The 140,260-nt window shown below is 47.7% G+C and overlaps 5 protein-coding genes across 9 annotated transcripts; 2 read left to right on the top strand and 3 right to left on the bottom strand.

The window, feature by feature from the left end:
- Window positions 1-43,682: 43,682 nt before the first annotated feature.
- TYW3 (tRNA-yW synthesizing protein 3 homolog) lies at window positions 43,683-47,455 on the bottom strand. 3 transcript variants are annotated; one of them, XM_058030650.1, is made up of 6 exons: window positions 47,297-47,455; window positions 46,406-46,486; window positions 45,579-45,677; window positions 44,710-44,781; window positions 44,310-44,443; window positions 43,683-44,122 (listed from the first exon to the last, which is right to left on the bottom strand). In XM_058030650.1, the coding sequence occupies exons 1-6, from the start codon at window positions 47,453-47,455 to the stop codon at window positions 43,918-43,920; spliced, it is 750 nt and encodes a 249-aa protein (XP_057886633.1). In that variant the 3' UTR covers window positions 43,683-43,917. The 3 variants fall into 3 exon arrangements, with proteins under 3 accessions (XP_057886633.1, XP_057886634.1, XP_057886635.1); XM_058030651.1 differs by having other exon boundaries at window positions 46,406-46,562; window positions 47,297-47,382; XM_058030652.1 differs by lacking the exon at window positions 47,297-47,455 and adding an exon at window positions 47,012-47,068 and having other exon boundaries at window positions 46,406-46,562.
- Window positions 47,456-47,517: 62 nt separating this feature from the next.
- Window positions 47,518-54,649, top strand: CRYZ (crystallin zeta). Of its 3 annotated transcripts, none has more exons than XM_058030647.1 (9): window positions 47,518-47,582; window positions 48,567-48,694; window positions 49,026-49,178; window positions 50,396-50,559; window positions 51,205-51,256; window positions 52,412-52,561; window positions 52,957-53,058; window positions 53,164-53,259; window positions 53,521-54,649. In XM_058030647.1, exons 2-9 carry the CDS (start codon window positions 48,584-48,586, stop codon window positions 53,680-53,682), a joined length of 990 nt encoding a protein of 329 aa, XP_057886630.1. In that variant the 5' UTR covers window positions 47,518-47,582; window positions 48,567-48,583; the 3' UTR covers window positions 53,683-54,649. The 3 variants fall into 3 exon arrangements, with proteins under 3 accessions (XP_057886630.1, XP_057886631.1, XP_057886632.1); XM_058030648.1 differs by having other exon boundaries at window positions 47,550-47,582; window positions 48,570-48,694; XM_058030649.1 differs by lacking the exon at window positions 47,518-47,582 and adding an exon at window positions 48,310-48,336.
- A 1,909-nt stretch (window positions 54,650-56,558) lies between these two features.
- On the top strand, window positions 56,559-79,128 carry ERICH3 (glutamate rich 3). The gene is made up of 15 exons (XM_058029735.1): window positions 56,559-56,625; window positions 59,094-59,187; window positions 59,770-59,895; window positions 60,864-60,935; window positions 62,660-62,779; window positions 63,927-64,004; window positions 65,901-66,113; window positions 66,727-66,901; window positions 67,669-67,864; window positions 69,854-70,233; window positions 72,328-72,549; window positions 73,361-73,816; window positions 74,077-74,223; window positions 74,991-77,572; window positions 77,973-79,128. Exons 1-15 carry the CDS (start codon window positions 56,606-56,608, stop codon window positions 78,036-78,038), a joined length of 4,947 nt encoding a protein of 1,648 aa, XP_057885718.1. The 5' UTR covers window positions 56,559-56,605; the 3' UTR covers window positions 78,039-79,128.
- Window positions 79,129-82,294: 3,166 nt separating this feature from the next.
- Window positions 82,295-108,221, bottom strand: TNNI3K (TNNI3 interacting kinase). Its single transcript, XM_058030640.1, has 25 exons — window positions 108,182-108,221; window positions 107,501-107,609; window positions 106,081-106,166; window positions 103,966-104,063; window positions 103,419-103,529; window positions 99,796-99,894; window positions 99,362-99,500; window positions 97,293-97,437; window positions 97,100-97,204; window positions 96,463-96,557; window positions 95,726-95,875; window positions 95,101-95,187; window positions 94,656-94,712; window positions 93,547-93,639; window positions 93,404-93,461; window positions 93,096-93,290; window positions 92,653-92,757; window positions 88,747-88,799; window positions 88,526-88,578; window positions 87,243-87,375; window positions 86,299-86,408; window positions 84,705-84,764; window positions 84,311-84,480; window positions 82,569-82,648; window positions 82,295-82,447 (listed from the first exon to the last, which is right to left on the bottom strand). Exons 1-25 carry the CDS (start codon window positions 108,219-108,221, stop codon window positions 82,377-82,379), a joined length of 2,502 nt encoding a protein of 833 aa, XP_057886623.1. The 3' UTR covers window positions 82,295-82,376.
- Window positions 108,222-112,095: 3,874 nt separating this feature from the next.
- On the bottom strand, window positions 112,096-116,499 carry FPGT (fucose-1-phosphate guanylyltransferase). Its single transcript, XM_058029734.1, has 4 exons — window positions 116,430-116,499; window positions 116,063-116,230; window positions 115,173-115,265; window positions 112,096-114,414 (listed from the first exon to the last, which is right to left on the bottom strand). The coding sequence occupies exons 1-4, from the start codon at window positions 116,497-116,499 to the stop codon at window positions 112,952-112,954; spliced, it is 1,794 nt and encodes a 597-aa protein (XP_057885717.1). The 3' UTR covers window positions 112,096-112,951.
- Window positions 116,500-140,260: the final 23,761 nt, after the last annotated feature.

The following is a 140,260-nucleotide window of genomic DNA, read 5'->3' as shown; positions in this document are numbered from 1 at the left end:
ACAGTGAAAATATCTGTTAAAAATCGAGCACATTTGGGACTAGCGAGCTACGCTGTTTTGTTTAGTAAGTGGGCAAATTGGGAAGGGAGCTAATGAAAGAAAGGTGATTCGTTCATACCAGGTCTGAAAAACACAGCGAGCCTCCAGAAACGAGATTCTGGTTGCTGGCCGCAGGTTACAATTGACGAAATTTTTGCTTACGTCTGCAAGTAAATCCACATTTACAGTTATGTAAACTGGTGTTTACAAAGTGCTACTGTAATACTTTGAAATAAAATACATTTATTTGGAAAGTGCAGAGGCTGCAGGTTTTAAGAAGCAAGAAGGGCAGTGTTCTAAGTAGAAATGAGAAATCTTATTATTCTTGGTGCTTATAATTTTAAAACTGGTATGACAATATTAGCTCTTGACTGACACAGAACTGAGTGGGGAAATTTTAGCTGGTGCCAGAGGGATGTTGATCTGGAGGAGAACGAAGAGCCTGAAGAGTGTATGTTTTTGGTCAGACTCCTTTTATTGAGTTTAGTGCCTGAAAACATTCCAATGCTTTTGGGCAGGTAACAAAATGGGGAAAATAACATGTTAAGTTCAACACAACTACATATGTCAACCTGCTTTGTTTGAGCTGTTTTCTGAGTTTAACTAACCTGTTCACACGGGAAAAGACACTGGTCAGTGTTTAAAATACATCTTTCATCTATGAGCACGTGGTGGCTGTAGGAAAAATCATTGTTTTGTGGTACCTTGGTTATAATTCTGGAAATCTGGATCCAGCCCTATTCCTGCTGCAGTCAGCAGCACCCCAACTATCGTGTCTTTGCTTTTGAAGGACATTAAGGATAGGTTTCAGTGAGCATATGTTAAAAAAAAAAAAAAAAAAAGTGTAACTGAAGAGGTTGATTACTTTAACGGCAAGTTAACAACGCAGTTTTATTCACCCCACTGCTCTACACAAAACCACTCATCACATTTTTGGGGCCAGGAGAGATGCTGTGCTCTCATTAAGCACTCTAGGTACTCTTTGTACTCCACAACAGAAGTCAACAGAAAATGAGCTTTTTTTGCTGGTCGTGTAAGATAGGCTTCTGTTTGTTGCTTAACGTGATATTACAGAAGGACAAGAGAGTGACAGAAAGAACAGTAATTTTAAAAGCAACTGTTTGTTTTAATATATACAAGGAACACTTGTTGAGATGAGTCACCTCTGGCTGATAACCTCAAAAAGGGTTTACATACAACAGCACTTAATTGTTTAATGTTTTGCTGTTCCTTGGTACCAATCTGAATGCTTGTGCTTGAGCAGGAGAAAAATTATTTCATCAACTCTCAAGGAAAGAAAGTTTGAGGGATGAAAGAAAACTTAGAATTCAGTGAAACATTGACTTGCCATCACAGTTATACAGACTATAATACAGAGTCTATTGCTCTATTATAAATATCCAAACACTTACATCCCCTTCAATCAGCTCCTGGTGACACTGAGAGGCAGATTTACAAAACAAAGTATGCAATGGGTCCATGCTCAGCATTTTGTGTCACTTCCACCAAAGTGAAGCCCTTGCATTGCCATGCTGCTGCCCACTGAAAGTCTCCCGGTGTGTGGAGCCCAGTGGGGCTGGAGCCCAGGCTTTTGGCAGGTGGAACACGCACACAACTCTGTGAACGCCTGCCAGCTTCGTCACAGCAGCAGCTGTGAGGGCACCAGGGCTGCCTGGTTTGGCCTCCTAGGTGGCTGCAAGCAGAGTGGGAGACATGGCCCCTCTCTGCCTTGTTTACTGCCTATATTATGTAATGTTTTTTGCTATATTTCTACTTTTACTGTGGAAATCTGCACTTTCTGGGGAGACAAAATCATAGACAGTTCAGAAATGGAAATTACATTTATCCTCTCTTCACTGCAGTTCATACCAGTGTTTTGGGGGATTTTCATATTGATGTTTGATTGTTCCCCACATTCTCATGATGCTGCTTTATGTCTGAATGTTGGTCTAAAATGTGACATGAATGATCCCATAGGAAGTATTTCAGACTGCTAAATCTCTGCAGGGGTACGAGAAGAGAACATATGGATTCTATTCAGAGCTAGAGGCTATGAATGTGCTATTCAGCTATGATACATGTGACTAGATGATATATACAAGAAGAATGGAGTCCGACCAGACAGCAATTACATCTAAAGACCAAAGAAGGTGTTGGTATAGTGAAGGACTCCTTCCCATATTGAATGAATAGTGAATGTAGGTTAAGATTGTTGATTTGTACAGCAGAGAAATGAAAATGTCCAATGTGCAGTGCCCATCTAACCACAAATACACCTACTGGAGCAGACAGAGGCACTGGTTAGGACTCATCCCTGCAGTAAGAAGGAATTGGTGTGGTCTATGATGACACTCCTTGAGGGGACACAGTTGACTGATGTGCTTGCCAAACTGGCAGGTGAGGTACCTTCCTCATTGCCTGATGCCCTGGGAATAGTTAAGAGCTCTCTCTGCAATGTTTGTTTTATGTGTTTTTTGCCATGAGGAGAATTTGTGTTTAGCATTGGTTGTATCTTTGGTGCCTTCCAAGGGAACAACGCTTTCTCTGGTGCTCAGGCTGCCTGAAAAATCAACAGCTATGTTGATTCCCTTTCTTGACCTTCTCATTTGTGCTGCACACAGTTGCAAGCTTTGGCTCTCAACAGGCTTTAGGAGCAGCCCAACAGTGCAGGGTCACATTTGCCATCTTCAGGGGAGAGGTTGGCCCGCCCATGCAGGGGAGAAGTCTGGGCACCACTTGGAGAAAAATGAGATGAGACGGGGGACCCACAAACTGCATCGAGGTGGTGGGAGAGCAGCTGGACCGTTCAACAAATAATCTCCTTCATGTTATATTTTTTTTCTGATTTGTGCTGGGGTTACCATCTTCCATTCCAAGACTACCCCATGAGTGTCAATGGGCACTGGTGGGACACATGTACATCTGTGGGCAGATAGTGTCTCTGTGTGTGCACAGGTGGGCTAATTTAGAACACCCAAAACAGCCCAATAACTCTTGGACCTCTGCTAGTCACATGCACATGATATGGCATATGGGATGGGAAGGAACGTGAGGCTCTGTTCTCTGGTGCAGTCACACTGCCAGCAGCTGAGGTGTCCCCCTGCCCTGGGCATGGGCACAGCGTTCCTGTGTTCCTGCTGGTGCTGCATCCCTGGGCACAGCCTGTCCAGTGCAGCAGCAGCTGAGGTGTCCCCCTGCCCTGGCACGGGCACAGTGTTCCTGTGTTCCTGCTGGTGCTGCATCCCTGGGCACAGCCTGTCCAGTGCAGCAGCAGCTGAGGTGTCCCCCTGCCCTGGGCACAGGCACAGTGTTCCTGTGTTCCTGCTGGTGCTGCATCCCTGGGCACAGCCTGTGCCAGCACAGCCAGCAGCTGAGGTGTCCCCCTGCCCTGGGGATGGGCACAGTGTTCCTGTGCTCCTGCTGGTGCTGTGTCCCTGGGCACAGCCTGTCCAGTGCAGCAGCAGCTGAGGTGTCCCCCTGCCCTGGGGATGGGCACAGTGTTTGTGTGTTCCTGCTGGTGCTGTGTCCCTGGGCACAGCCTGTCCAGTGCAGCACAGACAGCAGCCCTTGCTCTGGCAGGGCTGGCACCGTGCCCCAGCCCCGCTGCACTGCCCCTGCTTGTTCAGTGCCCACATCTGTCTGTGCCTGCTGTCAGCTGAGGGAGGGCTTGGGCCCTGAAACGGGGTCTGTGGGCCACGTGCTGAGCTTCACCTGGGTGTGTGCAATGCCTTAGCTAGAGACACAAGTCTGTGTGCTTAAAACTGAACACAGCGGGCTGCCTGGGGGTGAGGTGCATGCAGAAATGTCAGCACACAACATGAGGGTTGCGTACTGATCCCAGTGCAAGTCTTCAAACCATTCCTCTCTTCATTTTAGAGACTGTCAGACCTTCCCTATCCTCAGGGCAATGTCTGTCTGTATATTGTACACTGTAGTTAAAGCTTTCTTGCACTAATTATTCCAAGTAGTAGATTCTGTGTAATCATCTGTGCACAGTCCTGAAATTGTTGAGCAACTTTTTAGCCAGAAATACTAAGAAGCAGCGGAAGTATTTATCTTGGAGTCAGTGGGCACTGTGCACTTTACACACTTCTCAGTTCATAACAAATGAAAAGCTTTGTTTTGGTTTGGCTTTATCTAGATGTGGCAGTTTCTGATTAGGATTTAAACAGAAGACTTAAAATTACTTAATTGTGTTTTGTGTACCTCTTATTTAACACCGCAAGCAAAATAAATCAGAATGGGATTAATTCATTTTAATTTGTTGTTGTTACTAATTATATAATTAAGACCTCAAATACAGAAACAGTTTTATTTAAGTAGAAAAAGCCTCCATGTTTTAAAATAGGGATGTAAGAGAAATAGAATTTATTTTCAGGGTCAATTTTAATAAATCATATTAAGTATATTCCTGGGTCCTCCTTTCTCTGAAGTTCGTATCACTAAAGAATTCTGCTTGGTGTAGTTGAAGCATCCCTTCATTCCAGCTCTGCTGTATTTCAGGGTTTGTAGAAACTCTGGTTTTACTGTAAGAGAAAATTAAGAACCAAGTATGTTTTCACCAGTTTCATTTGGCAAATGAGCTTTTACTCACTCTGTGTAAGCACCAGTCACATTTTGTTACCAAGAGTAGTTAAGATAGGACAGCCTGCTCTCCAAGTGTGTCTTTGTGATTTCAATGGCCAAAACCTCTCTCATTTTCTCATGGGATGAGGCAAAATATTCCTCCTGCCTTACTTTCAGAGAACAGTTAAACACCTTCTCCAACAAAAGTTCATAATTTTGAAGCTCATTTGATGTCATCTGCTCCCACAAAATGCATTCTTCAGGGTTTGTGTCAGTCTTTAGCCAGGTGCATCTCGTGGTGCGCCAGGAGGCTCCTTCCAGCTTGGTCCAGCAGAGAGAACAGCCCTCACCTTCTTCAAGGTCACCTGAAGGACTGTCCTTCCATGCTGAGTGCCCATGGGTCACATTGGCGCAGGATTTGTCTGTTTACAACCCTCTCTCTCTCATTTTAAGTGTGAGGTAATATCAGGGCAAAAGCACGAACTCATGGATCTGATGCAAATGGATTTAAAGTCCGTTGTCAGGAATGAAGAAGGAAACAGAATTAGACCAGCTTAGTGCATAGAAGTGATGACTCAAATATATTCTGCACTACATATGTATGCCTCCTTCCATTTAAGTTCCCAAATAAAAACAATTATTTTAGGAAAGCATTGGAAGAATCATGGATGCAGTTAGGGGTCTAATATCTTCCTCTGCAAATGGGATACTGGAGGAAGCTTAATATTCTGCAAAAGCGACATATTGTTTCCCTAAATTGTTTCACTTGTGGCAAGCTGATTCTTAAAGTGCTTGTCCATCAGAAACTTTCTGACTGGTGCTGATGAAAGCCACAATTGTTTTGTTGTGATGAAGCTGAGGTTCTCTAACCAGATAACTGAATTTTGCCTGTGTCAAGTCCCATGTTTCTCAAGAGGTGTGGGAACCAGCTGTGTTGTGGAGGAAGGAGTGGGATGGCTGGAGGAGAGGATCGTGAGCAGGACACTGTCCCCAGGCCCCGCGGCCTCAGCGAGGGCCAGGTCAGAGCTGCGTGCCAGCTGGGCTGTGCCTGCCCTGCCACGGCATAGACACACACGGAACAGATTTTATCAGATAGTTTCAAGGTAATTGCTTCTGGAGGGATTATCAGATTAAGTGCCAGTCATCCTAGCTTTAGCTAATTTCATCTGTTACACTGTCAAAATATTTTCCTACAAAAGATCAGGGATCAGGCTGCCTTGCTTTTGAAATCAAGGGCATTTTTCTGTTGAGCTGAGTAGATAAGTTGTCCCACTGTGCTTCTCAGAAGAGGAGGAAATTCCCATTTTCTCAAATCTGTTGCCAATGCGCAGGTCAGTGCTTCAGAGCCAGAGAACAGGTGTGGGCCAAGCGCAGAACACCCAGTGTGTGCACTCTGTTGGGGCCAGAGGAGCTGTGGTTGAGGGCTGGCAGGGCTGCCCACACGGTGGGAGCCCGGTGGGCACTGGCTGCTCACCCCACGGACAGCCCCTGTCGTGGTGCCCCCTCCTCCTGTGCCACAAGGGCCTCACTCCAGGCCTGGGGAAGCACAGAGGAGGGGAGAGCCAGGTGCTAACTCCTGCGTGCACCTCAGGTGCCTTGCAGAGATAGCAGTGCTTGTTTTGGGCACATGACATTGCCCTTCAGCAACTCAAGGCATTATCAGTCTTGATTCAAAGCCCTAACAGCCTCTGGAACAAGCACTTACAGCAATATAGTGTCTTATTTATTTGCTTGCTTGACATAAGAGTGCAAATGAATGACAGTTGCTCAATTGCCTCTAAATTACTGGCTCTTGAGCACCGATCTGCCATCTCCCCTTGGTATTTTTGTTTTCCCTTGGGGGGCTGCATTTTGGAAGGAAGGATGACTTTGAAGTGAAAACTTGGACTTTTAGGCCAAAGAAGGGTATTTGAAATCCCTGAGAGCTTTCCAACCATATGCCAAAAGAGATGCTCTCCCACTCAGACAAACCCAGCCTACAGTCCTTCTCCCTGCAGAAGGAGCCCCTCACAGTGCTCCCCTCAGACTTTAATGAGTTTAGTCTGCAGGATTTCCTCTTGCAGTGACATTATCAGGAGAAATTACCCTATACCATTACCTGTAGCCAATGAAGGCTGACAGGCCTCTCCCAGACGGTGTCTGACGCCCCCGGGACAGGGAAGTATTGTCTGGACTGAATCCTTTGAGGCTGCTCTCACCTCTACCTTGCAGCTTTCTGCAGTGGCGGTGCTGGGGTTCCCTGGCCCGTGTTCCTGGGGACCATGGGTGCTGCCCTTGCTTTTACACTGGGGTGCAATGGGTGCCTATGGGGGCCCTCTCCATGGCAGCCCAGGGGAGAGGCTGCAGGGAATTTTTGTTGTCGTGTGACATCCAGAGACACAGGGTTATAGCCAAACACTCTTTTTAATTGAGATTTTTCCTTCCCCTCTGATGTTACTTTGCAACGTTCACTGCATGGATATATCGTCCATTATGACAATCTGGGAAGGGTGCACCTCAGGAATGTTCAGGACTCTGACGGCTTCACTTTACATCTTTTGGATATGTCCACAGCCAGATGCTGCCCAGCCTATGTTATGTGACTCAGAACACTGTTGGTTTACATCCACATATCATTCTATATCTACTACAAAATCACTACTCACAGAAATTCAGGCCTCTCTCTCTATATTACTAGAGTAGGCAATGATCCTCTCTACACGACCTGCAAGGGTACTGTGAGTGCCAAATCCTTGATTAAAACACCTACCTAGCAAAAGACAGGGAAACGTTTTTGCAAGGTGGCTTTCCTCAGTTCTTGTCTGATAATTTTGGATAATAAAAGGAGATGTCCTGAGGTGTCAGCCTGGGAAGGATGAAACAAGGTTCAGGAAAGCGTTCACATTCTGTGCCTTGTGGCTTCAATGCTGGGTTCCCAGGGAGGACTCCTGGGAAAAAGGCAGTGCTGGCTTGCTTGGAGGGCACCCAGGGGAAACGTCCTTTTTCCCAATCCTAAATTCAGCCCATTTGGGGGCTGAACCTCTGAGGGGATACGGTCTGCAGGGAAGGATTTTGTTGTGTTGTAAGCTGTGCTTCAAGGGATACGGTCTGCAAGGAAGGGTTTGGTAGGGCTGTAAGCTGTGCTTCAGGGGATGCAGCCTGCAGGGAAGGATTTGTGATGGCTGTAAGCTGTGCTTCAGGGGATACAGCCTGCAGGGAAGGATTTGTGATGGCTGTAAGCTGTGCTTCAGGGATACAGCCTGCCGGGAAGGGTTTGGTAGGGCTGTAAGCTGTGCTTCAGGGGATACGGCCTGCAGGGAAGGGTTTGGTAGGGCTGTAAGCTGTGCTTCAGGGCATACGGCCTGCAGGGAAGGGTTTGTGACGGCTGTTGGCAGCAGGAATTCTCTCTGGGTCACTTTCCTCTCTGGCCCCAGTACTGGGATGCTGGGCAGCTCCCTGTGCCCGTGTCAGCTCGGTGCTCTGCAGGGAGGTCACCTGGCACAGAGCTGCAACTCGGACACGGAGGATGGAAGGGGCATTAGTGCTTCTTGAGATCATTTTGGCTTGTGACTCCTTCTTGCTTGAGGAACAGAGGGTCTTTCCTGCTCCTGTGAGGCAGCAAGTGTTACAACTAGCCTGGGGGCCCTGCTAAGGATTTGCATTTCTATCTCTGCTTCTGATTCTTCAGCTTTTCAGAGGCTTCATTAGCCAAATCACTAGTTTCACTGATTGGAGAATTAATCTGGTTTTTGTTAATGGCAGGCCTTCGTGTAAAAGGCTTGAACTTGTCTTCTCAGTCAGTTTGGTAATTTTTATTGGGCCTCAAAAGTACTCCATTGCTAGAAGACATGCTCTGTGTAAAACTCACAGCTTCATCTGGTAGTGATTTGTCATTTACCGGGCTTTGGGCTTGCTGCCAGCTCAGCTGTTGCCAAACAAAATGAAAACAAGGGAATAAAATGATTATCAGAATAGGGCTTAGAAATGTTGCAAAGGAAAACTAAGAATAGGTAAAAACTAAGATAAGGATATATATAATCACAAAAATCACAGGGACAGGCAGCAAAGGAGTTCAGGTTTCCCCTAGACTAGAGTCCTTTTCACACTGAAAACATTTCAGTATTGTCCCTCAATATATAGGATTTAGTGGACCACCAAGACAAAATTTCCTGTGAGCCTGGAAAAATGGACCTGTCTCTGTTTTGTGTCCTTTGCCTACAGGACAGGTGGAATTCCATTTTCAAAAGGAGTGCCTAAATCCATAGAAACTTGGAAAAAATTTCAGTTTATGAAATTTTTGGGTTGAAGGACAGAGCACAATAGGTGAAAAGTTTTGTGTAACATACATCAACTTCAAATGATCATATTTAATTTGTATAAGGCTTTGCTGTTCCTTTATCCTACCACTACTGGGTTTTTGTTTAAAATGCACATTTAGGCAGAAGTTGTAACTTGATGTTACAAATTAGAGGTCAAAAGATAATGCTCATTCAACAAATAATTTATTCAAAAAACAGGCACTAATAGGACTTGTACATTGTTTAGGATACAGTTCCAGGGCTCTGGCAGCAGACAGTGTGAAGGGAATTCTCCACAACTTTCAATTGCTAATTTAATAATCTTTCTTCTCAGTTGTGTAAGGTAAGTCAGTAAAATTTATTGGAGGCAGAAACAGAGGTGCAGGGAAATTAATGACTTGCTTGGGGTCCTTGAGGATGGGGGTCCAGCACGGTGCCACCCCAGTGCATGTGGTGCACATGCATGGTGTGGTGTGAGCAGGGTCTCGCTAGCTGGGCAGGACCATGCAGAGTTCTTCCTAGGCAAGACAGAGATGTTCCTTTGTGGAGGAGGTTGTGCCAAACACGGGCCAGAAGGGTGGATGGACAACAGGGAATCAGCCTCATCTGGGCTGGGTTTGGGGACAAACATGCTGGGCCAGAAGCTGCTCCCGTTTATTTGCCCTAGCAAGGCGTTCACAGCTGAGAGATGAGGTCAGAACTCAGCGAGAGCCGTAGCTCTGCAAGCCTGCTGCAAGACACCTGACACGCAGGTACTGGCGTCTTAAAGGTTTTTTACCTTTTGGTAGAAAGCAGCTGAACAAAGAAACAGCCGTTCTTGTAACTTACACTTGTCTAGGCTCCAACCCTAGTTTTCTCCCAGTTTTCTCAGTCCAGGTATCCTATACACTAAAAAGCTGCAAGGACTAAATTTTCTCCACTTTATCCACTGCCCTTGTCATGGTTATCCTTCCCACAATTAGTGCTACTGCTTTCATCCCTTACTCTCCTTTCCAAATCCAGTCTTCCTCTTCCTGCCTTAAATTTTTCTTCTGCTTTGAGATGCATATTGCCTGAGCTACTTTTCTCCTGCTGTGCTAAATTGGCCCTTGAGGAAGGCAAAGCCTTCCATCATCACATGTCATTGCTGATTTTCCCTTACAGAGAGGAATGACTGCTGTCGAGGGTGTTCTGCCCTTGATGATAGGTGGCTTGATGTCTGTTATGGTTGTAGTCTTCAAATACATGAGCAGCAAAAATTTCCTTCTCTTATGGCCTTTTTATTCTTTCTTGAATGTGCACTGAGAATAAGGAACTCAAAATGAGCTGGCAGAGGCTGAATAGCAGCACAGTGGAATGCATTGCTGTCTGGTTCAGAGGAGGCAGAATGCTGCTGCTCGTGGTGTGAGGGGCGCTCCTGCCTCCCGTGTGCCCCCACCCAGAGCCTCACTGATGTTCAGGACTTGTATGGTTTTAATGGTGGTGAAAAAATGAGTGTCTCTCTCCTTGATATATTTAAGGAAGCTATTAAATAGTGAGCTGAATGGAAAACTAAGATCAAAGAAATGTTGTTCTATTTCAGCCTTTCAGATTCATTACTGTGGTGGTGCTATAAGCTGTGCTATATGCAAACCTAACTTCAGAAGTGTTAATGTGAACTGATACCTCTAGAGACAACACACTCAAACAAGTGTCTGTTTATTGTGCCTGAACCATTGCTCAGTGAAAGACAGAATCCATTTAGACAAGAAGATGGGTAAAGGAAGACCGCTGAGATGCTTAATAGACATAGGAAGGCAATGATAATTTAGAAATTGTTTTATATTATGTATCTGTAGGACAGCGACATATGTATGTTTTGATACTTGGGAAATGTCAATTTCTTTTCCAGGCTGTGTTCTAATAAAAGCACGGATCTAGTTTTCCTAACCATGAACATATAGATGGTGAGCACTCAGAAAACTTGTCTTATGCTGTTATCCTATTTCCAATTATTTGTGGTCATTTGAATTATGGGAAGTAAATGTGATAGACTTACGGCAACCGTTTGAGCTGTTTGGAAGATAGGTTGATTCTGACTTCTCTAAAGATTTTTGGTATGTGTTGATGCATTGTTTGAGGGTGTGTAAGAAGCAAAAAGGTGACATGGTTCATCCCGGTTTGCTCTACACTGAGGTCCAGCATGATTGCTGTGGTTTGATCTTGGTGGCAGCCAAGCCTCTACAGCCACTTGCTGAGAGGCTGAGGTGTCCCTGCATTGAGTACAGGTCCTGAGATCATCTTCTGATGTTCCTTCCAATAAAAATTATCGAATGACTTTGTGATATGAGGAATTTACAAAAAAATCTGACTTACTCGTTTATCATGTCTAGGTGTTTCTTCAGCATATCTTTGTTTCCTACTGCACTTCTCTGAGAATACCCCATTGATTAACTCTCTGGACATATTTTTGAGCATTTAATTACATGTTTATTACTTGTTCGCGCTCTCCCCAGAGAAAGTCTAAATCCAGGCTAGGTGGCTGGCTATGAGTTACACACCCAATCTGAAAATGGATATTCATTCATTTTCTTAATTCGAACCATGAGACCTATCTAATACTTTTGCACTCTCAAAACAAATGACAACAAGTATCTTCACAGTCTCTCTGGGCAGCCTACCCCAATGCCAAATATTCAACAAACTTTCTCCCCTAAGACGACTTCCAACTCTGCCTCGGATGTGCTGACCTCATTAAAACGGGGTTTGCGGAGTCCCAGGAGGTTTTGGAGGGCCCAGTGTGTGCAGCTGCCCGTGTTCACTGCCAGCAGCTCCCGGTGCCCTGAGCTCTGCCCGTGTTCACTGCCAGCAGCTCCCGGTGCCCTGAGCTCTGCCCGTGTTCACTGCCAGCAGCTTGTGGTGCCCTGAGCTCTGCCCGTGTTCACTGCCAGCAGCTCCTGGTGCCCTGAGCTCTGCCCGTGTTCACTGCCAGCAGCTCCCGGTGCCCTGAGCTCTGCCCGTGTTCACTGCCAGCAGCTCATGGTGCCCTGATCATTGCCCGTGCTCACTGCCAGCAGCTCATGGTGCCCTGATCATTGCCCGTGTTCACTGCCAGCAGATCCCGGTGCCCTGATCATTGCCCGTGCTCACTGCCAGCAGCTCGTGGTGCCCTGAGCTCTGCACCTAGAGCAGAGGGTGAGGGCGCTGGCACAGCCCTGGCAGGGCTCAGGGGCTGCAAGGTCTCCACTCTGGGGGTGTTTCTGGACAGACCCCCGTGCCAGCCTCCCTCCTGGGCTTGACGGTCAGAGGGAAGCTGATCCAGACTGCAGCTGGGGATATGATCCAGCTGGATTTTGTAGTGAGCTGGGAGATGAAGCAGCACATGGAGCGTCTGTGGGCATATAGGTGATCTCTTTATGGATAAAACCAGTTGTAAATCAAAACTGATTAGAAAAAATAGAGTGCCACAAAAGGAGTCTGATGACAGGATCAGCTTCTATTAAGCTATCCGCAGTTTAGAGTTCACCAACTTAAGATGCAAAAAGCAATCCTGATTTAAAACAAAGAAATAAATCTCCATTTTTTTTTTCTGGTTTTCCCATGCTGTTATTCCTACTGTGTAATCTGAGCATAAAGGAAAGACCGCTGCTGAACTTTTTGAAGCCTTTATTTAGCATCTGTATGAAGAACATTAAAAGAAATAATACAAACAAGTTGAATTATACAAGTTGGTATATAAGGAGTCTTAGAAGATTGTATCACAGATAAGGAAAATGCCTAGAATTTTCTTTTTTTCTGTATGTGTAATGCCTTTGCAACCTACTCACAACATTGTTCCCTGCATGAGGGCCCCCTAATTATTTCATCATGCAGCAGGAAATTCTGGTAGGTTATATATAAACAGCCCGAGGCAGAGACCTCTTCATCAGATAGAGCGTGACATCTGACATCTGTGCAGCCTGCTGCTCGCATGACACAACCGTCCGGGCAGCCGAGCGCTGAGGAACGCGGTCTAACGCGACTGGGAGCACGGGGCTAACGAGGTGGCAAAGGGCGCCTCTAACCCAGAGCTAAAACTGCATCCCTTCCCGGTCGGGTAGCCGCGTCCCACCTCTCTGCGGCTGGCACGGTGCGATGGAAGCTGGAGCAGGGCTGGGTTCCCGCTCCTGCTGCGCTGGGAAAGCTGCCCCTGTCGCGATAGCAGCTGGAGCAAGGCTGGGTTCCCGCTCCTGCTGGGCTGGTGCAGCTGCCCCTGTCGCGATAGCAGCTGGAGCAAGGCTGGGTTCCCGCTCCCGCTGTCCGCAGAGCATGGGCTGGTGCAGCTGTCCCTGTCGCGATAGCAGCTGGAGCAGCCGCCCCTGTCCCGTGCGTCCTCGGGAAGCCGTGCCCTGCAGTGGCAGGGCACCCACACTGAAGCTGCAGGTCCCAGCTCCAGCTCAGAGCCGCCCCGCCATGGGTGGCACGCTCAGGGCTCCTCCTGGCACCCGCGCACCCTGCACAAGGGCACCGGCTCCCCGTGCTGCCGGCGGGAGCCTGAGGTGCCACAGCGAGGAGTGGCTGCGGGTTGGAGACGGCCAAACCCCAGGTGGTGGTGATGGATTAGGGCTTTGTGTCAGACGTGATGTGTGACTGCCTTATTTTTCTCATTGCACTTATTTTTACGGTTCCCAGCAAAAAGGCAGACTATTTTGCCCTGAGCGGATAAGCGGTGTTTTGCTTGGTCAGCAGTGTTTCCTTGCTAGGGAAAGTGGCTTCTCAGGGAAGTTGTGGAAGTAGCAGGCCAGGAGGAGTTCGAAAGCAGGTGCCAGCAGCCCCCGCTTGTGCCCTGCAGCATTTCCAGCCTGAGGTCCCTGCTCTCGCACACTCCCTTCCTGCCATGCATCACCCCGACCATGCTGCGCACCCAGAGCAGCGCCGCTTGCTCCGACACTCGTGAGCTTGTCTCTGTCCTGCATGAAAGAAACACACTGCCTGAAAAGCAAGAGGAAATTCTCTGAAGGAGTGTTTTAGGGAAGCAGCAACTCCCTGTTGTGACATGTATTTTTCCCTCTAGTGTATATTTTCACTGTCTTCAAATATGCAACTCTGTTTCATTAATAATGTTGTTGTTTGGACTACTGCTTTCTGCTCTCACGTGTCATGGATGTTTTGAATTAAACAAGGAAGTTTTTTCATGCATTTTTTTACTTTGGCTTTAACTTTAAGCCCAGTCCCAGAAAAACCTGTGTTTGCCAGTTTTCTGAACTCTGTCCAAATATGTTTACATAGGAAAATATTCTTTCCATTGCTACATCTAAGGACACGATAAATTCCACAAGTTTTAGGAAACTTAGGATAGTAACAGTATTTGGAGGCTTTTGATCTTTATTACAGGCTATTGAGGCTTGTATTCTGCTGAATCTCCCACCACAACATCTTCTTCAAATGTTTCATTATCAGTCCTTTGTCAAATTTCAGTAAATCAGTAATGCTAAAGATTTCCTGAAAAGACAACTTTTTTCCCCCCTTTCATAAGTAACTGAATAGGTTGAGTTTGCTTGCTGAAATCAGCTGTGTTTGAATCAAAATTTTTCACAGACTGGAATTGTTTGATATTTTCTTTTGATGTACTCTTTACCTTAATTACATTTGTAATCAGATAATTCCTTATTAACCCTTTTTCTGATCTACCATTCCTTTATTGCATCCTCATAAACATCAGGATGCACCCATTCACTTTAAATTTGTAGACCAAAATGCAGCTTTTTTTTTTTTTCTTAGTAGAAGTTTAAAATTTAGGGGTCTGTCTCCAAGCTCCATCTGCATTTTTAAGATTCTCAGATGATCCTGACTTTGTGTACTTGTGTTTATTCCTGACTTGGGTGGTACTTCTTTGTTTCAGGGTGAATAAAATGAAATGTCAATCCTTCCGAGTAAACTTAAGACTTTTAGTATTTCTGACAAATGTAAGTAGAATTTAAAACTGTCCTTGTCCTTTTAGGGGATTTGAATTTCCCAGATGTTTAGCCTGATTTGTTAAAAAACAGATCTGAAATCTGGGTCCATTTTTTCCTTTCTAACTTTGCAGAGAGAACATTTTCCATTTCCTGTGTGGGTGAAATTCAGGAGATGACCAATGCTAAAACCACTTTTTATTTGCCTGCTGGTCTACCAGGTGCCTTTTGAAAAACATGCATTTGGTCATACATTGGTACCTGCTTGATACCTGAGACACTTCCCCACAAAATGGAACAGGCTTTTGGGGATCTTGAGGAAGAATCGGGGCTCTGGCTACAGCTGAGTAAAACCATGCAGCTTCAAGTAAGGGAAATGCAGACCCAGGCCAGATGTGAACACAGCAGATTTTTATCCAGAAAGAGGGTGAGGCTGTTGCTGATGTATGGTGTCATCCTTTCTGATTCCAGTCTGGAAAGCCTCTTTGGAAATGTTACCAAGATGCATACTTGGTGACATTGAGCTCCTTGAATCCAGTAAATCTTGGCCCGATTACTGCTGGAGTTCACAGCACACTGCAGGGATTTCAGGGCTGGCAGTTTGGCCATGTTTTATACATGGGTATATTTCAGGATGTGCTCTACTCGAGGTTCTGCCCACTCTAGGTTCAGAGGACTTTTCTTCTCCACAAGGCAGCATGAAATTTTAGTTAAATTTTACTAGTTCTTTAAAGTATATAGGCAATTAGCTGTGTCTGAGGCCAAATTCTGAATAAACTGTCCTGGGTTTCTGGGGAAAAAAAAAGGTATTCCCCTCTGATACTTGGCTAGCAGGTCTTGCTAATATCACAGTCAGCAGTTGAGTGATCTCTTCTAAAACAGAACCTTTTGTGTAGTTTTTCATCAACTTTTACATGCCTTGATCAGCTTGGTGTCTGAAATCTGCTGTGTCAGTCTCTTGTATCAATGTCCAGCAAATGTCACCATGTCAGGCTCAGGTGGCTTGGTCTCCTTGAGGCTCTCTTAGTAGCATGTGGTTCTGTTTGTGAAAAAAGAGAGAAACACCTGGCTCAAAAGAAGCCTTGATTGATGTAGCTCGCATAGATGGCACATTTTCCTGCAAGCATACGATGGAGTGAAAGGATGATTATTTATTCCTCTCTCTGGTCTCTAGGAACCTCTGAAATCCAGCAACCTGTGAAATCTGTGACACCCAGTGTCAATACAGTGGAGTGGGTGGAAGTGAAATTTGGTGTCATGGCATCTGGGCAGTCCTGGTGAAGATTTCACTCTGGGCTTGATGCCGCTAACCTGTGCCTTTTAAGATCCTTCACTAACAAATGTTAAAATTTAATCACTAGTAATTATGTCATCAGCTCCATCTATTGGAAATAGCTGAGACTTAAGATGCTGAAGATTTTTAAGTAATTTTGACCTTCTGCACCAGAAAGTATGTGCAATAAATACCTCTGTTGTCTTGAAGATCTTTGTGTTCTCTTAATATTTCTTCTTCATCTCTGCATCAAATTCCAGTAGTTACTTCAACAGAAGAATGAGAATTCTCTGCTCTTTAACAGACATTACAAAGATGTTGCATGAAAGAGAATGGTAGAGGACGAGACTGTATTTCTGTTTGAGAGGTCTAAAGATACGTAAGTTGGAAGTAAATCCTAAAATAAAAGACTTTGATATGGATGGAAATTTCATGAATGAATTTCTTTTCCTTTTTCCCTCTGCTTAATGAAGAACACAAGTAAAATTGCAGTTCAAACACTTGAGTACTGAGGCAGGCAGGGGGTTGATTAGAGTTCTCTAATTATAACTAATGACAGAAATAACATGGGCTCCTGTTTTGCCTGGATGGCATAGGAATTGAGCAACTCATACAAATACAGCATGGCTCCCCTTATTTTCTTCATGGCAGATGGCAGAAAACTGGCTCAGTAAGCCAAGCTGCTGCTTGGGGTTGTCAAGAACAGGGCCCTCAGTGCGCTCGCCAGGTTCCTGGTGAAGGTGGCACCGGCAGGAAAGGAGCAGCAGGCGCTGGGCATCACCGCGGCTCTGCTGTGCCCGCTCTGCTTTGGGCTGCAGCCAGGTGTGGGCTGGCACGGACATCGTGCTAGGGCTCCACTCACTCTGACCTGGGCGCCGTGCTTCTTCCGTGTGTTGTACTGTTAGCACTGAAATCCCTCTGGCTGGACTGGGAATGGCGTTGCTCTGCTGCTACGCCGAGAATCCGTGTGCGTTTCAATATTTACTCGTACTCCAGTCTGTGTGGAATCTCCTAGGAAGGACAGTCCAGGAAAAATGTCTTTTTGCTTCAATGTAGTCAGAATAAGACGCTTACGAGTGCCTTTATGGCCCTGCACCTGCCGCAGCGAGCTCCGTTCAGCCAGCAGCGCTGTCGGCTCTCAGTGCGGCGCTGCCAGGGCCAGGCACGCCATCTCCCCTGTGCTCTGCTAAAGGCTCCTCCGGCCTCGCCGTCGGCGGCACAGCTTCTAAACCACGGCATGCATCACGGATCCTGTTCGAAAAACAAATCTTCTAATCCTGCTTGTTTTGGCTGCTAATGAGCAGATTCACTGAAACAGACACCTCATATCCTGAAGCAAAATTTCAGCGCTGAGTTAAACAGAAATGATAAATATTTTTGTTATGTGTATTTCTTTGTCAATATTTATACAGCCTGATTCCCTGGGTAGCTGTGGGTGAAATTACAGAGGGTGAAAAAGAATCCTTGAGCTTCTACCTGACTCCGAGAAGACCTGCCCATTTATTCCAGTAAACACAGTGGGAACAGCGAGTAACAGGGCAGAAACACAGAAACAATCTGGCCTGCAGACCACAATGACACCTCTCTTTTAAAAATTTTTTATCTCTCCAGGGAATCACATGTTTATTAAAGTGCTAAAATTTATTGTCTCACACTTCCTTTAGGCTAATCCCAGAATTTGCTAGAAAAATCCCTTCTTGTAGAGCATACATTGTAAATCTGTTTTGTTTAAATATGGTTTGCAGTAGAACTTTGTGAATGTCAACATTTAAGCACAGCATTTTTGAGTCTGCATGAGTAACGTGGTTTTGCTCAAAGTGAGAGCATCCACACACAGGTGCTGTGTACTTCCTTACAGCTCGGGAGAAAATGAGTATGTGCAATACATGTGGTTAAGCGTGGCTGTGTAAGCGTGGCCTGATAGCTGGCTAAAGTGACATCCTCCAATAAACTGCAGTTACCTGAGTGCTCTCCTTTCCTGTGATTACAGAGTAGATTTAATACATTAAAGCAAATAGTGAGGCAGTCCAGGTAGAGGAGATACTGACAAGGGAAAGAGCTACTGAATTTCAGCAGAGTCTGATTCTTGCAAGAAGCTCAGAACATGAAATGTACCTTTAATTTAATTCTTCAGTTTCTTTTACATTAGAAAATACAGAAATCAGTGCACTCATTATGGTCAAAGTGTTTGAGCTCCATACCCTTTGTGGGTCCCTTGCTTATGCTGTAAATCCATATGATTTTGATAAAAAGAGCTATGAAATGGCTCTGGTATTCAGTGAAATAGTTGTTTTTTTAAAGGTTCCTGATTAGACTATCAAAATGGGATAAATTGCATTTCTGCTTCAGTGGTCAGAGGAATTTCAGAGGCATGCATCTTCATTAAAAATTATGTATTTATCACCTTTCTCGCAAAGAGATATGTTTATTTGCAATTTATATTTATAATTTGTATTTATTTTTATTATCTTTATAACTTTTTTAATAATAGACCAGTCTATCAAATAAACTGGTGTGCTTTTGGGTCTTCTTGGAGTATAAAATATCACATCACTGACTCTGAGGATGTGACACATTTCAGTCCTGCAATCCCTACAATTTAAATAAACTGCACATTGGGTATATCTGGTCCAAAATCTGGTTACCACTGATGTAAAATGATTTCTCAAATGATTGAAAGATGCAATGCCTTCTCTTTGCATATCTCACAGAGAACCACAAAACTATTGAAGAAAAATGCTCAAAAACAATAAAAACCTTGTCACTTTTGTTATTTCCCCCTACCCGGGATTGCAAGCGGCATCTGGGTAGCTGTGTGTCCCTGCTCTGGTACAAAACTGCCAGGTCTTCCCAGGAGCATAGCCTTGAGCAGCACACTTACAGAACTGTCCAAAACCAGATGGTGACATTGGAGCCGAAATTGCTCACAACTGAAATGCTTTAGTCCTAAATTCCTCCCTGATGTTGCTCCATCAAAGCCAATTACTTTGGCCTCCTCAGCCAGCATCCTTCTGAACTTTGCCAAACGTTTTTGGCTTGTTCCTGTTGCTTGCAAATGGTTTTAGAATGAGTCCTCCTCCCATGCCACAGTCAGAGAGCATGGTCAGTGGGCAAAGGAAAAGAGCTGTCCCTGCAGAAGGACTGGCACTTGACCTGAAGAGATCATGCATGATGTATTAACTGATTTATTAGTGGGCCTAATGAAGCTGGAAGGTTTTTTACAATTTGTTATTTATTGCTTGCATCAAATTCTGCCAAAATGCTCTCTTCTCCAGAGAATGTAAAATAATACAAGGTAAAAACTAATAATCTCACTCACTGGAGTCCACAAACACTTGGCAGCTGGGCTGCTGCTCAGCTTAAGAAGCACTGGGTTGGCTCAACAGACAAAACCTTGACAAGGTCCCTTCTGTCCTGGTCACTGGTTCAGATCCAGAGCAGGTTGCAAACCTCCTCGGGGGCTGTGATGGAGCTGCCCAGTGCACGCCAAGGGCTCCTGGAGAACGCGCAGTCCTTCCTCCTTCAGCCTCCCCCGGTGCTGCACCGGTCTGCAGCCACAAAGGTGAGGTGTGGCTTGGAAAGCAAGGGGGCTGAGAAAAACGTGGGGAGGGCAAGACACGTCAGGGTAGGGCTGGAAACTGTCCCTCGCAGTGTCACAGTCTGAGTTCATTGTCTCCTTGGAGATGCTTTGGTACGTGCCAGCTTCCCACAGTCAGCGTTGTCCTACAGGCAAAGGCAGGAACACAGAAACTGTTTGTCCCCCCTTTGTTGCTTCCCACCCAGATGTAACTAGAGTGAATTTCCTGGAGTTACTCCAGTTAAAAAATGGAGAAATGGGGGAGTGTTTGCTTAACACAGTTCTTCAGAAGTTATGTTTCCTGTGGATTATGTTGTCTCACAGCGCCACGTGGATCATGGCACAATGCTGAGGCACTGTGTTGGGAGTGTTTCCAACACTGCAGTGCTGGTCAAGGGTGAAGGGAGAGAGAACACAAATGTCTGGACTCTTAGCTTGTCTTTGGCCGGGCACGTATGGAATGGGAGTGCTTGTCTTTGAGCTGAATGCTCCTTTCTACAGGCTTCAGTTTGGTTGTATTTACGATTTAAGGGGCTTCAGTTCCCTGCCAGGCATTTCAGGTGCTCTTCTCTGTGTTCCAGCTAGGGATATAAACCCACAGCACTGGTGATGGAATAAATGGTGGGCCAAAATGTTTTGCCAAGGAGTCATCCCTCCGTTGGGAGAGCCAGGGCTCGTGGTGGGGGCCAGGTCTCTGCTGACCATGGCGCTCCTCACGCTGATCTGTAATGCAATGCTGCATTTTCCTTGCGGAGGGGGAAACACGGCTACATCTGGTAGTGATGTTATTCTTATTGCATTCGTGTGTTGCACTGCTGGACGGACCTTGGAAACGTTCAGTCAGCCATCTGATCCAGCTTTTTCTTGAATCCACACATTCACTTACTCATCAGCTCTGAGGCATATTGACTTAATTCCCTCTGTTTTCTAATACTGTGTGTGGTTTAATCACATCCCCAGGAAGAGGTGTAATTATTAAACCACAGGAAAGTTAATGACTGGTATTTGCTTTTCAGCATAACCCATTTTGGTGTCTGGGGTTTGGCATGTCATCCAATGGGAAAACCAGCTCCAAGACATAATCCTCAAAGCACACATGATTTTCCAGTGATTTATGCATATTTTTTTTCACATCCCAGTTTTAACAATAGGTTTGCTGGTTGTTTCAGAAAACTGTGTTTTCTTGATCAAGCTTACTGTGCTGAAAATTCTTCCTTGAAATTATACCATGTTTTATTTGGGGGATGGGTATTACACATATGCAAACAATATTTTACATAAAATTTGCATACCTGTGAAATGTTGCCTACAATACTTGTTCTTACACAAATGCATAATTCAGGGGTTTTTGTTAAATCAAGAGCTTGTAATGTACTTTGTTTATTATGTATGAAATCCCTAGGAAACTGGCCAACAAATACTCAACATTTTCTCTACTGAAGGGAGTTCCTGGTAGTCTCTCCATAGCAGTTGTATTTAAGTAGCTCTTTGTATGTCTTATGAATTCTGTTTGACTAATAATCCACGAAGTTATAGCAAAATTTATTTTGGTCAGAAGGAAGGGAATAGAAAATAGCATTTCTGCATTTGGTTGGTACTTTAGGAAATCATTATCTGAAATAAAATTTCTGCTTTTTTGTCTATGAGATTGATAAAAAGATGATAAAAATAATAAAAGCTTAGAAACAGGGCTAGTTTAATCACCTTTGTTAGTCTCCAGACAAAATTAGCAAACCAAACAAGTAATTTGTCAGCCATGGGCAGTTTTGGAGTCCCCATTCTCAGAGTAATTTAAAAGCCTTGTGGATGTGGCATTTGGGGACATGGGTTAGTGGCCTTGGCAGTGCTTGGGAACACTTGGACTCAGTGGTCTGGGTGAGCTTTTCCAGCCCAAATGATTCTGTGATTACTGCAGAGCTGCTGCATGCATCCCTTGCTGTTTGCACATGCCTGCCCCTGCCTGTGCTGTCACCCAGACATCCCTAAATCAGACACCAGAGAGAATTTATTATGGACTTCATCAGGGAATTGTTAGTTTGGTCTAGGGGCGAAGGAGACTGGTGCAGAGATTGTGCTTGGTTTGTTATGTTTGAAGGTGGAATAGAGTACCAGTGATAGGTAGCTCAGGAAAGAATTGTGTGATATCAGGGAAAACACCCATGGAATAGGGTGTTGCTTGTGTGAGCAAAGGCATCAGGACTGCAATGAGTAAACTTGATATAACCATGTCTGTTTAAACCAACTGGTTAATGGCTCTGGAAATTGAAGGTTAACAATATTTCCTGGAGTGGAGACGACAATAGTTTGCTTTGAGATTAATAAATCAGAATTGAATATTACTCAATTGCACTTGGATAGTTTTTCTCCCCAAACATTTGTGAGACTTCTAGTCTTACCATGCAGGAAATCAATTTTCTCCCCTTTTCAGGTGTTTAGTCTGAGCTTTATTTTGGGCTGCTCTTAAAAACTATATAAACCATAAAGGGTTGGTGCTAGTTTTATGCTCAAACTCAACAGTAGTGATGTTTTACTACATTCACTTTAAAGACTGTTTCTGATTTTATGTATTTCAGTTCAAGAACGTTAGAATTCCTAATTTAAACTGGCCTTGAGGTAAAAAACAGACTTTAAGCTTTTGTTTAGGAATTTACAGTCGTTTGCACATCAAACAGGGTATAAAGGCCTCCCAGAGCACTGCAGCCCACCCCACCTGGGTCTAAGGATTATACAGGGTCTGGACCTGGAGAATCAAACTTTGGGATCGAAATTCATCATCCCTCATCCTGAAATGCCTTGGCTGGCTCCTCAAACTGGCAGCTTAGTGAGGACGGGAAGCGTCCCCATCACCAACACAATTTCCCTGCTCTGCAGGTACAGGGGAGCTGCAGCAGGGACCCTCAAGGGTCCTTTCTGCCCGTCCCCGTTGGCATGCTGGGCTGGGAGGGGTGGCACGACGGGAGCAGCTGCCTGCTGCTGTGGCTGTGTGGCTGTGCAGAATCCTAACTGGAGAAAATCAGATGGTTTCTCAATGAAAACGTCCACGGCATGAGAATTGTTTTCATGTTTCAAGAAAGATGAAATCTAGGAAAGTGCTTTTGTTTTTCTGCTAGTGCAGGTCAAAAAGAAGAATGTCACCAGGGAGAAGGGAGGCAGTTGTTCACTTAGAAAGTTTGAAACTTGTTTTTGAAGCGAGAGAGCATATTGCTATTTTTTTCCCCTACTCTATAAATAACTCTTGGCAGGCAGAAACAACCTTGATTGCATGAGATGAAGTAGAGCAACCAGCAGGCTCTACAGCAGAATAAATGGCACAGTGCCAAGAGCTTCATCAAATGAATAATAGCTTCCACTTGACAATCAGTAAAGTGCCTCTTCTCCTGTGGATTTAGTTTTTAATGATGATTAGAGAGGATGGGCCCCTAAAATTTCTCTGGTAGGAATGACCTCCTATTAATTTCTGTTACTTGAAATGCTGAATTCAAAGCTATTTTACAGCTGCAAAACCAAAGGCACTGACATAAGGAACTATTATCTTTGTAATTGTAGCAACAAGTACTAAATTTTTCATTGATTAAGAGAGACTTTTAAACTTTATGATTCTTCTGTTGTCGATGTCCCTTACATAATGTTCTGGGCTACCCAGATTGCTGTCCTTTGGAAGTAAAATGTTTGCTAAAGTGTGAAAGCTTATCTTGTGTATTAGGGACCCTTTCTATAGTACCGCCTTTGTTTAATTTAATTCCTGCATGTGTTTTTTTCTGGCGTTTGGTGCTGGTGGTTGAGGGAAGCCAAGGGCACTTTCCCCACGTGGAGCGGGGCAGAGCCCTTTCCAGGTGCGTGGTCAGGGTGGGAGGAGTGCTTTGGCAGTGGGGTGCCTCGCAATGAGAACAAATAAGTAAATCCCAGTTGTCATTTTCCCCATGAACAGAGAGATTTTCTCTGCTCTGCTGGGTAAAAAACCTGGGGATTTAAAAGCAGAAGGATTTAATTGCCTTGAAAGCCAAGACCTGCAACACAGATCCCACGCAACTTTCATTTTTTGTTTTGTTTTGTTTAAAATAAAATTGTAGAAAGAAACTTTGGAGAATTCTGTTAGACCCTCCATGATGTCGTTTTAATTGGGACTTACAGGAAAGGCTGATTAGGAGGTAATTTTTTATTAAAATGTAGAAGCAAATTGTAGTCTAGTCTAGGCTTCTGTCCTTGGGTTGCTGCTGCTGGTGGTGGCTCAGGACAGTGTTTAATAACTGGGTGTAATTTTGCAGAGCTGTGAATGACTTTGTGTGATCAGCTCTGAAGGTGCCCGAGGTGCCCGTGTCCCTGCTGGTGGGCCCGAGGGGCAGCAGGAAGCTGGGGACAGCTCACAAGGGCTCACGGTGTGCCATGCTGTCATGGAGCATTGGCAGAGGGTCAGTAAGGAATGCTGTAATGGAAATGTTTGTCAGAGCAGGTCCTCCACAGCGTGTTGGACTCGATTCCCTGCAAAGTGAGCCCTCTGCATCACTCTGAATCATGCTGATACGAAGCTCTGGCATCTATGGATAGTACTTAGAGGGATGTTGAAGGGAAAAATAGTGCAAAAACACTTAAGACCACTATTCATATTACTGCATGTACCATTAAGATGTGAGGAAGAACTGAAAATACAAAAATTAAGGGAGTCAGTTGTAACTGCTTGCTTAGAATATTTAAAAATATTATGTTCTCAATTTAATTTTTTTTCCTTTCATATTATATTTTCAAAAATTGTGAAAAAACTATTAGTTTTTCATAGTAAAAGAGTGACTTCGAATAAAAACTTGAAACTGTTAGTTTGGACTTCTAAAATTGGATTTCTGATTGGATATTGAAACTGTCAGTTTCTCATAACTGACCTTTTTCCCTACATACAAAATTACTGTTGATGAATCAGCACATTTTTTTATATAAACGTTTCTCTAAAACCACTTGGCAGGCAATGTAAGTACAGACAGCATGTGTGCAGAGATGGAAATTTATGTCTGGACCTGGTATGTGTGTTGTGGGAGCTGGGATTTTCTTCAGTTTTGCCATGAGTGAAAATTACCTTGCGAATCTTTTCTGTGGATGCATCCTTTGGCTTCCTTAGTGTGCTGCGTTGTATTGCGTTTGTTTTGCCATGCCAACAAAGCCTGAAATGAGCATTTTGGAGTGGGACAAAACGAAAAGGAGCATTTTGTGCGTGTGCAGGGTCAGCGGCTGGCTCAGCGCTGGCACAGGACAACAGTTACTTGCTTATGTGAGGTGTCACAACACTTCAACAATCACCATCTGCTTTAAATGCAGGGGACTGTGGGGCTGTTTTGGACACTGCTGTTGGTGAGCACTCCTGTGACAGTGACCTGTGTGTGACCAAGGTCACCCTGACTGCGGGGCTGGAGAGGCAGAGGGGTGTCCTGAACATCAGGTTACACTGCGAGCATTAATTTCCTCCCCTGGCAGAGGCTGTGCACCGTACCCCAGAGACCTTCAAAGTTCACAATCAAACTACATGGTGGTAAGAAAGGTGCTCTTGCAAAGTCCCTCCTGCTGACAAATGGCCTTTGCACAGTCACGCACCTTCAGGAAAATCCAACATCTTATTTAGTAATTGATGACCCATTTGTCCTTGCTTTTTGCACCTTTCTTCATCACAGAAGAACATCCCAAAATTTACTCTGAGTTTTCAGTGTAAACGCTGGCACTATGGTCACCCTTTGTAAGGCTGTGGCAGCCTAGTGTTTGTGTTTTAATGTAAATTTAAATATATCTGGACTATTTTAGAGGCACCAGCATCATCTATGGAGCTCTAAGTTGTTGTACATCTGTGAAAGCAAAATAAGGTACTGTGCAACCCCTCCCCAGGAAAGCTGCCAGGACATTGAGTCAAACTCAACTCACAAGTGTTAAAAGTTTGCTTGTATTGTTTCAAGTTAATGAGTACAGCTTTAACTCAAGACAAAAACAAAAGATCAAACCAGGTGAATATGGCTTTGAACCACACAAGAATTTCCCTTGTGATTTTTTTTTATCTTTAAGATCAACGGAATAATGTAATCAAAATATTTCATAAGAATGGTAAGCTTTAAAGTGTTTTATTCCAGTAGTGTGGCTTGGTAATTTTGTGGCAGCCTGTAACTCAGAATGTGGTAAAAGAATGTGGTAAAAATAATTTATTACTGGTATTAGGAATAAAAATTAATTTAGAATAAAAATGGTTTAGAAACCAACCCCTTGAGAAATTCTTGTGATTTTATCTTGTAGAAACTAATTGGACTCCTTTGGAAAGCTGTGTCACAGAGATGTATTTTGTAGGGAATCAAGCTTTAAAGAGAATTCTAATTAGAGATTAGAATTTTCCATATGAAATCCAACTCTTCTATATATCTTCATATTTTTATAATAATTAAGAACAATTATAATTGTTGGGGTTTTTTTTTCTGAAAGATTCTTCCCCATTTCAGTCTCCGTTTTCTAACTACATGAAAAGAAAAAACAACAATTGGCCAAGTGTTTCAAGGACTTGTTAAGCCCTGAAACCTCCTGAAATCCAAACCTGCAAGACAAAGGAGCTAAGGCTGAAGCTTCCCCCAGCAATCACAAGACTGGCACTGCTGTAAGCTGCAAGGCGTTATTACCTGTGCTGCACAACAGAATAATGGTCCTGAGGGCCATTCCTGTCCTAGCCACAGCTGGTTTTCTCATCATGGAGTAGATTCTTCTCGCAGACATGGTCATGCTCCTCTTTCATCAGCTGGAGATCAGACTACAGAAATTTCCAAAAATCTGGATGGAAGTGGAATCCAAACTGCTGCTTTATTATTTTGGGTTTAGTGTATTTTGTACAGGTCTTATAGGTCTGAGTTATATTTAGCAGCCAAAGGGAGAGTCTTTCTTCTCAGGGAACGCAACATTTGTTAACAGATCACAAGAAAATGCTTAAGCACAACCTCTTTCAGCACAACAGGCTCTGAAAGTCTGCTTGGTAATTTCTGATGCCTAGCACTTTTTTATTCTTAATAGGCAGATTTTTACCTTTGCAATAGGCACAGGATCTTGTAATAAATAGAAATTCCACCAAGTCAGAACTGACTTTTGGGCAGCTCTTGAGGGGAGGGAGGTAAACCCCAGTGTGTCTACACTCACGTGCCCATTTTTGCCTGGGAGTTAGCCAGCAGTCATGACAGAAAAGAAAGCCGAGGAATTTATGCAACATCTTTGGCATAACACCTTTACATCACGGTGGGAGAATCCTTTCTGATGGAACTGGAACCCTGGAGCGCTGCCTTTGTGCATGAGGTGGATGTGCCCTGCAGTCACAGTGTCTGATCCCCCTGAGCGGCCAGAGGCAAATCCTGCCCCCACTGCTGCACAGGTGATGAGGATTTGGCTCCATTGACTGAATGGCAGCAAAGCCTTGGTTCCCTTCCGAAGGCTTTTACTGCTGATGGAAAATCCTTTACAAGGCTGACCATGAAAGCTGCCTTCTCCAAAGTGGTGTTCCTGAGAAAGTGCCTAAAAAACTGCTTAGACCCCATTGAAGATGGAGTCTAATCCTTTCTGTTCCCAAGTGATTGCTTCTTGCTAGAGGAAAATTGGCTGAAATATTCTAATAGTTTCCTGAAGTCAGTATTAATTTGGCTTGAGCTGGTAAACTGCAGAACTGTAGTATCTAAGAACTGGGATGGAACAATAACTATTCCAATATTCCCAAGGAGCATGGGTAAAAAATGAACATGTTCAGGGCTCTGCTCTGTTAATATGGGAGTAGTAATAGATGCGCATTGTGAAATTTAAGATCAGAACTTGTTGCCCTTGCTCTTGCTGTGGTAATCAAAATTGTTATATTTTCCCAGTATCGTCATACAGATCATCCAAAATGCAAAGGCAGAACATGATGCAGTTCAGTGACTCACACAAAAAAAAACAATGCTTAATTGTCTTTAATAAAAGCTGCATTTTTCAAGAAACTTAAGTCCCAGAACAGCCATGTTGAGGCAATCTGGTATTTATCAGTGAACACAGCCCTTCCGTGGGATATGTAAGTGTTTGCCACAACATATGGGGAAGGGCTGATTGATCCCCGAGCATCCAGAGCAGTGTGGGGTTTGTCTCTGGAGGGTGCTCAGCCCTGCCCACCCAGTGCTGGAGGCCCCTGCCTTATTCCCTTTCCTCGCCCATGTTCCATTATGCATGTCAGTGAGAGGACAGGAACGAGCCGCTAGAAACTCTCATTCACCCCCAAAAGCTGCAACCACTCAAAGACCAAATTTAGGCTAATTATTTGATAAGCAATCAGATGGCAGAGGTACATTTCAGGAAAAAATGCATATCCAGAACCAGCAGGGCTGTAACGGGCTGAATTCTGCTGGTTGTGTCTGTGATGTGCAGGCGCCTCTGTGGAAGGCTGACTGTGGCTGCAGCCATCCTGTGGCTGCTCAGACCTCTCCGAGAGCCTGCTGCTCAGTCACACTGTGAGTTTTTGGGTAGCAGCAATACTTTACCTCTTTCCTCTACAGACAGAGCTGGTTGTCTCCTCACCAGCAGACACAGCTGGTTGTCTCCTTCCCTCTTGCTCCTGGAGCTGCCTTTTGCCCCTCCCTGTGTGACACCGTCGTGGCAGTCTGCAAGGAGATGCCCAAGTGAAAAATATAGGAAAAACATGGCTTTTCCAAATAACAGAGAAGAAACTCCAACCACAGAATTATAGAATTGTTAAAAAAAACCCCTCTAAGATCATCAAGTCCAGCCATCAACCTCATGTTCATCATCAAGCCATGTCCTTAAGTAATACAGCCACATACTTTTTTGAGCATTTACAAGAATGGTGAGTGCACCATTGCCCTGGGCAGCTGTGCCAGGGCTTTACAACCCTTTCCATGAAGACTTTTTTCCTGATATCTAATCTAAAGCTCCTGTGGTGCAACTTGGGGTCATCTCCTCTCATCCTGCTGATGGTTCTTGCAGGTTAGATTCCCTGGGAATAACGTGGCCCCAGTCTTCAAGCAGCATGCAGTCCTTGTCCCCGAGCATCCTGCGCATCGCTCACAGGCTCCTGGGCAGATGCAGTGTGTGAGCAGAGCACGGTGAGGCCCTCAAGGGACACCTGTGGGGAGGGACTGTCAGGGGGGTTTCTGTGCCACGTTCCTCTGGCAGGGGCACGCGGCCTCGCTGGCCCAGGGGTGGGCTGAGAACAGACAGCTCGGAGCAAGGGAGGGGAGAGCAAAACCGCAGCTGTGTTTCCCAAGCCACTGAAATAACTCTCCTTGCCTTGGCACTGATTCCTAAGCTGCTCTCTTTGCTTCCATGGGACTCCAGTATGTGCTTAAGCACGTGTTTGGTTCCTGTCCTGGATTAGGAACCATTGAAAACAGAAAAAGTGTCTTGTATGGGGGTGTGCAGGCCACAAGAATGGTTGGCACAGCAGCAGCTGAAGGGTTTCCCCGGTGCAAGAAGCTGGAGCACCCTGAGCAGGGGAATGCTTGTTTCCCCTTGTCTGTCCATCTGAGGGCTGCCAGGAAGAACAGCCAGCATCTGGATCCTCCCAAAGGTGGCCAGCCCCTGCTCAGGGCTGCGTGTCTGGGTAGAAACATGTTGTTTCATGGTAACTTTGCTCACCACTACATTGCATTTATGAAATCTCCAAGTGGACCAAATTTAGCCTTCACTCAGGAATTTTTTTGAGTAATTGTTCCTGCCTCTTAATTTAAATGTGTGTGTTTGATCATGGCTTTTCTCCAGGCACAGACATATCCAGGGCAGCCCACACAGGCTGTCAAGAAGACCTCTGTAAACTGACACATGTACACGACTTTTGAACATGTTATCATGGGTGCTTTGGTCTTGGCCCAACAACATGCATAGAATTACGGAATATCCTGAACTGAAACGGACCCATGGGAGCCCTTGAGTGCAGCTCCCGACTCCACACAGAGCAACTGAAAGTTAAACCGTGTATCAGAGAGCTTTCTCCAAAGAGATCTTTGAGCCCTGGCAGGCTTGGGCTAACGAATAAAGTTGTGATTTTTTGTTACTATAAGTAGCAAGTGTGCAATGTCTCATGTTGGTACGTAGGCAATTATAGTACAGGTAAGGTTCCAGCGCTCGGGAGCTTATATCCTAATTCCTGAGCTTGAGAACCTTTAGAAATAACTAGTAATGGTGAAGATGACTCTTTTGTTCAGCTGTTAACTTTTTACACTGAGGAGCAAATAGGGTCTTGACTGCCAAAAATGCTGAATAAGTTGAATTTTACAGGAGATGCCATGATGAACAATGCTACTGTGACCTTGCTATTTATTGGGCTGGGTTTGTAATACCACAGTGTTTTGAAAAAATCATTTCCATATGAGCACTGGTGTGAGATTTTCCTTTCTGAGCATACCTTCCTCAGCTTGTCATGGTTTTCACTGCCATGGAGCTGTGAGCAGGAACCTATCTGTTTTCAATTGGTTGCCAGAACACTCACATATTTAGACCGTGCAGTTAAAACTGATTTATATTGTGGATATGAAGTTGAAGTTACAAACTTTTATTGAATAATCGTCATTGGTAGAGAAAAAGCTGAGACATGCTGCAGAGAGATGAAATACCTCTGAACCCATGGGTTTTCATCTGAGTGGTGAAGTACAGAGCCATCTGCTATCATCCTGAGGGCTGAGAAGGGCCTGGAATGTTCCGTCACCAGTCTGCTAGGAGATCTCAATTGGATACTGAGTGTTGTGCTGTATGTGGTAGTGGGTGTTGGAAGGAAAATCCTGAATCAGGTCAAACCTGCCTCTGCTTTTCTGCCCTAGTCCTGCTTCAGAGGCAGCTCTGTTCCCCACCCGTGACACCGTGCTGGGCATGAGGGCAGGGCATGCTGAGCCGTGCGTGGTTACAGCTGGAAGGTGACTTCAACACCCCAGGCTCTGGCATTCTCCTGGTTCTGGCTGGTTGGCACAGGCCTTTGGGCACGGATTGGGTGCGGAGAGTGCGCTTGGCAAAGGAGCCAAGGACTCTGGACATTGAATGTCAGTCCCCTGTCATGTCAGTGGCGTGACATCTGTATGCCCATGTGTAAATCATTCCTTGGTATGCCTCCTCTCAGTTTCTGCAAAATGGCTCACAACTGCATTTCCCAGGGGTTTTACAAAGGAAAATGTACCAGAGATGGGGAGCTGTGCAGGTTCTACCCGAGCCTTGCAACCACACCAGTCCTCCCCGGGGCCCTTGGGTGTTTCACTCCTGCCAGTCGTGGTGGGAGGCCCCCAGTGCAGAGGAAAGGTTTAGATTAACAACGGTGTATTCCTTATGCTCACATTCACCTGTCAGCTTTGCTCAGTCTCCCAGCATGATTAAGTCATCCAGGAATGAGTTGAAAGGGTTGGGTTTGTAATTAAAACAGGAACACATGGCTTAGTTTCCTTTTACCTGTTGCAGAATGCAGAGTGTGGGGCACGTAAGATATGAAGCTGGATGCAAACTTCCAAGAGGAACTGAGTAATCATCTTGGCAATACTGCCTGGGGCTCACTGGCTGCTTTTGATGCAGCTATAGGGTTACCAGAGGATTGCTCACATCCCTGTGACTGTTGGAATCCTGGGATTTTGATGACATTTCCTTTCACTGTCTGTATCTCTTCTATTCATTTGTAAGAGGGCATAAGTTTCTAATTAGGTTAAAGGTGTCCTAGCCATGTTGTTCCCTCAGATTCTTTCTCCAGGAATGAAAACTGAAAAGAGCAGAGTCTTGACAGAATTTTGGCTCTGGTCTTTGGCTGGTATTGAATCAGAATGTGGTGTGAAGAGTGTAGGCTTACACGGTTTCCATCTGCAGTGAGTAGTAAGGGATTGCAGTGAGCAGTAGTGGATTGCAGTGTTTGCTTTGGGCATCGGCTGCGTTTGCAGCTCAGACCCAGCCCTTGTGTGTCTGTCTGGGGTTTCTCTGGGCTTGGCTCTGCTCGCAGGCGCTCGGGGCTGTTTCCAGGGCACAGCTGGCACCCGCAGGGCTCCGCTGGCACCAGGGACGCGCAGCACAGGCTGAGGCACCCCCAGACCAGGGTGTCGTTTGGCCAAGCTCTGTAGCAGCTCACCCTGCCTCAAGGACCCCCCTGACGGATTTCAGTGCTGCTGCTTGGAGACCTGCCCGAGGCGCTGGCCAGGGCAAGAGAAATGAGCGAGGCAAAGGTGTTCGGGGCTGTGAGGTACCAGCAGGTGCTTTCCCTGCTGCGGTGGGCACGCTGCAGCCACAGTCAGAGCTAAATCTCGTGTTAAAAGGGAAACTGTTATTGCTTATGGAAAGACAGGTAAAGTGGGGCATATATTTGAGTCACACAGAGAAGCTACTGGAAAGCAAAAGACAGAGATCAATTCTCTGAAGCTGGGGGCCTCAACTGCAATTACAAATCTCTTTTACTCTATGTTATTTTCACTTTTATCAGGAGCTTGTTTGGTTAAACTCCTAGAGGTGTCAGTGCTCCCTATGGCAGGAATGAGGCAGAGCAATGGTTCATTGCCTGCTGCACTTGCCATGATAAAACTGCTCGTGCTAGTATGTATGTTTATATATATAACCAGGAAACTCTTCTTGCAGTTTACTTTTGCTTGGTCCAATCGTATATTCTCCATCAAATGACTAAACCTTGGTATCCCGCTGGAAACCACCCTCTGTCCTCAATTTGCTCAAAGACTGACCTAAGCAGGAGTGTTTTGACATCAATTCCAGACTGACTCGTTGAAAGGATATCTTGCTCCAGATTTAAGAGTGTAACTCAGTAACTTGGACACGTGTGTCATGTTTGTGTGTTGGTTGATTGTGGCACGGGTATCTAGGCTGCTAATGCATCCCTGTTACTGTCAGACAAAAGATCACTAAGGTTTGGAACAGAAAGAAATATTTGTTTGTGAAATTTCCTCCTTTGGTTTTGCCCTTAATCACTTTTCTGGCCTGGGTCCAGGGCTGGCACCAGCTGTGCCAGGGGCTCCTGGGCCCTCAGGGCTCCCCACAAGCTGTGCTGCCCTGGTGGGTTCTCTGGCTGTGCTGCAGCTGGAGGAGGACGTGAAACTCCCTGGGACACCTTGCTGGTGACACCACTGTCCCCTTGTCTGTGGCTGACAGTGAGGAGGCAGGAAGGGAACAGAGGGGCTTGTGTTCTGAAACAGAACTGAAATTATTTGGCTGAGCACTTCTCACCCAGTTCTAATTTTAATATTTTAAGGTTGTATTAAAATGTATACTGATGAACAATCTTCTGGAGTGCCTCATCCACAGCTGTGAAGACCCACATCTTTTCCACAGAGAGGTAGTGTTGTTGTGCCTGTCATTTTAGATTTGAATTCTGGTCTTTTAAAATGCATTTTTCCATTTGATTTGTGTGCTACTTTAATTTTCTATTCTCTGCATATGTAACAGTAATGATAATTCCAAACAATTATTATGATAATAGTATGAAGGACTGATGGGTACTATGAGCTGTAGGAAGAATCTGAGGCATGTCTGATATGAAACTCACTGCAAATAACACGACTTTATGTGATAACCAAATAAAATATGTTGTGAAATTCCTTTTGGGTGACAAGAGCAAGAACAAAAAGCAGATTCTGTGTTTGTTGGAGACATACATCATGTTTCACTGGTGAAAGCAAACAGAGCAGGCGATGCATTTGAGTGGGGCTGTAGTTGTATACAATGAGCTCATCCGGGTCCAGGTGCAGCCATCAAGGGAACATTTGATACCATGAAGTTCCTTAAGCTTCAGATGCTGGTATTTCTAGAAAGTGAGTTATTTAATGTAAGTGTAAATACCAGGCAAGAAAGGGAGCCGCTTTCCGTAGCGGGGGAAGTCATGTGCATGCTCAATATAAATACAATTAACCATTTCATACCTTGGCACACCACGAAAAGGTTTGATGACATAGGAACTGTGACATTAGCCCTCTGTACTCTTTTGATTCTTGAAACTGTGACAACATTGCCGGCAGTTTTGCCAAAACCTGGATGTGAGCTTCTGCCTGCAAAAGAGCCCTGGCGCCTCCTGCCCCAGATGGGAGGCTGCTCCAGGGGCTCTCTGCAGACTCAGCCTGGTGATTTTCCTGTCTCCTCTCTCCGGGGCCGTTTCCTGGAGCCAGCCCACAGGGCGCCCAGAGCGGGGCAGGCCGGAGGGGACCTGTGGCTGTCGCCGTGCCCAGGACGGAGGGGCCAGGCCGGGACCCGGGGCTGTGCCTGGGCAGCACTGGCGCTGCAGGGGCCGCGGGTTCCCTCCAGCTGTCGGTGTCCGAGTGCGCACCCAGCGCAAGAAAAGCCTGATGGTTTGGGTTCTTGGATGTGCTGAGAACTGGACTTGGGTCAGGAAATTGCTTTAGGCTAAGCAAACATTAATTTAATATTAGTAAGGAAGACAGCCTCCAACTGCATTCTAATTTTTTTTTTTTTTCTACATTAGAGAGCAGGAATTAGTATTTTTTTCACTCTTTGCCTCCTTTTTAAAATGATTTTTAAGCAGTCTATCAAGTTGGTAAAGAAAAAAGACAGTAAATTATCCCTTTGCAATGTTGTTAAGTGGAGGAACATCAATGTAGTTTAACACATTAGGGAGGGAATTAAATAAAATTTGCTATTGGTTAGCAAAACTCTAGGCCACGCTCTACTGTCTGCAGATGTTTATTCTCCTAAATACAGATACCAAATCTCTTCTGATTCTAAAGGCTGTTTTACACTTCTTTCTCATTTTCTAGAGAAAACTCCTCATGAATATTTTTAAGGCATTGGTCATACCTTTGTGCAGGACTGGAAATAAATTACCCTGGGTCAAGTTCTGTTTATACAGTGGACTGCTCTTGCAGAATTACCTCCTTGACTTAATAACTTCCTTTCGGACGACATTTCTGCCAGAAAGAAGACAAATTGGCCGAGGTCAGCGTGCGGATCAGCTCAGCGTGTAGGAGGAAATTGCGGCGGATCAGCCAAATTGCGGCGGCTCTGGCTGTGGCAGCCCCGGCCCAGGGCTCTGCGGCAGGGCCGTGCTGCAGCGTGGCCAATTCCAGCCCTGCTTGAGCAGGCAGAGCTCAGCTGGAGCAGTGGCCGTGAGTTAGATCAGCACAGGGACCCTTCTGGGTCTGCTCTGAGCGTGCAGCTGCCTTTCAGACCGCTTGGTCAAACGCAGGATCCCCAAAGTGCTCGTGGGTCTCTGCAGATGGCACACTGTGACATTGTCCTGCATGCTCCTCTCTCTCATTCCTGCAACCTCCTTTGCAATTGTTGTCTTACAAGTGTCTGGGAGCTGGCAGCTTGCAGCTGAGCCTGCTCTCATCATCCACAACGGCAGGGGGGAGGATGCTGAATTTGCTTCCTGATGAGTTACACTGAGGCACAGGACTGAAGGATTGGATGCAGATCCCATAATCCCACTCTTGAGTGCCTCGGCGCTGCTCTTTGTAGATCTGGATGTTATAATAGACCACATTATGTTAAATAGAACATGTTATGTTATACCGAACATATTATGCATTTGTTATATATTTAACATTATTTATTTTACTTATACATGTAAAGCCAAACAAATCTGAGCTGTGAGGAACAGTTCTGCTGAAGTCAGTGGCTTTATATTGTACGGAATTGGTTGTAAGAGAGCAGTGGAGGCTGCAGGTATTGGCCAGAGTGGAGCCAAAACCTTGGCAGAGCCTTTGCAGAAAATGCTTGGGAAGTTGAGCTGCCCCTCGGCCCCTGCCCATCTCACAGCCTGCCCTGGCAGCATTGCCTGGGGCAGGGGCAGTGTGAGCCACATTTGCAAGCGCTGTTACTGCACCTCAGCCCCTCCAAAGTGCGCTCCCATAGCCCAGGCACACAGGGGAAAAGCCAACAGCCAAACTGCAAAACATTTAAAAGGGTGGCGTTACACTTTCCCTTTGCAAATTCTTCTATTCCTTCTGTGTTCTACAACAAAAGAAATGCAAAGGCCTCCTTTTAATTAAGCTCTTTATCCTTTGAAGTTATTTTGGACTTTTTTTTTCACATTGGTGATGTAATTTATGTAAATAATCATCTATCTATGAAAGGAGTGTGTCTGTCAAAAGCTGAAATAAAAAACATCCGTCATTTTGAAGTGATTAACATTCTCCAGATGTTTAAATCATCGGATTTCAGGAGTTTCCCTTTGTTGTGATAATGATATAGTATCCAGAACAAGAATGTTTACTTTTTTGTAGGGGTCAAACATAGATTTTTCACAATCCTATTAAAGCAAGCAGTTTATTGTAATTGTATGTGCAGATGAAAGCATATGCAGTTATTATTATTTCCCTTAATTGTAAACTGCTGCTGGTAATTTTACTGTAAAGCTGAAACAAAAGGAACATACTTGAAAGGACCACCACTGCCCACTTATGTAATCAATTTATAGATGTCAAGTTTGTACCGAGATGGTTATCCCTCTCCCTGGGAGCCCGGTGACAGGCTACCACCCTGCAGCGCAGCCTCTGCTTTGGGGCTGCCAGGAGGGCAGGAGATGTAGCTGATAATGATTAGTGACAGCTCTGAGCCGCTGCTCTCAGCCTCGGCTGCAGGGAGGGAGTGAGGCACACATTCCTGCCTGGGGCTGGGCCTGGTGCTGACCAGAGAATCCTGCCCGTCCCGCGCTGGCCAGCCCACTGTGGGGACTGCAACAGCACGGCCTGATGTAAGGAAAAGGAGGGGTATGATCTTGGAAAAGGGGTACGTGTGCAAAATGGACCATTTTCTTTTGCTCTCATAGTCCTTGCAGAGCAACACCCTTCAATTCATAAAACTGGCCAACACACAGGGTGTGTATATCTGAAAAGTCACCCCAGTGGCAAGCTCCTCAGAGCTGACAAAATACAACTGGAGAGATCTCTGAGTGGGCTGATGGGCAACAGCAACTGGCCAACCTCCTTCAGTGTTTGTTTTTAACAGAACCTCTCCTGAAATATGAATTTAGAAAAAAAAATTTATCCCTGGAAAAATACTAGATAGTTGTTCCACACAAATAACCACAGCATCTCCCCCAAGATTTCAACTGAGCTGAAACTTTAAGGATTGTTCAAAGTATAACATTTTTTCAGTTGATGGAAGGTTCTTGTCAGATGAGCAGATACACCCTGGGGCAAGTTGCAGGGACAGAGGCAAGCTGGCCCTGTGACCACGGCTGCTCTGTGCCTCCCGTTTCCCCTCCGGGATGGTTTTGGCACCCATCCCTCTCTGGCTCCAAATGGGCTGTCCTTAGAAGGAGACACAACCCATTGGAGCAACTTCTTCTGTGTCCCACCCAGGTGAGCTGGTGGCTGGTGGCTGATGTCAGTGATGCACTAGATCCTGCAAGCTGACATTCTGAAAAACATGTCTGAGGAACAGGCGAGTTACAGACATGCACTAAATACCTGTTCTGCTGCATTTGCAGTTTCCAGGACCTGGAAATATTCGTTCTGTTGTTTTTCCACTGCCTGTTGTTGCACACAGTCAACAGGACTATCCTTCTAATGCAACATCACATCACACTACATCGCATCACCTTTCATTGCACAGTAAACATCACTTTACATGGCTTTGCATGGCACGGCCTGGCCCCTGTGTCCCCAGGGCCTGTCACACCACTGTAGTTGGGGATTTGGTGCATTTCCACTCACCATGGTTGTAGGGATGTGCCAGCGGCCCATGGAAGTGTTTTACTGGGTTAGCTGACACGGTTCCTGCCTGCAAATGGACTATGGGGCAAAACAGCTATTTCAGAGCAGCAGCAGTTGAAGGAAAGAGGTCTGTGCCTGTGGCATGCTGCAGATGTGCTGATGTGGTCCTGAGCCCAAAGCGCTGGCAGGCTCAGGGGCTGGACGGAGCAGGGCAGCCCTGGTGCTGCTCTGCTGCTCTTGTGCACAGGCTGCATCAGTTCATGTCACAGCTGCACCAGGCTGGGGTCAGGGTGAGCCCGGGGTCTGCCAGGCCCCAGCCCCTCAGCCGTGGAGCTCTAAAATACACTATGCTAGCAAAGCAGATAACTTCTGGAAATAAATCCCGTAAATACAAATTCTTGGCTAAACTCTGAGTTTCAGGCAAACTAAACTCAACTCCAGCACCTAAACACCCGTCAGTGCTTCTGGCTTACTTGAGCAAATTACTTCAACAATTTTTATATTTTTCATGTAACTGCAGATCTGATATGTACATAGAGCCAGATGACAACCAGCCAGCTTCATCTGCCTTCTTTCAACTTCATACTTGTAACTAAAGTTCACACAATATTTTCAGAGACATCCATCCCCCCCATCCCCCCTCAAAAAAAAAAAAAAAAAAAAAAAGAAAAAGAAAGAAAAAGCATGAGGAAGGCAATGGGAGGATAAAAGACAAGCACAAAATGCAGTTCACTTAAAAATATCTCTGCTTGATGGAGGCTAAAAGGTGGCAGCTGTGCCAAAGTAGTGGACCCTAAATCGCTGAGCAAAAAAGAGCAGGGAAGACTCTGATTGCTCCCAGTACTGTGGTGAATGTGTGCTCTCAGCCACAAATCAAGCAAGCTTAAAAAAAAAAAAAAAACAACCCGGAAAAAAAAAGACTCAATCAAGGCAATAATGGCCTCCACTTCACAATCAGACAAGTGCTTCTACTTCAGAAATCCTACCATTTATGGCTGATTGCTAACCCTGGCCTCATTTCTAATCTAAAGGGTGAGTAATAATTTGGAAAAGGAATTATAACAACTTCCCAACCATTTGGTAAATCGTCATTACTTTTAAGGGGTGTTGGGGAGCTGTTGCTGTTTGTCAGATATTTTTTTCCTGCTACAGCTCTCCTACTTCCACCACTCCTTTTCTCCTTAATCTCATACTGGAAGGGAAGTAATGCACAGTGGAAATACGTAAGAAAGCAAAGTCTGAGGGATCCTCTGAGCGTGGGACTGTGCCATGCAGAAGCTGGCATGAAGCACAGAAAGGTGCAATGGCTCTTCCCTTTGTAGGGTGCCCAGAGATTCATGCAGGGGTCAGAGGGGCACTGAGCATTGCTCCCAGCCCAGGGCTCCTGCGTGAGCTCCCTAGAGTGGGAAACCATCAGGAAATTCCCAGGGGAAAGAATGAGGACCACCCTGCAGGTGGATGGGCGGCGCTGGGCTGCTGGTGCAGGCAGAGCCTGCTGGAGCCCCCCTGGCCTTGGTCAGGGCCACCCAGTTGGATGGAGCTGGTGCTTTGCTGTCCCAATCCTGCCTGGACCGTCTGGAGCAGGCAAAGGGACATTAACCATTTGACCCATAGGTTATCCTGATGGGCAGTACCAAGTCTGGAACCCTGAGCTCCGTTTATTGCATTTATTTTCTGGTTCAAGCAGGGAGAACTGCATCTGTAAATATTTCAGTGTTAATGTGAATATTTTTTCCATCTTCTGCAAGTCTATTGTGATTTTCACATGCACGTCAGAGCTGATTGTAGAGGTTATTCCAACCAAAGCAATTCTGTGATTCTAGGGTTTTAGAGGGAGAAAATATCAAAACAGAGGACTTGGGCAATGTTCCTTTTGGCCATCACCTGTGAGGGCCACAGCTGCCCTGGGCAGAACTAAGGACTTTGCCTGTTGCTGCTGTTCTCACAGACAGAGTGTTTAAAAACAGATAAAACTTGATGCAGAAAAACAGAATCGGGGGGACCTGTGCTGGGGGAGACCTGTGCACAGCTTCATCTGGGTTACCCATTCCAATCCTGCAGAAATCATGATGATGTTTTGATAATAGCAGACATTTGTGATCAAAACACCTCTTATTTCAATGATTCAAGGACAAAATGGGATGCTATTGTCTCCCTGGATGATTGTGAGATGTTTTATGAAAGGTATGATCAGTGTGTTTGGAGAATGACAAAATTTCCTCCCTGTCTTGGGAGGTAACTGCAGTACTGGCTGTGCAACAGAGTCCCTTACTCCTGGTTTGTGCTGTGAAGGGATCTGTGTCTCAGTTATTTATGTCTGTATTTTAAATATGATTTGAAAAGAGACTGATTCAAAAATTTTCAATGACCCAGTGAAATCTGAACTACTTATAGCAAGACAAGAAGTATAATGCTTCAATCAAAATAGCAGCTTGGAATGTGTTTTATTAAACAGAGTTCATTTAATACTACCCCAGAGTGCTGTGGATGTGAAAACACATTCTTGAATTGGAACTTTCATATCTAGGTAATAGGAATGAAGGGAAACTTGTCATTTTGAATATTGTACATTTTGGGACAAATTCTGGTCTCATATAGAACTACCCACAGCATTCCTGAGTATTTTCCAAAACTGGTGTGTCCCTGGATCTTGTATGTCACTACGAGGTGAATATGTTACAGGAAAAACAAGCAGATCCTGCACAGAGCTCTAAGTGAAATCCTGGCAGATTTAGCTTTCCTTTCATTCTCTCTGCGGTACTTTCAAGGTGTTTCAAGTGAGAGAAAACAAAACAAGTCTCGGACTAAGTGCGATTGAAGAAAACTCTGAAATAAGACATCAAGGGATGTAAAATAACAGACAAAAAATGTGGATTATTTATATGAACCCTGGATGCATTTCCCTTGTAAATATTTCTTGATTTTTGCTAGCAATATTATGCAAAAATATTTAAATGAGCAGATTTTAAAAGAGCAGCGCTGCCTGTGTAACATGGATGCTGAATCTTTCGGGGACAAGCGGTTGGGAAGTGGTGGGGCCGTCTGTATCTCCATTAGTGGACAGCTGCTGATCATCCCAAGGAAAGCAGGTTTTTCCTTGCCAGCTGTTGGGTGTTTCGGGAGTTTAAACGGCTTCGCCATCAGCCGGAGGGTGAGCAGGGGAGGCACGAGGGCTGATTTTTCCCGGGCGCCTGGCGAGCTCGGCGGCGCGGGGAGCGGGACCGGCGGCGGCGGGGGCTCCGCGCCCGTCGGTGCCCGCGCTGGGGTCCCGGTGCCCCTTGGCGCCGCCGCCGCCAGGCGCCCGCCGGGACACGAAGCCAAGGAGGGTCTGGCGGACCGGAGCCGGCGCGGAGAGCCACGCTCCCTGCGCAGTGTTAACATACCATAAAAAAGAACTTACTGGGTCCTTATTGAGAGAAACGAAAAATCCTGTTCCGTTCACACGGAGGAGCCCCAGTGCCCGTACGAGTGAACTCTCACCCGCCGTTAGTGCTGGTCGCGCCGGCACCTTCCACCTCTCCCGAATCCCCGAGACGGAGGGAGGGCGTCAGCTGAGCACCGAGGGGACGTGTCAGCATCGGGCTCTGCCCCCGCGGCACCGCGCTCACCGCCCGGGGCGGGCTGGGGCACGGCCGGGCGCTGCGGAACGCAGCGGGGCAGGGCGGTTCGGGCGGTTCGGAACGGAGCGGGGCAGAGCGGTTCGGGCTGGGGCACAGCCGGGCGGTTCGGAACGCAGCGGGGCCGGGCGGTTCGGAATGGGGCAGAGCAGAGCGGTGCGGGCTGGTGCAGAGCCGGGCTGTTCGGAACGGAGCGGGGCCGGGCGCTTCGGGCTGAGACAGAACCGAGCGGTTCGGAATGGGGCAGAGGGCGATGCGGGATGGGGCAGAGCCGGGCGATGCGGGATGGGGCAGAGTGGGTGTCCTCTGCCAGCTGGGCCAAGCACCCAGCAACCAGGCTCTGAGCTGTCAGAACTGCTCCGCAAAAATCACAATTACAACTATAAAAGCTGATTTTGAGAAAAATATTTCTCTTTTCTCGGGATCCTGCAGAAAATAAAAACAAGCTTTTCCACTCCAGTATAAAATTGACCAAAATAGCATACCTGCTCAGGTACCATAAATAAACTGCATCCACAAAGCAGAACAAGATCTTTCATGTAATCTCTATATGGAATTTGGGTGTCATTCTCTGATTTAAGAAAAAAAAACAAACGGAGAATTCTCTGACCTTGATCTCAGGTAGCTGCCTGCTGTCACACCACTGCCAACACAGCATGCTTGACAGCAATTCTTTATTTTCTCCTGGTCTGAAGAAATGAAGCGAGCCGCTCAGGAAATTTAGGTATGTATATAATTTCTAAAGGCACAATTTTTTTAAAGACACACCTTTTCAAAAAAAACCCACCCAGCATGTTCCCCTGGGGTACTTTCAAATATGGTTAGATCAGAAGTGAAATATCTCCCATAATATCCCACTATGTAAAATCAAATTCACAAGATATTACAAAATAATTGTGTATTTTCAGTAACCAAAAGTACTGAAGAGCTGCTAAGCCTCCAGTGCATTATACATATAATATGATAAATTCAAAAACTTGAGACTGATTAAATTAAATTGAGACCTGGTTAAATCCAAGTGAAGCCCTGGCAGGAGTGGAAGCTGAGAGGTGCAAAGCCACCCTGGTCTGGAGATGTTTAACCCCACGTGAGAACACGGATTTCACCGCACTCTGCAGCTGTTACTGCCATGCTCTTGTAAACCATTTTAAGTATCTGAATTTCAGAGGAAGCTGTTTCAAGCGAACACTTGTGATTTGCATGTACAGAATTAGCCCAGCGAATGGGTCAAGGGACTTTGTGCCCAAGTGCATGGATGCGCTGGGGAGCACAACTGGCTGGGAACCTGTGGCACAGCCACAGGGAATGCTGCGGCACTGATTTGAGTAGTTTCCTGGTGTGGATGTGAAATGCTACAGGGTGAGAAATGACAATCAGTTCCTGGAGTGAATGAACCCATCTGTGTCCCCTGGAAAACTGAGTACACAGGTAGTGAAACTGTAATTTAAAAAAAAATTTAACACAGTGAGAGCAAGTATAAAAATACCTTTTAGATTAATTAAGTGGCTAAGCACACTTACAAATGATAAAGATTTGACAGTTTTAGGAGTCTTGTTGCTTATTGGTGAATTTCCCTGCAGCCATAAGCCCCAGAATCCCCTTTTCAAGGGTGCTGCCTCCAGCTGCCTCTGGATGCTCTTCCCAATTGCTGCCTCAATTCCCACACTGACAGCCCAACAGAATCCCATACAGCAGCTGGAAATAAAACACAGCTTGATAAAATTAACCTCAAAATGAGCTGGTGCAACTTGGGTGAGCATGGGGCAAGGTGTAAGGGCAGCGGTGCACGGAGGAAGGCGTTGCTGGTCCCAGAAACCTCCTCAGCATCACCCTCTGCAGCCTTGGATGGGGTTAGGATAATATTTTTGTGTTAAGACGCCAAAAAGTCTTCCTGAATTTTTTATCATTTTTCAGAGGAATGTGGGATCAGTTTCTGACAACCTATTTCTCAGAATGTAAATACTGTAGTGCTGTTACACAGGGTGAGGGTTTGGGCTGTTACAGGGTCTGTGGGCACTGCTTGTGGTTGGTGCTGGTGCCATCAGTCCCTTGAGCCATGTCCAACAGACCAGTGCTAGACATTTTAAGAAATGTCACATGCAGAGGAGGGTTCAGACTACTCTGAACAAACTCCCTGAAATCCACAAGCAACAACTACCTCCTCTGCGTGCAAGACGTGCTCCCCAGGTGGTGAAGAGGGATCTGCAGGAATAGTGGGACTCCCAGCAGTGGGGATGGCAACAGGGGTTCCCCAGGGCTTTGCTAAAGCAGCAGCTTGGGAGGACCCTCTGCATGGAGGAAGATGCTGCTTTTCGCTGATGGAAGCCTGGAGTTTCAGTTCAGTCCCGACAGGCAGTTGACCCTCAGAGCGGAGAGGAAGGTCTGACACAAGCCCGCATGCCAACAACGCTGCAGTAACACCTGCGGCAGAAGCCATGTCCCCACACCTGAGGAGCTGCTGTGCCTTGTCCTGCTGTGGGCTGCTCCCCCACCTGCCTGCTGCCCCACGGGCTGTGGGACTCCAGCTTTGTTCACACAGCTCCTGGCCAGCAGCTCTGCACTGTTAGAAATCACGCCCCTGGACTGAGTCATACTTTAGCCAGTCCGCCCAAACGCACACGAGGCCTGAGACTGGTGCACACAGCGCTACTTTGGAAGGTTTCTGAGCAATTTCCACCGTATGTACTGGATGGTCTTCAGTCTTCAATGCCTGTCTTCCCCTTCCTGAAGGAGACACCTGCAGAGCCAGCTGGCTCTGCAAAACACAGAAGTTGGAAGTGAAATGCTGCCACACAGAACACAGTGAAAAGCTGCAGCAAACCAGTTATTTCTAAGATAACTGATGGAGTACCACTTTGTTAATTTAACAGTACACTTTAAAAACTCCCAAAACATTCTATGGCTTTGTTCTCTGTGTCCTGCTCACTATTCTGTTAGTTACCTTTTTTTCTGGTCTATGTCCATGAGAATATTACTACTTGGAGCACAGGAGAACATAAATCTCTTAAAAAGAGCATTACAGTAACTTTTTCAGTTCGCCATTTGCTTTCAAATGTCTTAGTCTATATCATGATTTCAGCCAACAGACCAAGACTGCTTTCAGTATCATCCTGGGGTTCCAGCTCTCTGCTGGGACCAGCCTGTTCCCGAGCAGTCCGTCTCTTTCTTCTATGCACGTACACAGAGTGGCTCTTGTCTGGCCCCTCGGGAAACAAGGTGTCTGCGGGGACAGCAGCTTCCAGAGCCAGCTCCAGGCCTTTGTGGAATCTAGACAGAAACAATTCTCTAGTTACTGTCTTTACACATTTGCTCAGGATCTGAAAATTACTCTGAGAAACGAATGCTTTTAGAATGTAATCAAAACATGCAAGGGGAGAAAAGTGGTTGCTAACATTTTCATTAATACTGAAGAAAAATTAGATGTCATGAACAGAACTGGTATTTTCTTACAAACCTGTCAATCCTCCTTATGTTTTCTTCCATTTTCTGATTGGCTACATGTACCAGAAATTCAATATATTCTTCAGAGACCATCAATCTCCCTTTGTGGCTCAATGGAACTTCTAAGCAGTGAGTGCTCCGCACAGCCTGAAAACACACACATGATTTACCTGGAATAAAGTTTTTTAGTTTATGAAGGTTATTTAAATAATGTAGGGAGTTCATTATAGCAAAAAACCTGCTTATCCATACAATTATTTAAGTTGCTGTCACCTAAAGCAGCAAGCTACTTCTTTGCTATAGCATGCCCTGTGACAGCTCCTAAGCACCAGTCAGGTCTTGGCTGGTACAAAAATCAAGGTTAACGTAACAACACAACTTCATTACATCCCTTACAGTAGCAGAGTACTTACCATTGTGATTTTTCCTCCTCTGCCAACTGTAATACCAGAGTTCCTGAACCCAGAGTCAATAGCCACTGAATGCTGCAGAAAAAATAAATAGTTAAACAGGTCTTGTACACTTTCACAGCAAAAAATATTTATGGATGCCTTGCAATGCAACGTACAATCTCAATTTTGCAAAAAACATATTCAAATCATCTACCCAGAGTTATTAAAAAACAGTTACATTAAAATACTTTTTAAGATCAAACCCACAACTGGTGGGTGGTTTTCAGAGGCCCACGGTGGATCCTAATTGAATCCATCAGTGCAGAAGGGTGCAATGTGTCTCTGGGCACTGAACTGTTTTATGCCAAGGAGCTGGAACTGCACAGACAGTCGTGCCACGCCCTCGCAAGGATGAGCGCAGCTGCACTCTACCCGAGTCCCTCAGCTCTCCTGCACTAAACCCAAAACATGCCCAGCTCAGCACACGTCGCTCTCCGCAGGCACGCTGGAAAAGCAGAAGGCAAAGGCATCATTCAGTGCACTGAAAACGGACCAAGATAGCCTGGCTGGTAGCAACGCACCATCTAAAATCCAGCCCCTTCAGCCAGTGAGAGCAGCCCAGGCCCCTCAGGCAGCGTTTCATGCAGCAGTCTGCTTCAGCTTGAGGACTCAATTGCAGGTGAGTCTTTTTTCTTTCTAAGTACAATAAAACACTCACCAAGTTTAAAGCTGTGTTTTTTCACCAGCTTACTTTACTACTCTAATTATTAAACACACAGCACACCTGGGACTGTTTCTAAGTGCAACTGCTTACCCAGGAGCCAATACTTTTATTTTTGCAGGCAAGAATGTAACAGAACAATGCCACATTGCACTTGACGTGGCTTTACCAGCAGCTGCGCATCCTGCAGCTCTCGACACAGCACGTGAAGAACAAATGGTTCAAACTTGAACACAGCATCCCCAGTGGCTTTCTTCAGTGCTGTCATCTGGAAAATATACCATAATATTTACATAAAAATCATAGTACTTCCTCTCCTAAGAGTTAACAACACCCTGCTGTGTTCTCCTTGGCCTGAAACTTCAGAAAACTTTGCTTTGCTGGAACAAATACTAATGAAAACAAATATTCTGGAGGACACTCCTGTGCATGTGTGAGAATGTATATGTATGGTAAAGTGAACTACAAATTGAGTGAGAACATGCTGATCTTGCAACTGCCTCTTTTGTGGGACGAAGCAATATATGCAAAGAGTAGATTATTTTGAAAGCATATTAAAAATGAAAAATCCGGCACTATAGATGTTTGTAATTTCAGGTATTTAATGATACTAAATTAACAATGCTATATAAGAGATTCCCTGTTACACCACCTTCAGGTATCTGTCTGCGAGCACAGCAAGCTGGGCTCAAGAGATATTTTTTAATTCAAGAGTTTTAAATATGACTCCAGACAGCATGAAATTATCTAAGTTTCTGGAATATCAGCTGCCTTTATAACTGAGCAGAGAATTTGATACTGAGTTTAAAAGCATTCTCTTAAAATAGGCCTGAAGAATTTATTAAGCAACACATCTATGGAAAAGTTAATTTTGAGAGTCAAGTATCAATTCATGTTAGTAGCAGGAATAAAAACCCTTTGACACCATGTGTTTTCTATGACAACTGGAGCATTTCCGTGAATAAAAATAAAGGCTGTATCTCACTGTGCCCTTACCACATCGCCTTTGACACACGGGTCATGTGTTACCAGGAGCCACGTGCAGTTCTTCTTCTGGATGCCCGTGCCGTCTGTGTCCTGGTGATGGACAGAAACCATTAAAGTGGCTCGGCAGCTCGGTGAGGTTTAATCTTGTGCTGCTACAAAAACGCTCCTTGGAAATAAAGAAGCAGCCCCTTGAAGCACGAGCCAAATCACACCGCGACCAGACCCACTGCCACGATCACGCGGCCGGTCCCTCACGCACCATCACGATCCCCGTGCCGTTCCCGTCCCTCACCCATCGTCACCATCCCTGTGCCGTTCCCGTCCCTCACCCACCGTGACCATCCCCGCGCCGTTCCCGTCCCTCACCCATCGTGACCATCCCCGTGCCGGTCCCGGTCCCTCACCCACTGTGACCATCACCCTGCCGGTCCCGGTCCCGTCCCTCACGCACCGTGACCATCCCCGTCCCTCACCCATCGTGACCATTCCCGTCCCTCACCCACCGTCACCATCCCCGTGCCGTTCCCGTCCCTCACCCACCGTGACCATCACCCTGCCGGTCCCGGTCCCTCACCCATCGTGACCATCCCCGTGCCGTTCCCGTCCCTCACGCACCGTCACCATCCCCCGGCCGTTCCCGTCCCTCACGCACCGTCACCATCCCCGTGCCGTTCCCGTCCCTCACGCACCGTCACCATCCCCCTGCCGTTCCCGTCCCTCACCCACCGTGACCATCCCCCGGCCGTTCCCGTCCCTCACCCATCGTGACCATCCCCGTGCCGTTCCCGTCCCTCACGAACCGTCACCATCCCCCTGCCGTTCCCGTCCCTCACCCATCGTCACCATTCCCGTCCCTCACCCACCGTCACCATCCCCCGGCCGTTCCCGTCCCTCACGCACCGTCACCATCACCCTCCCGTCGCACGAGCTCGTGGTGCAGAAGCTCTCGCGCGCGTTCAGCAGCCGCGCGAGCTCCGCGGCTCGCGCGTCCAGCGCGCGCTTCCGGCTGGGGTCCGGCCGCGCGAGCCGCTGCGCCTTGCGCCGCGCGAATGCCGCCATCGCGGGGGGACGGCGTCCCACGGCGGACAAACCTCGGCGCGCGGTCGGGCGGCGCGGCGGGGCGGGGCCGGTGGTGTACGGCCCCGCCCTCCTCTGCGTTCCGCCGCGCGGCAGCGGCGCTGCGCAGGTAGGCGGTGGGCGCGGGGGCTCCCGGGCGCTCGTCCGGGGAGACGGGACGAGAAGGCAGCGGCTCTGCGCTACCCGTGTCAGGCTCCACAGCCACGGGGACACGGCCGGGCTACACGGGGGCGACGGCTGTACGAGGCGGCCCGAGGGGGCGGGGCCGGATCGCAAGGAGCGCTTCCGGGGCACGACCTGACCGCGAGGCGGATCGAGAGGGGGGTCTGGCGGCGAGGCGTCTGTGTGGGCGGGGCCTGGCGGCAGAGGTGTGTTTGTGGGCGGGGCCTGACGGCAGAGGTGTGTTTGTGGGCGGGGCCTGACGCTACAGGTGTGTTTGTGGGCGGGGCCGGGCGGTACAGGTGTGTTTGTAGGCGGGGCCCGGCGCTACAGGTGTGTTTGTAGGCGGGGCCTGACGGTACAGGTGTGTTTGAGGGCGGGGGCCTGACGCTACAGGTATGTTTGTGGGCGGGGCCCGGCGGTGCAGGTGTGTTTGTGGCGGGGCCTGGCGGTGCAGGTGTGTTTGTGGGCGGGGCCGGGCGGTACAGGTGTGTTTGTAGGCGGGGCCCGGCGCTACAGGTGTGTTTGTAGGCGGGGCCTGATGGTACAGGTGTGTTTGTGGCGGGGCCCGGCGGTGCAGGTGTGTTTGTAGGCGGGGCCTGACGCTACAGGTGTGTTTGTGGGCGGGGCCTGACGCTACAGGTGTGTTTATGGGCGGGGCCTGACGCTACAGGTGTGTGTGTATGCGGGGCCTGACGCTAAAGGTGTGCTTGTAGGCGGGGTCTGGCGGTACAGGTGTGTTTGTGGCAGGGCCCGGAGCAGCCCAGGGCCTTCCCTTGCCCCGCTGCCTCCCCTCCAGTTCGGTTGGTTCTCACAGGATCGGTCGCCCTTCGGCCCCGCGGTGTGTGCCGTGCTCCAGGCGGTGTCCGCAGGGCAGGTGGCTCAGGCTGCCCGTGACCTGCACAGGTACCAGGGGTCTCACTGTGTCTTTTAGCAGGTCCCCTGGTCGCCATGGCAGCCGGCAGGAGTGTGATGAGAGCGGTCCGAGTGTTTGAATTTGGTGGCCCTGAAGTGCTTAAACTCCAGTCAGATGTGTTAGTTCCTGCTCCAAAAGAAAACCAGGTACATGTGAGCTCTGTGAAGGAATATAGTGATAATGAATGTTAACAAGTGCCTGCAGGACAGAATGAGAGATACAACCAAAACCCTACACCTAGAGTACATGAGTTTTGGTCAGTGTGTTCGTATTACTTGAGATATCATGCTTAACAGATGTGGGCTCTTTACTCTGCTGTGGGCTTCCACATCAAGATTTCCCTGAAATTAGCTTCACTTTGACACTGGGTTGTTACAGAGGCTGTTTGAGAATTCAGTAAAAATGCTACAGCACCATGCTGTGAATTCAAGGGCTAAATCATTTTAGTTATTGCTTAAGAAGTGTCTTTTCTTTTAGGTATTAATTAAAGTCCATGCCTGTGGGGTCAATCCTGTTGAGACATACATTCGCTCTGGGACCTATGCCAGGAAACCAGCTTTGCCCTACACTCCTGGCTCGGATGTGGCTGGGGTGGTTGAAGGTGTTGGGGAACACGTGACTGCATTCAAGGTATTTACACACCGGAGTATATTCACCATTCCTTCATGGGTCCTCTGTGGCTGACTGCTGTGACACTGTACCTGGTTTTGTTGCTTATAATCACCTAATCTCTTCAAGGGGGAAACCCTCCATGGACTGTACAAGCACTGGCAAACCAGTCTGCTGGGGGGGCTGTGAGGAATGCTGTGCCCTCCTGAAGCTCGGGGCTCTCTCTCGAGGCACTGCACTCTGTCTGCTCAAAGCACTGATATTTGGTGTACAAAAGTTGGGGTTTGGAGCTATTTTTCTGGCGTTGCAGAAAAAGTTGAGATTGGAAGCTTCTTGCTGGGTGTAGTAATTTCAGGCAGAACTAAAAATTTTCCTGTGAAGTATTTGAGAAATGGAAACTGCTTACTTATAAAGCTCCATAAATTCTGTTATTTGTTACTAAAATTGTTCAAATACCCTATTACTCCTGTCTAGTAATTTTATTTGGATTTCTCAGTGGGAAAGTCTCGGGACAGGAGAAGGCAAATATCAGTTTGCTAAGAAAGATATCTAGGAGGCCAATTTAGTTTTTAAATTGGTTCTCCTATTTAAGTCATTAGACATTTGGTCCCAAACCAACATAAAAACTGTAGGTAAAATTGGGCTGGAATTTCCTGATTTGGAATTTATGTAACAATTTTGGGAGATCTGAGAGACAGGGTTATCAAGAGAGAAGTATAATCATTTTTCATATTTTCTTACTAACAGCTTGCTATATCTGCTATGTGTGGCTTTTTGCTTCCTCTGACAATTGTGATGCTCTTGGCTTGAATGAGAGAGAGATGTCTTAGGGTATATTGAGGGGAAAAATATTTCCACATTTAAATAATTTAGAAATGTTTCTTTTGTGTTTGTAAAAGCTTTTCAGGTTTTTCATTTGGAATCTGTGCATGAAATTCCTGACTTCAGTCAAAGTTCATTAAGGTTCATATTAATGAGGCAGTAAGTTTGTGTGTTACACTGCTGGGTGGGGTTATAATTACGATACTTAGATTTAAGTATAAGAAATTATACAGTTTGTGTTGCATTGCTGGTATGTATCGGATTTTATAAAAATTTCTTTGACAAATGTAACTGGTTATTTTTGATAGGAGAACTGTTAGAAATAGCCCAAACCTCTGTTAATTTCATCTTAATGTTTATGAAGGAAAAAGTAAGGGAAATGATTGATTTCTCTGTGTCCTCTCCCTCCATTCTAGAAAGGTGACAGAGTTTTCACCCTTGAAACACTTTCTGGAGGATATGCAGAGTATGCAGTGGCTGCAGCCAGCAGAGTCTTTCCTTTGCCAGACAAACTGGACTTCAGGCAGGGAGCCGCGCTCGGAGTGCCCTACTTCACTGCCTACCGGGCCCTTTTCCAGAAGTAAGGCACCAAAATGTGCTTGTGCACTTTAATCTTTGCTATTTACAATGCCAAAGTTCATGTTTGCACTGCCCTATAAAAGGGGGAGGTTGGTGAGTGGGAGATGTTTAAAAACATTACGCTGATGGAATTGTCAAATAATTGTGATCTAGCAGCTTGTGACTGTGTTTTCCTGCTGAGCCTTTTTTCTTGAGAGAACCTACCAGGAAAGGCTTCATGGAATAAAATATGTGACTCCCTCTCAGTACTCACTGGTATTTTGGCTGGGGAAGAAAAAGAGCAATAGTTCTAATTTCCTCAGTAAGCAGACGGGTGCTGTGGAGCAGAACCACTGCCTTCCTGTGGCAGGCCAAAGTCCTGAACTGAAGCTCAGTACCAGGCTCTCACTGGCTGCTGGCTGCACGTTGCTTCAAGTCATCAGTCACAGGATTTATTTCGCCTCCTTGTTTTCCCAAAAAGGCTTATGATATCTGTTTAGCCATAAATTGGAATATAATTTGAATATAAACTGGAAGCAGTGCTGTGTGAACAATGAGATTTGGTGTCAGTATCTGCAGCCCCATGTGTGAACAATGAGATTTGATGTCAGTATCTGCAGCCCCGTGCTCAGTCACAGTGCCAGCATTTCTTGTGTTCTTCTCCTAGAGGCTGTGCCAAAGCAGGGGAAAGCGTGCTGGTTCATGGTGCCAGTGGGGGGGTGAGTATTCCAAGGGGGCAAGGGGTAGAGAGCGCTGCTCTCTGTCCCTGCATCTGCTTCTTCCTGGGGTGGGAGTTATGGTCATATTTGTGTCAATAGATTAGCAGATTAGGTTTTTATTTCAGACACTCTAGGGTACACTTTCTCAGAAAAACCCCGTTATTCCCAATAACTGAGACTGCACGAGTGCTGGTGTGAGTTCCCAGTCAGAGGGTCACATCCTGAACAGGTGTTTGCTGCGGGTGGTGGTTGCTCTGGAAGCTTTACTGCTGATAGCAGAAACCTCTAATTTTCCAATATGTACAAATTGTTCTCAGTCCTCTGAGAATAAGTCACTGGTGCAGGGTAACTGTGCATTTCTGTTTGCATTCTCATGTTTTTACCCACGAGCCAACAGCTGGCTGCACAAGGAAAGGTGCTGGAACATATAAACCTGCAACTGAATACTACATGAAATTGCACTTCTAGTTTTCTTTGGGTTTTCTTGACAAATTTACTTTAGATCTTTATGACTCAACATTTTAGTTTATCTCCCACACTCTGTAGTTGCTCATTTCTGGTGATGCACCAAACAGCTTCTGTGAACAGGCCAAGTTTCCTTAATTATTTGTTAGACAACAAAAAGATGAATTCATATCTTATTCTGAGATACTAGAATGGCATTTAGCATCGTAAATCCTTTTTTAAATTTTCATAAACTAAATGTAGTGCTTCTATTTTTACTGGAGTGCAAAGCTGGTAGGAGACATTGAGAATTCACTTTCTAAAGTAGTGTTAGTAAAATTTGTGCCTGCAGATTTTCTTTGCAATGTGTAATGCTGGTATTAATAGCAGGTGATTCTGTGAAGAGAAGAATTTCCTTCGATTTGTCTAAGAAATATTGGGCTCAGGTTTGACAGATACTCGGCATTCTACATCTATGTGTGTCAAATGTTGATAGCTATTAAAAAACCTCAAAAATTTACCATGCCTTGGTAAATATCTTTTATTTTTTAAAGAGTATTTGGCTGTCTTTGGGATCCAAATTATTGGCTAAAAAACACTTTACCAGACTAGCTTTTTAAATGGGGAAGTTCCAAGTTGCTGGTAGACTATTTAAAATGCTAAGAAAGAGGTAAAATAATTTCTCTTTTGTTTTTTTTTTTCTCCCTTGAGGTGGGACTAGCAGCATGTCAGATTGCCAGAGCTTGTGGTTTGAAGGTTTTGGGCACAGCAGGGACTGAGGAGGGCATGAATGTGGTCCTGAGAAACGGCGCTCACCAAGCCTTTAATCACAGAGACCCGGATTATACAGAGAAAATTAAGGTAGGCCTGTGTCTGGACTCAGGAATGCAGGTAGTGTTGTTCTTAACAACTTGTGAACAGTTGTTTGCAGAAGACTTTAAAATAGATTTATGTAGATCAATAGTGTACTACTTTTTCCATTTCTACACAAGGAAAAACTTTCTTGGGCTGGAAGAGCTGAGCTTTCCTCACAGGCTGTGGCATTTAGAACTTCCTACATTCAGCAAATTCTAGTGTGGGATCACATCACAAGTTAGCACAGCAAAACGTGCTACAAATCAGCTCATTTGCTGTCAGCTGCAGCACAAAGGCTGCATTGAAAATTTAAACAATGAGCTGTAAAGTGGATACTTTCTGTAGTGTTTAAAATTAAAGATGGTACCAAGCACTGAAGTACCATCCTGTGTCCTGCACAGGCGTGCACAGGGCCGGGAGGAGTGGACATCATCATAGAAATGCTCTCCAATGTCAACCTGGATGTGGACTTGCAGCTGCTGTCCCGTGCAGGGAGGGTGCTGGTGAGTGTGTGTTTGTGTCCTGGGCAGGGAGGTGCTGATGGGTGCTTGTGTCACTGACTTTGTGCGTTCAGCATCACGCTGAGCAGCTCTGACTCCTCTGGGCAGGTCGTGGGCTGCAGGGGACGCGTCGAGATAAACCCAAGAGACACAATGAGCAAGGAGTCCAGCATTATTGGAGTGAGTCTGTTTCTTGCAACTGAGGTGAGAAGCATTTCTGTTTCTAAGTATGCTTTATTGACTTGTTCCAGCACCCTTCTATTTACAGTTAAAATTATTTGGAAGAATGAAAGAATAATTTCACTGTAACAAACTTGTTAGTTCATTCCTTTATGTTTTGATTCAATCTCAGAACATCATAAAATATTTTCAGGTTGTGGAATTTGCTTTAATTATTGCATAAATTGCCAATAGTATTCTGAAATGCCAAGACCTTGTCATAAACACTGTGTTTGTTGCATGCAGGAGGAAAGGCGTGAATGTGCCACAGCAGTCCTTGATGGCATAGAAGCTGGCTGGCTGAAACCAGTTGTGGGCTTGGAATATCCCCTGGAGAAAGTAGCCAAGGCCCATGAAGACATTATTTGTAGCAGTGGTGCCCGAGGGAAGATGGTGCTCCTTCTATAAAGGAGCACCCTTTTCCATTTATTTTGTAGCTGTTCTACCTGCACCTTTGCTTACATGGTTCACTGAATGTATGTTATAAACATACCTTTGATCATGTTTGACAGTAGCAGAAAATGCTCACTTAGATGAATTAGCTAACATTTTCTTTTTGTAATAAGCAGAGTTGCATTTACTGTAATGTAATTTTGGTAGCTTTTTTGATTGATGTGGCAATAATAAATTTTCTCTGCTGGCGTACTTTGTGCTGCAGGGAATGGTAGGGTTTGGTATCATGGAACATGTGAAGGCCACTGTAGGTAACAGAATGAAGATGCTTTTGACAGATACACAAAAGTAAACAACTCACTATGTGTGTTAATACAAATTGTAAATTCTTTTAGCCACAAAGTGTGTACTGAAATTTTGTACTCAAATTTTGTCACGTAATTTACTTGAAATTAAAGCTTTTACTGACAAAATAGTTTACTTTCCAGCTGAAAAGATGGGCAGAATCTCTCAAACGGGAACTGTTTGGAGCCGAGGCAGTTGTTCTTGTCTGTGCCTCTGAGGCTGAGGTGACAGCATCCTGGCCATCCAGAGGGACTGTCACTCTGGAGCTGCATCCTGGGATTCGCCTCTTTGGAAATGACAATCATGACCAAAGCAGCTCATTTCTGGATGGTGAATGGCTGAGTGTGAAGATTTCAGTTCTTCCCATGAGCTTTAATAAAAGTCTCCTGGATCCCTGGCTGCCCTGAGAGCGGAGGGGAGAGTGGAGGCTGCATGGCTTTGTGGCAGGAGAGTTCCTGTGAAATTCCTGAAACTCCAGCTGCTGAAGTGGGCAGGGCACAGCCTCACACTGGGGCTGTGTGCAGGTGTCCATGTGGGGTCACTTTGCCATGACCCCGGGGTCATTTCATTGTGTCTTGTTCTCATAAACCTTCAGTCCATTGCAAACAGGTGGTGTTGCCAGGAAGGTGGGGGAATGTCTCTAGAGTTAATAATTTCCATTTAGTGTTTCAGCGAGTGGTTTCAGCAAGCTGCCTGGGGAGAGAAGGACGAGCCAGCTCAGCTGTGGGACTGTCTGCCAAGGTGCAGTGGGCTCCTTCCTCCCTCTGGGCTGCCCCAGGGCACTGGAGCTGGATTCCTTGTTCCTAGCACTTCCCACAGCAGTAGGGAGCTGTGGTTTTTTGTGAAGATTTAAGTGATTCACCTGGTGCAAGTGGTGTGTAGCTAGTGTCTGCTGATTATCCAGGTGAAAGGTGCTGACTGTTCCTGCTGTCTCAAGCAGAATGTGGCCTGAGCAGTGGTGTCAGTTGGGAACCTGCTATTCCTCTTGACAACTGTTAGAGAAAGTAAAACATCTCTTAATATCAAAGTACTAAACAGAGGTTAAAAGTAATGGTTAATGACATAGATTTTGGAGATGTGCATAAAAAGTATATACCTTTCTCCTACATTCTGTATTCAAATAATATTTTTAATTCAGTCAATTTAGTAGGGGTCCATGACATGAATGAGAGGCTGATGGTTTGCAGTGGCTCCTTTCTTGCTTAGTGCTGCCACTGCATCCTGGATGATGTTCAGAGGAGAAATTCAGAGCAAGTCTCCGGTCTGCCCTCACCGTTGCTGTCCCAAGGGCCGAGGTTGTAGTGGAGTTTGTCACCAGAAGGTGTCAGAGCAGTTCTGTGTTAGCACATTATCAAAGGTGGCCTGGCAGAACAGCGCAGAGGACTCGGACTGACTTGTTGGCAATATCGTATAACGTTTATTCTTCTGTCAATTTCCAATGTATTGTATAAATTGAAGGATTTTTTTTTTTTTAATTTTGGAAGAAGTACTGTGGATAGAACTAATGAGGTATGTCTGATTTGTGCAAGCCACCAATCTAGGAGATGTCATCCTGGAGAGTCTTTGGTTTCGCTCTCTTTTTGGGACATGCTGCTCCTTGGCAGTGCAGAAAAGGGTGAGGAAGAGAGTGGGGGCCACAGACCATTGAATTTGGCGGAATAATTATCTCAGTTTGGTGGAGAATCTTCTCCTGATTTGACTGGATGGGATTTTGGAGGCGGTGGTTCCCCATTGCAGCCTGCTTGGTGCTGCCATGGGTGATTGGAAGGGCTGAACAGGCTCTTGTATTTGTGCCGACTTTGGCATCTGCAGGAGAGGTTTGGGGTTCAAAGTGAGGAGTTGTGTGCAATGCAAGCTATGGAAGCTGCTGTTCTATGTGTTTCTAGAACACAAAGGAGTGGAATTGTTCTGAAAAGCAGCTGCTCTTGGTTAATCTCATTGTGCCCCAACTAAAGAAGCTGCTGGGGAGGGTCCAGCAGAGGGTCGCAGAGATGATGAGGCACACTGCATCTGAAGCATCTCTAACTCTGAGAGACTGCCCGAGGTGGGCGTGCTTAGTGTGGAGAAGAGACAGCTGAGAGAGGATCTCACCAATCCATACAAATGTGTCCAAGGGGCGTCTCAGAACGGTGCCGGGCTCTGTTCAGTGGTGCCCAGCGACACGATGAGGAGCAATGGCCATGACCTAAAGCACAACAAGTTCTACCTCAGTGTGAGGGAGAACTCTCCACGGAGGGTGGCAGAGCTCTGAAACAGCTGCCTGGGGAGGGTGTGGGGACATTCCAAACCCACTTGTATGCGTTCCAGTGTCACCTGTCCCAGGCTGACCCTGCCTTGGCAGGGGATTGGACTTGGCCTCTCCAGAGGCGCCTTCCAACCCCAGCAATTCTGGGGTTCTGTGATTCTGGGGCTGCGGGCGGAGCACCGGCCCTCTCCCGTTTCTCCCTCCCCCTTGTGCGTCCCTGCCTCCCTTTCTCCCGTCCCTGCCTCCCTCCGTCCCTCCCTCCGTCCCTCCCTCCGTCTCCTGGCGACGCCCGGGACGCGCCGGTGCCGGGGCAGCGCTGTCCCCGCTGTCCCCGCTGTCCCCGCTGCCATGAGCGCCCCGCAGCCGCGGTGAGTGGGGCCGGGGCCGGGGCCGGGGCCGGTCCGTGCCGGCCTTTGGGCGCTGCGGGAACCGTGCCGGGCTGGGGGCCGCCTCCCTGCAGCCCGCGGGGGCGCAGAGCGGGGCTGGGGCGCAGAGCGGGGCTGGGGCGCAGAGCGGGGCTGGGGGTGCCCGACCTGCCTGGAGAGCCCGGGACCGCTCGGGGCTCCGCTCGGGGCTCCGCTCGGGGCTCCGCTCGGCAAGGCTCCTCTGCGCAGGGGCCTGGAGCCGTGGGGAAGGGGCTGTGCCTGCAGGTGAGCCCCTGGTTACCTGCCTCCGGACCCGCAGGTGCTGAGTGCAGAGCATCCCGACTCCCCCCAGCTGATGTCACAGACAGACAGCGAGGAACAGAGAATCTGCAGGGCTCTGTGACAGAACTGGGCACATCCTGGTGTGGTGGGCGATGATCTGAGTAAGCAAGCAGCGGTAGAACTTGCTCCTGGGCCGCACAAGAGATCAGTAGCAGAACACACCTTTGGCTCCCAATTCCGTGTGGTTGTGAGGCTTAAAACTTCCTCTGGGGGGGGGGGGATGGCACACGGGTGCCAGGTAGAGCACAGGCACCATGGTGCCCTGTGGCTCTGCTATTAATAACTGAAGCCTTGCTGCTCTCTTACATCATTTGTTTGGTGATCTCCAATTTAATTGCACTGTGAAATATTAACTGTGAAGGTTTGCTTTACAAAACACATAGGATGCCTGCTGTGGCTTTGTCTTGATATCCTTCCAAATGAGTGAGAGCGGTCTTAAAATTTACCGTGGTACACAGCTCTGGGTCTGAGTGTAGGGCTTTGGGTAAGCTGCCAGCTGAGAACAAATATACTGTCAATAAATAATAGTGTTGATGATCATAGCATCATAGAACTCTAAATAACCTGAAATATAAAATTACTGACCTAAGAGTGACATGTTGTCACTGGCTGCGATGCCAGGGAAACAAATATGATACTCATCTTGGGAAGAGGTTTCGACATACTCCAGGAATCTACAGATCAGTCAGTTTAGGTTCTGTGCCAGGAAAATTGTCTGCTGTTCTAATAAAACCCCAGCATTTTCAGAGAGAAGAATGAAGAGGATAAATAGACAGAGATAAAGGAGTCCCAGGAATACTCAGAAAAGGGATGTGATTACTGTGACACACAGGCTGTATAGAGCTGTCTGAGGCTGGTGCTTTCCCTTTGCTGTGTTTTTTCCCGACATGGATTTTGTCAGTTCTGCACTTCTGCCTGTTGCAGAGGTTTTAAAGGTGACTTTTGTGTGTGGTTCTTTAATACCGGAACCTTGAACAAGACAGCTCAGACAAGAGCTTCTCTTATCCTTGTGTTGATACCAGGGGCAGGCTAAATGGGAGCAGTGGTTGCTTTGCTGGAGTGTTCCTGAAATACAAAATTACCCCCAGGCACTGGTGCATGCCAGCATTTATGGCTGCAGGAGGTTCCAGGGCTGGAATTGTGGCACAGCCAGACCCTGATGGGCCTGCTTGCGTTCTTTACAATGATTTCATGGATGTTGGTTCAGGCCCAACACAATTCCTTATTTCCTCTCATACCCTTTTGAACTCTGAATTTAATTCAATATATTTGAAGGCCAGCCTGTTCATAATTTAAATGAGAAAATACATGTTCTGAGACTTTGGTGAAACAGAAATTGCCACATCACTGCGTTCAGATGGGAGCTGCATTTTAACTAGCTATGTGGTCCAGGATGTCTTAGGTGGAGGGAGGTAAATTAAAAGGAGTTGGATTGAGTTTCTCCTCTGCCTCAACATGCAGCTGCCAGGTGATACCATAAATTAATACTTAGCAAAATTGGTAGAATCCGGTGGTTTCAAATGCAAACTCTGGATTAAAAAGGTAACATGGAACAGTTGCTATAAATATCAGTATTTAACCAACAGGCATAAAAGGGTAACCTACATTGTTTATTTAAAGTTTAATTTATTGTGGGCAGCTACCTTTGAGGTTATTGTGAAACCCTATGTAAAATTCCTGTAAATCCATGATCTCTTTACTTCAAAGCATTTCTCCTTTCTTTCCTTGAATATGCTTTTGTGTGTGGCAGATCAGCCTGGCAATAAACACATAACTGAGTTATCCAGCTGAAAGGGATGTAAGAGAGGCACAGTGCATTTAAATCTACAGCAAAGAAAACAAAACAGTTCAGTCTCTTGAGTAACTTGAGCCCAGAGAGCCCAGAGATCAGTCTGAACGTATTATGTGACATGTACCTGAGTGTGCAAACTGTACAAATGTGAACGGATTTTGACTATTACCAACTGCATCCTCGTGTCACTGACTTCTCTATTTGTCCTGTTTTCCAGAGGGTGAAGTAAGATATGTTGTTCATTTTGTGTAGTAAACTGTTGGGTAGCTCTGTTTAGCGTAGACTGTAATAATTTGTCAGTCAAGGAGATTATAAACATCTCCATTTTTTATTGCAGTATTCTTGAAACCTATAACAGTCTTACAGACAAACACCTGGTTGGATATTTCAGCAATGCCAGGATAAGACGACATCTTCAGAAATCAGGACTGGTGAGACTGAAAAGTTTTCCTCAATTCTACATTCAATTCAAAATGTTTATATGCTTTTTTCCCCCCAAATATTTCCTTTTACTCATTTGAGTTTCCCTCTGCAAAGTGTTTGCAGATATACAGAATCACATTGGTTCACTCATGGTTTTTACACTGTGAAATGTAAGCATCTTTGGCTTGTTTAAATAGCTTCAGTGTTATTTTTGAGAAGTGTTTAATGGAAAACTGAAGGATTTGGTAACGGTGAACATGCCGAACATTTTGTTAAAAGCCTGGTGCCCTCCTGGGTGTGCCTCGTTGGCACGGACAGGTGCAGCGGGGCAGCAAGTGTTGATCCTTGCCACGCCTTGGGCGGGTACGGCTGAGCCCTGGGCTGTCAGAAACGCGGCCGCTGCTCCTGCCGTGGGGCTGGTGGAGCTCGTGGGGTCAGAGGCAGCACAGTGCTGGAAGGTGAGCTCCACACACGGCAGGGGCAGAGCGGAAACAAGCCAGAGGGAGGAAGCTTCTGGGAAATGGTATTGTTTCCAAACGTGCTTTATTTCATCTTGTACTTTCCAGTAACATTCTGTTTGTGCATGGCAGATCTCCAGGAGCGGCAGAATCATACCGGAGAAGGAATACCGCCTCAATGCCATAAGGAGGGACCACCAGAGACACGTCCAGGGCTGCTTGGCTGATGCCATATATCACAAGGTCCTTGACATTGAGGTGTGCCCTTACTGAGGATGTGTGAGCCTGTTGTTATCTTGTTGTTGCATTTCTAGAGTCCCACACTGTCACAACCATATTTCTAAAGTCTCGTACCTTCTCGGTGATACTTCTTGGGGGCAGTTCTTCACAGCTCTGACTTCTTCTCCTGCTTGTTGCTCCTTCTTTGTCAGGGCTCCTTGTCAGCTCAGCTTGACTGGCCAAGCCCAGCCCCTTTTATCCCAGTTATCTTCACTAGCTAAAACTGCAGCCCAATTAAGGACATTGCAGCTGCAGCCCATCAAAAACAACCAGGGCTTATCAGGGCAAGGCCCATATACAGACATTCAATATACAATACAGATATTTTACTAAGACCCCTACTGTATGAGCCTTCTCGGGTGTTTCCCCACTGACAGCCAGGGGCTGCTGACGTGTTCTGGGCTGTTTTCCTCGTGTGCCCTCGTGCTCCCCGGGAAGGCTCTTTCCTCCTGGGAAAAAGGACAGACTTTGTGCTTGAGGCTCCCCACATGAACCTCCATGGGCCTCTCATTGTCACACCATGCTATTGTGAGAGCAGGCACTGCCCTGCCTTCCTTACTGCTTTTTGACAGCTCTCAGATTATGAGATGATATTCACAGGGCTAGTTTGCTTAAAAAAATTCTAATAAAAACAAACCAGTTTGAACATATTTATATATATGCTGTCTGAGTACAAAATCTGGGCACATTCCTATGGGATATCAGGAATGGAGCTGGTTCCTACAACTTTACCAACTGTACCAGTGCTCAGTTGTTCCCTTGGCTGCGTGAATACATGCAGGTGAAATGCAAAGAGATTCAATACACAGTAGTTTTATTAGAGGGCTCACTGAGAGTAATGGCCAGGGAGAAGGCATGGGACAAGCAGGACAGAAGCAAGAGTTCTTGCACACACTGACATCTCATGATGGCCAGTAATGGGATTTCTCTTCCTCTTATATTGACAGCATCATCATCAGCTGGGGATTAACAGAAGACTTGATTGTTCTGCAAGGAAAGAGACGATGCAGTCAGCCAAGGTAAGGCTTCAGCACTTTTGCTGTGTTGGGTGGCAACTGTGGGCCTGACCAGTGGTTCACTGAGACAAGTGCTCTGCCTCTGATGTGGAAAAGTACAAGAAACAGGCAAGCAGAGGATGATCCCGCCCCGGTTACATCTCCTTTGTCCAGAAGTTCAGGAGCTTCCATTTATGCATTTAATTCCTTCTGAATCTAGTTATTCTTCTACTTCTGCTGTGGTCTTGTTTGGGTGATTTAATAATGAATTGCATGAAATGGTATCTCCTTGCATTTCTGCATAGTAATAAATGTATCTGCTGTCTGATATGTCTGTTCGATGCTCCATTGTTCTCGGTATGACAAAAGTTATTAAATGTTCTCTTTTTCCAAGGCATCTGTGGTTTTACATACGTTCTTCTCATTCCTTCTCAGTTTTCCAAGCTGAAGGTCCTCAGTCTGAATTTTTCTTAGGTGAACCACTCCAGGCTTCTCATTACCGTTGCTATGTTTTTACCTTTTCTCGTTCTACTATTTCTGTTTTGAAATGGGGAACCATACCAGAATGAATAATTCAAGACACATTATCCTCCCAGTAATTCTAGACCTCTCTGCTTTTGACTGCTGATGAGCACTGAGCTCATGTGTTTGGTTGTTTGCCTCGCCACAGGATTTGGGCAGAACTGGCATGTGAGAAATCAAAGAGTTTTAGGAGTCTTCATTTAGCTGTCATGTAGGTTGAACTTGATTCTCTAGTTATAGTCATGGAAATCCCATAGAAGTCATTGGTTCTTCTCCCCATGCAATCACCCGAATTCATATGGGAAAAGTCATCCTCATTTTGGCAGAAACATGCTCAGAATTTTATTTCTGTATTAGGAACCTGAGTGCTTTGAGAAGAGTGCCTTGAGAAGGTGGCTGCTTCATTGAGCAGCTGGTAAACAATGTCAGGTGTGTTAAACTGTAAATAATACATCTATAAGCAAATCATGGCGTAAAGAGAGGAGGAGATTTTCCTGAAAGACACTGATAGCCATGGAAATTGCAAAGGTGTATTTTGCTGATGGAACTCCTGTGGTAGGGAGTCACCCCATGGAAGCAGTGATTCAGGCACCCTGTCAAGGGATCCTGGGCTTGAATAATTTTGGAACGTAAACCAGAACTGCTTCCTTCAGAAAGACACCTGCAGACACCCGATCTGTGTGTGCTGTGCTGCCATGCTGGGGTGCAGGAGCCTGGCTGGAGCCAGTGGTGTAATTGAATTCTCACCTCACCTGTTCAGTGAATTCATCTGAGTCGCTCATCTGAAAGGAAAGGAGAAAGGCAGATGGCTGAGCAAGGGAGGGTGAGAGACAGAGCTGTCTGTTTCCAGGGGGGCAGCCATCCCAGCACTGGGCTGGTGAGGTGAGAAGGTGGGGAGAGGCTGCAGTCACCGCAGGAAAGTGGCAGGTGCGCTCAAATTTAAAACAGAAAGAGACCTTCAAACAAACCAAGAATTGTGAGATACACAGAAACAGACATGAATTGAATCCAGTGGGTCAGCAGCTGGAGAGAGCTGCAGGAAAATGAATCAGAGGTGGGAACAAGTCTCACACTCTCCCATGATGTTCTTCCTTTCCTTAACCAGCTGTTCCATCGGGTCCAGGCCAGCTGATTGTCACAGCTGTCCAGTGACAGACAGATGTAATGAGACAGACATCACTGTTTTGGATCCAGTGCCTCAGAGACATAAATTGCCTTTCTTTCAGATCGAGCGCTTGATGGGACAAGTGTCGCCCCTGTACGCCCCCCACCCGCCCGTGGCCCCCCGGAACCACCATGCGCTCTGTCCCTTGGTGTCCGGAGAGCGCACCGGGCGCTCGCTGCGGGTGAGTGAGCAGCTCCCCGAGGGCTGCCATGGGGCACAGACACTGAGTGTGCCCAGGGCACGCACTGCCTGGGGCACTCTGCCATGGGGCACAGCCAGCTGACAGTGTGCCCAGGGCATGCACTGCCTGGGGCACTCACTGCCTGGGGCACAGCCAGCTGACAGTGTGCCTAGGGAGCCAGCACAGGGCACTCACTGCCTGGGGCACTCTGCCATGGGGCACAGACACTGAGTGTGCCCAGGGAGCCAGCACAGGGCATTCACTGCCTGGGGCACTCTGCCATGGGGCACAGACAGCTCCAGGTGTGCCCAGGGAGCCAGCACAGGGCACTCACTGCCTGGGGCACTCTGCATTAGGGCAGCACAGACACTGAGTGTGCCCAGGGAGCCAGCACAGGGCACTCACTGCTGGGGGCACTCTGCCATGGGGCACAGCCAGCTGACAGTGTGCCCAGGGCACTCCCTGCCTGGGGCACTCCCTGCCTGGGGCACTCTGCCATGGGGCACAGACAGCTCCAGGTGTGCCCAGGGCACTCACTGCCTGGGGCACTCTGCCATGGGGGCACAGCCAGCTGAGTGTGCCCACAGACCCCAGCACTGGGGCATTCTGCATTAGGGCCACATCCTTCATCACTTGAGGCTCATTTCCTGTTTGCTGGGTTGGGTTAAGGAATCTCTAGAAGCTAGTGTTGCAGGAATGGCACGTCAGAACCTGGAAAAAACCCCAAAACCTTTGCTGTCTGATAAATCTGCTTCAGTCTTTCCCTTTGAGCTGCCTCATGACCTCAGGCAGGCCAGTGTGAGTGTGCTGAGCATTGTCAGTGGGCACAGGGGCTGCGGACAAGGTTACCCATGTTGTAAAGCCCTGAAAAAGGTGGGAGTCTTTTAGAAAACAGAGTTGAAGGAATGAAATCAGACTGGAGCTCATTTCAGAAGGCTGTGTCTAGGAGCTCTGGCTGTTGCTCTTTGTGAACAGCAAAGGAGTGTTAATATAATGAAAATATACTTGAAATATAATAGTACTAAAGCCTGAAGTCAAAGGTCAAATATCTAGGTCAGTTTCAGCTGGTTTTCTATATCAATAATGATAATTGATGCAGATTGAAGAGAAACTTTTGAGTCCTGAATGACCTTTTTTTTTCATATAGAGGGGACCCAGACTTAGATTTGATTATGGTGATGGGCGTTATTATTTCCGAGCCAAGGAGCCTCCCGTCTCTAAGGTGGTGAGTGAACCTCAATTCAACAGTGCTGTTGGATGTTAACATTTTAACTTGGTATTCTGAAGGGTATACAAGGAAAACATGAAATAAAGCAGTCAGAAAAATCTGTGAAATTGAACAAAAACGGTACATTTTTGTTGTGCATTCTCCCTGGGTCCGTGTGCTGAAGTCACAGCACACTGCTACAGTTTCTGTGAGTTCATTGTGTTTGCTACAAGACTGCATAGTGAGGAGGAGATAGTAGCAAACCTTGTATTTATGGCCGAGAGTTGTTTTGAATGGTCAGTCAGAGGTGCCTAAAGGGGTCTGGCTCTTTGGAGGCAGACTAGAAAATGTCATGTCCTGTAGGTACCTGTAATCACTCACCACTTCCAGATACCTTCATCAGTGCTATTATTTTCCTTTGTGGTGCTGCTCTGCACTGGGAGCTATACACTGAGATTTTGTCATTGTTTTCTTTCTCCTTTTGTAGAGTTCCTTGTGACCAAATACAGCTCCAGGAAATATACAGGAAATATACCCCCCTTCTTGGTGGGGCTGCAGCAGGGTTTGTATCAAAGGCTTCCAAACAGAAGTGCCATGCACTGGAACATTGTCAGCAATTTGCCTGTGGGGTGAGGCTGCACTTCATTCTGAAAATAAACTGTCCCACTTTAGGGACAGTTTTGTAATATTGTTTAAGTACTGTGGTTCCCAGAACTGTATACATGACAGGGAACATCCCTTTCAAATGGCATCAACTTTTATTTAAACTGTCCTTTTTCACTTCCCCTCAATTTTCAAGACACTGTCTTACTGGTCTAATTCCCAGTTCTTGATCACAGTGAGGAAAAATGTGGTGACTTACCTTTTATAGTAAGTCTGCATACAAAATTTTCTGCATACAAAATTTTCTCCCTCTATGTAGATTTTCTCTTATGTAGAGAGAGAGAGAGGCAGCACCTGATTGACTCCAGGAACTTTGGAATATTTTCAGTTGCAAGCCCTACAAGTTTTCATCATAACCTACAAAGGAGCTGCAAAGCAAAAAATTCCTTTTTTTTGATGATTCCTTCTACTAAATCACACTAGTGGGCTTAGAGAATTAGAGTCAAACATGGTCTTGATATATTTGCAGTTACTTTCAAGAGGCATTTGGACTTGTCTTCTGTTCTAGAGAAACATAATGTATTGGTTTTGTCATATGCATTCCATGGGGTGAGAGGGCTTTGGAGTGGGACTGTGATCTGCTACCACTGGTGTAAATAGCTCCCTTCTGATCTGTGCTTGCTGTGTATCAGCATGGTCATGGTTCTTCAAGAATTTGCTGGTTGGTCCTGTTTATGTCTACTCAAATTATGGGTGATTTAATGGTTTCTTAGATGTAAGTTAAATCAGATGTAATTTCTGAGAACATGATGCAGAACTCAGAGCCACAGCAGGCAGCGTTTACAGAACTTGTTCTCTATAATGTCTTACTCTTATGGGCTGTGGTGCATTTCATTCTGCAGAGGACTAAATCTGTAGTCAGATGAGCAAGCAGCATTTTGAAGCACATCCTGTATAACTGATGCCAAGATGTTTCTGTTGGATGACTGGCTGCTCTGGGATGTGCTTTCCAGCTGCAAGGGAGCAGCAGTGCTGCAGGGCTGTGCAGGGTTCTGTCTGAGATGGGGTCTCGGTGGCGCTGGAGCCAGGGCTTGGTGTGCAGTGCCGTCTGTATCTCTGAAGGTGACGTTTTCAAGCAATATGGATGTTGCCTTGCAAATAAAAGAAAGTGGTTTAGCACAGGAGTATTTTCACGAGCAGAGTTCCAGGCCCTGGGTCAGGAGCTGTGTCAGAAGGGTTCCGGACCGCGGCCGGTTCCGTTCGCTCGGGGTTTTGCGGAAGCGGTGTCACGTCACTGCGGTGTTTTTCCAGAGGCAGAGCAGCGAGCTCAAGTTCAGGAACCCCATGGATTACATGTCCGGCGCGTCCCCGTACCGGCCCCGCAAGCGCCGCCGCCGCGCGGCCCCGGTGCCGCCGCCGCGCCCGCACGTCGGGGACAGGTGCATCCCCGGCATCCGGCGCGGGCTGCCCGTCGAGAGATGGTTCCACTCCACCACGGGCTTCAACGAGCAGTTCTTGATCAACGTGAGTGCTCTCTGGCCCCGTACAGGCGCATTGCATTCCTCACTGCTGTGTTTGCCTGATGCTGAAAGATGTCCATACCTAGTTTGCATAAAGAAAATGTATAACTATTAAAATATATATAAATGCTATGCACGTTCCCTGTAAACTAAAACATTTGGTGTTTTTCATCAGCTGGGGAGAAAAAAGGTGCTGAACAACAATGTAGATTAACAGTTATTCAAAGCCTGCCACTTCAGTCAGTCTGATCCTGTCTCTGGCACTAGAATCTCAGGGATTTGTGAAATGCCTTGAGTCTATGAACAGTGCATCAGTTACACTGTCTGTAGCCAGTTTTAACTCCTGTAAATAAAGGTGTAGGAGCCCTGGACTGGGTGGGATGATATGGGTCATTAAACCTGGTCCTTGACATTTGGGGCTATCCAGTGCATTGGGTTTTCAGTTGGAAATGTATCCCACACCCTCTGCATGTCACAAACACTTCCCCATTTAATCAGCTCGCCTCTTGTTATAAAAGCCTGGAAGTCTCAAGCGTGGGCTGCACAGATGTGAGCTGTGTTTTTGCCCCTTGTTGGAGCTGGGAGCTGAAGGCATTTCTGTGCATTTTCTGCTGCAGAATACCAATGGGTTCCCCAAGTCCCCATTATGCAGCAACGCCCTGGTCACCATGATCTACCTGGGAAAGAGTAAGCACGTGTCACTCCGTGATCACAAGGATGAAATCAAAGTCTATCAGCAATACTGTGGAACAGAAAACATTTGTGTCTATAAAGGCGACCTGTTGGAAGGAGGTAAGGATGGAGCCAGAGAGTTCGTATTGATTGTGGTAACGTCGTTTTTTTGCTAAAACTTTGCCCTGACATCAGAATGATTACAGCTCAGCTTGGTCAAGATATATGCATCCAGGGATGTTTATACCATCTGCCTCCACATTAAACCTGGATCTACTGTCCCATGATTGAAAGTGAGGTTACGATTACTTTTGCAATGATGGTAGAAGAATTTAGAGAATTGATTTAACAAAATACTTGTGGCTTATGCTAATTATCTCTAGACTTATATGGTTAATAGAGCAGCTGTAGTAATAAACCATCCTTAAAGGGGGGTTATCTGAGTTGCTAATACGGGTCAGTGAATGTTGCTTCTTATTCCAGAAGTAAAAGTACATAGTGAGAGCCCAGTTCCCATCTCTTTTTGGGAAGTGTGAGTGCAATTTCATCACAGCAGTAAAAGATGAACTGTGTTCTGGAAAACTGGACACAGGGAATGGCTGGGAGGCTCTGGTCTTTGTCCTGCTGTAGCAGTGAGTGGCCAGGCTGACAGTGTGACACTTGTCCCAGCTGTCCCACCTTAGGAATCTGGGGCTGGCAAGAGCCAGGGCTGTGTGTGTGGAGGGGTCGAGTTGAAGCAACTGTTGGACAGGCCTGAGAGCCCCAGTGCCTGTCTGCAGAGGGTGATGTGGTGATGCTGTGGTGATGCAGTTAAGACAGAGCAGTTGCTACAGGCTGACAGTGAAGCACAATGTTCTTCTTTGAACCCTTTATTTCTGTGATTGCAGACACCTTCCAGTTCATCTCTAAGAGGTACCTCGGTTACCCGTTCAGCCTCACCTTTTTCCTGAACGGGCTCCAAGTTGACAGGCTGAGCTCTTGCTGTGAGTACAGAGGCTTTCAGACCAAGAGGCCGTGCCGGCTGCAGCGCAGAAACACCTACTTCAGGGTGCTCCACGTGGCAGGAGCCCCTCCTTGCTACAGGTACGGCCACAGCGCGCTTTGCTCACAGGGACTCCGCTTGCAGAGTTTCCAGCTTGCTTCTCTTCTTTCATCTCCCTGGCTCCATCCACGCTGCTCTGTGGAGCCTGCTCTGTGTCTCAGTGCCCCGTGGAAGGGGCAGGGTGAGGGCGCCTGTCAGGGCTCCCATCCCCGGGCACCAGCTCAGCCGGTTCCAGTGCTGTGTGCCCTCAAAGGGGACACTGCCTGGGGCAGGGTGAGGGCACCTGTCAGGGCTCCCATCCCCGGGCACAAGCTCAGCCGATTCCTGTGCTGTGTGCCCACAGAGGGGACACTGCTTGTGCTGGAGCACGGGGCAGCACCTCCGGGCTGGGCTCCGTGTGCCACCCGTGTGGCTGTGGCACAGTGGCAGTGGAACAAACACCGAGCGTGCTGCTCAGTTAGCTGTGGTTTCCAGAGGCTTTTTTTGTCATAATTGATTTTTAACCAGCTCTGCCTCTGAAGTGAGATTCTGTTGTAATAGTCCTAGCTTCAGAATAAGGCAGCACTGAATATTTGTTATGGTTCAGAAACCAAATCTGTGCAGAAAGGTCTTGGGCAAATGTCAGTGCTGTGACCAACAGCTGTGATTCTGCCAAGAGGATTTAATTTTCATAAAATCTTCCTTTTCTGTAATTGTTAATTCAGGCCATACATAAACTTATGGACATGTGGATAATTTAAAATCTTCTGTATTATTTTAATAAATAATTTTTAAAAGAGCAGCTAACAGTTGGAACAAGAGACTCTTCACAGAGGTGTACTCTGTTCCTTCAGGAAAGGACTAAATTCTTGGAAAAAATGCTAGTTTATTGTACCATAGTTTTTGCTCCAGTCTAACAACGAACATGATTTGTGTTCATTGCTTGTTCAAAGGAGTGAGAAGCATCTGAACTCAGAATGCCTATAGTGGCTATAGATTTTAGGAAATGCCCCAATCTCAGCTTTTTGTGATTTCTATAAAGATGTGAAGCGAAATTTCATAATTTAATATAGTATCCAAAAACTGGATTGATTAATTAATTCCTAAGTTACTCTCCCTTTCTGTCCCCCTTTCCCTCTTACACTTAGTGATATCTCTCTTTTCCTGCCTCTTATCAATCCAGCTGACCTTATCTGATGACTAGAAATCATCTCCATTAACCTGATTTTCCCCATAAATGACAACTATTTTCATGCCCCTTCAGGCCAAGTGCACTTGGGTTTGTTTTCTGCTGTGTGACATACATGGAATGCCCACTCTGGTTCCCAGTAAAGTCCCAGCTGATTCTCCCTGGTGGGGTGAGGCTTTGGCTCACAGCGAGGGGATGCTGCAGGGATTTCTGTACATGCTGCAAGCCTTGCTCTGAGAGCTTTCTGCTGGCCAGGGTCTGCAGTTCTGTGCAGCTCCTGACTGTGAGAGAGAGGGGGAGCATATCACTCCATTTTATACAAGAGGGGCAGTCTCAACAACTCATTCAAAATGCTTTGTTTTCCATCTCTTTGGGTTTCTTTTAAGTAGGTAAACAGAACAGAAACAGAAAATTACTTTCAACCTTCTTCTTCCCCCACAGTTCTAGACCCAGCAGATAAGTACAGAACCCCCAGTGTTACCCCCAAACCTCAGTTATCACACTGCTGGGAGTTACAGCACGATCTGGGTCCAGAGCACGTCAGAGCTTGTCTGCCTTTCTCAGTGGTCCTGTCTTCACAGCCAATGCTCGGTGCAGCTTCAAATGAATGGGCACCTGTAATAGTTTTGGGTCTGTTTGTGTGTCAGTTGTTGCCTCAGTGTAGGCAGCATTACCGTGCTTCAAGGAAGAGCTGTGTCTGTGTTGGGGGAGCTCTCGGGGATTTCGGGGCGCTTCTCCTGCGGGCAGAGGCAGATGGGCACTGCTGTCCCTGCTGATGACGAGCTGAACTCGCTGTGTCTGCTGCCCTCTCTTGTGCAAAGGAGGAAAAATGTGACACTTCCCAATCTGCGTTATTTTATAGGTGCTTTCTCGCGATGGGTCTGGACAAAAAGCTGTACCCTCCCAAGAAGAAGCTGAAGTTCTACTCGAGGCCACACATGTGCTCCTGCTCTCCTTACTGCGCGCACAGCGAGCCCTGTGACAGCAACGTGCTGCCCAAATCCATTGAAGACTCGGTGTCACTCACCATAGCCAGCCAAGAGGACAGCGTGGACACTATCGACGAAACACTCGACTCTGAACAGGAGTGCTGCGAGGAAGAAGAGGAAGAGGAAGGAGAAGAAATAGAAGGAGAAATAGAAGGAGAAGTAGAAGAAGAAGCACAAACAGAAGACCGATCTTTTGTGGGGACCGAAGGCACCACTCAGGAAACCAACACTCAGGAAACCACCAGTGAAAGTGGTACAGTATTCCCAAACATGAGCGGGGGATGAGAAACGGGAGGGGATGGTTCTGGAGGAGGTCTGGGATTGTGGACCGCCAGCTCTGACTGGGGCATGAGAAACGCGGTGATGTCGGTATCTGGGCACAGAACTGGAGGGGCTCCTTTCAGCCATGCAACAGGATGAGGTGGCTTGCAAGAGCCAAGAAAGTGAGTAAGGAAGGGTGGTGAGGCAATGACACAGGATCCCCAGAGCAGCTGTGCCTGCCCCATCCATGGAAGCATTCAAGTCCAAGTCAGACGGGGCTTGGAGCAGTCTGGGAGAGTGGAAGGTGTACTCAGCTATGGAAGAGGCATCAAGCTCAGTCTCTGCCTTTACTTCCTCCTTATCATAATCTTCTTTGGAGGCAATCGCATTCACAGAGAGATTTTAATTTCTACTTCCTATTCCTATTTTTGCTTTCACAGTTCTGCAGTATTGCTACTCATCTGACAGTCGTTAGTCCCTCCGGATGTGTGTTTGGGATTAATGAAGCCTTTTTCCTTCAGGAGGAACTGCCCTTCTGACAGACACCTCACTGCCAACACTGCAATTGGAATCTCAATTGATTTTTAATACAGAAAAATAAATCTCCTTATTCCCTTAGTTCTCATTGTCTTGGTAATTGTTTGTTTGCCTGACTGGTTCTGCATCAGGAACTCTTCATTTCTGTCCTTGGTGTTCTGTCACTTCCGTGCGTTAAAAGCCCTGATGGAAGGAAGGGAGGGCAGCAATAAAACCTGCAAAGTGAGGAATGGTGTGGCAGCAGTGCAGCTGCCCTGCGTGGCGCAGCGTGTTCCAGCAGTGCAGCTGGTGTGGCAGCAGTGCAGCTGGTGTGGCAGCAGTGCAGCTGCCCTGCGTGGCGCAGCGTGTTCCAGCAGTGCAGCTGGTGTGGCAGCAGTGCAGCTGCCCTGCATGGTGCAGTATGTTCCAGCAGTGCAGCTGCCCTGCATGGTGCAGTGTGTTCCAGCAGTGCAGCTGCCCTGCGTGGCGCAGCGTGTTCCAGCAGTGCAGCTGGTGTGGCAGCAGTGCAGCTGCCCTGCGTGGTGCAGTATGTTCCAGCAGTGCAGCTGCCCTGCATGGTGCAGTGTGTTCCAGCAGTGCAGCTGCCCTGCGTGGCGCAGCGTGTTCCCTGCATGTGCAGGGAGCCCGCGGCTGCAGGGCTGCTCTGGATTTTGGGTGGGAATCCCCGACGTGCCCGTGCTGTGCCTGGGATGTGCAGAGCACAGCTTTGGGGCAAGGGGAGCTTCTCTAATGCGCCTGCATGCAGAGGGTTTCGCCTCCAGAGCCGAGCAGAGTGCTGTGCAGGGCCGGGAGCTGCACTCAAGGGTCCCTGTGGGTCCCTTCCAGCTCAGGGATCTCTCAGATTCTATCAGATGATTCCTCTGTGGTCCGTCAGACGTCAGGCCAGTGCCTGCCTGAGTTCCAGAATGTGGATATGAGAGTGGTGATTCTGTGCAGGCTTTGTTTGTACTGGGTTTTCCCCCAGGTCCTGGAGGAGCGCGTTAGAGCGCTGTGATAACAGAGTGCCTCTGCAGTGCCCTTTGGCTGTGTTCATTAAATTCATTGAGCTTATAGGACACTTCTTTGCTATTTAGCCATGTCAATATACATTTTTTGTACTTTGCAGTATACTATATTACCTTTCTCCAGCTTTCTCAATTGCTTTTAATTTCGTTTCATCACATCCAGTTTTTTCTCCTGTTACAAGAGATTCTTACATTTAATTTCTGAGTTTTCCCAGCTCTAAATTTTCACTTTCCATGGCTGGTAACTTTGTTTATTTTTGGTTTAATGTATTACTCATACCTTTAGTTTTGCTACATTTTTGCTACTCTATGAAAAACACAATGCTTTTTTATGATAATATGCTCTCACAATTCCTATCTGTGGTCTTAGATTCTCTCATGGCTTTAAAAAGACTGTGCAAATTCAAGGGCAAAAGGAGATTAATGATGTTAATTAATATCAACTCAGAACGTTAACACTGGCTCAGTGTTTCTATCTGCTTAAAAAGAACTTTTTAAATTGTGAATTCTGTTTCCTGTCTCACAATACAATTCTTCTATTTTAGAATATGATGAAGATTTTGAAGATGAAGAAGTTAATGAAGAGGGACAGATTGGTGATCAAATGAATGGAATGTCAAAGTCATCCTTAAATGATAAAAACCATAATTTAGACTATGGAAAGGAGAGTGAAACCTCATCTCAGAAGGCACTGCAGGCCTCTGACAGTGAGAAAGATAAAAGTGGCAGATGTTCTGATGACAGGGACTCTGAAGATGATCTGCCAGGTTAGTTTTGGTCATGACAAGGCTTGGAGAAGCTGACCTGATGCATGTTTTACAGTTTGCACATGTCCAGTGTGTATGTTGATCTGCATATGCCCTTCCTACTGAAATCTGTTTTATCTGCCATTAATGGTGCCACTGAAGTGCAGTGCACTTCTGCATGGATTATAGTTCTGACACTTTTATTTTCTTGGCCTGACTAGATTTTTCGGTCTTGAGTTAGACCAATCTCTTCTTGAACCTTGCAGATTGTGGACAGCAGCAAGGCTGTGCAGCAGTCAGCTCTGCTGTTCAGCTCACTGTCTGATGAACAATTACAGTCTTTTTTCCCCTCAAATTTTCCATTTATGAATTTAATATGATGGTGCCTCTATGCTTTTCTAGAGGAGACAGTGAACTTCATCTCCAGTTCAGCCTGAAGATCTTTGGAGATCTTTCTAATATTCAATGAGTTAACAGAAGGGCGCTGAGGGATTGTTGCTGCAGTTGAAGTATTTTATCTAAGGAAGCTGAAGAGTCTGTATTAAACCCTGTCTAAGCCATATTTAAAGGTGCATTTGGAGGTGTATTTCTATGTGATTGACAGAGCTACTCTATAAATCTTTGATTTATTTCTATTATCAGAAAAAAACCCTCCATGTTAAATGGCTTTCATTTTAATACTTCATACATCTGGGCAATGTTCTTCTATTTACACTTACTGGAATTTTGTCACAATGTCCTCAGACGGTATAAAGGATTGTGTCCCTTTGTGAGTGTCCAGTGAATGCAGAGGTTTAGTGACAAATACTAAATTAAAATTTGCTGTTTTCAGAGAGGAGGCCTGCAGACTCTCTCTCATCCATGAGCACTCAGTGCAGCTCTGAGACTGACTCGCAAGCTGAAATGAAGGCAGACCATGGGAATTGCAAAGAGGATTGCAATATCAAAAGTACATCTGATAGTGCAGCACATGCACACTGTGGAAATGAGAATGGGGAGAAGAAACTGCTCAGAGTGAAGGAAAATCAAGAGAATTCTGCGCTGGAAAAGAAAGGAATATATGAAGCAGACAAGACAAAACCAGAAGATCTAACAGCAAGGGAAGATACTAGAATTTTTCATGAAAACATAAGGGCAATGCAGCATCAAAACCCTGAGGTTAACGGGGAATTCAAGCAGACTGGGTCAGGAGAAAGTAGCATGAATGAGGAGGAGGAGGAAGGTCCTCCAGTGCCTTGGGAAAGCAGGGTATTGGGCAAGGAGGATGGCAACGAAGAGGAAGGAGGGGGTGAGTGCAGTCCCTCTGCACAGCTCTGCATGCCTGTGCTGCTCTGTTTGCCTTGCACTCACCTGTGCTGCAGCACAGGCAGCTCAATATCCACTCACAACATTACACTGGCCAGTGTTTCTCTGCTAGTGCTCAAAGTGAAAGGATTTGGCCAAAAATGAATTTTAAACCATTTTAAAGCTGAGATGGCTGAATGGCTTCTACTCCCTTTTTGTTTTTTAATGGTTTCTCTTTCTTGCTTCCTGTTTTCTTTGTGATAGTTTTTGAAGACTGCAAACCAGTCCAGGAGGAAACAGCAAAAGCAACTGGAAATGATCGTCCTGTGAATTCTGACCCTGAGCCTGGTGATTTGTGTGCCAATGAGGAAGAAAAGAATGCAGCAAATACAGAGCATAGTGCCAGTGGAGGTAAGATTGGCTGTCAGTCAGACACAAGGATTACCTGAAGTCTTGTAATGGAAGTGTTTGCCCTTTCCCTTTCCTTTGGCTATCTACGTCTCCTTGTGCTTTGTTTCTTACCTAACTTGTAAAAATCAGGTGATGACTAGGTGGCATCTGTAGTCATGTATAATTAATGCTTTTTTTGGCCGTTAAATGGTTCTGGGAGAAGAATCCAGGCCATGAAAAAACTGTGAGTCAGAAAATGGCTGTGGAAAGCAGGAATGTAGTGAGGTACCATGTGCTTCCTGGTAGTGTGCAGCCTCCTTGGGAAATGCCTTGGTTCCCAGGGGCAGGAATTAACCCTGTATTATTCCCCGGTGTAATTACAGAATCCACAGGACGCTGAATGTTCTTTGTCCTTTCTGTGCACATTTCACATGAGCAATCTGTCAGCTATTTCTGACTTTCTGAGTGTCACTGTCAAGCTTACAGGTGTTGCACACACACATGAGCTCCCTGCAGGTAGGGAGGGAGGCAGAGCAGGCAGGACAAGCATGACTGGCCTTGCATCAACACTGTTAGTTAAATTCCTTATGCCAGATGCCAGAACAGCAGTACCAAATCATGGTCAGAGTGCAGGGATGTGATGAGCAGCAGCACAGCACGTTCTCTTTGGGTGCCCAGGCTGCTGTCCCTCACGGCTGGGCAGAAATGGCACCTTTAGCACTAACCCTGTGAAGCATGCAGCACTGGCAGGCTGCTGAGCAAACCAATGTCTGATTATCTCCCAACAGCAGCAGATGGAAGGCTCCTGGCAGAAGGGAGGAGAAGCCTGGATGTGCAGGAGGCAGCAGCACGAGCAGGGGAGGCGGCAGGGCCGGGACAGGCCCCGGAGCAGGACGGGGCTGCTGGGGGAGATGCTGGCAGCGGAGAGGCCGCAGGAAAAGCTGCAGGGGCAGGGGATGCACTGCCCCAGGCAGGCACGGGGGCTGCGCTGGGGGAGCTCGCGCCTGAGGAGGGCACCGTGGCACAGGAACGGCCCCGAGGAAAGGGAACAGGGCCGGCAGCGGAGCTGGGCACAGAGGGGTCACCCGGGGAGCAGTGGGTGCTGGCAGAGGGCAGGGACAGAGAGGTGGCACTGGGAAAGGCAGTGGAGCTGGGCACAGAGGGTTCGCCAGGGGAGCAGGAGGTGCTGGCAGAGGGCACGGACAGAGAGGTGGCAATGGGAAGGGCAGTGGAGCTGGGCACAGAGGGGCCAGCTGGGGAGCAGCGGGTGCTGGCGGAGGGCACGGACAGAGAGGTGGCACTGGGAAGGGCAGCAGCTGGCACAGAGGGGTCGCCTGGGGAGCAGGAGGTGCTGGCAGAGGGCACGGACAGAGAGGTGGCAATGGGAAGGGCAGTGGAGCTGGGCACAGAGGGGCCAGCTGGGGAGCAGCGGGTGCTGGCGGAGGGCACGGACAGAGAGGTGGCACTGGGAAGGGCAGCAGCTGGCACAGAGGGGTCGCCTGGGGAGCAGCGGGTGCTGGCAGAGGGCAGGGACAGAGAGGTGGCAATGGGAAGGGCAGTGGAGCTGGGCACAGAGGGGCCAGCTGGGGCACTGCCAGGGGGGCAGGCACACAGAGCCGTGCCCCAGGGGCAGGAGGGGGCTGGGGGCACCACTGAGGAGGAGGCTGCAGACGAAGGCCTCAAAGGAGCAGGAGGGCCCCCAGCAGAGGAGGAGGGGGGCCAGCCAGGGTCCGAGGCAGGGGAGCCCCTGGGGCAGGGAGGGTCTGCGGGGAAGGACACGACGGTGGCAGCTGTGTCAGAGGGAGAGGACGCTGGGGAGGATGCTGATGTGGCAGCTACAGATGGGAATGCCAGAGCTGTGGGCCCTGAAGGAGAAAAGGCTGTTGAAGAAGACTTTTCTGAAGGGGAGGAGGCTTTGGGGAAGCCTGGGGCTCTCTGGGAAGCACTAGGGGATATGGAAACAGGACAAGTAATGTCTGGAGGGGAAGGGTTTGTTAAGCCAAGTCAGTTTTCCCAGCTGAAAGTGTCAGAGGAAGAGTGGATGGCGATGGGGAAAGCTGTCCCCGGAGATGCTGCAGCACTTGAGAGTGCTCAGGCTCTCCAGAGAGTGGAGGACACGAGAGAAGAGTCTGTGGAGGCTGACAAGGGTCCCGCACTGGAAGCGGCACCTGGGTTAGGGGCACTGGGGGCTGCTCGGGGGGATCCTGTCACTGAGGGCTCATCACAGGTGGAGGAGACACTGGCAGTGCAGGAGGAGGGTGCAGCAGAAGCACTTTGGAGTGGAAACCCGTCTGAGGGCAGCGAAGCAGAGACAGAGGGAGCAGTGGAAGGAAAACCCGAGGGAGAGGCAGTGGGAGGGTCTGCAGGGGCGGCCGGAGCGGGCTCGGGGGATGAAGAGGAGGCCACAGATGGAGCGGCAGGTTCAGAGGAGCCGGCAGCGGGGACAGAGGGGTGGCTGAGGTGTGGGCAAGCGGGAGGGCAGGAGACGTGTCCCGGGGAGGGGGCGGCGGGGCCGGGCGGGAGCCGGGCCGGGGAGCCGGGGCTGGTGGCCATCGCTGTGCTGGGCGGGCAGGCCGGGCCCGGAGCGCTGCCCGGGGGGCTGGCAGTGCCCGGGGGGCCCGCAGTGCCCGGGGGGCCCGCAGTGCCCGCAGTGCCCGGGGGGCCCGCAGTGCCCGCGGGGCCGGCAGTGCCCGCGGGGCCCGCAGTGCCCGCAGGGCCCGCAGTGCCCGGGGCTGGCGGGCTGGGCACTGGGGCCATGGCACAGGCCGGGGTGACGGCAGCAGCGCCGGGGGCACAGAGCGGGGCAGGGGCACAGCCGGTGTCGGGGCCGGGCGGGGTGCCGGGAGGGGCCGGGCAAGGGCCGGCCGGGGCACCCGCGGCTGCCGGGCCCGAGGGGAAGCGGGAGGCGGCTGCAGGGGCCGAGGCGCGGGCCGCGGAGCCCGCCGGAGCACCGCAGCCGGAGCCGGGCGCGGGGCCGCTCGGGCACCCAGCGGGGCTCGGAGCGGGGGCGCTGGGGGAGCAGGCCGCTGCAGAGGCCGCCCCGAGCGGCCCCGGGCACGGGGGAGTGGCGGCGAGGGCGAGAGGAGCGGCAGGCGAGGGGCTGTGCCCGGGCACCCCGCCACAGCCGGCAGCCACAGGGACAGCGCGGGGCAGGCACGGGCGGCAGGAGCCGGGCATGGAGCGGGGTGCAGGGCAAGCCGGGGAGCGGCAGCCGAGTGCCCCTGAGAACACCAGAGAGGGCGAGGTGGCCGCTGTCTCGGCCAGTGCCGGGCCCGCTGCCGGAGCCGCGGAGCCGAGGAAGGACGGTCCCGTCGGAGGGAGCCCGAGTGTCCCGGCTGACGGGGGCGACAGGAGCCGCAGTTCCCGTCAGGTGAGTCCTGCCTGGGGCAGCCACTGCCCCGGCAGTGCCCAGGCTGATTCCTGTCACAGACGGGATGCACCACCTCGTCCCATTCCTTATCCGTTCCTCAAATGTCTGCTGACGGTAGCTGGGTCAGGGGGTGATAAGTCCTTTTGAGTGGCGGCTTCTGCGTTTTTTCCTATTCCCCAAATCGCGTGCAAATAAATCCCTTTGCTGTGGCACTAGTTCTCACAGCCCCTCGCCCTCCCTCCCCTCCGGGAGGTGTTACAGTTGTTGTGGCATCGAGTGAGCCCTGGGAGCACTCGGCTTCCCTGTGACTCCGGCCTCTCCTTGTAGGAGATGTCACAGCAGTACCTCAGCAGCTCCGAGTTCAGCACGTTTTCTGTGATGTTTGGTTGTTGTTTTGTAGGATAGTGCATACCCAGACCCACTCATCATGTCCTCAGAAGAGGATGGGGAAGAAACCCTGCTCTGAGCTTTTCCTGCAGCCCTCGGTGTTGTGTCCTGCCACATGCTCTCAGCTGGCCGCGGGTTTGTGCCGGCTGGGATGTCGCTCCTCTCTCTCTTCACCCCGTGAGTAGCGCAGCCACCTGTCACGTCTCACTGGAGCAGCTCCTCAGTGTGCAGCAGACAACTGGAACAAGCTTGTGTCTGCCAGCCCGGGAAGCAGCACTCCTTTGGAAGGACGAGGACAGTAATCACAAGGATTGTTCCACACCTGTCTGCCTTGTTTTTCTTGAAAACCACAGAAGTACTGGGCTGACTGAACTTGCCCTCCTCCCCTAGGCGCCGCTTGCTCCTGCAGGCAGGCAGGGCTGTTCTCCTGGCATCTTCCCCACCCATGCCAGGGCAGGGGAGCCCTCCTGCTTGCACAGTGCCCCCGTGCCTGGAGCGTGTGGGGGGCTTCCCTCCCCTTGGCATCCAGGCTTGCTGCTGGCCACACTCCAGGGCATTCTCAGCACGTGGAAATGTTGAAATTTGTTAAATCAGAACAATTGCAACAGGTATTTGTAAATGCATAAAGCTTGGCCTTCTGCTTTTGCTGGAGTCACTCAGGAGGAGTCAGTGGAGCCTCAGCTGAGGCTGCCAGGAGGGTGGTGAGTTTAGAGTTGCCTCAGCCTGGCTGCCCTTCCCTGCTGCCCCAGGCTCTTCCCAGCTCTGCTGCGCCTCTGGCAGCACTGGGGCCCCAGGACCCTTCTGGGCCAGGCAAAACCCCTTCGGGGCTGGGTGTGCAGCAGCCTGTAGGCACTCCAAGCTTGGTGGGTGCAGCAGACTCAGCCCCACAGAGCGGGGACTGTACCTGCCTTTTCAAGGAGGGAGAAGACGCTGAAATGGGCAGGATTTTGAGCGGATTGGTGCTGTGAGTCACGGCAGATCAATAGACACGGAACTGGAAACTCAAACGTGATCAAGTGGTTGCTGTGTGTTTGCTCCTAGAGACATTCCTGTACTAGAGCTGGTTGCATGTGTGTGTTTAGTCTGCACATGTCTCAGAGGGCTGTGCTTTCTCTGTCCATACCCATGCCTACGTGTTCACTCAGGCCTATTAAATACCTGTACCAGTCTGTGCAGCTCCTTCAGTTTGTGCCAGGGGTTTAACTGTAGGAATAAGCCCTGCCAGTGCAGCAGGGCCTGAGCTCCAGTGTCTGCCTCGGGTTGCCAGTGGGCTGACTGATGCTGGGGTGAGTGTTTGTGCCACTAAAGCTGCCTTGTGCAGGTACCCTCTAAAGCTCATGCCAGGGCTGCAGGTGTGGCCACACCTGAGTGTTCGGACCCAGGGGCGGCAATTCCCAGGGACAGGTGAGCAGAGACAGAGAGGGATGCAGGGATTTGCCTTGGCAGAGATTCCCTGGGAGCCCCTCTGGGGCTGCAGGAGACCCAGGGCATCAGAGAAGGCCTTGATGAACAGAGCAGTGCGACTGTAAGGAACTGGAATGCTGACAGATCATTATTTAACAGTCTTGAAATATTTATGAGTGACACTTGTGTGTATGGTTGTAACAGCTGGGGGAAAGAATCCTGTGGTTAGGAACATATATGTGGACTTCCAAAATGTTAGTGTCCCTGTCACTTGAGCAGGCAGAAGTTTGGTAATAAGCAAAACCATGGAAATGGATAATTGTATAGGTTTGGAAAAGCTTCCCATAGTCCTTTCTGCTTTCCTATATTGTGCTAATTAGTAATTAACTTCAAAATGAAAAGTAGGTTGCACTTAGGGAAAAACAAGATGTGCAGCAAAAAGAAAAAAAGACTAATTATTAAAGTGAGCATATGTGAGCAAAGCAAACTATCCAACAGTGTTGCCACTGGCAAAACTCATTCTTGGCTCATCAGGAAGGCTTTTTTAACTCCCTGAAGTGTCAGGTATTTTCAGTTGCCTGTCATTGGCTTCTGATGGTTGTGCCTCAGATGTGCCTCAAACAGCTGGAACCTGGTGACATTCCACAGCTGAAGAGATGCATTGAATCAGTTCAAAACCATGCCAGCTGTGCACTGTGGACACAGGATGGGAAAAGTCTAAAGTCTAGCTCCTGGAATGGGCACCAAGCCCTGGCATTGCTGGCAGATATGTGGAACAGTGACTCACAGACACCACCAAGGATGCTGGGGGTGCACAGCATGGGCAGCTCATCCATCTGTCTGAAACAAGGGCTGCAAGGTGGGTTTCCTGCCTGGGAATTGCTGCGTGGCTTTGGGGCTCAGCTGTACAAACCAGACAGGAACAACTCCTCTGCCTGCCCATTGGGGCTGAGCCTCTGAGGCAGCCCCTCTGTGCTGTGCCAGCCACGCAGTCCTGGCTGTGCTGTCCTGGCTGTCCTGTGCTGTGCTGTCCTGTGCTGTGCCATGCTGGGGAATGTTGGGACCTGCTGCTGGGCTCACTTCTGGCTGCTGTCCAAACCCTTGTCTTGTTGGACGCCAGATTGTTTTAATCTAGATCACCTATTGCTGATATGTTAAACCATTTAAAATATCACTACAGCTGCCAGGCACTGGCAGGTCTCCAAAACAGGGTAAGAATCCTCTTAGCATCTCATTCTTGGTAAATATTTTGGAGTGCTGGGGCTTCTCTGGGAACAGCACAGGCTACTTGCACTCTCACAAACTGCTTTGGAACATATTCTACTCATTTACATATTTCAGAGTTTTTGTTTGTTTCACTAAGTGATCACTCCTATGAAACACATTTTCCCCCTGAGCCTGATTTTCTGCTATAGAGAGCAATTAACTAAGACATTGTATCCTTCAAGGAACCAGTAATTTTAATTAGTATTAAAATTAGTTGCAAGCACTTGTCTTTTTAAAGAGCTTTTCAACTAAAAAGTTTTGCATTCTGATTTTTTTGTTGTTGTTGTTTCCCTGTGTTCCCCTCTGACATGTTCTGAGAAGGTGCTCAGGGATGACACCAGCAGCTCAGGTATCAGTGAGTACACAGAGGTATTAATGCCCATGAAGTCTGCTTCCTTGCTCCACTTTTGTTTTTCTAATCCAGTTTAGTTTCTGGTTTTCAGGCCCAGTCACTGAATGCACAGTCACTGCCTGGTTACTTTAAGCCAGGGAAAAAGAATGCAGAGATATTAGTAAGATACCTGTTGAAAAACAATCTGTGCTGGAACTGATGGTTCAGATATGACAGTGGATCCTTTCTGCACCAATGGTGTTTCTGGCCAATGCAAAGACCAAGGAATGAGACCTTATCTCTACCCACCCTCTTTCATCAGCCTCTTCCCTGCCTGTGCTTCTGTAGCTCAGCCATGTGGAGCAGATCATTATCTGGCCAGTTAGAGTCAGGCAGCCAATTTTCATCAGTATCCCAGATGCAGCTTCTCCCTTCTGCTCTGCCCCTCTTCCCTCACAGCATGCAAACTGCCAACCTTGCTTGTACTCCTAGAAAAAATACAGCAGATTTCCTCCAGTTGCAGACAAATCTGGGTGTTGTGTTGTTGTGGTTTGCTGGAGCTTTATAGTTCCTTTTGTTCAGCCCCTTCCATGGGAATCTCGTGACTTCCTGGAGGTTGCAGACAGGGTCCAGCAGGGTCCTGGTGAGCCCCATCCCAGGCTTTCCTGCATATTTATTGTGGCATTTCTACTGGTGTAAATGGAACAGTACCTGAGATGTGAGCCCAGTGGAGCAGTGGTAACCACTGACTGGTACCAGGGGCAGTGCTGGGAGAGCTGTGACAGAGCTGTAACAGCTTCCTCCCAATCAACTTTTCAGCAAGTGAAACAGAACAAATGGAAAACGACCCTCTAAGCTTTACTTACTGAAATGTTCCCCATTTTTATTGCTTCAGCACTACTGAAGTAATGGCAGGTGTGCCACTGTCAGAGCCCACCATGCAGTCATAGCTCATGTCTGTCACACTGCTTGAGGCCTCTTTGCAGACCTGCTTCAGGGATCATGGCTGCAGAGAAACAACATCCTCAGTAACATCACAGAACCCTGCCATCAATGGGAAATACTGATTCCTGCTCAGCCAGGAAGGCAGCTCTGCCTTGGCCACACAGACAATATTGCAGATAACTTTTGTTACTTTGAAAAAAAGACCCCAGAAAATATCAGCGTGATTAACTCTGTAATTGCTTCTAGAGGAAGAGTTCAACTTCTGCTGCCCTGCCTCTCTTCTCTTTTTCAATGCCCCAGGGTCAGAGGTGGTGCTGCAGGGCAGGGGGTGGTCAGCTGAGGGAGCGCAAAAGCAGAATGCGGGACAGGGACATTTGTCATCAACACCAAAGCTGTTCAGCCCAGGGATGGCAGCGTGACACTCAGGGCTCCGCGGTGATGCCGGGCGGGGGCAGGCGGGCGCTCCCTCCCTCAGCTGCCGTCCTCCAAGCTGCTGCTGCAGGAGTGGAACCTCATGGTGCTCAAGGGGTCCGACACGTAGCCTGCAGAGCAGAGAGGGTCCCTGCAGCTGGCACGGAGCGCTCCCCAGCCCTGCCCCGCAGTGCCAGCACAGCAGCCTGGCCCGTGCCCTGGCAGCGCGGGGAGCGCTCTGCAGCAGCTCACCGTTCTTGTCCACGGCTGGGTACTGGAAGGTCCTTCTCATGTCATCCAGAGACAGGCCCTGAGAAGGGGGCTGCCCACTGCTGCAATTTAAACACGAGGCGTCAGTTTGTAAGACTGATGATGGCACATCTCCAGACCACGAGCACTTTTTTTCCAGAGTGGAAGGAAAGACCATGAGACATCAGCGTGGGGCCTGGCCACAGCAGTGCAGTAAACAAAAAGCAAGAATAAGTCATGAAGTGAGACCGTGGCCCCCAGGGCTTACTTACACACAGTTACCTTCTCAGAGTAACTGCCCTCAAATACTCCATTTGGGGCTTCACAACTGTCTCTGGATTGCCATCTTGGAAACAATTCCAGGCATCAATCCGGGGTCATTGACATGTATTTTATGTGTCACTGCCATAAGGTTCTTGCAAATACATTTCTCAGGCAAAGAAGATAGTGGAATTATCTTCCAGTCATGGACAAAACCCACTATCCTGCTAACATGTGGTTCATCGCTGATCCTAGAGATGGGAGTTGCTATGCTTGCCCTTGAAACCAGTTCTTAATGGTACAATAATGTAGATCCCATGTGTGTCCCTACCTTAAAAATATCAGGCATTCTTACTGTTCTGTAGTCATGAAATGAGTGATATCCAGCTTTTAGGATGTACCCTGATAGAACCAGTCCCAGCAATGCTGACTGCCACAAACCTCTGTCAGGCTCTTCCTTACATAGTTGTCTCCTGCCTCTGTAGCTGCTGCAAGGCTCTGGATTCTGTCTTTCTGTCTGTCCACCTGCCCCTTCCCTTCTCAGCAAGGACACTTTCACCTTCCCCCGCTGCTCTCCCAATGGAGCCTGCGCTCTGGGATGGACAAGCTGATGGCACAGGTCCAGTGCTCTCCCCTCCTGCCACGCCACCTCCCAGCAGCACAGCCTGCTTCTGTCCTTCAGTCATGTCAGGGGAACCTGAAGGGCGCGGTGGCTCATACCCACCCCTGTGCCCAGGCAGCCCGGGTGTTGGTTCCATACCCACCCCATGCCCAGGCAGCCCGGGTGTTGGTTCCGTACCCACCCCTGTGCCCAGGCAGCCCGTGTGTTGGTTCCGTACCCACCCCTGTGCCCAGGCAGGGTGTTCCATACCCACCCCATGCCCAGGCAGGGTGTTCCATACCCACCCCATGCCCAGGCAGGGTGTTCTGTACCCATCCCTGTGCCCAGGCAGGGTGTTCCATACCCACCCCATGCCCAGGCAGGGTGTTCCATACCCACCCCATGCCCAGGCAGGGTGTTCTGTACCCATCCCTGTGCCCAGGCAGGGTGTTCTGTACCCACCCCTGTGCCCAGGCAGGGTGTTCCATACCCACCCCATGCCCAGGCAGGGCGTTCCGTACCCACTCCTGTGCCCAGGCAGGGTGTTCCGTACCCACCCCTGTGCCCAGGCAGGGTGTTCCATACCCACCCCATGCCCAGGCAGGGCGTTCCGTACCCACTCCTGTGCCCAGGCAGGGTGTTCCGTACCCACCCCGTGAGCAGCCCGGGTGTTGGTTCCATACCCACCCCACGCCCAGGCAGCCCGAGTGTTGGTTCCGTACCCACCCCTGTGCCCAGGCAGGGTGTTCTGTACCCATCCCTGTGCCCAGGCAGGGTGTTCTGTACCCACCCCATGCCCAAGCAGGGTGTTCCATACCCACCCCATGCCCCGGCAGGGTGTTCTGTACCCACCCCATGCCCAGGCAGGGTGTTCCATACCCACCCCTGTGCCCAGGCGGCGCAGGCCCGCGCGTTCACGGCGTACTCCAGCTCGAAGCGGGTGCGCAGCGCGGCCACGTGGCTGCGGCCAGGGCCACCCCGGGCCACCAGGCAGTCCGAGGAGGACGAGGGAGACAGGGACCCGCTGCTGTTGCTGGAGGCTGGAGACATTAACTGGATTTAAAAAAAAAAAAATAAAAAAAATAAAGGTACCATTATGGCATATTTACAAGTCCTTCCTCATCTCTCTCATAAGTCACATCCCACTTTTCCCTGGACTTTTGCAGCCGCTCCAAAGCCACCGCTGTCCCCGGCTGCTGCCACTGTCCCTGTGCCCACGGGCACTCCCATCCGCTTGCACACACACAGACCTCCCCTGCTGGCAGCCAGGTCCTTACCTCAATATTGCACAGGCACTCCTCTAACTTTGTGACAACTTCTGAAAACTCTGGTCTCCCCTGTGAACACAGCAGGAAAACCAGAGCTGGGTTAAAAATGGAATGGGACAAATCTGATGGCATTAGATTGACACACAGGGAAGGGATGAGCCACAGTCCCCATCATTTCCCCCCTCTGAATTTCATGGCATAGCTGTCAGTCTGTTTGGGAATCTGATGAAATCTGCAAGTTCAGTGCTGAGCTACAACATGAAGACGTGTGTGCATATGAACTTTAACTGCAATTGATCTCTCTTTCTGTAACAATTAGATTTGAGCTAATGATGACTAGATCACAAAAAAACTATCAATAAATTATTGGCTCTGCTCTTTAGGTTGACTTTCTCTCTGGCCATGAACAGGACTTCAGACACAGCAACAGCAGAGATGAGCAGTGGATGAGTTCCTGGCCAGCCTGTCTGTGTGGCCATCCTCCTCCCTCCCTTGTCCATGAGAGTTGCACTTAATAAAACTAAATGTTTACTTCTTTACAGAGCTCAGCCCTAGGCCTTATGGCAAATTCTCTAGCTCTAATTAAAGCTCACAAATCCAATTAGCCAATGAAAAAGACTTCTCAGGAGATGCTGCTAATCTTCTAATCACCAGTTTGCCTTTGGAAACAGCTGCTGTCAAAAGATTCTGCGAAACAGATGTTCAACTACCTGATAAATAGAAACAGGGACATGGCACATGGGAACTAGTTTTCAGCTGGGATGAGCCTTGAATGAAATGAAAGATAAATAAAAGGATACATTTTCTAACTTGGAGGCATGTCATGGCCATCCAGCAAAACCCCCACTCCCTTTCTTTCCTTTAAACTGAGCAGACCTTTGGGGACCAGTGGGGGATTTTACTTGAGAACACTCGTTGAGCCCCAAAACTCACCATTTTTCCATAACAAATGGTAGCAAAACACTTTTAGTAAAGCAAAATAGAGCCTAATAAAGAACGGTAGCAAAAAACCCTTAATAAAGATAATTTTGGCAAGTTTTTGATCACATCTTGTGCAAAGTTCTGGCGATCCATGGGCTGATTGAACCATCAATAGTTTTATAGTTCTGTCCTGAAGCTCTAAAGATGAAGTGACATTGGAGTCACAAATGGGCAACAAACTGTACTGGGACTCTGAAAAGATGGTGTCTCCTTACAGGGGCTGACTGGCTGTGGGAATGGTGACAAGACACAGGGACTGTACCCATCTCAGTGCCCGCCTAAGTCAGCACTTTAATATGACATCTTATTAATGAATTTAAAATGAATGTGTGTTACATGCTGTCATTAACCACTGCTTACAAAAATCTGAGAGCGGCAAGGAATTTTCTACTCATTCTGTAACAGCTCAAGTCATAATCAGCATTACGTGATTAATTAAGTTTTGTTGAAAGGCTAAGTGTTAATTTACTTTCCTCCTCAATTCACCAACTCTCCTGTATTTCCTGACACACCCCATTACCTGCTTGGGGGCTTTCTGCAGTGACCCTTCCCACAGAAACTGTGATTTTGGGGGCATCAGCCAGAGCTAAGTGCCCATTTTCCCTCTGCTGGGGACACTCACCTCAGGACAGGCGTTCCAGCCCCTTATCAGCAAGGCAGAGATGGGCTTGGGGATGGAGTAGCCGATGGGGGGGCGGATATGGTGATAAGCCATGTCTGCTGCTGCTGCCGCTGCACGGGACAGCCAGAGACAACAACCATCAGCACCTGGGGTCACCCCAGGAACAGCCCTGCCCACCGCTGAGACACAGCCCTGCAGTCACACCAACCCCAGGAACACCCCTGCCCACCGCTGAGACAATCATCAGCACCTGGGGTCACCCCAGGAACAGCCCTGCCCACTGCTGAGACACAGCCCTGCAGTCACACCAACCCCAGGAACACCCCTGCCCACCACTGAGACACCCAGCAGGTGTGGAAACCTTCTGCTGAGCCGTCCAACCAACGAATAAAGGCTGGCTGGAGGTTAAAGGAGGCTTTTTCCATCGGACCAAGAGCAGACTGGGATGCCCATGCCATGGCCCCAGGCCCACCTCTGTCACAGGTCAGACAGCAGTGAGGGTCTCACTGACACAGGGGCTGAACCCTCCCTCCTTTCCCATGCTGGCTCTGACCTTGTCCTGCAGCACTCATGTCCCCTAACAGCTCTTGTCAGACACCCAGGGGGCAGAATCTCACGAGTGCAAAGGGCAGCCCTGGAAATGTTGCTCTGGTGTTGTACACTCCCCTTTACCCCTGGTTTGTGGAGGCTGTCCTGAGACACACCAAGGAGATGTACCAGAGAATGGCTCTGCAATCCCAATATTCATGTGAGAGACAGACACTCTGTAGTCAGTGTCTTGTTGCTAGTCCTAGACCTAGATAGGATAGTTCTGTGCTCTTCACCAAATGCCGTATCTCAGCACTTAATAGCACACTTCAGTATGGTATGGGTTAAAAATTACACAGTGCAGCTACTTCTCGACTTTAGCGAAATTTAAAACATTAATTCATTGAGCATGTTACCTGGTTTCAGGTGAGCAAAGGGAATTTCCCCCGTTAACAGCTCCCAGAGGCACAGAGCGTAGCTGAAGACATCGGCTTTGATGGTGTACCTTGTGCACTGGGTGAACACCTCAGGGGCCATCCAGCGCAGGTTCTGCACACCAGGAAACAGCAATCACACATTAGCAGTGTTTGCCTCCTCAAACAAGCACCTATTCCTGTATTTGTATGCTTGTTTTCCTTTGTTTCCATATTTCCTGCCTCCAACATTCCATAAAATAATTGGTAATCTGCCAGGAAAAGCTTTCACCTGGCTTGCAGGATCCAGTCAGTGTGTTACAGTGCATGATATGCACCTGCATTAGCTTGGGGCTGTCTCAGGTCCATAGAGCCATAGATGTTTCTTAAAACATCACAGTAGGGTGAGAATAAAAGCAGAACCTCAGGCTCAAGGTCCAGAGACCACATCACACGGTCTGAGAGATATATGCACACATGCCATTTAATGGGAATTAACCACTGCTCCAGCTGGCAGAAGTAAAAGCTGGCAATAGCTGCATTGGACTGGAGCCTGCTCTCATGGGGTCTTGCTGCTCCCTGCAGACCCCCAGTTCTGAGGCTGCTTCACAAGCAACTCATCTCTCTCTGGGGCGATGGGTTCAGGGTGGATTTTTAGAGTCCTTGTGCTCCCTACCCTCCACCACGCAGTGAGGGCCACTCCTGAGTGTTAACGAGCTGCTTGCCAAGGCCTGGGGCAGCACCACCATCCTCTGGCACTGCCCCCTCATTCCACGCCACCACCCACCCCGGCCCACGTTAACAGCTGGGATAATGTGAACATTCCTGGCCATGGAGTGACACACAGCACACATCTGGACGCAAACCCACGAAGAGAACAGCTGTCTTGTAAATCTGACTGTGAGCAGCAGGCTGCTGTGAAGAAAAGAACTGTGAAATAAGGGAACCAGTGCTGAGTAGCTGTTAGAAAAAGGAACCACCTGCCAACAGCATGTGAGTAGGGAAGAGTGGATTAAAAATAACTCTTTAGTAAGGAATTGGAGCAACAGAGCTCCAAAGATAGCCTTATAAAGCATTGTTTTCTGCAGCAGATGTTATATATTCCCTCATCTCTGTTATTGAAGACAGAGGAAAAAAATAAAATCAAGACAGAGAAACATTGAGAGAGATTTAATACTACACCTGTCCACCTATTCCAATAAAGGTATTTCCAACGTCTTCTTCTCCTAAACTGTGTTTGCCTGCCTATTTGATATTAATTATGTGGAACAAAGCAAGAAACAAACCCCAGGTTGTTTTGTCATGTTGTCTTCATCCAGGGATTGTAGAAATCGAGATTCTGAAACAGAGCAAGAAAAAGAATTACTCTCAGGCCAATACACTTACTATACAAAACTCCTACCTTAAGTGCAATTCCACAGGGATTTCCATGTGCCCCCTCAGAAAGCACATGTTTACTTTTAGAGAATTTGGGTTAATTTATAAGTGTTTCATAAAAACTCCTTACCTCCAAAATCAGCAACTACTGCATGACCATCCTCATACAGGAGAATATTGTGACTGGGGAAAAAAAAACATAGGTAATTGTTTGATAGCATCTTAAAGACGGTGAAAATGCTATAGTTTTTGGGTCCTAGCTAAACATTTGAGCTCAAATCACCTCCTCAGATAGCTAAATGTCTATAGGTATGCCTCATATTTACTGTTAGAAAGTACACATTACCCCAAGAGGGCAAGCCAACCTTTGACTGACTTGTATGCAACAAATCCAGAGAGACTTTTAGAAATCAGCAACAAAAACTCAGGGTTTCAAACAAAATGGAAACTTGGAGAAAGACCCACAAGCTGCTTTAGCTAGGTCACAGGTTTCCAGTACCTCTGGGGATGAAGATTTCCCTGCCCCAGTCAATACACCTTCATGGCACAGGGCTGTGGAAGGGCTGAGCAAATCACAACATAAGGAATGTGGACACAACAGTGCTCTCAGGATATTTATCAAATGCTGACTGAGCCAAGAAAATTCAGAAGAGTGAAAAGTGTATGAAAAACAGAAATGAAAAAGTTGGCAAGAGTTTACATGAGGAGGGAAAATGGAAGTAATATTGATGGTCTCAACAAAAAGCACAACTTGCTTATATTAGAGCTGCGGATACAAACAAGAACAGTCAAGTGAGGAACACAAATTTTACCAGATAACAGTCTTAGGACAGAAAAAAATTTAAGCTCTCTCAAGCAGCTCCCACAAATCACTGTCTTCAAGATTTTCACCTTCACCTAAATCCAACCCTTGGGATGATAAATTTAACCATAAAATTGTAACCATGACTCTCTTGATTTATCTTTGATCTGATTTTAGCTCTCACACGTACTTTCCATCAAAATATTGACATGATTTTAGTATGACACGTGGAATTGTTTTGAGACCCACACCATATGCCAAATGAAAATATGAATCAAACACAAGGCTGAACTAGAGAGACTCTTGAAGGCTGTGCCCCAAGGTAGGTGCAGGTACACAAGCCATACAAAGCTACAGACTTTGCTGTGGTCTTTGCTCAAATTTGGCCTCTGTCAGCAGGGACAAAAAATATCACCATGTCTCGATGTGAATAAACTGCACTGAGCCCTAGCTTCAACTTCAATCTATTCCAGGATTGTGTAGACCTGAATAAATCCAACTTGACAAGTCAAGACATAATGAAGACCTAGGCTGACAGTTTTTGTGGAGAAGCAGAGAAATAAACTGAAATTCCCTTTCTCCTCATGGCATGCATCAGCCTTTCATAGAACCACAGAATCTTTGAGACTGGAAAAGAAGTCTCCAAGATCCCCAAGATCACAGAGTCCAACCTGTGACCAATCCCCACCTTGCCCCAGCCCAGAGCACGGAGTGCCACGTCCAGCTGTTCCTTGGACATCTCCAGGGATGGGAAATACACTACTGCCCTGGGCAGCCTCTTCCAATGCCTGGCCACCCTGTCAGTAATGCAATTCTCCCTGATGCCCAACCTGAACCTCCCCTGGGCCAGGATCTGAGCAACAGTGCTGAAATGCTCATCTTGGTGCTGAGTGCATTGATGGGCATATCTGAGAGCAGGAAGCAGGCTCTGGGAGGGCTTTGTCAGTCTGCTACCTCCAGGAAGCACTACAGTTACTGATTTTTCTTTTTTAAAGTAAAAAATACACCCCACAGATATAAGGCTTGGAAGGTACATCTTAAAAATGCTGTTATTGCCTCAGTGGCACTTGAAAATTTGAAAACCTCAGATGACACAGGAAATTCTTAAGCTTGTGTTTTTGAGAAATACAGCAAGAAAAATCCAAGCTGAACTGAGCTGGCAGAAGACTGAGTTCAGCAGAATCAGAAATTAATTGTCTTCTGTTAAGGTCACACAGGGATTGCAGTGGTGAGAGCAGGCATTGTTCTCATCATGAAACCATGGAAGGAAGAAAACGAGATAAGAACGAGGAGTGTGCAATCATCCTGGCTTTGTGAAAGGACGTGGTGCTGGGTCTGCCAGGCACGGAGGCCTCTCTCTCCCATGGCAAGTGACAGGCTCAGCATGTCCCTTTCACAGGGATTCGGGCCATTAAAAGATCCTTCTGCCTTTAACATGCTGTGGGTGTAATGAAAAGCAATGGATATTTTAAGATTTCACAAGGGATATTTCAACAAAGAGGAGTCGCAGACTCCATCCTCATTACACCAGGCTGCCATCCTCTCTTTCATCTCCCTCACCAAGCAGCTCTCAGAAGTGTTCACAGATAGTTAGAGTCATCAAAAGCAGGTCAGTTGCTCAAAGGCTTCCTCCAGCCATGTTCAGCTGTTATGGCTTAAATTAAATGGATAATAAAATGGTCTCTTTTATTAAAGTGCTATAATCATCGTGGCTGCCATCCCTCACCATGGTGTAAGTGGAAATAAGTTGATGCATGCCACCGTTTCTGATGGCTGTCAGAACTGAAAAGCAAAATAAAACTCCCAATTATTCTTCAAATGGAAGGATAACCCCTTTTCCAGGGTAGAGACATGAAAGATTAATTTTCCTCTCTATTCTGTCAAGCCATATTGCAGGTTTATTTAATGCATTATATGCAGTGCATTAGATTTCAGAATTCACAAAGGTGGTTATGAGTTATGCGAAAATTTAAGGTAAAAAATATGAGGCTCCTGTGAAGCCACTGGCAAAACTTAACACAGAATTTCACTCTTAGTCTTTCTCTTAAGCTGTTGCAAAGATTTTCATCTGGTAATTGTGCCTGGGGGTTGGCTGGGACTCATGCTGCAAACATGACTCCTGCTCTTGCACTAAACTTTCAGAAGTTGAGTTCTCTCAGCAGCACACATGAATGGCACCAACAACCCCAGGGCACATTATCTTCTGACCCTTACAAATATGATCTATATGGCTGCTGTGGGGCTTTCTGGCTCTCTAGGAAGGTACTGGTTTGGGTTTTCTTTGGAGGAAATAATTATCTAAAATCCTGCAATGCAGAATTGTTCTCCTCAGAGCCACCAAGGCATGGGGCTGCACTGTGAGGTCTGAGCCTTGGCTCCCCTAGAGCAGTTCCACAGGCTGCAGAGTCAGCCATGGGGCTCTTGGCTCGTGCCACTGCCCCAGGAGCAAGGCTGTCCCTTGGAACAGCACAGGTTTGTGGCCTGGAAGCACTGGGCAGGGATGCAGGTATGTGAAGGAGGCTCAAAGCACAGTGCAGATGCCATTCCAGCCTGCCTAGAGCTCTGTCAGCCCTCGAGAGCAAAGGACCATGTTTTGGCTTTAGCAAAGGGTCATTTTCCTCCAATCCTGCAATCAGTGCAGCTCAGGTATTTCATCCCCTGTTGCTGCAACATGCACAGGACTGTTCCCATAGCTAGAACAGAAAGAACAGGCTTTTCCCTGCAGACACCGAGGCCTCAGTGCTCCCACTGGGACACCACCAAGGAGATGGAGGAGTGCCCAGTGCCATGCAAGATCCCAGCTCCCAGGGGCAGCAATCAGAGCTGCTTGCTGTTAGCTAGCTGTAACAAACGAGCTCAGCAAACCGAGAAACACACCAACTCAGTGACTGGGGGAAAATATTTACACAAAAGAGACAAAGCAAAGGGATGAAGAGGAAGTGATGAGGGAATGTGACCAAGTGCCCTTTGACAGACGGTGTTAGGCTGAAACTCAGCACTGGAAAACAGAGATTCAGGAAAACAAACAGATGCAGGAAAACACTGCCAGCTACTGCAGCCTTCCAGGACAACCACAGTTCAGCTATTGTGACTTGTACAGGTTTGTATAAAACCCCTGAGATTATTTTCAACTGAGTGCTAACGAGACACTGGGGTTGCAGGACACTGCACAGTGTCCCTGGGGCTTTGAGCCTTCACGTTGTCTAAATTTTTAGGTTAGAGACAGAAACTGACCTGTTCAGATCCCGATGTATGATGGGCTGTGTGAGATTGTGGAGGTATTCCATGCCTTTGGCCACATCTACAGCAATGATTAATTTAGACTGCAGATCAAGAATTCTGTATTTTGTAAAAAAATAAAAGATTACTTGAAGTTAATAGACAGTTGAAAATTATTCTGATCTGTAAATCGTGCAACATTTAAAACTGTTTTACATACAAAATAATGTTACATAATGTATGTAAAGTAAATCTATATACTGTAAAATAATGACAACAACAAGTTTGTGAAGACTTATCCGTTTACCTTGCACACCCAATAAACTGAACCAAAGCTCAACATTTTCTAGGGTGTTCTTTTCCCTGTTGTCCTATGCTGAAATGGATATTTACATGAGCTTGGATTCCCTGCTGTTCCAAATTCTGTAAGCAGGCCCGCTGGTGGATGAGGGCAATACCTCTTCTGCTCGTGGAGCAGGGAGAAGAGTGATCCCCCCGAGATGTACTGGGTGACAATGGCAAACTGGCTGGGGTCATCCAGGCAGGCTCCCACGAACTGGATGACACAGGGGTGGTTCAGCCGGCAGAGGATGGAAACCTCGCGGCAGAACATGTCCACATCAGACTTGGAGCAGTAGGTGTTGGCTCGGTAGCTTGGAGTGACATGAGAGGAAGCAGAAGGCAAAGGTATCATACAGTATGGGCTTTTGAAAGGCTTCAAACTAGGTGACTGACCAAGCAGGATGGAAAAGCATGACAAACTTACCGTTTGATTGCAACAATTTTATTTCTACATCGTCCCTTATAGACTTTTCCAAAAGACCCTAAAATAGTTTAAAATAAATAAGCTCAAATATGTTTGTTATGAACACGGAACATTTAAAGTGAATGCCTTTTCACTTCTGGTACCTGAGCCGATGATCTCATGGAACTCAATCTCAGAGAGCTGCAGGTGGAAGTGTGATGGCAAACCGGCACGGAGGAGGAGGACATCAGCCTTTTCTGCAAGAGAAACACCCATTCCGTTTGTAAAACATGGCCAGGGGGAGGACCAAGCGTAAAAGCACTGAAATTCAGAGCTCTTGCCCTGGGAAAGCTGATTTTTCCCTGTAAATTGACTGCCAATCCTGCTCCCTGTTACAGCAAAGCCCAGTGACAGACACATCCTTGCAATGCCACAGGCTGCCTTGGGCCCTGCTGGCTTTAGCACCTGCCAGCCATGAGCACTGCCCCACGTCCCCAAACTCTGCCTGAACCATGGGATGGTAGTGCAGAATTCCTTACATGGAGAATTCATCCCTTCTTTCTGTGCAGCCAGTGCCCATTGCTGCTGCTGGGGATGCTTTTCCAGAGCCAACTAGCTCTTGGTGACATGTGTAATCTAAACTGTGCAACTGAATTTTGTTGTCAAATGTCTTTCTCTTGTTGAAATTTTTAGTTTATTATTATAAAGTTTATCAGAATATTTCTAAACAGAGCATTTTGATGCTGCTATGTGAAGGATGCAAGGATTTGATGACATTCAGAGTGAACATTTAAAGTGGAAAATTGAAAGTACCACAAAAAAAAAAAAAGAGGAACTATATTAAAATATCTTAAAATATTTATCTGAATGTTTCAGCTGTATTTTTTTCAGAGCCACACAAATTATTTTTGGACAGAAATTTTCTTATAAGGATAATTCAGGCATTCTATGGTGTGATTTAAATGATACTTTGCATTCATGGAGAAATGGGTATTTCATTAGTGCTATTTCACATCACAGCCTTTCCTCAAAGAAATAAAAAGAAATATATATATATATTTTAAAAATTAATGAAAACAGGACAAATACAGGAATTGTCATTATACTGAGTAACAAAGCTAAGTATGTTCCTAAAATTACCCCAGGGAAATAGAACAATGTACCACAGAAAGTCCAGGAATAATGAATCCTGTGTAGGATGCTCAGGCTGACAAACACATTGGATCAAAGGACCACAAAAGTTCACGTTTTCCCAATCTGCCATTGCAAATACCTTTTGTCATGCTTTTAATCTTCCCTAGGGGGGATGGCACTGACACGTAGGAACCGTCTGAAATAAAGAACAGAGGGAAATTATGGAGTTCAACGACAACATAAGTGATGGTGCTGATAAATTAATGAGTCAATGATGCCAGAAAGAATTAAAAATAAAGGGTGAGAATTCAGATGAACACACCAACACATCTGATGGGAGCTGGCTTGGGCTGGGATACAGTTCATTTTCCTCACTATACCAAGCACAGCAGACTGGGGTGCTGGATGGCTGCAGCCTCGAAAGGAATCTGAGTATGGCCAGAAAGTGCTGAGTCTCATGACTGTGATTTTATTTGTGCTGGACAGGACTGACCCAAAGCTCTCTGACATTGGTGGAGCACTTCCAGAGATTTCAGCAGTCTTTGGGTCAGGCCCCTTGAATAAAATGATTGCTCAGCCCATACCTCCTCCAGGCTGGGAGTATTCATTGCAGGGGGATTCATCCTGAGGTCTCTTGTAATGCTTCAGGAGGGTCACAATTGCATCATGACCTAGGAGGGAAAGTGAAATACAAGGATTTGCTGGTAACTCAAAAGACTTTTTAAAAAAATATTAATTTATACAAAATCAAGGGATCAAAAAAAACCATAAAATGTGACTACAAAATATGCAAAGACATGGTGATGCTAATCTAAATTTACTGCGATTCTTCATTGTAGAAATATGGGAAATTTCTGGCAGTAAAAACAAGCACATTATTTTCTTGAGTCCACTTACTCTGAAAATGTAAGATATGGCAAAGGAAAACCCTACTGCAGGAATTCTGCAATGGAAACTGACAATATATAGTCTTCAGTGAACTCTTCTTGAGTTTGTGCTGGATTAAACTAATGTGTAGCAGAGATCTGAGATGACAATTGAAGAGCTGGTGTTTATAACCCTTTGAGCCAGTGCCTGGGGAGCAGGTGGTGGGAGCTCTGTCTGCAGACATTGGCAGGTTTTTTTCAGTGTTATCTCCTTCCCATGCTGCCCTCTCCTTCCTGCACAGCTTCTGTGGGTTTTGCAGCAGAAACTGGAGAATTGAAATACCTTTCTCATAAGCCCACATCAAACAGGTCTGCTCATCCTTTTCTCCACTGGACCTGCTGGGATCACAAGCTACAAGATTCATATCAGCTCCGTTATCCAGCAGGAACTGCACAAGGCGAATGTGGCCATGGTAGCAAGCACAGTGCAATCCTGCAACATCAGAGAAGCGTGGGGAGCACAGCTGTCAGAACACAGCAATGGGACTGCAGCAACAACTGTAAAGTGCAAATTGATCTCCTTGATAAATAAATATGTTGTCAAAAAATACCTGAGGCAAGAGGTGAAAATTAAACATTAAGGTTGCAAGAACTAATCTATTGCCTCTGCACAATGTGCCACCACTTTGCCACCTGCAAACCCCATTTAACGACTCTGTATACGAGAAAAAGCAAGAGGAAACAAAGGCAGCTCTGTGTAGCGGGGACAGGAAGGTGTGCAGCCCTTCAGACACTACATTCCAGAAGCCTATCTCTTTGCAGAATGATCTGTAACACTACTTAGAAGCCTTAATATGGGAGGAACAGTTTACACCAGGTTTTGTTACTCATATACACCCCAATGAGCCTGATACATCCTCATTGAAGTCTTATCACTTCTATGCCTCCAGTAAAAATATTTCAAGAAAGCTGTGCTCTGCCTGAAAGGTACTGGGGTGCTGGAAATCCTGGTGGTGCATGGCTTCCCAATATTGTGGGGCTGGTATATACCCTCACACCCAGTAAGTATGGAGATGTTACCTGTGTGCCCATCTCTCCCCTGATGATTGATGCTTACAACATTCTGGTCAAGAAGAAACTTGACAAGTTCTATGTTCTTTCCATAGGTGCAAGCGCTGCAGAAGTAAAGGGAGTGGTGAGTTCCATAGTCCATAAAAGAAGTACTTTGGGTAGGCAAAAAAGAATTGCAAAGAAATAAAAATGCAGTAATAAAGGATCATTAGAAATGTGCAAATGCATGATTAATCCACCAGAGCATATTCATTTTTATTGTTTCAGAAACATTCTAATTATTGTTGAATCACCTAATTTTGCATAGTTGTGCAAACAGTCTGTTCAGACTGGACAAGGAGAGGAACCACTGTCCAATCAGGTGTTGGTGAATCTGATTTTCACTGCCTTGTTGTGCCTCTTGCTTCATACCCTGTCATGTATCTCATGACACAAACTCACCCTCCCTGTGTAGCTCCCTGCTTGCTCTGTCTCTCACCTGGGTGTGGGGAGACATTGTAACTTTGGGTGTGGGGAGACATCTGTAACTTTGGGTGTTGTGAGACACCTGTAATTTTGGGTGTTGTGACACATTTGTAATTTTGGGTGTTGTGCTGCACGCGTGTGTAAGTGAAGCTCTACTGACATTGGCATTTGAACACCTCACCTGTGGAAAGCTGTTTCACTGAATATATTTTCTTTAGTGAGACTTTCTGTTCCTGAGAGCTGAATTATTTCCTTGACAACTTCAAACTTCCCATTGTAGCAGGCACTGAAGAGGAAGCCAGTACAGAGGAGTTAGCCAGAGCAGCCTTCCCAAGAGCCCCAAACCTGCCCAGCAGCTGCTCCAGGGCACTCACAGGTGTAGAGGTGTGTCTCCATAGATGTTCACCACGTGGGGCTGCACCTCGAAGCTGCTCTGCAGTAAGAACTTGACAATATCATGGTGCCCAAATCGAGAGCAGAAGTGCAGAGGCACATGATCTTCGTTGTCCTGAGCATTCACTGCCGGTTCACCAAGAGAAAGACCACAGAAAGGATTTTATCCTTAACACAGTGTATCTGGGGTGGTTTGGGATGTTTAGTAGAATTTTATGTGTTGTGTCTATGCATTTTGAAACCTCCTGGAACAATATTTGTGGGTGCATTTGTTCAAAATTGAAATTTCTGTGATCTTTTGGATATCAAACCCACATTGCTCTGTGCCACCTGCAGTGCACTGTCAAGGTGATTTTCTGAACTTGGGGCATGACTGCTTTCTTCCAGCTGCAAACTTATTGAGTCTTTTGACAAAGCTTTCCATGAAGGAATCATGAGTTATAAATGACCTTTAGAAACAGCAATTTTGAAGCAAAAGTAAGACAATAACAACATCAACAGAACAGGGAACGTCCAGGCAGCATAGAACTGCTGGCACGTACCAGTCGTAGCAAAACAGTCCAAGGGCAGTTGCATAGAGGGTCCCTGGGGGATCCTTGATCTGCAGATGGGAGTGCTGGAGCCTGCCAGCTGCCATGGAGCTCCCCATGCCAGGGAGCCTTCTGCCTGCTTATGGGATGGGCAATTGCTGCGGGTTTGGGCTCACATTGCGTTAAAAGAAACAGTTCAAATTTGTGACCCCAATTACTGGTCTGCACTGAACAGTGCCAAATTTATTCAGGTTCGTTCCCCAGTTCCTTTCATTCCTGGGCACTAAAGACTTTTCCTCTGCTGCTGCATTTACAGCAAGTTTCAAAGTGTGCTACTTTAAGAGCAAAAGGCTTCCAGCTTCCAGTCTCCCTTTTCTTTTTTTCTATGCAGAAGATTTTGAGTTTAAAGAAAAGGACCTGAAATGGTGCCCCAGATTCTTTCCTTTTGGAATAAACTCTCTAACAGAGGGCAAACCTCCCACTGCCTTGTCATGATGAGAGAACGTCTCTTTTTCCCCCCATTTATTGTAATTATTTCAGCCCAGTGCATACACATGGAGGCTGAAACACCCTGAGCTCACTTCTGAAAACAGCACGCACAGACCTGACTGTGCTGCTTCCCTCCATGCATTTTTATTGCAGGAGGAGGATGTGTGATTGCAGGCAGGACTCCCAGAGAACATGGTAAATTGATGTATTAACGAGCAGTACATTTCCAAGCAATGTACTGCTACGTCCCAAAAAACATTTCTCTTACTCTGAGGGTAAGACATTAATCTTTAAATAATTTGGAATTTGCTCAGTATTTCACAGAATCGTAGAATGGCCTGGGTTAGAAGGGACCCTGATCTTTCAGGTCCCTCCCTGTGGGCAGGGATGCCTCCCACTGCCCCAGGTGCTCCAGCCCCAGTGTCCAGCCTGGTGTGGACACCTCCAGGGATCCAGGGGCAGCCACAGCTGCTCTGGGCACCTGTGCCAGGGCTGCCCACCCTCACAAGGAGGGATTTGTCCCTGTGTTTAATCTAACCCTGCCCTCTGCCAGTGTGAAGCCATTCCCCTTGTCCTGGCACTCCAGGCCCTTGTAAACAGGCTCTGTGGAATTTTGACTTCCGTATGAATTATTTTAAATTACTTGCAGCATAATTTTGACTTTAAATCCTTCTCCTACACTGCGTTCACTAGTTCTCTGTGCATTTGCGTCACTTTGACTACAGATCCCCACCACATGGCCACATGTTCCCTACCTGAATCAATGTCTAAATAATGAGCCACCTCTGTATATTAATCTTAAGTTTGTTTTTTGCCCCTGTTTTTTACCTCTAACTTATTACTGAAAATAGAGTAAACGTGAGATGACAAACCAGCATGCTTAACCAAGGAATGCTTTCCAACTGCTGTTTTCTTGTTTCAGTTGTCCAAAGATGATACACAGACACACATACAAAGAGTATGTGTTAGGAAGCTAGGACTCCGTCTAGAAAAGACAGTGTTACAGAGGATTTTTAAATATGTTTTCTTACCATCTGCTTTGCTTCCCTCTTCCATCAAAAGCTTTGTGATGTTGAGAAAGCCTTTGGCAGCAGCCAGGTGGAGAGGTCTGTCCCCAACTTCACCACTCGCATTCACATCGGCTCCAAACTTCAGTAAGAGGTGGGTTACCTAAATAATTAATTAGGGTTGATTAAAATATCACATGAAATAAAACCTTGAGGAAACCAGATACAACAGTGCATTGGGTGATACAATACATAGGCATCTCTGTAAAGTTAAAACAGGGAGAAGAGATTCAATAGGAAACTCATTTTCAAGTTACATGTCTATAAAAATATTAAAGTTCTCAAAAGCAAGCACACATTAATTGTGAGAAACATTCCCTGTGGTGAATGGACACAGCCCAAGCAGCACAAGAGAGGAGCAGACTCAGAGTGCCCGGGGCAGGGCTGAGGCCCGGTACCTGCTCGTGGCCGTAGTAGGCGGCGATGTGCAGCGGCGTGAAGAACACGGCGTCCTGCACGTTCACGTAGGCGCCGTGCTGCAGCAGCATGTCCACGGCCTGCAAGAAAACAGCAGCACTGCCCAGCACCAGCACTGCGGGGTGTGCCACGGGCCCACCGCAATGCTCCGTGCATGCACTGCGTGTGCTCAGCTGGAGAAACAGGACTGTGAGACCTCACGCCTCCCATTTAAAACATGTCAAACAGCCCCAAACAAACGGGTTAGAAAGGTGCAGAGCATGTAAAAGTGATTCGCTTACAGTACTTGAACTGAACACTGAATGTCACTGATGCTTTATAAATGAGCCTGAAAATCGGCGTGCCACTAAAAAAACTGATTTATTAAGTAAGAGACGCAGAAATGGCTGTCTGGCTGTCTCAAACAACCTTTAATTTTCTTCTAGCCATTATGAACAAAGAGCTGTAAACATACCAGAGTTTTTAGAAGTGAAAAAGTCATACAAAATGAAAGATCCTTTTAAATTTAAATGTGTGAAGGTAAATCCTCAAACATGGAAAGATTTCTTTGTATTTTAGAACATAAGAGCTCTTTGGCTTCAATAAATAACCCTAAGTGCTTTCTTTCAAATTTTTTTTTTTTTTTGGTCCTTCAGGAGGCCCATGTTTTTTTGAAAGCTATGAACTCTCAGGAAATGCCTTGCTGCATAGCTGCCAAAATAGAAGGCTGAATGAAACCACTTTGGGTTCTACATTGAAGCCTGAGGGGGTTTTCCTGAAGCACAAGGCAGTCCTTGGGCACACAGAGGGCTTGGGCTGGGGATTGCTTCAGAAATTCTGCATACCAGTTTGATGAGTGCAAAGATTTGAATGTCATGATGATGACGGACACAGAACCATGAGTCAGGACAGGGTAAAGAGCTGGGGCTGAGGGGCTACCAAGGATGGGGCAGGGGCCATCCTGCACTGTGCTGCTCACACCAGTGCCTGCCCATGGACAGCCAGTGCCAGGTGTCACCGTGCACCTCTGTCACCTGCTCGCTCAGCTGAGACCCCCAAATCACATAAAACATGCAACAACAAGGACAGTCAGTCCAGCCCATGCAACTCTCGAGGGCTCTGAGAACACAAACTCTTCCCAGGCAACATCAGTGTACAGGGATTGCTTCTTTACACAGTTACAATTATTCTTTTTTCATAGGAAGGCCTGAAGATATTTTCTGCACAAAGTGTGTGCCCTGACAAATGTAAATGTATCCATTTCCCATTATTTTTAACCATTTTTCCATGGCATCAGCTATGATTTCCCCCAGAGGCAGCACTGCAGGGCCAGGTGTGATTATTGCCAAGTGTGGGGTTCTGCATCCTCCCTGGAATGCCCTCAGTGCTGCATCACTCTCGTTGTGATCCCCTCGCCCCCTTCACATACAGTCAGAATTTCCCTTGCCAAATGTCACATATGTTTTGCTGCTGGTTTCAAAAAAGCATTTGACTACATAACAAAAATCTGAAGAGAGATCCCCTGAGATCTTTCTGCTGGCTGTTCTATCAGCTCAGCAACAGGCACTCAGGGGATGGGTGGGAATATGCTCAGCTGCTAAATAAAGAACACACTCCATTATTGAGCTAACACAGCTGATTCTCTCCACTGTGTTTCCTGTGTCTGGCCAATTTTCAGTATCTTGGTGAGCCAGAGGTGGGAACACACAGCCAGCCAGCCAGGGATTTAATGGTTTGGTGGCTTTCAAATGCTTAGTCTACTAAGACATTTTCCAGCAAACTACCATGAAAAAAACCTGAAGTTGTAGCTGTTGTCTCTGAAAAGAGATGTTTGGGCCCGTAGCTTTTACATTAATATAACTGAAATGTCTTTGGATTAGCCTGATTTTAATTTAGCCATGAAGTGTGAGGCTGTAACACATTCAGGGATGTGAATAACTCCAATTAATAACTCCTTATTCTCCTCAAACTCTTTGGGAGCTGGAATTCAAAATTTAGATTCATCTAGAAGCTTTCAAGGTGGATCTTCAAGGTGAAAAAACTGTGTTGAGTGATGTGGATCCATCCCTGATGATGAACATAAAACTAGATGGGTTTTGACACATTTTCCAGGCTGTAGCAATGGCACCCGTGCCTGCTGCTTTGTGATCCCCTGATAAATAGAATTCTGTGCGCTGTACTAAGCAAACTCCACTCAAGTGTAAATGATGAGAGGGGTACAGAGACAGGCTTGATAGTCTCCCAGACAAGATATCTTTCTCGGAGAGAAGAAAGGAGTCTTAGAAAGCACTGAAAGCTGTCATAGGCATCACAAGCAGGAGGCTATGCTGGAGGGATAGAAATACTTCAGAAACTAAGTAGGAAAAAAACCAAAGATTTTTATCCTCAGGAGACTGACGGTGAGTGAAGGTGAAGCTTGTAACCCAGGGGACGTTCCCAAGCTGCAGAGAAAGCAGCTGGGTGGGCTGGTCTAACGCAGCCGCAGCATCCCAGAGGGGTTCACACCAGCACAGCCTGGAGAACAAGGGGAACTAATGCTTCCCTCTCCTTGCACAACCAAATGTTATTTCAAAACAATACTTAAACAACTTGCACAATAGTCTTACTTTGCAATTTTTCTTGAAATTCTCTTACAAAAGGTTTATTCAGAACTTTTTTGATCACTCAAGTTAATGATCCTCACTTCAAAGACAATTAATTAAGCTGCTCTGAAGGTTGGAAGGAGCCAACAAAAACCCCATGAGACAGACATAAGGATTTTGTCTTTTGGAAAAGGACAAGAGGTAAAAACTCACCCTTATAACGTGGTTTGAAAAAATTATTCCATGTTTCCATGAATATTAATGAAATTGTGGACAAAACAAGCTACTTTATCTGGCAGAGGAACTTCTAAGCCGACTCAAAAACTCACAGCTATGTAAAGAAGGAAAGCAAGAACTCGGACCACGAATCCTTGGTTCCCTGAGCAGCAGATGAACCAAATGAGTTTATATATATATACATATAGAGTCCCACTCAATTTATGGAGATGCTTCAGATACAGAGCTGATCATTCCAAAGGAAGAAATAAGAAACTTTTCAATACTACTAACAGTTTATTTCTTATTGAGTTAATATTGTTGGGTTGTGAGCACCCTAAACTTGCCCATAACCTCAGCAGGAGCTCAGGACAAGGGAGCAACAGCAGGTCTGCCTTTGACATTTAGGGCAGAAGGCCCAGATGTTTTAGAAATTGCTTGAAACCCCAGAGTGCTCAGAGGAGATCTGATTTGTACTGTCCACAAAGGAGACAGTAAATACCTGTGAATGGGACCATCCCAGAGTCAGGGCTCAGGTTAACAGCTCCACCATCATTCTGCACTGAACTATCACAATCAAAGAATCATCAAGATTGGAAAAGACCTCCAAGACCTATCAAGTCCAACCTTTGACCTGCGTCCTTTTGTGCATGTTTGCTCAGTGTAAAAACACATGCACAGATACGATATTCCCAAAACGCAGAAAAAATTAAACAAAATCCAGCTGCACTTAAGCAGTTCTGAATTCTGTTTTGAAAGACAGCAAACCAGAACGACCTGCCAAGGCCAGCACTCACCTGAGTCCCGCAGAGCCCAGGGACACGTACCTTGTGGTGGCCGGCGATGGCGGCGACGTGCAGCGCTGTCAGCGCCCCGTACCCGACCTGCTGGATGTCAGCCCCGCCGTGCAGCAGCGCCGTCAGCAGCTCTGCGTTGTCCTGCAGGCCAGGATGAACCCACATCATTCCTGGGACAGGCTCTGCAGCGAGCAGCCCAGCCCTGGCTGTGATGGAGAGGGAGCAGCCGCAGCGCAGGGGCTGAGTGCGGGCAGCTCTGCCCAGCGCCAGGCCTCTCTCTTCTCTATACTGAGGCCTGGCTGTTAAAAAACTCTCTGTCCTGATTTTATGGTGGCACTGGACAACTCCTCTGTCTCCAGCTGCACTGGATGTTGCACTGGAGTTGCACGAATGACGCTGCAAAAGCACACGCTGATTTCTGTGCATGGGCTCATTAAAGGGCATTTCTCTATGCACCACAGATGTGAAACTTACATTTTCACCAGAAATAATGACTAGAGAGCTCATCTGGACAGTTCAGACAAATCAGTTGCTCAGTTCTGATTTCCCGTCATCAATTCCATTTAAAATAATTTACCTTATAAGCTGCCAAGTGCAGAGCTGTAAATCCATTTCTCGTTAGTCTGGACGGGCGCAGCCCTTTTAGCATGAGGGTTCTGATGTGGGATTTGTTGCCTTTAGAGAGAAAAGTGGAGAAAAGACAGTTACAGGAAAGAACATGCAGATGAGGCAAGAAGCTCCTGTGTGAGTTTGAAAGCAGAGAAATAGATATCTTGACTGCTGACCTGAGGCAAGTAATAAAATATATATTTTGAAACTTTAGAATGATGAGATTGATGGAAATACCTCATTGGCTGGGACAACTGCGGGTCTGGCCATATACCAGCTCACTGTTCACACTTTAATGAGGGTTTGGTAAGGGTAGCTGAGCTTCTAGAGAAGCCAACTCCTCCTTTAGCATGCAGAGCAGGCTGCAGAGAGCTCCATGAGCCAGAAGGTGCTTCTGGAACCTCTGGTTCCCCTGTCACTGAGCTCCTTTGCCATCTCAGAACTGGAGCACTGCTCTCCCTACACAGGACATCCTCACAAGGACAGTCATTTTGGGCAGTGCTAATGTGGCTCCATTAATGTGGTCCAGGCCAGGAGCTTTGCTCTGACCTTTCTGACACACTGTGAATAAATACATAAATTCAATAAATTCATCTGCCTTTTGAGCATTTGTGACAATAGCTAAGGACAATGTCAGATCTAGCAGCTCTACCCTTCTCTGAGTGTTCACAGAACTAACGGTAAGTGTGTGTTTTCCTAAACTTCCTCTCAGCTACCCCATCTGCACTGAGGTTCCCATATATTGATGCCATCTTTGGATAGGATCTTGCACTTAAAAATGACAAGTAAAGATCCACTCATTTTTCAGTAGTGCAGGATCAGGTTGTTCCTCATGGTGAACATCTAACTAAGATTGATAAAATCATTTATGCATGTCAGTACTTTGCAGAGCTGAAACCTCAGAGTAAAAGTCTCTGCCTCTCTCAGCCAATATCTGCTGAAAATTGTATAACAAGAGCAAAGCAAGTACATGAACTAATGACTTTTTTGTGGATAACAGAGCAGCTGTGTGGATCCAAGTGGAAAATCCCACCATTAGTATGTTTGTATGAGCATCCCAGAACACATCTTGCCCTCCTCCCTCGTGTATTCTGATGTGCTATCTGGAAAAGCCCTATCCGCTGATGCTTCTCAGTAGAGCATTTCAGTAATTCTTCTTTTAATCAGTGTGAAATGAAATACAGATATTTTCATTACGGTAGAAAAGTTGGTGGTGTAAGTACCACAAAGTGCCGCTACAACAAGGTTCCTGTCCTGCAGCCCGAGCCAGGACAGAAATGTGGAGCCAGAAATGCTCTGCGATGGGTTTGGATTGATCAATCAGAAGCAATTTAGGATGAGCTGAACACCTGCAGTGGATCATGCTGCATCATGCACAGAGCCTTGGTCAGACAGAAGGATCAGCCCTTGTGGGGCTCCACTGAAGCCTCGGGCAGGGCAGCTCAGAGCCCTGCTGGGAGCTGCTGCTCCCGCTGAGGCTTTCCCTGAGGGCCAGGCCTCTGCCAGCCATGGCAGACCCGCGCTGGGGCAGGGTGCCGTGCCCCACACCTACCCCACATGCGCTGCTGAGGCTTTCCCTGAGAGCCCAGGCCTCTGCCAGCCATGGCAGACCCGCGCTGGGGCAGGGTGCCGTGCCCCACACCTATCCCACACATGCAGCTGAGGCTGTCCCTGAGGGCCCAGGCCTCTGCCAGCCAGAACGGACCCACGCTGGGGCAGGGTGCTGTGCCCCACACCTACCCCACACATGCAGCTGAGGCTTTCCCTGAGGGCCCAGCCATGGCAGACCCGCGCTGGGGCAGGGTGCCGTGCCCCACACGTACCCCACACATGCAGCTGAGGCTTTCCCTGAGAGCCCAGGCCTCTGCCAGCCATGGCAGACCTGCGCTGGGGCACGGTGCTGTGCCCCACACCTACCCCACACATGCAGCTGAGGCTTTCCCTGAGGGCCCAGCCATGGCAGACCCGCGCTGGGGCAGGGTGCTGCCCCCCACACCTACCCCACACATGCAGCTGAGGCTTTCCCTGAGGGCCCAGCCATGGCAGACCCGCGCTGCGGCAGGGTGCCGTGCCCCACACGTACCCCCACAGACGCAGCACAGGTGCAGCAGCGAGAGCCCGCTCTCCGTGCGGTAATTCAGGTTCACTTTGCAGAAGGCTTCATCAGAGCTGAAAAAGGGATTTCACAGATGAGTATTTCTTTCATCTTTCAGCACAGCCTCTTGCATGCGGGAAACATTTAAAAGAGAAATCTCAATGCAATTTTTTCTGAGATGCGAGGTTGAATTTATACCCAGGGTACAGTCTGTAAATCTAGAAATACTTTATTACTATCATGTTGAGTGGTCCAGATTTATTGCTTTCTGAGAAATCTGGCTATGCAATCACAATATATACATTCTAAATTTATCTAAATTAGGGGAAATCAGAAGAAAGACTCTTTAAAAATATAAACAATCCATATAATCTACACGTCTATATTAATGTAATAATAAGTATGATGTATTTTAAAAATATGTGTATTGATTTTAAAATGGTGAGTAGGACATGCATATAGCAGGGGCCATCTTGCTAAATGAAACGAATAACCAGGAAAAGCCTATCAAAAAGTGGGTTTATACTCCACAGATGAAATGACAGGGGCAGTGATCACTGTGCTTGCTTACAGGTTGTGAAATGAGACAGTACTTGGACATTTTAGCTTTTGTCATTGAGCCTTGTGGGTTTCCTTCAGCACAGACCAATTTGTTAGTGATCCATCAGACACTCTAAGTAATTATATTTGTTGAAAACAAAATACACCTACAGTTAATATTGCTTTGGAGAATCTCAATTTTGGCCTGCCCATAGAAGTTTCCATCCAGTATCAGCATACCCACGACCCTGAGTTTGCAGAACACTCGGATTTGTGTAACAATAAACCCACCCTGAGGGAGGAGCAACCATTACAGATATTTAACAAGGTTACAATAAAAAAGAAGTTTCAATACTTTTCTCAGCTCCTTTCCAGTCTGTGAGCTGGGAGCTGGCTGCACTGGAGCTTTGCAGGTAACGAACAGGTCTGTGTTACTCAGCTGGGTGAGCCTGAGTGTGAGCATGTGCTGTCATGAGAAAACCAGTCCCATCCTAACTTTGAATCCACTGCTTTTGTGTTTGCTCACAGTGGTACACTTCAGCAATATTCCCGTCTGCAGAAACACACCAGCAAAACTGAAAAGTACACAGCAAAATCAGACATTGTACTAGAGCTAACTATTTTACAAAAGTATATAAGTGTGTGTTGTAAAATATTGGCATTAATAATCAGCAGCCACTAATTTTGGTACTCTGCTGTGGGGCTCTAGCCAGCACTGTGATGACATATTCCCAAAAATAGACATAAGGAACATGCATTCCACACAGGAGAAACTCTGTCCATATAAAACACCTGAAACTGGAAACACTGTTTGATAACAAATAGTCATTTTAAATAAATCAATAAACAGATTCACAGAATATTTTACCTGAAAACATGCTTTAACTCTGCCAGCTCCTTTTCCTTGATTTGCAGGTCGTCCTCCAAGCGCTCCGTGACTGTGGCATAGGATTCACTGACTTTCTTCTTCCATTCATCTACAACAAAAACTCCAGACTGATAAAACACTTCAAAGCAAAGAAATAACAATGTCGCAGTAACCAAAACACTGGATTTTTAAACGTCCAATTGTACAGTTTCACATATATTTCTAATAAAGTTTAAAATATTACAGCTATTAAACTGTTCCTACTGCAGCCAATATAGAACCATATACAAGGATTTCAGATACAGTGCATATGTATTTTAATATTAAATAATATTCAAGAGAAAACTTAAAGTTCAGGTTGCATTTGTTAGCTCTTTTTTCCTCAACAGACACACAGCAGAAAAAGGTTAGAGACTTAAAGGTTTTTCTCATGAAATATGAGTTAAATCAACATAGTATACAAATTATTATGATCTTATATTATTGCCCCAAATAAATTTAGTTTAGTAGTTTTTTTGGCTTTTTTGTCTTCTTTCACAGCCTGTATCTGGGTTAAGTCAAGAACAATACCTGAGCCTTGAACTCAAGAGTAAACCAGGAATGAGTTATCTCCTGAAATACCATTTGCTCCTTTCTGATGGATGGATGGCACACTGCCTGTAAAAAAGTGACATTAGTTACCCGTGCAAGTCTGGGTTGGTCTAGATTTATAATTTCCCATTTGTCCAATTTATCTTCTTTGTTTCAGCAAAGTTCTTGCAGTAATATGATTCCCTGTTCAGGGGCAGTGACAGTCCTGCTGAAAAATACTTGTGATAGTCTCTGGCTAAAAATAAACGTTGTGCCAAGAGGAATGTCATGCAACAATAGCATGGAGCGAAACAGCCTGTGCTGTCCACTGGGCTAAAGTCATACAAACACCCACTGAGCTTGCTTAAAATCCCCAGTTCATTCCCACACAAACACTTGCCTTCAACTGCGGAGCACTTACAACTAGTTGGAAGTGGTAATTTGGCAGCTTGCTGCTGATTTTGTAGAGAAAAGGGAATTTGAGCACCTGAATCCCAGGTGTTGTGTGAGGATCCCCAAGGAGTGCAGGGGTGCCCAGCTCAGAGAGGCCAGGGATGATTGCCCCTCACAACCCCCTGGCACAGGGGGTGGCACTGGGAGCATCTGGGGATGGCACTCAGGAAGGGCAATATAGAATTCAAAGTGAAATGCAAATATACACACATAAATATTTATATCGATATATTTATGCATTTAAAGTGAGGTGATTGACCTTGGCAGCTGTTCTGTGTGTGAGTTCTCATAGCAGTGAAGGATTTCAGGCAAGCAGACAAGTTAACAGAACACACATCTCTAAATCCTCCCACACGCTGCAGCCCGCTGTAACAACCTTGCTGGCATTGCCAGCCTGTGCCTGTACCTGCACAAACTTACACACCGATCCAAGGATCTATTTCAGAAGAGTTTGAACTCCTGGCACTACCAGCCTGTCCCTTTACTTGCAGAAACTTACATATGAACCCAAGGATCTTTGTCTGAAGAGTCTGAACTGCTGTCTCGGTGTATCCTGTGATATTTGACCAATGATTTGCACAAAGGCACCAGCCTGGCAACTGATTCCCACATCCAGTCTCCAAACAACTGGGAGAGCTGAGGTTTCAAATGTCCTTCGCAGGGAGGGCTTACAGGAGTAAGTCTTTTGAAATGATCTTTATTTCAAATAATCAGAACACACCCACAATTAACACTATCCACATCTATAATTTACTTGAGGAAGCTGTAAGCTGCTCCTATAAATTTCATTGCCGTTATGGTGACATTAAGGTATGTCCCAGGTAATGAAAAGGGCGCTAAAAGAAAACACATGTTTTGAAGAAGACAGCGGAGGAACCCTGGCCCTTGTAAGGGAGCAGGTGTTTGCAGTGGCTCCCCCCTGGCAGCAGATGAACGGAGTGCACAGCAGCACTGCGCTGTTATTTTTGCTCCACAACATTAGAGAGGTCTTTGCACGGGGGCTCAAGTGCAGAGAGCAAAAAACAAAGCTCTTACATCAGAGGTTTGGGAACGAGAGGAGGCTGGAACTTGTGAGCTCGAGCAAAAGCACCCTGACAAGGCACGAACATCGCTCTGCAGATCCAACTGATCCTTGGAGCTTACTTCCTCTCGTCAGCTCCCCAAATCCTTCTGGCACAGATTCTTCTCAGCTGCTCATTTTTATTTCAGCTGCCCTCCCTTGTGCTCTTTGTTAAGCGCCCAATTTCTCAGGTTTCAGTTTCCTGCACCAAAGGTCACTGAAATACCCCCTCTCAGGTCTCAGGATAGCACAGACAGCAGGGCTAAACCTCTGCTGATCACGGCGCCTGCTCAAGGCATTCAGGGAAATCATTGCAATCATGTTCATTATGAGCCCTATTATTGCACTACACAGCAAAACTAATTGAATAAAGAAAGCTGACATGAAAAAAATCATTAAAAGCTCATCTTGAGTTTGTTTGAGATTGTACCAGCCCGAATTGCATTTCAGGATAGATGGAGCCAGGCAATGATCTAGAGGATATATGAACGTTGCACCCATCTGGGAAACTGTGAGGATCAGACAAAATCAAACTCTAGGTTTCAGTAGATGACTCCCATCCACAGAGGTCCTGCATGCCTGTCACTCTCATGACTGCATCCTTCATCACTCAGACGGCAGGAAAATCATGGGCCAGGATGCTGTGATGGTCTTGTTTTAAGGGCCTGGTACTGGAAACCAGCAGCCCCCAAATTACTGACCTTGCTGTGGACTTTTACTGGGTGGCCTTGCACACAGTGTGTCTCAGTTTCCCTGGGACACACTTATCCCAGCTGGCTGCATGAGAAAATTATTGTCATCTACATTAACAGCTGACTGTGGAATACAAAGATTACCCGGAGCTGTAAATGCAATAGGATAAAATACATACATGGATTGAATACCTCAGCCTTGGATTATTGTTGTCAGGAAGGGTCTGCTCTGCAGGCATTCTGATTTTAATAAGATGCACTCACACTGTAGCATGACCTTTGCTGTAAGGACTGCCATTTGTTATAGCTAAAAATGTACACACTTCACAAATAGCTGCAATACAGAGAACTGTAGGATCAAAGAAGCGTTTGGACTGAAAAAGCCCTCCCAGACCATCAAGCCCAACCATTCCCCTGGCACTGCCAAGGCCACAACTAACCTCTGTCTCCAAGTGCCACATCCACGTGGCTTTGGAATATATCACAGGGGAAAATAACTAGTATAGCTTTCTGTAAATAAAATATACAATGTTTTTCATAACATTTTACATTAAACTTGATTGCAGTGTAAAAATGAGGAATGGCACACCACCAGATATTCCTATACCTGTAGAGTAAATCCATTAAACCTGCTGATGTTATCCAGGGCTAATACTGACCAAAATCTGCCTTCTCAACTTGAGACAAAAATGTTCAGAGTAAGAGGAAAGCAGTGGGTGACACTCAGAACACTCAGAATTAAAGCAGTGCAATGTTTCTTACCTGGTAAATCCATGCTCATTCCATTACAACAGACTTTCTTTTTTCCTTAAAACCTTTGCCTCAAGATCTGACCTGGGGGCTAGCTGTGCTGGTCCATGGCTACCACCAGGATGACACTCCTTTTTTTTTGCCTTGGAATTCACATTGCTCCCTAAACCACAGCAGCTGCTGCTGGCCCCACCTACCACAACCTTTCCCACAAGTTGTTCCGTCACCATTTTTCCTCATTCTCCCAATACTTATGCGCCAGAAACAAATCCACTTCCTATTTTTATCTAGTTTGCTTTCAGTAATGAAATCAATACCTGGAATTCAGAACAAATGCAATTGTATCAGTTAAAGTGGATAACCATGTTAAAAGGATGCATTTCACTGTCACCAAACACTCAGAGAACTCAGCTGGCAGCACAGCAACCCTCAGGGAAGTCTGTACCAAACAAAGTTTGGTCTCCAACTCAAGATGCAAAGTCTGCATCAAACATGTTTCTCCTAGAATCTTTTGTGCAGCAACAGATTAATAAATCATGCAAACAGGATGATATACAAATGACAACTCCATGCTCTATGACTACTTTCACTTTCTGACTTAAAGGGCTTATCTTGGACTTGAGTGTTCCCAAACCTACTGATTCCATTGTTTAACTAATAATTCATACTGCCTGTTAGACTATTTGCTCAGAAATTCTTATTCCTTTGAAGCCAACTCCAGCAATTCCCAACCTCCACATTTAACTTCTTTCTATTTCTTCTTGGAAGGTTTATTAACGAAGAAGAAACCTACTGCCAGTTAAAGAAGGGTGGGTAATGCTCAGGGGACATTACTCTGCTGCCTCGTAGGTGGCATAAGAAAGGTGTCATCTGGGATTTCAGTCAGCAGGGAGATAAACACTGTCATCATGAGACATTAAATAAAACATGAAAACCCACAGAGACATTCAAGAGAAAAAGATGCATCACATTTACAGCCAAATCACGCTGTTACACTGCATGGCATACTCCTAAAACCAGCAGATTTATCTGTTTGGACCTGGATCTTGGGCATCTAAAGTAGAAACAGGAGGACTTCAATATTAACTTTATTTGCAGAAGGGGAAGAAGGGGAAGAGGGTTTGTCAAGAAGATAAGTACTGTGGGGCCACGCACAACAAACCTCTCTGGCTTTTGCTCTGCCCCAGCAAGGACAGCAAAGACTGCAACAGCTCAGTTTAGAGAAATACAAGGTGCTTCTTTTTGCAAGGGACACATCAGTCAATCCGTGGGTGACAAAGAGCTGGCAGCTTCTCCATCACACTGCCAGCTTCCAACAACCACAAGAAAAAAAAATAAATCATTATGTCTTGATGACTGGTGTTGACCCCAGTACTATGAGTCACAAGGGGAAGAATAATCACTCATGCCAATCTTTTTTCTTCTGACAAAAACCAAGAAAGAATAAAAAGTTAAGAAACAAAAGAGAAAAATTTATTAATGCCCAGCACAAGATGTCTTGAATTAAAAGCACTTTTAATCATTTTACCTCCACCTAACTACTGTCTGAAACTGTATTGCAAAATGGCAGCATAAAAAGAGGGAAACATAAGTTGTTGTATTATTCCACATTGCTACTATTCTACCCTTTAAAAGCTTTTAAAGCTGTTTTCAGCCAAATAGACATTTTTTCTCTATTGTATTCTGACAAAAAGCTACAAGACATAACATCCAACCCACAAAAGGTCACCAAATACTGTTTTTAGATCTGAAATATTTCCCTGTTTTAATCAAAGAACACTTTATTTGCATTTGCTGCATTATTAATGTTATGCAATTCCTTCATTTCTACTTCAATGAGATCAGAGAAGAGATCTGTGTACTTCTCCCTTAGGATTCTTACAAGCAGGGAAGTAATCAATTGTCCACAAATGAAAACAGGTTTGATCAAGTACCATTCATTCTATAATCAGACTTCTCTTTTTGTCTTTGTAGGCAGATTTCATAATAAATTTGTTTCCTAAACTTCAGCATGTCTTCCACATCTTTGTAGGTGAGCATTTCTTCAACAGACAGAAGCTGAAAGCCACTCAGTTTGAAAGCTGACTTGTGCTGCACAGAATTCAGCATGTTCAGGGACATCCTAACTGATTCACTCAGAGTAGAACAAACAGGGAAAATCCTTGCAGTCCACAGCCCCAGATGTGTGCCCTCACTGGAGAAGAGCTGGTCTGAAGCCTCTAAGCTCCAGAGGTCAAGGCATTCTGGCAAGCTGACTCCAAAAAACTGGAGAGAGTGTATATCTGACAGCAATTTCACACACTTTTTCAAGTTGTCGCCTACACCGAACACCATGGTGACATACTCCACTCGATCAGTCATTTTCACACTTACTGAACTCAGGAAGCAGTGCGAGGGTATGTCCACACTGAAATTTATGTAGGACCCACTAACAATGCTGCCTTTCCCTACTGAGACTTCAGGCCCAATTCTGGAGTATTCCACGACAGAGCCAGGCCTTATCACACACCCGGGCTCAAGGATGCTCTGGATGATGCTCAACTGATCCAAGGTCTTGGCTGAGTCAGGGAAGATGCTAAAAGCCACAGGCCGCAAGCCAAGCTCAAATCTCAGTTTGCTCTCAGCAGTAAAATGAAACAAATACTCCTGAGTAGTCCCGATGTGGTAGAACTGGGAGTTGTTGAGGACTATGACATTCAGGGCGGTGCCTTGCAGGAGGGAGTACAGCTGCTGCCGCACTGCCACCAACCCTGGGTCCTCCTTGGAGACATTACTTGTGTTTTTGGTGTAATCTGGGGTGGCTCCAGGCCCCAGGGCCTGGAGAAAGTCACCATACGCATCTATTTCACAGCCCAGAGTGCCCATCTGCTTATAGAACTGCAGGAGCTGCTGGGCAGTGCTGTGGTGCATGTAGAATACACTGTCTGTGTACACACACTCCGAGGCCACGGCCGAGTCTCCGCAGCTCCCGGGGGAGCTGAGCTGAGGGTGACCCCTCCTCACGCACACCGCACCACTCTGCCGCATGGTCTGCACGTCAGGCTTGTGCAGGAAGCGGGAGCATGATCCATACTCCAGCCCTCCCTTTCCTGAAAAGCTGCACGGATCCAGCACAAACACCCCGTGCGTGGTCCCGACTGCCAGGTCTGAGGGGTGGGCCAAGGCAGTAAAGCCAGGTTTGTCAAAGGTGATGGCTTCTGTGACGCCGGTGCTGTACAGCTCTATGTCATCCGAGCACGTGACGAGCACTCCTGGTTTCATGTGACGGGGGAAGTCGATGTACATGGCCAGCTTCAGCTCCAGCATCTGGTACGCGGGCTCGCCCAGCGGCAGCGCTGTGAAGATCTTGCCCAGGGCACTTGCACTTGGCAAACGCTGGCTGTAACCACCTGGAAAAAGACTCTTTCAGTTCCACAGAGACACTGCACGCAAGTGAGCAAAAACCTAAACCTAGCCAGCTATTTCACAGCTACACAAAAGCGTTAACAACCTCTCAGCTTGGTCATACACCAAGTCTCAGAGCACATCTGACCTTATGTCCAAAACCCAGCCTGCCTTATTTAGCTCATATTAAAACTGTGATTGATTTGTTACCTTTTTGTTTCAGAGCTATCTGTTGCTGAAGTGACAAAAGCAAACATTACCCGCTTTGTGCTTGGAGGAGAATCACCACATTCCTGATGGGAATTTTAAGCCAGTGATGGGTCAAAAAGGCCAAGGTTTGGTCACAACACTTGTTATCACTTGGTTTCTTTCTCCTCTGCAGCACTGATGCTCTCCCACATCTGGAAGTGGCCTGACTCAGTGGATGAGAAGGCAAGTAATCAGCCTGCTGCCCAGAGGCATGAGGAGCCCAAGGTCCCCTGAGGGACGGTTGTGTTCCTTAAATTGATGTTTCAAGGCAGAAATTTAAATCACACCTGCGAATCACATCTTTCTCACTGACTGAGCAACTTTAGGTGCTGAGAAAAAGTGTTGAAGTGACAGTAACATCTGGCAAGCACCAGCCTAATTTCAAATTATCAGACACATGGGTTACTTTTCTCAGGGAACAGTATTTTGGAACTCCAGCTCCTCTGCCACTTTATTATTTTAAGGAAGAACAAAAGAAAAGGTATCACTTTATAGTAAAATATATAAAATTTACCAGAATGGATTAGCAGCACAGTGAAGGAAGTCCACTGATCACCATACTGCTCTTCCAAGCACCGAAGAGCATGAAGAGTTGATCCACCATTTCCTAAAGGAAAAGTATTTTAGCATCTGTGAGAAGAGCTCCAGTAACACCTGTTCTGACAGGTGAGGTGTACTGGTGCCCAGCCAGAGAGATGGGATAGACTTTCTACCATATCGTGGTTGATAAGATCACACACAGAAGCTGATGGACAGTCCCTCTGGAAGCCTGTGCTCTCTGAGGGGATGGCATCCTGAGCAGACAGCTCCAGAGAAATCTCTGTGATTTCCCCTCCCAGTCACCTCTGCACAGCCCCACCATTTGAAGCATTTAATCAATCAAATAGGCCATAACTCAGCCACAAAAAACAGCTCCTGTAAGAAACAAGTCACATAAAAGCCTACTAATGGATTCAAGGCAGTGTTCAGAAGTACTCCTGACATTTACAGTATGGAAATCAGAAACGTTTGGGATCTGAGGGAATGGTTTGGGATATTTTATGAGCTCATGCAACTTAAAACTGCCAGATTCCTGAGAATTAACCTCTGCATATTACTGTACACCGCAGATAATACTGAGATTACTTAATTTGTACATCAAAGCGAACAGGAATTAAGACTTACAGGAAGGTATTATGAGCAGTGAGACCACTTTTACATCACCAGTGGGTAGTGTACTAAAACATAATCAGACTGTTTAAATAACCAGGTCAAGCAAGTACGACTGTGCAACACACGAGTTAGTGCTATCCCACACCCAGAGGACACGCTCCGAGGAGCGGCACAGCCCGTTCCGCGGCACCCCCCGGTCCCACATGGGCTGCCGCCGCCCCGGCCGCGCAGGAGCCCCGCGGCCGCACGCACCGATCCTGGGCCCCGGCGGGTCGGCGCACACGAGGTACCGGACGGCCCTGGGCAGCTGCTCCCGCCGCAGCTTCTCCGCCAGCTGCTCCCGGAACGCGCCCGCCTGCGCCGCGTCCGCCGCCGTCAGCACCACCACGTCCCACAGCTCGCCGGGCCGGGCAGCCGCGCCTGCGGGAACGGCCCCGCTCAGCCTCCGCCGGCACGGCCTGGCCCGACCCCGCGGGCCGCCCCCAGCCCCGCGGGACACGGCCCGGCCCAGCCGGACACGGCCCGGCCCAGCCCCGCGGGACACGGCCCGGCCCGGCCCGGCCCCGCCGGACACGGCCCGGCCCAACCCGGCCCCGCAGGCCGCCCCAGCCCGCCGCACCTCGCAGCGCCGCGAACCGCGCCAGCCGCCGGGCCGTGTCCTCCCGCCGCGCCGCGCTGCGCTCCCCCATGCCCGGCCCGGAGCGCGGCCCGGAAGCGCCGGCGGGACGGGGGCGGGCGGAACCCTCGGGACCGCCCGGCCGGGCGGGGCCGGGGCTGGGCTCTGCGGAGCTCCGCCGTGCGGGGCTGGCCTCGGTTCGGCTCGGCTCTGCCCGGCTCTGCGGGGCTCCGGGCGGGCGCGGCTCGGGGTCGCTCCCTGCACCCACCGCGGGTACGGGCGGGTGCCCGGTTTGTAAATCCGCCGAGGAGCAGAGTCCGGCAGCTCCTGGACTCGCCCTTTGCCGTCCGCCGCCCCTCCCGCCCCGCTGGGAGCTGGGGAGCGGCACCTACCAGGCCGATAGCGCCTGCTTTCTCTCATAGCGACCGGCAGGAGTCACACAGCTGAAGGTTTTTCCTGCTGAAGATTTTTCGCTCTGCGGTTCCTTGCCTCGGATATTGTGGGTTTTGATCTGCGGGTTCCGTTTGTATTCAGAGTCTGGTGAGATTACAGATACCAAATGCAGTCAGAGGGGAATGAAAGAAGGCTTTGCTGTGATAAGATCTCATTATACACAAATCTTACAATAAAAAGTAGCTGTAAAAGCACAATAGGAGCTACTGAGAAAAAAAAAAGAATTTATGAAGTTAAAAAAATGTACGATAAATCCATAGTTTTTCGTGATTGTAAACCGCTGACAGAGAAGATTAAAGAATAAAAAGATAAATGCTTCACTGTGCTTCCTCAGTGTGAGGCTGTGATGCAGGGGATAACAGTCCTAATCAGAGCAATGCACACCACAAAGATCCCTTTGATCCTTCCTTGTGCTCTCGACCCGCTCCAGTAAAGACGATGCTCTCTTCTGCTGGAGCTGCACCTCTGCTCTTTTGTGCGGGGTTTTCATTGCTGGCAGCAACGCTGCCCGGCAGTCCCGGCTTTCCCTGGAGTCCTTCTCTGCTCAGCGCCCGGGCTCTGCAGGCCCGGCGCATCTGTGGCCCCTGGCCGGGCTGTGCAGGATCTCTCTTTGGATGCTGCACCAGCCTGCCCAGGATGGCCTGCTCCAACATTGGCACTGCACCTCGCTTGTGCTGCGATTACAGGACACAACCCCAGCTGCATTTATCACTGAGCAGCTATCCCTTCACTCGCGGCTGTGCTAGAGTAGTGCAGTGAAAAAACAAGCACGGGCATTTGTTTCTGAGCACACTTATTCCACCAAATCCCATCAAACTGTGTGAGGGAGAGTTTTCCCACACCTGTGGTGTGAGCTATGCTGCCAGTGGAAGAGCCTGAGTCCCTCCAACACCTCAGATGGAAAATGCTCAAGCCCTGAATATTTATGAAAGTGCTGAGATTTTATGTCATTTTTGTAATCTAAGCTCTTGCAGAGGCACAGTGAGAAACTGCTTGTTCTCAGCAGTGATGGACCTGTAACACCAGACCCGCTGCTCAGCTTTGCCTGGCTTAAATAGCAACAAAAAATAACTGCTAAAATAAAGTCTGTGATTTAGCTCAGATTTCCTATACTCCCACCCAGAACAGTAAATATCTGGTATTTCAAGGTGAATTAAATGTGTTGATAAGTGCTGTGAATCTGTGCTCTTATGGTCCTTTTCCTTAGAACTGGATTTTAAATGCTGCATAAAAACGGGAGGAAATGCCTATGTGGTTCAGGTGGCAGAAATAAACGGGTGTGGTGCTGGCTTGTGAGGAATTCGTCACTGAAGGGGGTCAGGCTTGTCAGGGAGGGTTGGGGTGCCCATCGCTGGAGGTGGCACTCAGGGCTGGGGGCACGGGGCCCAGGTGGCACTCGGTGGTCCCGCAGGTGTTTTCCAGCCCCGCTGCTCCATCTGCAGAGCGCGCCCTGCTCTGTTCCACGGATGGGCTGTCCCCTCCCCGCTGTCCCCACGCCTGGCACAGCCCCTGCTCCTGCCTGCCAGCGCTCATTAGCGCTGCCTCTACTTGATTACTTTCCCAGTTCTCACACATGCAGTTACTTATGCTTTGGGTTTATTTTGCATAAATTATCTGTGTATCTGTGTCACAGTGGAAGTGTCCCCACTGCATGCTGGTGGCCAGGTCAGCTCATGGAAAAATAACTTACATGTGTTGTTATTTGTATACTACTGTATATTAATATAAATATTGTAACACTGGTGGTATTATAAAAAAAGGGATACAGTTCAGACCATTTGCCTGTAAATAAGCTTTGCCTCCTTAAAATATATCTGGGTAAAAGAAATTATTTTTTTAGCAATACATAATTTGGCAAAAAAACTTCCACTAAAATAGAGGTGGAACATTTTGTAAACATTTTATTAAAGTCATATGTAAGAAAAATGTTAAATACTTTCTAGGCACATCAGCTGTGACTGTGCTGGGCTTAGATACCTGTCAAAGGTAATATCTGCAATTTATTGGAGACAAAGCAATTGAAATGCTTAGCAGAAGATAAATGATCTTTTTAGCTGGAGTATAGAGTCCATAATTACAGTGGGAAACAGATTAGGAAAAATAGCATTCCATCATTTGTCCTGTTTGACATTTGCAGAAGTTCAGGGTATTTATTTAATATTTAAACAGCCCATCTCAGGAATGTTTTCAATGTTTGATTTGGTTGAGCACTTCCCTGACACCCTTCATCATTCACCCAGATTATTTTTGCAGGCATACATACAATATTTTAAGATTCTGTCTTTTTATCCGCAGCGTGTTTGTACCCGGACAGTTTGTTAAACTGCTAATGAGTCCCACGGGGCAGTATGTTAGAATTAAACAGACACTGATACCTGCTAGAAATAAGTTTACAAAGCCCAGAAAAAAAGCCTCTCTCTCCCTCTATACAAACAGTCTGAAGCTAAGCTGCCACTTTATGGGCTGGGTTGCCTTCTCCCTGCTCTGGGGTGGGCAAGCTGGCACTGCAGGGCTGCTGGAGCACCATGCCCAGCTCAGGAAGGACCTGGAGCTGATGGGGAGAGCCCAGAGGAACCCACGGAGCTGCTGCAGGGCTGGAGCCCCTCTGGAGCCAGGCTGGGACACCTGGGGGTGCTCACCTGGGGAGGAGAAGGATCCAGGGAGAGCCCAGGGCCCTGCCAGTCTCTAAAGGAACTTAGGAGACGGGGAGAGTCACTTTTTACATTGGCAGATAGTGAAGGGACAAGGGGGAATGGTTTTAAACTAAAGAGGAGAGATTTACATTGGAGACTAGGGACAAATCCCTCCCTGTGAGCGTGGGCAGCCCTGGCACAGGTGTCCAGCTTTGCTGTGGCTGCCCCTGGATCCCTGGCAGTGCCCAAGGCCAGGCTGGACACCGGGGCTGGAGCACCTGGGACAGTGGGAGGCGTCCCTGCCATGGCTTTAAGGTCCTTCCCAAGCCAAACCTGTCTGTGATTCTGTGAACTGTAGGGAAGTAAAATCAAATGCTTCTCAAGGTTTTTTGAGAAAAACACTTAACTGTTGGTAGATTCGGTTATACTGTCCAGGAGATGGCACCATACATTCAGTCTTTCTTTAAAAAACCAACCCAACCCCAACCACAGTAAATCTTCAAAAAGTATGGAGGAGATGCTAGCAGAAGTCCAATGTATTATCATTACAGTGTTGTGTACAAGTTTCTATTTTTGATATAATCACCAAATATTTGATAACTATTACTCCTAGTGTAAATCACTCTTTGAAAAATGTCTGGTGAGAAGCAGAGTGGAGGAGTTCAGCAGAAAGACTCCAGTGGAGTGTTCAGTGAGTGGGAGAAGGTGTCTGTTTCTGACTGTGGTGTGATTTTTGGGCCTGAGACACGAAAGAGCAAGGCAGGGGGATGGGGTTGGTTTGTTCTGACAGGAACATGAGGTCCTGTAAATCAGGCTTTACACTAAAAGTGATGATACTTTTAGTAGCATTGATGGGATTGGACCCAAGTTCCCTGATAGCAAATGTACCTGAGAAATGTTTCTTTTTTTTGTTTGTTTGTTTTGGTGGGTTTTTTTCCCTGATTGTTTTAAAGGTTTGGGCTTGTTCTTTGCTATTTAAGCCACCTGAGGATCTCCCCGGTGGGGGTGGTGGCCTCGTGCTGCAGCTCAGCTGGGCACAGGCACAGAACCCACCGTGGGCCCAGCCTGGGCACCCTGAGCAGGGCTCGCTCCTGGCACACACCGAGCTCTGACCTTGCAGCTTTGTACTGGAAATGAGGGGTTGGTAGCAAAAACTGGCTTTGCATTCTCCAGGTGTGCTCCCTGAACAGTGATGCTGATGCAGGAAGACAGGAATGATTATTTTGTACTGCTCCTGGCAGCAGTATCAATATTCTTATTTTCTGTTCGTTTCCAGCACTTTCCCTTTTCAATACTGCACTTTTTCCCTTTAATATATCGCCTATGTTTCTGTTGCACTTATTTGTTATAAATATATTATTGTCTATTGGTTGCACAAATGTCTTTTGGGAATTTTTTCTTCAAAGGCAGGGAAGGAAACAGAGAAAGAAGAGAGGTTTTCTTCTGCTTTTGAGACTGGCCAGTGCTCCAGCAGCTCCATGGAGCCTGTGTGCCACGTCCTGTGTGGGACAGATAAGCCCAGGGCTCACTGAGCTCTTCTGGAGCCATTTCTCTAATGCATCAGGCACAAACTGTCTTTCTGCCTTTCAAAGTCAGGCATGTGTGTCTCATCCTAATTATGTTCTTTCCCCTCTAACCCATTTTTGTTCAAGTTGTTGCCATAGGCAATTGTGACAGTGTTCTCCTTCCATTGCTACTATATAGAGGGGATCTGCTATAATTATTGCTTAAACTGAGTTTTTCGTAATTGAAAATGTTAGAACCTATATTGACCAAATGCGCTGCTTTGGGCCAGGCCAAAATGTGCCTTCTGTCTCCTGGTCATCCTGCTGTTGGGGGTGTGCAGGACAGGCTGCAGGAGGGCAGGCACAAAGCAATGTGCTGTTCATTTCAAACTTTTTGCAGTATTTCCTATTTATTTGAAAAACAATTAATCTCGACTCTTGCATGACCAACAGAGGAGATGGGTCAGGTCTGTGTCAGGGGGCAGACATGTGGGAAAACTTTCACAGCATATAGCTTTCCCTTTAAAAGTAGAAAAAAGAGAGAATTACAAATAATTCTCTCTTTTTCCATCCCTGTCTTTAATAAAAGTCTAACAAAGCTGTGTTGAAATGAGTAACTGTTAGATGTATAATTAAACCTCCCTGTGTAATCTGGGGCGCTGCAAGATCGAACGAACCGTGAGTTTCCCTTCTGGATATATGACCTCACTGAAAGCTCTCAATATTTTTCACCAAGAAAGAATGAAAGATATGGGGTTTAAAGAATGGGGAAGTTATAGACTACAAAGCTGCCTACTATTGGCTCTGCAAGGAAAAAAGCAAAGTCTACAAAGACCTATTGTTGGTTGTATGGACATCCAGGAGCCAGTGGTGCTGGGAGTGATGGGTCTGGAACAACTTCAGTGTTGTGTTGCTGTTCTGAGACCCTTGTTTACAACTTCAGCCCCAAGATTTAATGGTTTCTGGTTAGTTAAAAGATGGAGAATGTTACCAATTACATTTTAGATGCAAAAAATGGGTGCTTGATTTTTCTTGTCTTTATCACATCCTTAAAGGAAGAAGAAAAAGACATGAGAAGCCTTTGGCAGACAGGCAAGGAAGTGAGGCTCCCGGAAGACTTTTTAATGTGATTCTAAAGAGATTCCAGACCCTGCAAAAGAGCAAAGCACTTTCTAAACTGCAGAGAAAAATAAATATTTTTAAAGGATTTCAGCATATTTAACATAAAACTTGTTGATTTATAAGAGTCTAATTATTACAGTCATTAAAAGACCATGATTATCATTAAAAGGCTATTATCAGAAATTAAATGTTAAAAACAAATGATATATATTGAATAGGATCATACATATTTCATAGAACATATTATACTGCAAAATAAGTTGTCATGTAGCCATGGCAATGACTTTTAAGTTACCCTTTTTGATGCCTTAATGCACTGCTCTGCATGTTTTAGTGTCAAGCCTCTGAACATGCCCAGCACTCAAAAGCTCCAGCTGAGAGTGAATATAAAGTGGTAATTATGTACCTAACTGGTCACATGCATGGATAAATGGTGTTTGTGGGCACAGGCCATGGCCCTGGGAGCCCGAGCTGTTGGAGGGCAGCTGGAGGTGCTGGAGGGGAGCTGGAGGTGCTGGGTGGGAACTTGAGGTGTTGGCCAGGAGCTGGAGGAGCTGGGCAGGAGCTGGAGGAGCTGGACAGGAGCTGGAGGAGCTGGACAGGAGCTGGAGGTGCTGGATGGGAGCTGGAGGAGCTGGGCAGGAGCTGGAGGAGCTGGACAGGAGCTGGAGGAGCTGGGTGGGAGCTGGAGGTGCTGGACAGGAGCTGGAGGTGCTGGGCAGGAGCTGGAGGTGCTGGACAGGAGCTGGAGGAGCTGGACAGGAGCTGGAGGTGCTGGATGGGAGCTGGAGATGCTGGACAGGAGCTGGAGGTGCTGGATGGGAGCTGGAGATGCTGGATGGGAGCTGGAGGAGCTGGACAGGAGCTGGAGGAGCTGGGTGGGAGCTGGAGGTGCTGGATGGGAGCTGGAGGTGCTGGGCAGGAGCTGGAGGAGCTGGGCAGGAGCTGGAGGTGCTGGACAGGAGCTGGAGGTGCTGGACAGGAGCTGGAGGAGCTGGGCAGGAGCTGGAGGAGCTGGAGGTGCTGGATGGGAGCTGGAGATGCTGGACAGGAACTGGAGGTGCTGGATGGGAGCTGGAGGTGCTGGATGGGTGCTGGAGGTGCTGGACAGGAACTGGAGGTGTTGGGCAGGAGCTGGAGGTGCTGGGCAGGAGCTGGAGGAGCTGGACAGGAACTGGAGGAGCTGGACAGGAGCTGGAGGTGCTGGATGGGAGCTGAAGGTGTTGGGTGGGAGCTGGAGGAGCTGGGCAGGAGCTGGAGATGCTGGATGGGAGCTGGAGGAGCTGGGCAGGAGCTGGAGGTGCTGGACAGGAGCTGGAGGTGCTGGATGGGAGCTGGAGGTGCTGGACAGGAGCTGGAGATGCTGGATGGGAGCTGGAGGAGCTGGACAGGAGCTGGAGGAGCTGGGTGGGAGCTGGAGGTGCTGGACAGGAGCTGGAGGTGCTGGGCAGGAGCTGGAGGTGCTGGGCAGGAGCTGGAGGAGCTGGAGGAGCTGGACAGGAGCTGGAGGAGCTGGACAGGAACTGGAGGTGCTGGATGGGAGCTGGAGGTGCTGGATGGGTGCTGGAGGTGCTGGACAGGAACTGGAGGTGCTGGGCAGGAACTGGAGGTGCTGGATGGGAGCTGGAGGAGCTGGAGGTGCTGGATGGGAGCTGGAGATGCTGGACAGGAACTGGAGGAGCTGGACAGGAACTGGAGGTGCTGGATGGGAGCTGGAGGTGCTGGATGGGAGCTGGAGGAGCTGGGTGGGAGCTGGAGGTGTTGGGCAGGAGCTGGAGGTGCTGGGCAGGAGCTGGAGGAGCTGGACAGGAACTGGAGGAGCTGGACAGGAGCTGGAGGTGCTGGATGGGAGCTGAAGGTGTTGGGTGGGAGCTGGAGGTGCTGGGCAGGAGCTGGAGGTGCTGGACAGGAGCTGGAGGTGCTGGATGGGAGCTGGAGGTGCTGGACAGGAGCTGGAGGTGCTGGATGGGAGCTGAAGGTGTTGGGTGGGAGCTGGAGGTGCTGGACAGGAGCTGGAGGTGCTGGACAGGAACTGGAGGTGCTGGGCAGGAGCTGGAGGAGCTGGGTGGGAGCTGGAGATGTTGGACAGGAACTGGAGGTGATGCATGGGCCCCGATCTCATAAACCACAGGGAAATGAATTTACAAGACAGAGATTGTGTCTGCACTTCTAAGTGTCCATATCCATTCTATATGTCCTTAATTAAGAAAGTTTTCAGGGTATAATTAAAACACCAAGGCCAATATTGACTGCTCAATTAAATTCAAGGCCAGGGGAGGTATGAATGGGTTTGTTCTAGGCCATGGGGCTCCTCCTGATGATCTTTGTTATGAACAGGGCATCTGTCTGTAACAGCATTTTATTTGAGAAAAAAAAAAAAAAGAATGGGATTCTGGACTATATTTGCGCATTTAAAGTTCATAATATTTTATTGATAACCCCTTCCTCTGTCATACTATGTCGGTCTACTTTTATTTCGAGTGTTTTCTTTGATTTCTGTGTCAAAGAGCTGATGGGTACATCACAGCTGATAAGATCCAGCTGAGATTAAATGACTTCAGGTTTGTGGTAGAGAAGAGAACAGTTTCTACATACCAGACCCCATAAAAGCAGAAGGTTTGGATGCATGGTGGGCGCTGAACTCTCATTTACCCTCTCATTAGATCACGTGGGACAGGAGCTGGTCTTGGTCCAGATGCTGCAAAGGCCATTGAAATCTTTTATTGCAGCCTCTTATTGCAGCTGCTTCACTGAGGAGCCAGAGGTGGAATCATCCATGTGAAGTCCTTGCTGGCAGTGTGGAGTTCCTTGTGAAGGGCCTCTCCTTGTCACACCAGGTGTTTGTTGCTGACTGGGCTTTCCCTGTTTGCACAGGGGCTGTGTTGGGCTCTGGCGGCTGCAGCTGGTGGGGAGACCTGCAGGTGTGAGGAGATGGGGCTCCCCAGAGGCGGCTGTCACCCAAATCCCCCTTGGGAGAAATCCAGTGTCTGGCCTGGCAAGGAGCTCGGAAAGCACAAGCTGCCCAGAGCAGCTGTGGCAGTGCCCAAGGCCAGCCTGGACACTGGGGCTGGGAGCACCTGGGACAATGTTCCTGCCGATGGCAGGACGTGAAACTGGATGAACTTTAAGGCCCCTTTCAACCCAAGCCAGTGATTCCATTATTCTATGTATCTGTGGCATTTAAATAGAGAGTGTAGAAGAATATCTCAGGTTTTGTCCTCATTCTTCAGGGGGACATTAATTAACATGTTTGAGGCCAGCATTTATGTCCTCACCCTTGGCTGCAGGTTTTGTGCTGTGGTAGGTGAGACAGTTTTCCACCCATGTACTGCTCATGGTGCCTGCTCTGCCCACCCTGCATGGGGCAGCCCTGCAATCATGCCATCAGGGTGCCTTACACAACCTCCAAGGTGACATTGCAGTCACTCAGAAATTACACAGATGTGGTAGAGGGTGACATTCTTGTCGTCTTGACACAGTGGTGACATTAGCATCTAATTATCTTGTAGTCAATTTAACAGCACCAGTCACATCCTGTAGATCACATATTGTACCACCTTGATGAACTGAATCTCCTGGGGACATTAAATGGGTTTGGATCACCAACAATTCAGGTGATCAAGGAAGCATTCAATGGATTCAATAAGTGTGGCAGTGCTCAGTTGTCTCTGCAATGGTGGCTTGCTGCTGTGAGGCCTGGGTATACTGTGGTAAAAATGAATGGAAAGGAAGATCTTGGGCTGGAAAACCAGCCAGGAATAGTGTTACACCAGGATCTGGTGCCTGCAGGATGTGGCAGCAGCCCTGAGAGCCCCCGGGCACGCGGGGCAGCACGACAGAGCCCAGCTTTGCTGGGAGGACAGCCTGGTCATCTACACAGCGCAATTACAGCTGAGCTGGCTTGAACTGGATCAGCTTCTTCCCATTGTTAGGGCCTCCCTAATTTCTCATCAGCCCTGTCTGCAGTCAGGGCTGTCACAGAGTTTTGTGTGAGCTGTGAAGCACAGCCTGGTGAAGCAGGGGACAGGGCGATCATTGCTGTCATCTCTGGAGCCTGCTGTCTGCGTTGTGCAGACATTCCAATGGGAGTGAGCGTTGCACAGACATTCCAATGGGAGTGAGCATTGTGCAGACATTACAACGGGAGTGAGCATTGTGCAGACATTCCAATGGGCGTGAGCATTGCACAGACATTCCAACGGGAGTGAGCATTGCACAGACATTCCAATGGGAGTGGGCATTGTGCAGACATTACAACGGGAGTGAGCATTGTGCAGACATTCCAACGGGAGTGAGCGTTGCACAGACATTCCAATGGGTGTGAGCGTTGCACAGACATTCCAATGGGAGTGAGCGTTGTGCAGACATTCCAACGGGAGTGGGCATTGTGCTGACATTACAACGGGAGTGAGCGTTGCACAGACATTCCAACGGGAGTGAGCGTTGCGCTGACATTCCAACGGGAGTGGGCGTTGTGCTGACATTCCAACAGGAGTGGGCATTGTGCTGACATTCCAACGGGAGTGAGCGTTGCGCTGACATTCCAACGGGAGTGGGCATTGTGCAGACATTCCAATGGGAGTGGGCATTGTGCAGACATTCCAACGGGAGTGGGCGTTGCACAGACATTGCAATGGGAGTGGGCATTGTGCAGACATTCCAATGGGAGTGAGCATTGTGCTGACATTCCAATGGGAGTGAGCATCGCACAGACATTCCAACGGGAGTGAGCATTGTGCAGACATTCCAACGGGAGTGAGCACTGTGCAGACATTGCAATGGGAGTGAGCGTTGCACAGACATTCCAACGGGAGTGAGCATTGCACTGACATTCCAACGGGAGTGAGCATTGTGCAGACATTCCAACGGGAGTGAGCGTTGTGCAGACATTCCAACGGGAGTGAGCGTTGTGCAGACATTCCAATGGGAGTGAGCGTTGCACAGACATTCCAATGGGAGTGGGCATTGTGCAGACATTACAACGGGAGTGAGCATTGTGCAGACATTCCAACGGGAGTGAGCGTTGCACAGACATTCCAATGGGTGTGAGCGTTGCACAGACATTCCAATGAGAGTGAGCGTTGCACAGACATTCCAACGGGAGTGAGCATTGTGCAGACATTCCAACGGGAGTGAGCATTGTGCAGACATTCCAATGGGAGTGAGCGTTGCACAGACATTCCAATGGGTGTGAGCATTGTGCAGACATTCCAACGGGAGTGAGCATTGTGCAGACATTCCAATGGGAGTGAGCGTTGCACAGACATTCCAACGGGAGTGAGCATTGTGCAGACATTCCAACGGGAGTGAGCATTGTGCAGACATTCCAACGGGAGTGAGCATTGTGCAGACATTCCAATGGGTGTGAGCATTGTGCAGACATTCCAACGGGAGTGAGCATTGTGCAGACATTCCAATGGGAGTGAGCGTTGCACAGACATTCCAACGGGAGTGAGCGTTGCACAGACATTCCAATGGGAGTGAGCGTTGCACAGACATTCCAACGGGAGTGGGCATTGTGCAGACATTCCAACGGGAGTGAGCATTGCGCTGACATTCCAATGGGAGCGAGAGGAACGCTCTGCGCTGGAGGCTCTGGCTGGTGAGGCAGCCCTGAGCTCTCCAAACTGTGCTGCTCTCTCTGCGAGGCGCTCCTTGTCTCCCAAGGGTGAGCAAAGCTCCTGAGTCACCAAGCTCCTCTGCAGGCTGCTCCAGCCCGCCACGGCTCCCCGGCTAATGAGCACTTCTGAGCAACAACTGCAGGCTGCCTTCTGCGCGTCCAGCCACCAGCATGTTTTCCTCTATTTAATTAGATAACAGTCAACATATTTCACAAATAATGTCTCTCTCTCAAGAACCATTTGTTGTAGGTGTCTAGCTTTCTGTTTCTCAATTACCCCTTTTTCAGAAAGCATTTCTGGTTTTGATTGATCCTCGGTTGTTATTAATGCATTCCTGGCTGTATTATCCAGAAATGAGAACTATAAACTCATATCTCTGGATGTAATCACACCTCTATTACTGTCCATCACAGAACACACAACAAAAAAATTGATGCAGCTTTACACCTCAGTATTATTCAAATGAGTTCTGATTTTTCTTTTTTTTTTTTTTTTTAATGGGTGACCTGGTTTGGGGATAGTTTTATGCATATTTATTGTAATCACACCCAAATATTACCTTCTTCCTTAGCATTTGAGGTCACTTAAGGTAATTGCAAAATTTAGTTTTAGCGACATGCATGGTTACTAATGAACTACATTGACCACCCAGAGCAGTTGTCCTCATGTTATCAGTCCCTTCTTTGATATTCACAAGGGAAATCTTACCGTCTTGCACAGAGACAGAGAAACAAACATTAAATTTGATTGTATGACCAAGCACCAGAGTAATAATCTTCATATGACGGTTAATGCTTTTACTACTTATCAATTCACTTATTATGTTACTCTTTGAAAAGTGAAGTGTTGAACAAATAAGTAGATCTTTCTCTTCTACATATGTAAAGACAGGGTGTGATTGAGTAAGCCTACTGAAAATTTTGATTTTATATGAATTGTTCTATTAAATCATGATGCCATCTCTGTGTGTCCCTAAATAGATATCTCTTTCAAATTCAGGAAAAAGTTTTCAGGTATTTCATATATTTAATGAAGTCTAAAAGAGAATCAAGGAACACTGTGAAAGTCCCAGAGTCAGACTGAAATGTTGGTGCTGCTTTGATGAGTTTTCTAAAGTTCTCACATACATTTGTTCTGTGTTTTGTGACCAAGCTGTGGTGGCATTCCAAAGCAGTGTGGTCAAAGCGCTGCTGCAGTGGGATGTGTTTAATTGCTGCCCCTGCTGATGAAGAAGCTCGGGGCTGAGCTGTCCGTGTGGAGCCCCAGGCAGGGGTGCCCGGTGAGCCCGGTGCCCAGAGGAGTTTGCCAGCCCTGTGGGGCACCAGGTGCCCTCAGTGCAGCCTTGCTGCCTGCTGAGGGAATGGCCAGCACCTCCAGCTCCCCTCCAACACCTCCAGGGAATGGCACGGTGCCTGAATGAAAGCTGCTCTCTGATTCCTGGAAGGAAATGAGATGTGGCCGTCTTTTCTACCAACCCTTCAGATATGTGTGACTGACAGAGGCAAATACAAACACAGACTCTCCGTGCATGCTGGGGGACAGGGGCCTCGCTAAGCCTCCCTGTGCCGTGCTGGCATCAGGAGAGCTAAACCAGGCTTTTCACCTTTAATTAAACCTAGGAGTTAATTTGTCCCTGCAATGGCAATGGAGATGTACCCACCCACAGCACGGTGCACGCTGGCCTCCTTCCCATTCAGTAACTCTTGCTGTGCTCCTCTACTTGCTCTGGAACCAACACCCTTCAGCAGGCTCAGGCTTTAGCTTATATTTATATGATTGTAGTGCTGGCAATAAAGCTTTCATGTGGAGCAAGAAGGAGATGAACATTAAAACAGGTTAAGTGGCCCAGTAATTGAACCTGCTAACAAATGGGGGGAAGCCCTCTTTGTAGTAATTTCTTTGCTTTGCATAATGTGTGAGTCTGGAGCAAACAGGGTTTTCCGTGGGCTGTTGGTGTGTGTGTACTCGATGTGCCACGTTAATAATGCACATGGAAATTGAGTAATCGGCAGGTTGTCCTCTCAGCACACAGATTGCCATTGCCCAGAGTGCATGGCAAATGAGGAGCTCGATAATCCAAACGGGGCTGTGTGCTCGGCAGAACCCAGGGAGGGAGGGAGGGTAATCCTGCCTCAGAGTGTGGGATCACCCCGAGTAAAACCCCTTGGGAAGTGCAAAGGGTCATAAACAAGCAGTGTCTGAGCTGCTGCTCTGTGTGTTCCAGCCAGACAGCACTTCAGTTATTGCTTTCCAGGCTCATTGGATTGTTCTGGCTGCGTTGGTCTGCAGTCTCAGCATCACGCTGACCTGCCAGGATTTTGTCCCTGTGTTCCCTTTTGCTGTGCTCCTGCTGCCCTTGGCACGCCCTGGGTGCTGTGCTCCCCGAGGTGCTGCACAGGTGATGGCTCTGACCACCTGGGGCCAGGTGACAGAGGGCATTCTGACAGGTGATGCGCCGTCTGAGGATGGCTCAGAATTGCTCCTGCAGGGCAGCAGTGCAGCTCGGGAGGGATCCCTGTGGGATGTGGCTTTCTCAGCATGCCCACTGCCTGCCACCCTCTGCTGTCTGCCCACTGCCCATTGCCCACTGCCTGGGGACCTGGTGCCACCTCCTCTCACCTTCCTGCCTTGCTGCCACTGTCAGGACCCTGCTCCAACACACACCGCACCCACATAAGAATTCCCCCTCTGATTTCTGTTCTTGTGCATTATTAAGCAGCATCGTGGCCTCTCAGTGTTTCTGTGTTGCTGTTTCCCTCTATGCTGTTGCTGTGTGCAAATGCTGAGATGCACAAACACCTCAGTGAAATCCCCCTCTCTGTGCAGAACTCACAGTGATTCTGTCATTTTTAATACAGCACCTAATTTACAACCCTCAGCATGCTGCTGCAGCAGCAGAACGATAACAAATTACCAACCTCATTTATTTTGTTGCATAGTTTGTTTTGTAATTACAGGAGCAGGGTGGTGGTGGTGGTGGTGGGGCTGCTCTCAGGCTCTGGTGGGTGTGTGTCTGTCTCAGGCATGGTGAATGAGTGCTTGGTCACCCTCGGAGCAAAATGCCTCCCCGTGCTTAATGAAATTCCAGCCTGGCCATGGTTTCAGCCTGGTTTGTGAGCGACGCTAAAGGCTTTGAGATTCAACAGTTGCCACATCCTGTGTATTGCCAGAGACAATTGGGGCTAAAGAAAATACCCGCAATCCCTGAATTAATCAGCAAATGAATTTGCTCTGCCTGTGCTAACATTGATTTTTCCTCCAGTTTTGCAAATCTTGGCTAATGAACCTTCTGGCAAGAGTGCTTGCCAAAAAAGAAAAATTTGGTCAAATATTGTAGAATTTTGATGGCCTATGAAATGAGTGTATAAATCCCAGAGTATATTTGCTAGAACCCAGTTATGAAGCTCATCTTGCCAAGAAAAATATGAACTATTATCTGACTTGCTTGCAAGCAGGCAGCAGACAAATTTACTTCCAGGATGTATTCAGGGAATGGCTTAGAGCTCCAAAAAGGGAGTGATGGTCTCCGAGGCAGAGGCTGCTGAGGAGTTAGAGCAGCTCCTCGCTGTAGTTTATTTACCCAGCTCCCAGTGCATGGTGTGCCTGCTGAAGTCTCCCTGTTGAACACTGCTCAGGACCTCCAGCTGCAATACTGGGCGCGGGAAGGCAAGCTAAAGGAAATGGTGCTTGATTCAGCAGCACCAGGGCGTCTCCTCCGTGGCTGGGGGATGGAAGGCAGGGCAGAGTGGCCACTGTTGTGTCCATGTTGGCCAGCTGGGTACCCCCTCATCCCCTCTGCCCCCAGAAGGCCCCAGGAGCAGCCACTGCAGCTCCTGTGTGCACAGCTGGGAGCAGCTGGAACTGGGGGTCTGTCCTGGTCTCCATCCCTTCCCAGCAGCACCTCTGGAGTGCTGCAGGACAGTCCAGGGGTGTTGTCCCCATGAGTTCCAGAGGGAAGGATGAAGGAACAGAGCTTGTGTCCAGAGACATGGCCAGGGGCTGAAAAAGCCTCTGTTGTACTTGGTGCCATTTGAGCTATTTTAATTTTATCTAATTTTTTGTGTTGTCAGACTCAATACCATCAGCCTCACCCCCATGCCTCTGCAGCATGGCCACTGCTGCTGCCACCACTGTGGCCATGGTGTCACTGCTGATAACTTGTCTGATATTAGAGAGATTAATTTGCTATGAAAATGACCCTCAGGAGACTCGTGCAGACGCAGGATGAATCATATTTGAGATATGGGATGTCATTGTTTCGGAAGTTCTAATTAACTTTTTTTAGCCGTCAAAAGTAGTGGTTACAGGCAGATCATGTCTGCCCCATCCTTCCAATGGGATGGCTCAAGGAGCAAAAGCCCTCTTACCATTCTGTGGGAGGCAGGATGATTGCTGAGTTGTGCTGGGACCTGCCCAGCCAGGCTGCTTCCATCCTCTGCACTTTCATTGCGAAGGTAAATGAACATGTGGATCAACTTGGATAAACTTGGAACTAAGACTTCTCATCTCTTTCTGGAAAACCTAACAATCAAATATTTCAAATAATCAAACAGAGACTCTGTTTGGGACGTGTGAGACTGGAGAACATGAGAAATTAAACCAAACTTTCATTTTGAATCTGTAACTGTCTTAGTTTTATGATCAATAATCTGTTTTTTTTTCCTGAGGTTATTATCATTTTCCTCACTGTTTCTCCTGTTGTCACCTTTATCCAATATTCTAGAAAATATGATAATACAAAACTGTCCAGACATGGAGGCTGTAATAAGACCCAGCAGAGAGTCCAGCTGGGGAATTTCTACTATGTAAATGGTTTTGTCTTCCTATTTAGGCCCATTTGATATGCCCAAGCAGGTTCCTGCTGTAGGAAATGGTGTGTCTCAGCTGTGCAGTCCAGCTGGGACCTGGCTGAGATGTGTTTGAGGGCAGCAAATCACTGCTCACACCTGGGAGGAGGAGGAGATGACACAACCACAGCATGGATTCACTCTGGCACTCTGCTGGTGGTAGAGCAAAGAAAAGGAAAAGGGATTTCCCTCTTTCTTGCCTGTGAGTGGTGCCTCCAGAGCACCCTTCCTGGCCTATTTTCAGCCCGAGGTTTGGGTGCTCAGAGCGCTTTGCAGCAGAACCACAGGGTTTGCTCTGTCTCTGCAGGAAGCCACAGCTTAATCACCTGTGCCCTGGTGACTGCCACCTGCACCATCACCCAGGTACCAGCGATGGGTTCTGAGCCAGCCCCCAGAGCAGTGACGGCACTGGGATGAACTCCCATTTGCCAGGAGTTACGCTCTCCTCTCCCGGGAGAAGGCAGGGTGAGCTCAGCCCAAGGTCTGAGCTCCAGGTGTGCTCGTAGGAGGTGCTGGGCACTCTCCTGATGTGGCTGGGAAGAGCCGAGCTGCCTTGGGGAGCCCTCCTCTTCTGAGGGGCTGTGTTTGGTGAGCTAAGACAATAACTGAAGGCAGTTCAAGCTTTCTGGTTTGAGGGTGCTAGCAGCAGCTCCTTCCCTTGGGAGGTCTCTGATGAGAAATCCCCAGCGTGAGCAGCAGCCTGGCACGGGGCTGTGCCAGCTGGTGTGCCCAGTGCCTCTGCTGCTGGCTCACCCAAGATGTGCAGGGAGGGAGCTCTCAGTGTGCTCCCCAGGACAGCTCTCCTCACCTTGCTGCCATCCTGCTGCACATCTCCTGCTCCTGCCCACAGCCCTGCTAAGCAGTGAGGTGATGCTGTGCCACTGCTGCCAGCTGTGCCACAGCCTTCCCTCTCCCTGCTGGGCTGGGGCAGCACCGAGATTCCTGTTCCACTTCATATCCGAAAGCTCTGTCTTGAGCATTATGGTTGAGAGCTTCCTGATGGCTCTTGCTTGGAAACTTGGCACCAGCTTCATTATGTTGGAGAACAGACAATTCATCCATTAGGTTTCCTAGAGCAGCTTTCTGGTTTGCAAAGGAAAAAAAAAAAAACAACCCAAAAACCTACATCCACAAAAAAGCATTGGGTAGCATGTGTCAGAACCATCTGCACATGTAAAACATGGAAGGGAGGGGAAAACTGTTGTTGAAATGTAAATGCCAGAATACCGGATTTGAATGACCTCGTTTCGGCAATAACCAAGCATGAGATTCCCAATTTACCAGCCTGTGTATGGTGTCACCTCATCTGACAGAGGCTGGGGGTCACCCCATGCTCAGTGCCTGGGCTGTTCCCACCCCATAGGGGGCCAGTGCTCTCAGAGACCCCCAGCTCCCCTGGCTGGGCTCACCCCAGCCTGTCAGCCTACAATGCATCTTTTCCCTCACCCTCTTCTGTGCAGTTTTATCTGGGTTTTTGTACCAGGGTGATAAGAAAGGGCAGTTTTTGTCACTGACAGACATGATGCAAAAGGTGATGGTCTCCTAGAGGTGTGGCCAGGTGCTCACTGGGATTTTCCCAAGGCTTACTTTTTCTGGAAATATGTGTTACTCTTACTAATGTAAATGTTTCCATCAAGTTCTGTTTAAGCTGGGCATCTGCCTAGTTTGAAAATCCATCTGAGAAGTTATGGGCAGTTATGAGCAAGGTTTATGGGCAGTTATGGGCCAGGGTTTTACCCAAACACCCTCAAAAGGCATGTTTTTAACTGAACCATGATGGACAACAGGGGTGAGCTCCCAGGTGCATTGTCCATCCCTGGCTGGAGGCCCAGCCATGACCCCCGCCCAGGCTGTGTTTGGAGCTGGGGCAAAGGCAGTGCCCCAGTGGGGAAGGAGAGCTGCCACGAGCCAGGGCTGGGGGCTGGAGGAGATTTCCCTCCTGGGCTCAATGGAAAACACTGTTTGTGTCGCTGTTTGCTGGACAGAGAGGCTGCTGCAGAGGTATCTGACCTTGGTGCCCTCAGTTTGAGTTCCTTACTGCCAGAAGAGCTGCTGCCCTGGGGAGTGTGGGGCTCAGTGCTGTGCTGCCATGGCAGTGCAGGTACAGGGAGCAATGTATTAATGAGCAAAGTAATCAGCCAGCAAGCAAATGAACACCCTGGGCTGTTTGTCACGAGCCAGCTCCGTGGACAGAGCTCTCTGCAGATCCCTCAGAGAGAACAACAGCTCTGTGCCAACTTGTCTGTCAGTGTCAAGGAGACTCTAACGCACTGGTGTCTGGAGACAGCTGTCTCGGGGGCAGGAGGCTGTGGTGGGCTGCAAGGAGCAGCCAGCACATGGACTGCGCTGTGTGGGGAGAGTGCTGGGGTGGGTCAGAGCCTTGGGGGCTGTGTGGGGCACAGGGAGCAGCCAGCACATGGACCGGGCTGTGTGGGGCATGGGGAAAGTGCTGGGGTGGGTCAGAGCCTTGGGGGCTGTGTGGGGCATAGGGAGCAGCCAGCACATGGACTGCGCTGTATGGGGAGAGTGCTGGGGCAGGGTCAGAGCCCTGGGGCTGTGTGGGGCATAGGGACAGCTCTGGGGCAGGGTCAGAGCCCTGGGGCTGTGTGGGGCTGGGTCAGAGCCCTGGGGGCTGTGCGGGGCACAGGGACAGCTCTGGGGCTGGGTCAGAGCCCTGGTGCTGTGGGGGGCACAGGGACAGCTCTGGGGCTGGGTCAGAGCCCTGGTGCTGTGGGGGGCACAGGGACAGCTCTGGGGCTGGGTCAGAGCCCTGGTGCTGTGGGGGCACAGGGACAGCTCTGGGGCAGGGTCAGCCCTGGCTGCAGAGCCTTGGCTGGTACCTGCGGTGCTGAGCATCCCTTGCTCCAAAGTGCCTCCGCGGCCTGCTCCGATGGCGTGCTGCAGCCAGCTCTCCAAGGTCCCAATTAGTGTTTGAGCACTGCCCACGGCTCCTGGTGCTTTCTTACTGCACCTAGTGCTGGGATTTTACTGCTTTTCCGTCAAAAAGCTCCCTGGCCACTGCTCTCCATCTGGAAGGTGCCAGCTGCAGCCCCGGCCTGGCTCTGGTGCCCATGCAGGGAGGCCTGGGCCTGTGGAGCCATCTGCGCATGGCATGGCAGGTGTGCAGCACTGGGCTGAGGGAGGGATCCCACGGCACCGGGGGCACTGGGGGCACTGGGGGCACTGGGGGGCACCGGGGGCACTGGGAGCACTGGCACACAGCTCCCACAGCTGGGGGTTAAGGCTCCACACCCTGATGTCTCTCTCCAGCCCTGACCTGTGAGGGGGGATCATCTCTCTCTGCACAGCTCCTGACAGGAGGGCACAGCCGGGGGGGAGTCAGGGAACAAGGACAGGAGCAGAGGGAACGGCCCCAGGCTGGGCCAGGGCAGCTCAGGGTGGATATTGGGAATATTCCTTCCTGGAAAGGCTTACCAGCCCTGGCACAGCTGCCCCATCCCTGGAGGGATTTAAAAGCCCTGTGGATGGCACTTGGGCATGTGGGTTAGTGGTGGCCCCTGCAGCGCTGGGGGATGCTGGACTTGGTGGTCTGGTAGGGCTTTTCCAACCTAAACAATTCTCTGATTCCCAGATGTTTTGAGGGAATGGGAATGTGCTGCAAAGTTGTTTTGAATTGACAAGTCATGACAGCATGTTTATAGGTACCGTTGGGAGAAAAATCAACCACAAAGGGAACTCGGTTTTATTTGTCATTAATTTTGAATTGCTTCAACAGATGTTTGCTGGGAGCTGCTTTAACCTGCTTAATTTGTCTCTGTGTAAAGCAAAACAGATAGCCTCAATTAAGAGACTGATTAGCAAGTTCTTTAATGACTTTCAATAGTTTTAGTCATTATTGCTGATACAGAATACTGAATCCTGAATCCTGGGAGCTGGGATTTAGTTATTGTGTAAAAGCTAAAACACATTGCAGTTGTGTGTGTACCGGGCATTTTTAAAATTTTGTTTTTTGGTAGGGAATGGTACCTTGGGGTGTCCCCCATCCATTAACAGGTTTAACTCTAATGAATGAATGCCATCTCTGTCTGCACTGCCAGCAGACACATCTGCAAGGCTGGGAGGGGTGACAGGTTGTCATCTCAAAGGTGCCTATTCCAGCCCCCCACAGGCATTCCTGCTCTCCTGTGTGCACAGGTGCCAGCTCCTCTCCTGGCAGCTTATCTTGCACAGCTGCTGGGCTTTTCCCCTGGTGCCATCCCACCTCGCTGCCTCACAGCACACCCCAGCTGCAGGCTGTTCTCTGCTGCTGCCTGACACCTGGCTGAAGGTGAAGGGACTGCTGTACCTGTGTGTCACCTGGCCACGGGCTCGGAGCCATGCAGAGCTTTGCCTGGGAAGGGCTGGTCCAGCCAAATACTTACTGCACGCTTAATCTAAGTGCTGAGGTGTTCAGAAACCAGTGAGGTGAAATGCTGGGTTGGTGCTGCACTTCACCTGGGCAGCAGCTGCTGAGGAGCGAGATTGATTCCATCAGCTGTAGAGCTCACACTGTCCTGGCTCCTGCCTGCACTCCTTGGGCACAGCTTTGCCCTGCAGTGTGGGTTTGGGACCCCTGATGGCACGAGCTGGGGCAGGAGCATTGGGAGCAGCACAGCACCTGCAGCTCACAGTGATCCACCCATCGCCTGGGAAAGGCCAGGCTGGGAACTCCTCCCTAAGAGGTGACAGCTCAGGACATTTACTGCTCCCTTCTTGGTTCTCACGTAGGAGCTGTGTATATTTCTCCAGGTATTTCAGAAGTCAATTGTTCCCTGGCTTACTGAAATCCGTGACTTCTCCCTGCATTTCTGGCTTCTCCAGCATCCTCCTGCCATGGGGACTGCCACACCAGCACTGCTGGCAGTCACTGGGCACATCCAGGGGCTCTTCCACTGAGGCCTGGATGCTGAATGACCTGTTGTGTCTCACAGCTCTGTGATGTCTGGGACTGTCCTTTGGTTTATGTTAAACATAAACACTCCATGTTTCCTATTGAGTGGGAATGCTGCTTGCACTAAGAGGGCAGCCAAATTTTTTTAAAAAATCAATAATTGTTTTGAGGGCCACCATTTAAAAACAAACAAACAAACAAACAAACAAACAAACAAACATATTGGGAAATTACATGCTGAAAAAGTTGCAAGCTGGCTACACAAAACAGCCAATCATTTCTGGAAATCTTGACCAGCAATATTTTGTCCCTGTTTGGCTCTGCTCAGCTTACACATCTTATTGCCATGTCCTGGAGCCAATGTGTGCTTTCATCACTGAGAATTAAGTCAATAAATGAATGTAGAGAACTCAGCCAAGGGCAAAAATCAGTCTTTACAGCACCATGAAAAGGTGTTATTTATTTATTTATATTGTCACTCACAGAATGCTGCCACAGTTACATTGAAAGTTATAAACAACTTGTGGCTGAAAACTGCATTTTAGGTAGATGAGGCCAGTTTTTTTGCTAAAAAGAGAAAAATAAAGCAAACAGAGGAAAGAAGATCTGTGAGAAGGAGCTACAGGAAAGCAGTAAATTCCAAAACGAAAAGGCAAAGTGCACTGTCCAAATCATTCACTGCAGGCTGATGGTGAGCAGCAGTTCAGCCCTGGTGAGAGGAGTGCTCAGTTTGCAGCCTGGGCTGTGAGACCAGGCCCTAGTGATCTCAGTGTGCAGTTAGAACTCACTTTGGTGAGCTGTTCTCAAGCTTTGTCTGCCTGGGAAGTTCGGAGGAAGGTTGTGCTGCATGGTGAGGGAGGGTCTTTGGCAGAGCCTGGTGGTGGCCCTGCTCTGGTGGTCCAAGCTGCAGTGTCCAGCACCACGAGCAGCCTCTGCAGTGGCAATGCCAACAGGAATGGCAGTGATCCTTCCCAGGTGCATTAAACTGTGCCACTGCCTTCAGAACCACATGGGAGCAGGCAAGATTTAATCCAGGAAGTGTTTACAGCCAAACCTCATTTCGGTTGTTTTTTAATATGTAAAAAACTCTTACCTCTCTGTTGGTGAGCAAAACTCCTTGAATTTTTGCAGATGTGCAATGTGGGTATAAAAATCTCTGGAAATGTGTTTAGTGAAAATGATTATTTTCAAGGATAAAAGAAGAAAACAAACCTTCAGCCCTGGTTGGGAGTTTGGTTTCACCCGTCGAAGCTCTTTTTCTTCTAGGACATCATAAACAATCTGTTCAACTGTGGAAGGACCTGTCAAGAGACATCTGTGAAGACGTGAGGTAACGAGTGGAACAGCACACAGGGGCTGTCCCTCAGGCTGAGCTCGTTAAAAGGCACCACTGACATACATGCTACAGGTTTTAATGGAGTTTTATTTGTGATTGTTACATCAACACCTACCATGGTTACAGCAGAGGAGAGACCCAGAAGAATCGATTTCGTCTGCAGGTGATTTTGAGTCTCTTTATTTCGAGCAGCTAACACTTCAAGGTTTTTTCTCTCTGTGTCTCAGTCAGGGCAGTGCTCTTCCTTCTGCACGTTGAGTCCCTCCCCAAGTCCAGCATTCATGACAAGGACTGTGCATCAAGAGTGTGGGCAAGGGCTCGGCTTGTCTGGAGCCACGGGTTCCCTTGGTTTTTAAAGACAGTGTTACAGGAAGGTGAAGTTATTTTTTTCAGTAGGGCAATGAGATGATAAGGCAGTAAAAGTGGTGAATGAGACCTGACAGTAATCATGGTGTACTGTGTCCTTGGAATGACCTGATCCAAACATTCCCAGCTGGTGGTTCTAAGGCAAGGCTGCGGGTCAGAAACACACCTCAAACCCCCAGCTCTGCAGGCGTGCAGACCTGAGTCCTGGCCAGCTCTGCACACCTGAGGGAGAGCACCTTGCCCTGGTGGTGCTGGTGCGGACTGACACGAAGCCCCACCTCTGGGTAGCATCGGGGCCCTTGGCGTGGCTGCTTGGAGGAGTCAGCACCAGGGACAGCTACCTCAGAAAGCAGGAAGAGACGCTGGCATACCTGGTCATTAGCTTCAGAATTGCTCTAAAAAAGCCTCAATTTTTCCATTCGAGCAAAATCACAAGGATTATTTGTACAACAGAATGGCAGCCGATGATTTAGCTTGGATTTGCCCTGGCAGGGGCCTTCATGAGGACACGCTGGCGATGGGGAGCCCTCCCACCAGGCAGGGAGCACAGGCTGGAGCCACAGAGCTGGGGCAGGGGCTGTGCCCATGCAGGGCTTGGCAAGGGCGCCGTGCCAGCCCTGGGGGCACAGCCCTGGGGGCACAGCCCTGGTGTCCCTGTGCAGCCCGGGGGCCTGGGCACCTGGGAATGGCTGCCAGGGTCCCTGTGCCCCCCAGCCCGGGCAGGAGCCACATCTGGAACAGGGTGGAACTGGGGAGGGCTCCACTCCACACTATTTCTGCTGCTCATCTGGTCAGCGCCAGTCTGTTGTGTGGGCAGATTGTGCTTGTCTCAAGGTATTTGGAGTGGATAATCTGATCAGTGCCAGTCCGTTCTTGGCTTCTCTGTCCACCTGCTGACTCGCTTGTGTCACCCTTCTGGTGCTTCATCCATCTGACAAGAATTTACTTACAAAATGCATTAAAATAAATCACTGGGATTTTATGTGCACAGGGATCCTGTTTCCAGCATCTCAAACCCCAGTAAATACCCGTGTCTATAGTAAGAGTGTTGTAAAGTCCT

Source organism: Melospiza georgiana, chromosome 9 (genome assembly GCF_028018845.1).
Source record: "Melospiza georgiana isolate bMelGeo1 chromosome 9, bMelGeo1.pri, whole genome shotgun sequence".
Lineage (NCBI taxonomy): Eukaryota > Metazoa > Chordata > Aves > Passeriformes > Passerellidae > Melospiza > Melospiza georgiana.
Note: the sequence above shows the minus strand (reverse complement) of the source record. Positions and strands in the feature narration are given on the sequence as shown.

Excerpts from the sequence above, each read along its gene's own strand:
- TYW3 (XM_058030650.1), bottom strand. The coding sequence starts at position 47,455 with ATGGCGGCATTCGCGCGGCGCAAGGCGCAGCGGCTCGCGCGGCCGGAC. Across the intron at positions 44,444-44,709 it reads GAGGAGGAAAAATCACAATG|GCTGTGCGGAGCACTCACTG; the intron begins GTAAGTACTCTG and ends GTGTGTTTTCAG. Across the intron at positions 44,123-44,309 it reads AACATAAGGAGGATTGACAG|ATTCCACAAAGGCCTGGAGC; the intron begins GTTTGTAAGAAA and ends GTTTCTGTCTAG.
- CRYZ (XM_058030647.1), top strand. The coding sequence starts at position 48,584 with ATGGCAGCCGGCAGGAGTGTGATGAGAGCGGTCCGAGTGTTTGAATTT. Across the intron at positions 52,562-52,956 it reads ATTATACAGAGAAAATTAAG|GCGTGCACAGGGCCGGGAGG; the intron begins GTAGGCCTGTGT and ends TGTCCTGCACAG. Across the intron at positions 53,059-53,163 it reads CCCGTGCAGGGAGGGTGCTG|GTCGTGGGCTGCAGGGGACG; the intron begins GTGAGTGTGTGT and ends TCCTCTGGGCAG.
- ERICH3 (XM_058029735.1), top strand. The coding sequence starts at position 56,606 with ATGAGCGCCCCGCAGCCGCG. Across the intron at positions 72,550-73,360 it reads CTCTGAAGATGATCTGCCAG|AGAGGAGGCCTGCAGACTCT; the intron begins GTTAGTTTTGGT and ends TGCTGTTTTCAG. Across the intron at positions 77,573-77,972 it reads GGAGCCGCAGTTCCCGTCAG|GATAGTGCATACCCAGACCC; the intron begins GTGAGTCCTGCC and ends GTTGTTTTGTAG.
- TNNI3K (XM_058030640.1), bottom strand. The coding sequence starts at position 108,221 with ATGGGAAATTATAAATCTAGACCAACCCAGACTTGCACGG. Across the intron at positions 103,530-103,965 it reads TGCACTTGGCAGCTTATAAG|GACAACGCAGAGCTGCTGAC; the intron begins GTAAATTATTTT and ends CCTGGCCTGCAG. Across the intron at positions 99,501-99,795 it reads CCTACTACGGCCACGAGCAG|GTAACCCACCTCTTACTGAA; the intron begins GTACCGGGCCTC and ends TTAATTATTTAG.
- FPGT (XM_058029734.1), bottom strand. The coding sequence starts at position 116,499 with ATGGGGGAGCGCAGCGCGGCGCGGCGGGAGGACACGGCCCGGCGGCTG. Across the intron at positions 116,231-116,429 it reads GCGGTTCGCGGCGCTGCGAG|GCGCGGCTGCCCGGCCCGGC; the intron begins GTGCGGCGGGCT and ends CCGTTCCCGCAG. Across the intron at positions 114,415-115,172 it reads TGTGCTGCTAATCCATTCTG|GTGGTTACAGCCAGCGTTTG; the intron begins GTAAATTTTATA and ends GTCTTTTTCCAG.